At 44.2% G+C, this 144,179-nt stretch overlaps 4 protein-coding genes across 9 annotated transcripts in view; 3 read left to right on the top strand and 1 right to left on the bottom strand.

The window, feature by feature from the left end:
- The window catches only part of LOC115206534 (calsyntenin-2), a 426,005-nt gene extending 404,389 nt beyond the window's left edge, over positions 1-21,616 (top strand). The window contains exons 12-17 of the mRNA XM_029773639.1: positions 4,357-4,568; positions 9,832-10,002; positions 10,511-10,656; positions 10,894-11,017; positions 16,461-16,645; positions 21,139-21,616. Of these exons, the coding sequence (XP_029629499.1) occupies positions 4,357-4,568; positions 9,832-10,002; positions 10,511-10,656; positions 10,894-11,017; positions 16,461-16,645; positions 21,139-21,339 (1,039 nt within the window). The 3' untranslated portion in view covers positions 21,340-21,616. The remainder of the gene's footprint in view (positions 1-4,356; positions 4,569-9,831; positions 10,003-10,510; positions 10,657-10,893; positions 11,018-16,460; positions 16,646-21,138) is intronic.
- A 3,248-nt stretch (positions 21,617-24,864) lies between these two features.
- LOC115204949 (tripartite motif-containing protein 42-like) lies at positions 24,865-27,614 on the top strand. The gene is made up of 5 exons (XM_029770523.1): positions 24,865-24,977; positions 25,199-25,908; positions 26,294-27,033; positions 27,139-27,363; positions 27,487-27,614. The coding sequence occupies exons 1-5, from the start codon at positions 24,880-24,882 to the stop codon at positions 27,541-27,543; spliced, it is 1,830 nt and encodes a 609-aa protein (XP_029626383.1). The 5' UTR covers positions 24,865-24,879; the 3' UTR covers positions 27,544-27,614.
- A 12,921-nt stretch (positions 27,615-40,535) lies between these two features.
- Positions 40,536-100,296, top strand: LOC115206532 (SPRY domain-containing SOCS box protein 4-like). 5 transcript variants are annotated; one of them, XM_029773638.1, is made up of 6 exons: positions 40,536-40,862; positions 68,676-68,740; positions 68,860-68,957; positions 77,906-78,776; positions 95,936-96,787; positions 97,161-100,296. In XM_029773638.1, the coding sequence occupies exons 4-5, from the start codon at positions 78,068-78,070 to the stop codon at positions 96,061-96,063; spliced, it is 837 nt and encodes a 278-aa protein (XP_029629498.1). In that variant the 5' UTR covers positions 40,536-40,862; positions 68,676-68,740; positions 68,860-68,957; positions 77,906-78,067; the 3' UTR covers positions 96,064-96,787; positions 97,161-100,296. The 5 variants fall into 5 exon arrangements, with proteins under 5 accessions (XP_029629498.1, XP_029629496.1, XP_029629497.1 ...); XM_029773636.1 differs by having other exon boundaries at positions 68,653-68,740; XM_029773637.1 differs by lacking the exon at positions 68,676-68,740.
- A 5,250-nt stretch (positions 100,297-105,546) lies between these two features.
- On the bottom strand, positions 105,547-124,340 carry LOC115206531 (solute carrier family 25 member 36-A). Of its 2 annotated transcripts, XM_029773632.1 has the most exons (8): positions 123,881-124,340; positions 122,730-122,785; positions 120,714-120,878; positions 119,937-120,014; positions 109,231-109,331; positions 107,750-107,816; positions 107,360-107,649; positions 105,547-106,900 (listed from the first exon to the last, which is right to left on the bottom strand). In XM_029773632.1, exons 1-8 carry the CDS (start codon positions 123,929-123,931, stop codon positions 106,707-106,709), a joined length of 1,002 nt encoding a protein of 333 aa, XP_029629492.1. In that variant the 5' UTR covers positions 123,932-124,340; the 3' UTR covers positions 105,547-106,706. The 2 variants fall into 2 exon arrangements, with proteins under 2 accessions (XP_029629492.1, XP_029629493.1); XM_029773633.1 differs by lacking the exon at positions 122,730-122,785 and having other exon boundaries at positions 123,881-124,336.
- Positions 124,341-144,179: the final 19,839 nt, after the last annotated feature.

Genomic DNA, 144,179 nt, shown 5'->3' with positions numbered 1-144,179 from the left:
AAAGAGAGAGACTGAGCGAGGCTGGATGGTATTGTATAACAGCCATCCCTGGTGGGCTGTGGTGAATATTCATTGCAGGTTTAAATATGTGCAGCCCCCACAGCTCAGCCCTGGAGGGGTGTACTCCGCCCCCCTATTGGGTTCGACGCAGTGCTGCGGGCCCATCCCTTCAGCTAGCCTAGCAAGGAGGGGGGGGCAGGAAGAGGAGGGGTAGACTGGGCTGCAGGCACACCAATTAGAAATGAATACATTATGCTAACTATGCTTAAGCTTGTGTATTTCTCGATGTTGTTTAATAGAGTTTTCTGGTTGTGTGTGGGCGGCTGGCTGGGGCTGCGCTGTGCAGGCTGTCCAGTGGTCTGCACTGCCTATGAACCTTGTTGCTCTCCAGCTGTTGCTCACAAAGAGAGGGCTTGGTAGTCGTCCAAGACAAGCTTTGATAACAATAATGTGTAAATCATTTAAAACAACGTCCAGTAAACAGGCCTGCAGATCAAACTGTCTATTAGGCCACAGCCAAAACACAAGCTCCTCTTGAGGAATACTGCTGTTTGCTGGAAATTACCCCGCAAGTGGCATCAGTGTAAACAAATAAATAGAGTCATTCATTAATTCCATAAAATACACTTAAGTGTGTTTTCAATTTAATAAGGCATTACTGCAGCCATCAGGAACAAGTAACTAGTGTTAATCTATGCAGGGCTTTTATTCTACCTTGTCACATTTTCTTTAATTCATTTGGCTGGAGTCCAAGTCCTCACCGTGGCCCACCCACGCTAAGTCTCCATGCTCCACTGTCTCTGCCTCCTCTCCACAACAACACCCTGCTGCTCCACTGTCTCTGCCTCCTCTCCACAACAATACCCTGCCGCTCCACTGTCTCTGCCTCCTCTCCACAACAATACCCTGCCGCTCCACTGTCTCTGCCTCCTCTCCACAACAATACCCTGCAGCTCCACTGTCTCTGCCTCCTCTCCACAACAATACCCTGCCGCTCCACTGTCTCTGCCTCCTCTCCACAACAATACCCTGCAGCTCCACTGTCTCTGCCTCCTCTCCACAACAATACCCTGCCGCTCCACTGTCTCTGCCTCCTCTCCACAACAATACCCTGCCGCTCCACTGTCTCTGCCTCCTCTCCACAACAATACCCTGCCGCTCCACTGTCTCTGCCTCCTCTCCACAACAACACCCTGCCGCTCCACTGTCTCTGCCTCCTCTCCACAACAATACCCTGCAGCTCCACTGTCTCTGCCTCCTCTCCACAACAATACCCTGCAGCTCCACTGTCTCTGCCTCCTCTCCACAACAATACCCTGCCGCTCCACTGTCTCTGCCTCCTCTCCACAACAATACCCTGCCGCTCCACTGTCTCTGCCTCCTCTCCACAACAATACCCTGCCGCTCCACTGTCTCTGCCTCCTCTCCACAACAACACCCTGCCGCTCCACTGTCTCTGCCTCCTCTCCACAACAATACCCTGCCGCTCCACTGTCTCTGCCTCCTCTCCACAACAATACCCTGCCGCTCCACTGTCTCTGCCTCCTCTCCACAACAATACCCTGCCGCTCCACTGTCTCTGCCTCCTCTCCACAACAATACCCTGCAGCTCCACTGTCTCTGCCTCCTCTCCACAACAATACCCTGCCGCTCCACTGTCTCTGCCTCCTCTCCACAACAATACCCTGGCCGCTCCACTGTCTCTGCCTCCTCTCCACAACAATACCCTGCCGCTCCACTGTCTCTGCCTCCTCTCCACAACAATACCCTGCCGCTCCACTGTCTCTGCCTCCTCTCCACAACAATACCCTGCCGCTCCACTGTCTCTGCCTCCTCTCCACAACAATACCCTTGCCGCTCCACTGTCTCTCTGCCTCCTCTCCACAACAATACCCTGCCGCTCCACTGTCTCTGCCTCCTCTCCACAACAATACCCTGCAGCTCCACTGTCTCTGCCTCCTCTCCACAACAATACCCTGCCGCTCCACTGTCTCTGCCTCCTCTCCACAACAATACCCTGCCGCTCCACTGTCTCTGCCTCCTCTCCACAACAATACCCTGCCGCTCCACTGTCTCTGCCTCCTCTCCACAACAATACCCTGCCGCTCCACTGTCTCTGCCTCCTCTCCACAACAATACCCTGCCGCTCCACTGTCTCTGCCTCCTCTCCACAACAATACCCTGCAGCTCCACTGTCTCTGCCTCCTCTCCACAACAATACCCTGCCGCTCCACTGTCTCTGCCTCCTCTCCACACAATACCCTGGCCGCTCCACTGTCTCTGCCTCCTCTCCACAACAACACCCTGCCGCTCCACTGTCTCTGCCTCCTCTCCACAACAATACCCTGCAGCTCCACTGTCTCTGCCTCCTCTCCACAACAATACCCTGCGCTCCACTGTCTCTGCCTCCTCTCCACAACAATACCCTGCCGCTCCACTGTCTCTGCCTCCTCTCCACAACAATACCCTGCCGCTCCACTGTCTCTGCCTCCTCTCCACAACAATACCCTGCCGCTCCACTGTCTCTGCCTCCTCTCCACAACAATACCCTGCCGCTCCACTGTCTCTGCTCCTCTCCACAACAATACCCTGCCGCTCCACTGTCTCTGCCTCCTCTCCACAACAATACCCTGCCGCTCCACTGTCTCTGCCTCCTCTCCACAACAATACCCTGCCACTCCACTGTCTCTGCCTCCTCTCCACAACAATACCCTGCAGCTCCACTGTCTCTGCCTCCTCTCCACAACAACACCCTGCCGCTCCACTGTCTCTGCCTCCTCTCCACAACAACACCCTGCCGCTCCACTGTCTCTGCCTCCTCTCCACAACAATACCCTGCCGCTCCACTGTCTCTGCCTCCTCTCCACAACAACACCCTGCAGCTCCACTGTCTCTGCCTCCTCTCCACAACAATACCCTGCCTCTCCACTGTCTCTGCCTCCTCTCCACAACAATACCCTGCCGCTCCACTGTCTCTGCCTCCTCTCCACAACAATACCCTGCTGAGGCGGGGAAAGACACAACATGCAGATCACCGCTTGAGAGAAAAAGAGAAAGAGAGAGTAGGCTATACCACGCTTGACTGAAAACATGTTTTTTTATACCAGAAAAGGAAAATATGGTTCTTAAAGGCCTGTGTATTAGTGCTATGTGATGAAGTTTACAGCGGTGTTTAGGCATGAAATAAAACATTAAATAGGCTAGCAGCAAACTGGGATGACGAGTAATCACAGGTAATTATGAACGAGTCATAACCTCCTTATCCAAAGCTCCAACAGAACAAAGAGCTGTTGTCGTGCAACATTTTTTTTCTTCCCTCTCCCAGTCCCAGCCACTGACAGATGTTCATCTACCTCCTCTGTAACTAAATGTATGTGAAAAACATCCCACTACTTGCTACTTTCGCAGCTCTTCTGTTAGCTATATTTTCCTTCTCTCCTCAGCCTCCCTTTCTCTCTCTCTCTCTCTCTCTCTCTCTCTCTCTCTCTCTCTCTCTCTCTCTTTCTCCTCAGCCACCATGTCTCTCTCTCTTTCTCTCTCACTCCTCAGCCTCCCTGTCTCTCTCTCTCTCTCTATCTGTTTCTTTCTTTCTCTCTCTCTCTCTCTCCTCAGACTCCCTTTTTCTCTTTCTCTCTCTCCTCAGCCTCCCTTTCTCTTTCTCTCTCTCTCCTCAGCCTCCCTTTCTCTCTCTCGCTCACCAGCATCCCTTTCTCTCTCTCTCCTCAACATTCAAGTCACTCTCTTTCTATCTCTTTCTCTCTCCTCAGCCTCCCTCCCTCCCTTTCTCTCTCTCTCGCTCTCTCGCTCTCTCTCCTCAGCCTCCCTTTTCTCTCTCTCTTTCTCTCTCTCTCTTGCCCCTCAGCCTCCCTGTCTCTCTCTCTCTTTCTCTCTCTCTCTCGCTCACTCTCCTCAGCCTCCAATTTCTCTCTTTCACTCTCTCTCGCTCCTCAGCCGCCCTGTCTCTCTCTCTCTTTCTCTCTCTCTCTGGTTTCTCGTTGATTGATGTCTAGTCTGCATTGTTTAGGCAGTATGTGTCAGGTTATTTTTTGCATGTCTATGTCAGATGTCTGCATCACTGTCTGTGTGTTGTTGCTCTCTGGGAGTCTGTCACAGTTCGGTCAGCCTCATCACCCCTACAGTGTACTAGGAGGAGGCTTATTTAACCTTCCAAGGTTGCTGATTCCTGGAATTAACCCACACACACATTCTCAAAGTATCTAAGCATTCTAAGGGCACAATGGCTCTGATATTTCACACATGCCTAAAGTGATACCCAGTCAAACACATACTGAAACATACAGTACATTCACATGCAATTGAATCAGATTCAAGCCTTCCCTACTCTCCATCTCCCAGGTGTTTTGGGGAGGACACGTGTATCTTCATCCCGGACATCGATGCAGTGGTGATGGTGCTGCAGCCCAGTGAACCCAGGATCACCATAGCTGGGGTGGACAGACTGACCAGGCCAGCAGCTGACCTCAGAGGACCAGCAGGACTCACTCTGTTCCAGGACCTTCACATCATCAGTACTGTCACCAAGGGAGACACAGCCTCACACCATACAGGTACAGGGTACAGGCATAGAGGGGTGTGTGTGTGTGTGTGTGTGTGTGTGTGTGTGTGTGTGTGTGTGTGTGTGGTGTGTGTGTGTGTGTGTGTGTGTGTGTGTGTGTGTGTGAGAGAGAGAGAGAGAGAGAGAGAGAGAGAGAGAGAGAGAGAGAGAGAGAGAGAGAGAGAGAGAGAGAGAGAGAGAGAGAGGAGAGAGAGGAGAGAGAGAGAGAGGAGAGAGAGAGAGAGAGAGAGAGAGAGAGAGAGAGAGAGAGAGAGAGATAGTAGATAGATAGATAGATAGATAGATAGATAGATAGATAGATAGATAGATAGATAGATAGATAGATAGATAGATAGACACTAGGTGCAAACCAGAGAGAGAGAGAGAGAGATCAATAGACAGAGAATAGCAGAGGGATAATGATGATATGGTCCTAAGGGGACAGCACCACAAAACTATTTGATTAGACTGGAGAGTACAACATCTCCTCTTACTATGGAATTTCATCAACTCCTCTCTCTCTTACACACACACACACACACACACACACACACACACACACCATTAGCCACACACTCCTAGTCACACAAGACTTGGCTAATCTATAGCCTCCAGCTGTGGTCTCCATTTCAGAGGCAGAACATGAGGAGGAAAGAGAGAGTCTGAGTCCTGAAAGCGATGCAGGTTTTTTTTTTCCAACTCCCTGGCAGTGGAGCGAGTGAAACCTCTGGTTATCGCTGTCTAATTGGCAGCTATAGCGTCAAGGCTGAGTCAGAGCTGTTCCGTGTTGATCCTAGTCTCCGCTCTGAGAAGACAAGAGCTGGTATTAAAATGTCATTTCCATTTGCAGTTCAGCCAGGCAGGAACCCACAGAATCATTTGTCTGGTAGGCAGAGGCTTTAGTCAGCAGGGGGGTTGGACTGTAGATGCTGGGGAGAGTAGGAGGGGGGGAGCAAGTCCTAAGGCCGGTAGTACAGGCCGACTCTGTTCTGCCCCCCCACTCCCCCCCCCCCCCCCTCCATTCACAGTTCCTTTAGAAGCCATAAGTTTGGTTCACACAGCAGGATTAGACAGGTACTTAGTGTGGAGAAAGGGTCAACAGTCATTAAACTGCTCAGTGCAGCGGTGGGATTGTTGGAGATGTGCGCACACACACACACACACACACACACACACACACACACACACACACACACACACACATTGAATCTTGATCTCATACAATATGAAATACACATTTCATTCTCTCCATCATCTGCCATCTATTCTCTCTCTATTTCTCTGTCTCTCTCTTTATCTCTCTCTCTCTTTCCCTCTCTCTGTCTCTCTCTCTCTTTCTCTCTTTCTTTCAGGTTTCCCTATGTTTGCCCTCTTATTCTCCTTTTCTCTTTCTTTGTTAGTCTCTCATGCTCTTTCCTTACCACCAGCACATGCTCTCCTCTTCTCTTCACTGTGTCTCCAGTCCTTTCTTAACTTTCCCTCTCCCCTCCCTCCATCTCTCTCTGTCTGTGTGTCTCAGGGGGTCTACTCAGCTCCAGATGTTTCCCCTCCTTCCCCCAGTTAGCACAGCTCTGCAATCAATCAAGCCTCAGCCAGGGATAGAGGAGAGCCAGGGTCTCCCGGGAACCCTGCTGTTCCAGGGACAGCCCCTGCTCTGAGGAGTGCCTCACCGTAGGGGGGCTGTGGAGTGGGCATGGCAGGTGATAGCCCACCCAGGAGAGAACACAGCAGGCTGAAAGGCACGGAGAGCTACAGAGAACTGTGTCTAACCGGTTAGCAGGCTGTACAGCAGACTCTGTGACATCAGGCTGGCTGATTGTGTAGCAATAGAGAGCGTTAATAATGCAGCTATGGAGTCTTTTAACAGTGTTTTTGAACTGTGTTTTTGAACTGTGTTTTGGCTAAAATAGTTTGTTAATTTAGGTTTGTTAGTGTGGAATAGTGGAATGAAACATTTTAGTCTTGGATAATGTTGTTGTGTACAGATGCGCTATCTTAATTTGACCCTGCTTCTCACAGCAGGAAAATAATCCTGCAGCAACAGGAAATTTATGTGGATTATGTGGATTGTAATTAATGGACAATTTTGTAGGTGGTGATACATTTTTCATTAGGGTAAATTAAGTTTAGTTGAGGTAACTTGCACAGATAGGAAGACGGTGTGTGTGTGTGTGTGTGTGTGTGTGTGTGTGTGTGTGTGTGTGTGTGTGTGTGTGTGTGTGTGTGTGTGTGTGTGTGTGTGTGTGTGTGTGTGTGTGTGTGTGTGTGTGTGTGTGTGTGTGTCAGTGCCGTGTAAGTTAAGGGAGGACAAAAACATTTTTATGAGCATTGCCTTATTTCTATTACAGCATATTGGATGACTCTCATTCATAACCCATTTTACCAGGTCAATGTAACATTGATGGGTTTAGGCTACTACATGATACTCTAATTTTCCCTATACCCGTCATGAGGTTGCTATAACCTAGCCTAGCAGACCTGCACACATGTCGAGAGGAAATGTTTAGGTGACATTCAATACCGCCTTGCAAACTCTTGCGTGCATCTAGCTGATCTAAGGTGCAATCATTAGTCCAACAGTTTAACAAGAGAGTTTCTATTCGACAAATTCAGGTATGTTTATACCCGTTTTGCTCTGTTTGCTTCCATTTAAGAAATGTTTTTCAACAGAATCGGCAGAATGAATAACACCCCTGGTCATGCATAAACACAGTTCACATTCATAGCAGCCACGCTGCATTCCTTCTCGCATCTATGTGCTCTCCTCTCACCTTTTCCTTGGTTTGTGGACTTTAATGCACAACACATCAGCTGTATGTGACCAGGCGTAAAAACCTTTCCAAGCCAAACCGCCACACACATCCTACATCGTTGTCACAATATGTGACCGACCGGTTCAAATCAGTCTTATGTAGCATTTTAAATTGTGTTTTTTACATTGGATAAAAATAGAGTCTCAGCTACAAAATTCTATATCATACACTAGAGTTGAGAAGCAATGAGAAAGCAATTTTGCTTTGAATGTTGCTAAACTTGTAAACTACTTTTGAGAAAATGGCCTTTGAATGTTTTGGTACTACTACTGGAGAGCCCTTTGTTGTCTACACCCAGAGCGTTGATGACTGCAACTGTGCTGTCAGTAAATTCAGAGCGTTTCGCTCTCGGAGCGTTCAGAGAGCACACTGGACGCTCTGGCCAATGAGTAGGGTTGATCCGAACGTTATGACCTCACAACGGCAGTCAAGCACTCAAGCTAAATGGCTAACATTGGCTAGCTTGCTAGCTACTTCCAGACACAAATGAGAGAACACCCCACTCTGACCATTTTACTCGCCCTAGCAGAGCTGGTAAGGCTGTTTTCATGTTATCCAGAGCATTGGTGACTGAAACTGTGCTGCTGGCAGCAATTTAATTACTGTACACTTTTTTGCCGACGTTTACTGACACCGGCCATATTCAACGGGTGTTGAAGGTTCGTAAATTCATCAGTTATTCTACACTCTGGCACACTCAGATGAGAGTATTTTGTTAAGACATGTAGCTAGCTAGCTAGCTAAACAATGAACCATAATCCCAACTCATGATGTTAATACCCTGCATGAATCTGCAGGTAGCTAACCAACCAGGTTCAATGTTAGCTAGCTAACAATAGTCTATAACTAGTCAAGCAAATGGCTCTGAGATAAGAATAAAAAGATCATACACATAACATTAGCTAGCAAGCCAGCCAGCTAACGTTAGCTAGCTAACAGTACACTTTAACTTGAAATGAAACCACTTCCTGTCAAAATTGGAAATGTGAAATATCTGAAAATGTAGCTAGCTATACTATCTTACCCATATACATCATGGATGGGTGCGTCTCCTGTCAGATGCCATGGTAGCCCTTAATTTGAAGATGACACAGGGTTTTTCTCCATCTCCTTAGCTACTGTATCATACTCAAATTCCACTAATTTCAAAACTTGACATACACGTAATGTTAGCTAGCGAGCCAGCCAGCTAACATTAGCTAGCTAACAGTACACGTTAACTTGACATTAGGCTTATGCTGTTTTACTACACAATACATTTAAAAAAATATGCGTTAGACAGGATTACCTAGACATACTGACCAGCTCAAATAGACAGAAGCATTCTGTATCTCAGCCAATCATTACTAGAGGGAAGGTTGCAAACTTTTTTTGTGGCTAAACCAACTAGGCACGTAATTTAACAATTGTATTCGTATTTGCAGATGGCATACAAGTTTGTTAGTAAGGCACATGAAATTCACATGTTCCAGAAGGAATTTCTGCCAAAAAACGCATTTTGACAAAAAAAATTAAAAGTTTACGTTTAAACGGCTCCCCTAGTGACCCGCGACATACGCCTAGTTTCCTGAAACGAGTCGCATATTAGCTAAAGTAACGTCATAGTCAACATAGCTAATATAACTACTAGTAACACGTTAGTAAACCCGCTACAATCATGCAGTAACGTTACAGTGTATAGTCACGTAGCAGTTTAACAGTTACACCGGCAGGCCCCAGTGGCAATAAATTAGTTAAACCAAAAGCTTACCTTGACTTGGAAGAGTTCCAGTGTTGTGTTAGATAGTCATAGCCAGCTAGCTAACATAGCATCCCTCTGTTTAAGCAGGGTGTTTGAGTAGGCTAAACTAGCTTGCTGCATTTTCTAGCTAAGTAAGTGAAACTGAAAAAAATGACAATCTCTATCTCTCTCTTGCCTCTGCTTCATTTTGGAAGAAATTTAAATTTGTTCATAACTGTTCAACAGTTATGTTCAGTTATGTTCGAAAGTTATGTTCAACTGTTCATAACTGTTCTTTCTCTCTCTTTAAGTTAACTACTCGCTGCAGTTTATGCACTGCTGTGTTAGCTAGCTGTATCTTGTGCTTTCAGTACTAGATTCATTATTTGATCATTTGATTGGGTGAACAACATGTCAATTCATGCTGCAGGAGCTCTGATAGGTTGGAGGACGTCCTCCAGAAGTTGTCATAATTACTGTGTCAGTCTATGGAAGGAGGTGAGAACCATGAGCCTCCTAGGTTTTGTATTGAAGTCAATGTACCCAGAGGAGGACAGAAGCTAGTTGTCCTCCGTCCTCCTCTTCCTCTGAGGAGCCTCCACTGGTGTGTGTGTGTGTGTGTGTGTGTGTGTGTGTGTGTGTGTGTGTGTGTGTGTGTGTGTGTGTGTGTGTGTGTGTGTGTGTGTGTGTGTGTGTGTGTGTGTGTGTGTGCATGCATTCTCACATGTGTGTGTGTGTTTCAGCGGGCAGGCCGGGGGTCCAGGAGGAGATCATTCATAACCTGGACTACTGTGACATCCTGGTGCTGGGGGAGGAGCTGAGGCCAGAGCAGGAGAGTCTCCAGCTGCAACGTAGCACCCTGCTGGGGAAACACCTGGACGCCACCAACTCTACCTCCGGCATGTCTATATACGGTAAGTTACCATGGAAACATCTAACTTCCTGACCTCTAATCCCTATCTAACCTCTGACTCCTACCCCAATTCCAACTCCACCTCTGGCATGCCTCCATCCATGTTACCATGCAAACACCTAACCATAACCCCTATCTTCCTCTATATCCATAACCCTTATCTTCATTTATATCCATAACCCCTATCTTCCTCTATATCCATAATCCTATCTTCCTCTATAACCATAACCCCTAACTTCCTCTATAACCATAACCCCTAACTTCATTTATAACCATAACCCCTAACTTCGTTTATAACCATAACCACTATCTTCCTCTATATCCATAATCCCTATCTTCCTCTATAACCATAATCCCTATCTTCCTCTATAACCATAACCCCTATCTTCCTCTATATCCATAACCCCTATCTTCATTTATAGCCATAACCGCTATCTTCCTCTAAATCCATAACCCCTGATCTATGAAACTGGTAGTGACCATAGGAATGTGTCCACCATTTCTCTCAGGTGTGGACTCAATGTCCAACTATGAGCAGGTGATCAGACAGGTGTATTACCACAACTGGCACCCCGCCCAGACCCCAGACAGGAAGTTCCGTCTCACCTGCTCTGAGCTAAACGGACGCTACACCAGCAATGAGTTCACCCTGGAGGTCAGTGGACTAGAGAGCGGAACGATAAAAATACAGGAATTCCAATGTTCCTACGCTTTCAGAAATTATATTTGATTAAACATTTCCTGCCCTGAGACCCTTTGCCTTGTCAACTTGCTCTTCCCAGAAAATCTCTGACGGTTCTATGTCTAATAGTCCTTATTTGGAGTTTACTCTTATATTTTCTGGGACATTTATTATACCTGTAACCTTGCTCTGTATTCTTGCCCCGCCCAGATCAGTGTACTCCACAAATCAGAGGCTGGGGAGCATGTCAATCACATGGTAGCCCCGTCCCAGTACATGCAAGTCGTTCCTCATCTGGCCATGGTCCACAGTCTATACCCCACACACGGTCCAGGTAAGACTAGAGAGGACTCTGTGTGCATGTGTAAATAGCTACTATTATTGAACACACACAGAGAGAGAGAGCGAGAGAAAAACATACAAACATACAATTTTAAAATCCATGTAAACAAACAACAAGTGTGCGGTTTAAACAGGCAAAAAACACACATTTCTTCCCACAGGGCAGTGTGGTGAGACAGGGATGCAGCTTAAGCCCCACCCTCTTCAACATATATATCAACAAATTGGCGAGGGCACTAGAACAGTCTGCAGCACCCAGCCACACCCTACTAGAATCTGAAGTCAAATGTCTACTGTTTGCTGATGATCTGGTGCTTCTGTCACCAACCAAGGAGGGCCTACAGCAGCACCTAGATATTCTGCACAGATTTTGCCAGTCCTTGGCCCTGACAGTAAAATAATGGTGTTCCAAAAAAGGTCCAATCGCCAGGACCACAAATACAAATTCCATCTTGCCCTAGAGCACACAAAAAACTATACATACCTTGGCCTAAACTTCAGCGCTACAGGTAACTTCTACAAAGCTGTGAATGATCTAAGAGACAAGGCAAGAAGGGCCTTCTATACCATCAAAAGGAACATAAAATTCGACATACCAATTAGGATCTGGCTAAAAATACCTGAATCAGTTATAGAACCCATTGCCCTTTATGGTTGTGAGGTCTGGGGTCCGCTCACCAACCAAGAATTCACAAAATGGGACAAACACCAAATTGAGACTCTGCATGCAGAATTCTGCAAAAATATCCTCTGTGTACAACATAAAACACCAAATAATGCATGCAGAGCAGAATTAGGCCAAACCTTCCATAACAAAGCCATCACCTATAGAGGGATGAACCAGGAGAACATTCCCCTAAGCAAGCTGGTCCTGGGGCTCTGTTCACAAACAGACCAAACAAAGCCCCAGGACAGCAACACAATTAGACCCCACCAAATCATGAGAAAACAAAAAGATAATTACGTGACACATTGGAAAGAATAAAGAAAAAAACAGCAAACTAGAATGCTATTTGGCCCTAAACAGAGAGTACACAGTGGCAGAATACCTGACCACTGTGACTTACCCAAACTTAAGGAAAGCTTTGACTATGTACAGACTCAGTGAGCATAGCCTTGCTATTGAGAAAGGCTGCCGAAGGCAGACCTGGCTCTCAAGAGAAGATAGGCTATGTGTCACGACTTCCTACGAAGTCGGTCCCTCTCCTTGTTTGGGCGACGTTTGGCGGTCGACGTCACCGGTCTTGTAGCCATCGCCGATCCACCTTTGATTTTCCATTTGTTTTGTCTTGTCTTCCCACACACCTGGTTCCAATTCCATCAATTACATGTTGTGTATTTAACCCTCTGTTCCCCCCATGTCCTTGTCCGGTATTTTTTATTGTAAGTGCTTGTGCACGTTATGTCTGGTGTGCGTCGGGTTTTGTACCCATTTATTGATTGTTCTGTTTTCCAGTGGGTTTTTATTATTAAACTGCGCCGTTGGAAACACAGTTTTTGCTCTCCTGCGTCTGACTTCTCTGCCGCCAGTACGCACCCCTTACACTATGTGCACACTGCCCACTAAATGAGGTGGAAACTGAGCTGCACTTCCTAACCTCCTGCGAAATGTATGACCATATTAGAGACACATATTTCCCTCAGATTACACAGATCCACAAACCTGATTTTGATAAACTCCCATATCTACTGGGTGAAATACCACATTGTGTCATCACAGCAGCAATATTTGTGACCTGTTGCCACAAGAAAAGGGCAACCAGTAAAGAACAAACACCATTGTAAATACAACCCATATTTCTGTTTATTTATTTTCACTGTTGTACTTTAAACCATTTGCTCATCGTTACAACACTGTATATATACATAATATCACATTTGTAATGTCTTTGTTCTTTTGGAACTACTGTGAGTGTAATGTTTACTGTTCATTTTTATTGTTTATTTTTTGTATATTGTCTACATCACCTGCTTTGACAATGTTAACATATGTTTCCCATGCCAATGAGAGAGAGAGAGAGAGAGAGAGAGAGAGAGAGAGGAGAAAGTGAGAGAGACAGAGAGAGACAGAGAGAGACAGAGAGAGACAGAGAGAGACAGAGAGAGACAGAGAGAGACAGAGAGAGACAGAGAGAGACAGAGAGAGACAGAGAGAGACAGAGAGAGACAGAGAGACAGAGGGAGGAGAAAGCGAGAGAGACAGGGAGAGGGAGGAGAAAGCGAGAGAGACTGGGAGAGGGAAGAGAAAGCAAGCATGCGAGAGAGAGGGAGGAGAAAGAGAGAGAGAGAGGGAGGAGAAAGAGAGAGAGAGGGAGGAGAAAGTGAGAGAGAGAGGGAGGAGAAAGCGAGAGAGAGAGAGAGAGGAGAAAGTGAGAGAGAGGGAAGAGAAAACGAGAGAGAGAGAGAGAGAGAGAGAGAGGGAGGAGAGAGAGAGGGAGAGAGAGAGAGCGAGAGAGAGACAGGAGAACACGAGAGAGAGAGAGAGAGAGAGAGAGAGAGAGAGGGAGGTGAAAGCGAGAGAGAGAGAGAGAGAGAGAGAGAGAGAGAGAGAGAGACAAAAGAAACATTCAGAGTGAGAGAGGGAGGAGATGACGCACGGATATGAAGAGAGAGAAAGGGAGGGAAGAGAGGACACATGAGAAGTGTGTATGGAGGGGTGTCTTTAACCTCTCTGGGGTATGTGGGATACACTATTCAACAGCCAGTGAAATAGCAGGGCGGAAAATTCAAAACAACAAAAATCTCAGAATTGAAATTTCTCAAACATACAACTATTATATCCATTTTAAAGGTACACTTCTCGTTAATCCAACCACATTGTCCGATTTCAAAAAGGCTTTATGGTGAAAGCATAACATTAGATTATGTTAGGACAGCACCTAAACAAGAAAAACCACACAGCCATTTTCCAAGCAAGGAGAGGCGTCACAAAAACCAGAAATACAGCTAAAATGAATCACTAACCTTTGATGATCTTCATCAGATGGCACTCATAGGACTTCATGTTTCACAATACATGAATGTTTTGCTCGATAAAGTTCATATTTATATAAAAAAAAACATTTTACATTGGCGCGTGATGTTCACAAATGTTTTGCCTCCAAAACCTCCGGTGAATCAGCACATCAATTTACAGAAATACTCACCATAAACGTTGATAAAATATTCAACAGTTATTTAAAGAATTATAGATAGTCCATCATTTATGTCCAAATACATCCTTTTGTTCGCGCGTTCAGTCCACTACTTTACGTTTGTAGAAATATGTCAAATGATGTATAGCATCAATCTTTAGGACGTTTTTAACATAAATCTTCAGTAATATTCCAACCGGACAATTCCAATGTCTTCAGAAAAGAAAAGGAACACAGCTAACTCTCATGTGAGCGTGCACCTCTGAGCTCATGTGATTTTCTCACTCATCAACTTCCAGGCCCTCTTGTTAGCTCCATATTCACAGTAGAAGCATGAAACAATGTTCTAAAGACTGTTGACATCTAGTGGAAGCCTTAGGAAGTGCAAAATGAACCCTAAGTCACTGTATACTGGATAGGGAATCACTTGAAAAACTACAACCCTCAGATTTCCACACTTCCTGGTTGGATTTTTCTCAGGTTTTGCCTGCCATATGAGTTCTGTTATACTCACAGACATCATTCAAACAGTTTTAGAAACTTCAGAGTGTTTTCTATCCAAATCTACTAATAATATGCATATCCTACCTTCTGAGCCTGAGTAGCAGGCAGTTTCATTTGGGCATGCCTTTCATCCGGACGTCAAAATACTGCCCCCTACCCTAGAGAAGTTAATGAAGTGAATGATGTAGATAGTTCTGTTAGGAGACCATACAGACCCTCCACTAACATTCTGTGTAGATTGTTCTGTTAGGAGACCGTACAGACCCTCTATTAACATTCTGTGTAGATTGATCTGTTAGGAGACTGTACAGACCCTCTATTAACATTCTGTGTAGATTGTTCTGTTGGGAGACCGTACAGACCCTCTAGTAACATTTTGTGTAGATTGTTCTGTTGGGAGACCGTACAGACCCTCTATTAACATTCTGTGTAGATTGTTCTGTTGGGAGACCGTACAGACCCTCTATTAACATTCTGTGTAGATTGTTCTGTTAGGAGACCGTACAGACCCTCTCGTAACATTCTGTGTAGATTGTTCTGTTGGGAGACCGTACAGACCCTCTAGTAACATTCTGTGTAGATTGTTCTGTTGGGAGACCGTACAGACCCACTGTAACATTCTGTGTAGACTGTTCTGTTAGGAGACTGTACAGACCCTCTATTAACATTCTGTGTAGATTGTTCTGTTGGGAGACCGTACAGACCCTCTATTAACATTCTGTGTAGATTGTTCTGTAAGGAGACCGTACAGACCCTCTATTAACATTCTGTGTAGATTGTTCTGTTGGGAGACCGTACAGACCCTCTATTAACATTCTGTGTAGATTGTTCTGTTGGGAGACCGTACAGACCTTCTAGTAACATTCTGTGTAGATTGTTCTGTTGGGAGACCGTACAGACCCTCTAGTAACATTCTGTGTAGATTGTTCTGTTGGGAGACCGTACAGACCCTCTAGTAACATTCTGTGTAGATTGTTCTGTTGGGAGACCGTACAGACCCTCTATTAACATTCTGTGTAGATTGTTCTGTTGGGAGACCGTACAGACCCTCTAGTAACATTCTGTGTAGATTGTTCTGTTGGGAGACCGTACAGACCCTCTAGTAACATTCTGTGTAGATTGTTCTGTTGGGAGACCGTACAGACCTTCTAGTAACATTCTGTGTAGATTGTTCTGTTGGGAGACCGTACAGACCTTCTAGTAACATTCTGTGTAGATTGTTCTGTTGGGAGACCGTACAGACCCTCTAGTAACATTCTGTGTGCATTCATGTATATACACTGGGGTGCCTTTAACATGAGAGAGATCAAAGGCTATGGATTGGTGTTTAAAAAATTATCTCTCTCCTCTCTTCTTTCTACTCTCCCACACCCTCCCCCTCTCTCTGTAATAAGGAAGCAGACTGAATCAAATTACCAATTAAAAGAGTCCTCTGTAGCTGGATGAATACACACACAGTATAATAACTTATCTGAAGGAGAGAGAGATGAGGCAGGGAGATGTTATTTTGAGAGTATAGTACAGATCAGCACAACAGATAAACATTACAGATCTAGGACCTTCTCTCTCTCTGTGTGTGTGTGTGTGTGTGTGTGTGTGTGTGTGTGTGTGTGTGTGTGTGTGTGTGTGTGTGTGTGTGTGTGTGTGTGTGTGTGTGTGTGTTGTTGTTTGGTATGTGAGCATCCTGTACATCTGAGATGTTTTGGTTGTGTGCATAACCAAATATTTGGTATGCGTGTGGGTGCACCATGTTACTTAACATTTAGTATTTTAACATTACCTTTCCTTTCTCCCCAGGAGCCCCCAGTGCTGCCACAGTGGTGATAGTGATCTGTATCGCCGCCCTGGTGGTGGTGGTTGTGCTAGGCATCTACCGTATTCATCTGACACACCAACAGGAGGGCAGGAACTCAGACACAACCAAAGAGAGAGAGCTGGACTGGGACGACTCAGCGCTCAATATCACAGTCAATCCTATGGAGGTAAGGGGAAGGGGGGACTGAAAACAAAACAGTGGGGGAGAGGCGAGGGAGGAATAAAGCAAGGAAGGTGAGCGTTGTATGGACCAGATGTTGGAACAGCCTTAAGTGCAGTCAGGATCAGGGGCAGAATACTATCCAGTTTATTAACAGTGACAGGTGGTTCCAGGTGAATGACAAAATCATATGAATAGTTACATCATCTACAAAGGTATTTACTAAATAAACAAACTCGAAATACAGGTTTGAATAGAAATCAAAAACCTAAGTCTCAATCAGGCCTACCCTGCCAAACCAGCTGTAGCTGTGGTATACCAGGCTATGAACAGCCTCCCACACAGCTCACATACCAAACCAACTGTAGCAGGTTGTGGTATACCAGGCTATGAACAGCCTCCCACACAGCTCACATACCAAACCAACTGTAGCAGGTTGTGGTATACCAGGCTATGAACAGCCTCCCACACAGCTCACATACCAAACCAACTGTAGCTGTGGTATACCAGGCTATGGACAGCCTCCCACACAGCTCACATACCAAACCAACTGTAGCAGGTTGGGGTATACCAGGCTATGAACAGCCTCCCACACAGCTCACATACCAAACTAACTGTAGCAGGTTGGGGTATACCAGGCTATGAGCAGCCTCCCACACAGCTCACATACCAAACCAACTGTAGCAGGTTGGGGTATACCAGGCTATGAACAGCCTCCCACACAGTTCACATACCAAACCAACTGTAGCTGTGGTATACCAGGCTTTGAACAGCCTCCCACACAGCTCACATACCAAACCAACTGTAGCAGGTTGGGGTATACCAGGCTATGGACAGCCTCCCACACAGCTCACATACCAAACCAACTGTAGCTGTGGTATACCAGGCTATGAGCAGCCTCCCACACAGCTCACATACCAAACCAACTGTGGCAGGTTGGGGTATACCAGGCTATGAACAGCCTCCCACACAGCTCACATACCAAACCAACTGTAGCAGGTTGGGGTATACCAGGCTATGAACAGCCTCCCACACAGCTCACATACCAAACCAACTGTAGCTGTGGTATACCAGGCTATGAACAGCCTCCCACACAGCTCACATACCAAACCAACTGTAGCAGGTTGGGGTATACCAGGCTATGAGCAGCCTCCCACACAGCTCACATACCAAACCAACTGTAGCAGGTTGGGGTAAACCAGGCTATGAACAGCCTCCCACACAGCTCACATACCAAACCAACTGTAGCAGGTTGGGGTAAACCAGGCTATGAACAGCCTCCCACACAGCTCACATACCAAACCAACTGTATTAGGTTGGGGTATACCAGGCTATGAACAGCCTCCCACACAGCTCACATACCAAACCAACTGTAGTAGGTTGGGGTAAACCAGGCTATGAACAGCCTCCCACACAGCTCACATACCAAACCAACTGTAGCAGGTTGGGGTAAACCAGGCTATGAACAGCCTCCCACACAGCTCACATACCAAACCAACTGTGGCAGGTTGGGGTATACCAGGCTATGAACAGCCTCCCACACAGCTCACATACCAAACCAACTGTAGCTGTGGTATACCAGGCTATGAACAGCCTCCCACACAGCTCACATACCAAACCAACTGTAGCAGGTTGGGGTAAACCAGGCTATGAACAGCCTCCCACACAGCTCACATACCAAACCAACTGTGGCAGGTTGGGGTATACCAGGCTATGAACAGCCTCCCACACAGCTCACATACCAAACCAACTGTAGCTGTGGTATACCAGGCTATGAACAGCCTCCCACACAGCTCACATACCAAACCAACTGTAGCAGGTTGGGGTATACCAGGCTATGAGCAGCCTCCCACACAGCTCACATACCAAACCAACTGTAGCTGTGGTATACCAGGCTATGAACAGCCTCCCACACAGCTCACATACCAAACCAACTGTAGCAGGTTGGGGTATACCAGGCTATGAGCAGCCTCCCACACGGCTCACATACCAAACCAACTGTGGCAGGTTGGGGTATACCATGCTATGAGCAGCCTCCCACACAACTCACATACCAAACCAACTGTAGCAGGTTGGGGTATACCAGGCTATGAGCAGCCTCCCACACAGCTCACATACCAAACCAACTGTAGCTGTGGTATACCAGGCTATGAACAGCCTCCCACACAGCTCACATACCAAACCAACTGTAGCAGGTTGGGGTATACCAGGCTATGAGCAGCCTCCCACACAGCTCACATACCAAACCAACTGTGGCAGGTTGGGGTATACCAGGCTATGAGCAGCCTCCCACACAGCTCACATACCAAACCAACTGTAGCAGGTTGGGGTATACCAGGCTATGAGCAGCCTCCCACACAGCTCACATACCAAACCAACTGTGGCTGTGGTATACCAGGCTATGAACAGCCTCCCACACAGCTCACATACCAAACCAACTGTAGCAGGTTGGGGTATACCAGGCTATGAGCAGCCTCCCACACAGCTCACATACCAAACCAACTGTAGCTGTGGTATACCAGGCTATGAACAGCCTCCCACACAGCTCACATACCAAACCAACTGTAGCAGGTTGGGGTATACCAGGCTATGAGCAGCCTCCCACACAGCTCACATACCAAACCAACTGTAGCAGGTTGGGGTAAACCAGGCTATGAACAGCATCCCACACAGCTCACATACCAGAGCTAGAACATCACTCCAACTCCGAGGTGAAACAGGTACCTTTATACCTGTGGCCCCTCCCTATCATACTATTAACCATGGAGATCTTCAGGCATTAAATCATTCGATCAAGCATTCAATCATAATAACAGGCATCTTCATTACACCCACATTTACATTTACGTAGCAAGTGTTCATGTCCACCTGAAAATGGCATCCACTTGGAGGTTTGAAAAAGGGTCAATTACTGCATTTAAATATGAAACTGAAATGTGTCACAATGCAACAACCAAACATTTCCTTGACTCATACAGTGAGGGAAAAAAGTATTTGATCCCCTACTGATTTTGTACGTTTGCCCATTGACAAAGAAATGACCAATCTATAATTTTAATGGTAGGTGTATTTGAACAGTGAGAGACAGAATAACAACAAAAGAATCCAGAAAAACGCAAGTAAAAAATGTTCTAAATTGATTTCGTCCCTTTGATGCGATGAAGTTGTCCTGTCCCCTTAGCAGAAAAACACCTCCAAAGCATAATGTTTCCACCTCCATGTTTGACGGTGGGGATGGTGTTCTTGGGGTCATAGGCAGCATTCCTCCTCCTCCAAAAACGGCGAGTTGAGTTGATGCCAAAGAGCTCCGTTTTGGTCTCATCTGACCACAACACTTTCACCCAGTTGTCCTTTGAATCATTCAGATGTTCATTGGCAAACTTCAGACGGGCATGTATATGTGCTTTCTTGAGCAGGGGGACCTTGCGGGCGCTGCAGGATTTCAGTCCTTCATGGCGTAGTGTGTTACCAATTGTTTTCTTGGTGACTATGGTCCCAGCTGCCTTGAGATCATTGACAAGATCCTCCCGTGTAGTTCTGGGCTGATTCCTCACCGTTCTCATGATCATTGCAACTCCACGAGGTGAGATCTTGCATGGAGCCCCATGCCAAGGGAGATTGACAGTTCTTTTGTGTTTCTTCCATTTGCGAATAATCGCACCAACTGTTGTCACCTTCTCACCAAGCTGCTTGGAGATGGTCTTGTAGCCCATTCCAGCCTTGTGTAGGTCTACAATCTTGTCCCTGACATCCTAGGAGACCTCTTTGGTCTTGGCCATGGTGGAGAGTTTGGAATCTGATTGATTGATTGCTTCTGTGGACAGGTGTCTTTTATACAGGTAACAAGCTGAGATTAGGAGCACTCCCTTTAACAGTGTGCTCCTAATCTCAGTTTGTTACCTGTATAAAAGACACCTGGGAGCCAGAAATCTTTCTGATTGAGAGGGGGTAAAATACTTATTTCCCTCATTAAAATGCAAATCAATTTAGAACATTTTTTGAGATGCGTTTTTCAGGATTTTTTTGTTGTTATTCTGTCTCTCACTGTTCAAATAAACCTACCATTAAAATTATAGACTGATCATTTCTTTGTCAGTGGGCAAACGTACAAAATCAGCAGGGGATCAAATACTTTTTTCCCTCACTGTAATTAGCATTACGCAACAGTAAATATTAGTGATACTGGCAAAAAAGGAAAATAACAACAGTAGATACCTTTAAGATATATGAATTACTAGATATATGGGGGGAAATTAACACGCTAAACAATTTATGGGGAAGGGGAATTCAATTATTAGTGACGAGAGCTTCTGAGTCAGCTTCATCACAGCATCTGAAGTAGAGTGAGTAACTGAAGTTTGAGGGCAGAGGGACGAATGACAAGGAAGAGGAGAGAAAGGGAGAAATGGGACATAGTGAAACAGAGTAGGATACACAAGGGCCACAGTAATCAGCTCCGGAACCTGTGACACACCTGTTGCCTCTCTGTGCCCCATGCAGAGCTTCCAGGAGCCCCAGGGAGCTGAGGAAGAGGCCAGCGAGGAGGACGAGGAGGACGATGATGAAGAGGAAGACGATGACATCACAAGTGCCGAGTCAAACGACAGCGAGGAGGAGGAGGAGGTCCCAGGATCTCTCAGTGTAAAACAGGGCAGCAAGAGGGGCCAGCTGGACTGGGACAACTCTACATTAACCTACTGAATACAATCACACATACACACTGACGCACACACACACACAAACACTAATGTGCATACACACACGCTGAGGCATCAACATACACACTACCATAAAATCAATTGTTTAATCATGAGAGACTACCTGAGATTTCTCTCAGTTGAGTTAACATCCCCCCCTACTGGTGAAAATGGAAATGGTGATGAGAATAGAATGAGCACTAAAGTAATACACATGCATCAAACACACACACACACTCACACACTCACTCACGTGTCAAACCTGCACACACACACACACACTCATTCACTCACATACACACACACACACACACTCACACACTCACTCACGTGTCAAACCTGCACACACACACACACACACTCATTCACTCACATACACACACACACACACACACACACACACACACTCACTCACGTGTCAAACCTGCACACACACACACACACACTCATTCACTCACATACACACACACACACACACACACACTCACACACTCACTCACGTGTCAAACCTGCACACACACACACACACACACTCATTCACTCACATACACACACACACACACACACACACACTCACTCACTCACATACAAGCGAACAACGCCAGCCTGTACTCCATTTAAAAATACTCCTTTCCTTAATGTCAAATCATCTGGTGTTAACTAAAGGCTACAATGTGGTACTCCAATGCTATAATACTATCTTGTGGTCTTGAGTCAGTACACAGACCTCAAGCCCAAGTCCACAAACTAACAGCTTATCTACTGTTTTATACTGAGACTGTGAAAAAACAACAAAACTAAATGTTAAAATACTGTATACAGCTGATATTGCTCGTCAAACATCTGATTTCCACCTATTTTTTCAGGGTCTAAAATCGAATCTGAAAAACTGGTTGCCATGATCCTTCGTAATGGTTTCTTTCCCATAGGCACATAGTGGTACAGTCCACTGTGCTAGAGTTAGCGTGGTACAGTGGGATAGTTAAGATGGTACCGGCTAATATAGGGAAACTCCTTCAATCCTTACCATATTATCTGTGTACAGTATATCATACCTTCTGTCCATTGCATCAAATGAAAATTTAAGGCAAAATAAGAAAAATATTATTGCATTGATTTGCAGTATTTTAATACCTGAAAAATATTTTGGGGGTTTGTTGCAATGGAATATAATTTATTTAGCACTGCTTATTTAATCCTGGATGATGTGTCCAGGTGATTTTAAAGAGTTATGCCGTCCCCCAATGGCACTAAACAGTCTTTATTCGTTTTTCGATTGATGTGCTGTTGGAGATGTTGTACTTACCTGAGGCATAGTCATGCAGGTGCAACATTACAGAATGTTCAAATAGAAATGTGTTGCATAAAACTGACACGTTTCTCTGTCATGCAAAACAATAACCATGTCAGCTCTATGCATTTCAATTCTATCTTTAATATTGTGTATATACATTGCACACAACTGAATAAGCACCCAGGTGAAAGTTGGCTTTTTTTGTTCTGTTTCTTGGACACACTACGAAAGAGGAGGAACCTTGTAAATGTGTATATGTTCCTCTTACCTGTAAATACTAACTAGAGTAGGTGACCCCGCCCTGAACCTAGCAAAGCCCCTCCCTCTTTTCTTCTGTATGTATGCACATAACCCCACCCATCTCAATTAAATCTGTACATATTACACCAAACCCTGCCCTGCTCTCTGTGTTTTTATCTCAATGTTCAGTTCATTCCGAATGGCTATGCTTTCTGTCTCTGCTAAGACAGGCAAGTTAAACCAACTTAAGCCCAACTTAAGCCCAACTTAAGGCCAACTTAAACTGGTTAATGGGCATGTATAAGGTCTTCTATCTTTCTGCAGTCAATACCAGCAACCCCCCTTACCCCTATCTTACACAGTCTGCCTAATGTAAAATGTTACTTTACCTGGCACGAGGAGAAATTGAAAGTTTCTATTTTCTACATTTGGGTATTTGACTGTGTGATTCTGCTTGATGTAATCCTTTCCAGGGATAGTCCTTCGGTTCTATCTGGGAGAACCCTGTCTTGAAGAGCCCGTGTATAGCTAGCTACAAGTTCATGTAAAGTTTTCAACGGTTGTGTAGGGTTACAACTGTGCTTGTGACGTGAGACCTTGTCCTCAACCTCCACCATGTTACTTTCAGCTCCTGAACCCCTCTCACACCTGTACCCCTACCCCCTAGGAACTTTTGCTAGACTTTGCATCAACCCTCCCCAATGTTCTCCCAACGTTTGTTTTAGAGGTGGAAGGTGAAAATAAATATGAACCTTGTAAAATGTGTAAAACCTTTTTTAGTTTTTCTTGACGTTTTCTTTGGACTGTTTTCTTAGTTTCCTTTGGATGGTCACTACAGCACTTTCTGTAAATTGACCAATAAAGAGTTGTTTTAGAATCTAGCTGTGTCTCATTCATTTTGCAGTCACATATCAATTTGTTCAATACAGAAAACAACTAGGCCTATAGAATGTGGGAATTAAAATGGGGTGGGAAATAGTCATTAGAATCTAGCTGTTTCTCTCATTCATTCTGCAGTCACAGATCAATTTGTTCAATACAGAAAACAACTAGGCCTATAGAATGTGGGAATTAAAATGGGGTGGGAAATAGTCATTAGAATCTAGCTGTTTCTCTCATTCATTCTGCAGTCACAGATCAATTTGTTCAATACAGAAAACAACTAGGCCTATAGAATGTGGGAATTAAAATGGGGTGGGAAATAGTCATTAGAATCTAGCTGTTTCTCTCATTCATTCTGCAGTCACAGATCAATTTGTTCAATACAGAAAACAACTAGGCCTATAGAATGTGGGAATTCAAATGGGGTGGGAAATACTCAGCAGCCGGATCTCTAGTTAGTCATATAGTTAAGACTATGGACATTTCAGGCTATGGCATTTCAAAGCTATGAAAGGTATTAGGCCCATCTAACCGTTTAAACTGAGGGCAATACTCAACACAGCATCTTCATTGCGAGAAGACGAATCACCAACTTCTGATTTGAAAGTTCACATTTAATCCAATGTCTCCATCTAGTGGATATTTCTAGTGGTGTGTTTGGTGGTGTTTTCTCAACTTTTTCTCACTGAGGAAATAGGCCATAGCAGACCCTATTATAGGGCTTGGAATTTCTTCGCGTTACGACATGATTCGGCCGCGGACGCTGCTATAATTACGTCATAGACGGCCGCAAGTTTACGTCATAGTAAAACAGTTGAGATATTCCCGCAAGATTGACATTTTGATCACACACAGACGTGCTGAAGAACGTAAGTGCCTCAGTAGCCCTCCATCTGTAATCCAATGAAAAATGCAAAGGAATTGACCAGATTAGGCGAATTGTGTTAAAGTGTCAACATTGGGCAATTAAATATAAAGATCTCTATTAGAATGTGCAAGCAAAATGTAAGCTAATAAGTCAAATATAAAGTAGGCTAGCCTAATGAGTGACATCTAATAATGACTTTGTTTTCTTTAGGATATCTCAGCACATAAAATACAATTAGGAATCACTTACCTAATACAATAATGCCTGGGACTGATTCAGAATCTGGCTGTTGGCCACGCTTGAGATCTTCAAAGAAGCGCTCCAACTCCAAAGCCAAACACACAGGAAAGGAGATAGGGTATGAAACTGATTTTAAAAAGCCTAACAAGTACTGAAGTAGAGCCAAATATGATTTTTATGTTTATAGACAGGAATAACAGTTGTAGTTATCTGAAAATGGCTGGCGTAGTTGTGGAGGGATGATATTGTACTGTAACAGTGATGATGTATGTAGGCTACATTAGTATTTTTCTCCAGCTCTCCCTTCTGAAACCTAAGCCTGCCTGTTGCCCCTTCTAGCGCTCAGGATGCCCAGACTAAAGCTGAGCTAGACCCGATGACCTGCTCCCTGGCTCTCCACCTGTGCTGCCCCGCCTGTGACACTCTACTCCTCCAGCCTGTGTCTCTGCCCTGTGGCCACTGCCTCTGCCAGCCCTGCCTGGAAGGCATCCGCAAGAAGCCCTCCAGCACCAAGGCCTCTGATGCCCAACAGGCCCAGCCCTACTCCCAGTGCCCCCGTTGCCTGGTCCACTACTCCCTCCAGCCTGGCGGTGCCTGGCCCTTCCCAGAGAACCTTCTTCTGGCCAACGTATCTGAGCAGCTCCTAGAGAGGCTGGAGGGCCTGAGGCAGGTGAAGCAACCTAAAAACACCCGGGCCAAGGACACATCCCTGAGGGTGACCGCCTGCGAGATCTGCTCTAAGCAGCGCGAGGCCCAGCACTACTGCCGCACCTGCGGCCTCAACTACTGTGCCAAGTGCCTGAGAAACCTCCATGGCAACCGAGCATTCCAGGCCCACGTGCTGACGGAGCCCGTGGAGGGTGGGTGCCGCGATCCATGCCCCACCCACCACGACCGCTCCCTGTCCCACTGTTGCCTTGACGATGGAGCTCTGGGGTGCCAGGGGTGCATGGAACAGGGGCACCAGGGGCATGACGTGTCACCCGTCCACGAGGCCCGCGCCCGCAGGGAGGTGGGCATCCGCAATTGGCTGGAGCAGGCTGAGAAGGGTAAGGTCACATCACTGCTCTATTGTTTCTGAGACGCTTTATATAAGTTCCACTAAGGGCTGTTTTTCTTTGGATTCATTTTATGGATTTATGTTGTTCATTTGAAGTCTTAATGTTGCTGCACAAACAGCTTTTGTTCAGTTAATTAGCTTTCATAAGTGCAGCCAAAATCTACCAGAGTTAAGCTTTCACATCTTAATTACTGTAAGTAAAAAATACATTCTCCAAACCACATCTCTGTGAACCACAGTAATGGTAGCCATTATGTCAAACAGATTACTCCGTTGTGGCAATTGAGTAAACTCAAAGTAAATTAATTGAAAGTTAATACAGGAAGTTAAGTTTGTATCAGATGTTTATTGCTGCCCTTGTCACGTGGCTGTAGTGAAGTCCCAGTGTGAAGCCGACATGGTGTCCATGGATCAGTTGAGGGCCCGAACGGGCTCCGATGGCGCCGAGCTGAGACGCCGAGTGCGTGAGGGCTTCCTGTCTCTCCATAATGTCCTGCTAGACCAGGAAGCAGCACTGCTCTCCCACCTGGACAACCTGACCTCCAGTACCCGCAGCGGTGCCAGGGACTTCCTCCAGACCTCTGCCCCACTCCTAGGCTCCCTGACTGGGCTGGAGGTGATCTCTGAGCAGGCCCTCCTGGAGCCCGACACCGTGGCCTTCCTGACAGGGGCCGTGGCTCTGACCCAGTGGCTGCAGAGGGTCAACGGGGACATCCACCGCCCTGCCCTGACTCTACAGGAGGGGGAGCCCTTCAAGGGGGTGAAGATGGACTTCGACGCCCTCTTTAGAGACCTGCAGGGCCTGCTGGGGACCCACCTCCACTGGAAGAGCCCTGAAGCGGATGCAGTGGTTTCAGCGGCAACCAGCGTGGAGCCAGATGTTTTGGGGGGGTGCTGCGAGGTGTTGCAGGTACCATCCTGCCCAGGGACCCCCCACCGCACACTGGCCCTGGCGGACCCCCCACTGAGCCCCCGGAACCCCAAGAGCCCCAGGAAGCTGGTGATGGAGGAACAGCTGGGCCTGTCGGCTGGGGACTGTAGCGATAAGAAGCGGCACCTGCTGCCCAGGCCCCCAATCATCTACCAGCACATCGTCAGCGGAGACACTGTGGAGGTACAGTTACACAGCATCTAGGGACTTATTATAAATGTAAAATGTATTGTTTATATCTATGTGAAGTTATCCAATATGATGATAACTCTCTATCTGTTTGTGTAGATCTTCTGGATGCTGCCCATGGGCGAGGAGGTGGAGACCTTTGACGTCCACTTCCAGGATGCTGTTATCGTGGGGATGGCCATGGAGGAGAGGAAGGGAGTGGTCCTGGAGGGGCTGAAGACCTGCAACCTGCAGACGGCTGGGCTCCGCCTAGACACACACTACCTGTTCCGGGCACGCTCTGTCAACAGCCACGGGGCCGGGGAGTGGAGCTCGTCCTACAGGGTGAGTACGGTACTACATGACCAATGACATTCACTGACTGACTGTGAGGCCAATCCTATTTCAAGATACATTAGTATTACTGACAACTAACTTGAGTTGTGTTCATGTTGTCATTGTTCCCAGGTGAATACCGAGCGCCTGGGAGACGAGGCCAAGGCAGCCGTGACACAGGAAATCTAACTCTTACAACAGGAAATGAAGATCCCGCACATCATATGTCATACATATGTCACTTACAATCTGTCTTTTCCACATATCACTGTAAACTGCATTATCAAGCAGAAACATACATTGCATAATAAAAATAAAGCAAGCAACTTTGAAAAAGTGAGCTATTGAATTTTTTCACCAAACACAATGCACACCTCTTTTTGCTTTGTGGAATTTGTTCTTAACTAATAAATCATGGTTACATAGAATTACATTGTATTGACCACTTGACAAATCATAGTCTTTAGTCACGTCTCGGTGCCCAGTGCAAACAGCGGAGATCCTTCTTTAATCACCTATGAAACAAAACACTCATTAGCATCAGGCTAACGAGTCCTAGGTGACCCTCTCGTTATACAACATGAAATAATTACATCCTATTACCCCCAGCAGCAGCCCTCTGCTACTACAGCCCACACCACTCTCAAGGACATGGTAATACACTCATTCTAATTAACACACTTCAGAAAGTGCACTGTCAGGAAAAATGATGTAAGCTAAATGCTAATGAGTGGATAGAGTGTCACGTACAGTAAGTGTTACACCGTGGTGTGTGTGTGTGTGTGTAGGGTTAATAGTGTTTGTGCGAGAGGAGAGTGTAACAGTTGTTTGGCTAATTACCGGTTCACCCGGTGCGTGGTTGGTTATATGAGGGTTGGTCTGGGTGATAGAGTCTGTAGGGTGAACAAGGTAACAGTGCTGTAATATGAGTCATCTGCTCCACTATGAGAGGCTGTTAACCTGCAATATCACACTACATCTATAAAACAGTCATTGTGTCCTGTAAAATCACTACTGGCATCGCTCTATTTCTCTCTCTTTCTTTCTCTCAGTCTCCCTCACTCGCTCTTTCTTTCTCTCTGTCTCCCCTCACTCGCTCTTTCTTTCTCTCAGTCTCCCTCACTCGCTCTTTCTTTCTCTCTGTCTCCCTCACTCTCTCTTTCTTTCTCTCTGTCTCCCTCACTCTCTCTTTCTTTCTCTCTGTCTCCCTCACTCTCTCTTTCTTTCTCTCTGTCTCCCTCACTCTCTCTTTCTTTCTCTCTGTCTCCCTCACTCTCTCTTTCTTTCTCTCTGTCTCCCTCACTCTCTCTTTCTTTCTCTCTGTCTCCCTCACTCTCTCTTTCTCTCTGTCTCCCTCACTCTCTCTTCCTCTTCTCTCTGTCCTTCCTCCTTTACTCTCATCTCTCTTCTGTCTCTCTTCTCTCCTCCACTCTCTCTTTCTTTCTCTCTGTCTCCTCACTCTCTCTTTCTTTCTCTCTGTCTCCCTCACTCTCTCTTTCTTTCTCTCTGTCTCCCTCACTCTCTCTTTCATTCATACACGTTTACACAAGCAACCCAATTCTGATATTTTCCCACTAATTGTTATTTTGCCCAATCAGATCAGTTGGTTTGCCAATAATTGGGCAAAAGATCAGATTTGGGCTGCCTGTGTAAACACAGCCTTATAGTTCTGTCTTTCTCATCAGTTTTTCTGTGTTCTTTGCTGAGGTTTACACATTGATCATAATGTCATCTTTTCTATTTTCTTCAAAATCTACATACTGCATCATCTTATCAATCATCATCCTTATCATCATCGTTACCATCACCATTGTCTGTGAAGAAAGAGAGGATTTATGGCACAGTGTTATTTGAAGATTCATCAGAGATAATATTGTAATTTCACCTGCTTGTGTACTTGCTGTAGGAATATGAGAAAGTGACTTGAATTGAAATGTTACAGTGCAGTAGGCCTGCTCCTCCTGGACAAGTACAATGTTACAGTGCAGTAGGCCTGATCCTCCTGGACAAGTACAATGTTACAGTGCAGTAGGCCTGATCCTCCTGGACAAGTACAATGTTACAGTGCAGTAGTCCTGATCCTCCTGGACAAGTACAATGTTACAGTGCAGTAGGCCTGCTCCTCCTGGACAAGTACAATGTTACAGTGCAGTAGGCCTGATCCTCCTGGACAAGTACAATGTTACAGTGCAGTAGGCCTGATCCTCCTGGACAAGTACAATGTTACAGTGCAGTAGGCCTGATCCTCATGGACAAGTACAATGTTATAGTGCAGTAGGCCTGATCCTCCTGGACAAGTACAATGTTACAGTGCAGTAGGCCTGATCCTCCTGGACAAGTACAATGTTACAGTGCAGTAGACCTGCTCCTCCTGGACAAGTACAATGTTACAGTGCAGTAGGCCTGATCCTCATGGACAAGTACAATGTTACAGTGCAGTAGGCCTGCTCCTCCTGGACAAGTACAATGTTACAGTGCAGTAGGCCTGATCCTCATGGACAAGTACAATGTTACAGTGCAGTAGGCCTGATCCTCCTGGACAAGTACAATGTTACAGTGCAGTAGGCCTGCTCCTCCTGGACAAGTACAATGGTTTAAATGATCAGAAATGACCAGAATTGACCAAAAGATGGCAGCATAGATCCTACCAGCACCGGATCAGGTGAAGGGACAAATATAAATATAAAACTACTCTAACTCCGAGGTGAGTTTATTATCACACGGTTTTGACCTTCATCAGAGTTTTTGCTGACGATCATGATTGTATAATAACAGAGTGTAGCATGCAAAGTCAGAGGAACTGGGACTCATGCCGAGCACAAATGACTTGCATACATTTGTAGGGCCGACGTCAGTACAAACACAGCAGGGGTGACGTTTGTGGACAGAGAGGGAGAATCTTAATTGAATACTCCTCGTGTCCTCTCTCCTCGCCTCCTTCTCAAAACCCATTGGATGAGAAAGCCAGAGGTCCCTCCCCTATGACCTTCTCCTCCAATGGGTTTTGAGAAGGAAGAGAGAATGTGAGCAGTAGGCAATTGAGATTCTCCCATACAGTAAAGCCTGTGTTCCTTTTGGCATAGTGACTCATTGTGAATCCATGCATGCGTTCGCTATAAGATTGTGTTTGTTTGTAAGGTCAGGAGGCCATACAGTCAACCGAAGGTGTTGATGTTATCTGCAGAACACGCACCACACACACACGCACATAAACACACACAGCTGTAAGGGGTTTAGGCAATGTCACTGGTACCGCCTTAAGGCTGTGGCCTCCAAATACTCTGTGTGTGTGTGTGTGTGTGTGTGTGTGTGTGTGTGTGTGTGTGTGTGTGTGTGTGTGTGTGTGTGTGTGTGTGTGTGTGTGTGTGTGTGTGTGTGTGTGTGTGTGTGTGTGTGTGTGTGTGTGTGTGTGTATGTATTAGAGTTGCTAATTTGAGATGAACCCTGAATAGGCAGTGGTTGACATTTGAAAAGGTTGAGATGGAGGGTGGGGAGGTCTCACTCGTATTCTGACAAAATAATTGGTCCCCTTGTGCGGAATGGCCAGAGGATAAAGCATTGAGACTCAAGCTTTTGCCCTTGCTAGTCCATAGCCCAATTATTGTAAAAATCGAATAAATACCTATGCTTACAATATACTGTGATAGGCAAAATGTATTGCCATGTCACTCAGTCTTTCTCTTTTCTTCTCTATGTCCTCCATCTCTCAAAACCTGTTCTCAGTATGCAGTTATACAATATGCAGTTATGCAAAACTCATATTTATTCAATAACAATAAGCGATAAGTAGGAGGTAGGAAAGGAAGCAGTGGGAGAGAGAGAAATGACAAGAGAGAGAGAGAGAGAGAGAGATGACGAGAGAGAGAGATTGAGAGAGAGAGAGAGAGAGAGAGAGAGAGAGAGAGAGAGAGAGAGAGAGAGAGAGCGAGAGAGCAATAAAGAGTGTTAAAATTAGATAAGGGAGAGCACCATACTGAGAAGTGTGTTTAAGGTTGATCTGTCCTGCTGGTGTACAGAATGTGGAGTATAGCATCTACCCTCTGGCTAACTGGAGTAGACATCTACACAAACATATCATCTGTTTTTATCACTCCACTGCTAGCTCAATATGACTAGAATTAACATCACCTTCAATACACACACAAACAGTACCGATAGTATGATAGGCCAATCTCAATGCAACACCTTCAACACATACTGCATACTCAATGTCCGAGCCTCTACCCGTTGGAACTTAATCGGAAATGATATGTGTTATTAGTTAAGTAGTAGATCCACTATCCAATCCTCCCAGAATTGCTATGGCACCTAGAGGTAGTGGCTAGGACTTTGTTTGGAATTGGGCATCAGACATACACAGTAACACAACAACACCCTGCAAAAACAGATGCAGCAAGCTGCTAAGCCGTATCATCCTTTCGGAGAGGAGGGAGACAGAGACAGAGAAGAGAGAGAAAGAGAAAGAGAGAGAGAGAGAGAGAGAGAGAGAGAGAGAGAAAGAGAGAGAGAAAAAGAGAGAGAGTGAGAGAGGAAGAATGAGTGAGAGACTTGTTTGGATTTTTCCCATAGTTGTCGGTGGGGATTATATCAAACAGGCTTAGTAGATGACTCTTAGAGGCTTGTGTTTTTGTTATCTTGGCTAAATAAAGAAACAATTATTCAGTGCATCTCTGGTGCTGTGCTTACTCTGAGGACTAACAAGCTAGAAGGAGAAGAGCCCATCGTCTTTCTCACCCTTCCTACTCTTTAAAGTATACTTGATGTCAATCTTTCCCCATCTTCCTCTATCCTTTACTATCACTTCTCACTGCCTGCCTGTGTCTCTGAATCCCTGCTCTACTCCCCCTCTATCACTTTTCCAGCATTGCAGAGGCACCTCCCATCATGCAGAGAAATAACTGGTGGAAGAGGGAGGCTGAGTGTAAGAGGATGAGGGGAGACCCCAGTCTTAGATGAACCTATAGGGGAATCTCCCATCATCATCATCCTCTTCAGCAGTGACACACAGATGACTGCTCTGGGAAGGTGAGCCACTCGAAGTAGATGTTACTCGTAATCACATACTAACAACCAGCTTCCCCTTCCTCTTATCCTAATCATTAACGACCAGCTTCCCCTTCCCCTTATCCTAATCATTAACGACCAGCTTCCCCTTCCCCTTATCCTAATCATTAACGACCAGCTTCCCCTTCCCCTTATCCTAATCATTAACGACCAGCTGCCCCTTCCCCCTATTCTAATCATTAACGACCAGCTTCCCCTTCCCCTTATCCTAATCATTAACGACCAGCTTCCCCTTCCCCTTATCCTAATCATTAACGACCAGCTTCCCCTTCCCCTTATCCTAATCATTAACGACCAGCTTCCCCTCCCCCCTATCCTAATCATTAACGACCAGCTTCCCCTTCCCCTTATCCTAATCATTAACGTCCAGCTTCCCTGTCCCCAAATCATTAACGACCAGCTTCCCCTTCCCCTTATCCTAATCATTAACGACCAGCTTCCCCTTATCCTAATCATTAACGACCAGCTTCCCCTTATCCTAATCATTAACGACCAGCTGCCCCTTCCCCCTATCCTAATCATTAACGACCAGCTTCCCCTTCCCCCTATTCTAATCATTAACGACCAGCTTCCCCTTCCCCTTATCCTAATCATTAACGACCAGCTTCCCCTTCCCCTATCCTAATCATTAACGACCAGCTTCCCCTTCCCCTTATCCTAATCATTAACGACCAGCTTCCCCTTCCCCTTATCCTAATCATTAACGACCAGCTTCCCCCTATCCTAATCATTAACGACCAGCTTCCCCTTCCCCCTATCCTAATCATTAACGTCCAGCTTCCCCCTATCCTAATCATTAACGACCAGCTTCCCCTTCCCCTTATCCTAATCATTAACGACCAGCTTCCCCCTATCCTAATCATTAACGACCAGCTTCCCCTTCCCCCTATCCTAATCATTAACGTCCAGCTTCCCCTTATCCTAATCATTAACGACCAGCTTCCCCTTCCCCTTATCCTAATCATTAACGACCAGCTTCCCCCTATCCTAATCATTAACGACCAGCTTCCCCTTCCCCCTATCCTAATCATTAACGACCAGCTTCCCCTTCCCCTATCCTAATCATTAACGACCAGCTTCCCCTTCCCCTATCCTAATCATTAACGACCAGCTTCCCCTTCCCCTTATCCTAATCATTAACGACCAGCTTCCCCTTCCCCTTATCCTAATCATTAACGACCAGCTTCCCCCTATCCTAATCATTAACGACCAGCTTCCCCTTCCCCCTATCCTAATCATTAACGTCCAGCTTCCCTGTCCCCAAATCATTAACGACCAGCTTCCCCTTCCCCTATCCTAATCATTAACGACCAGCTTCCCCTTCCCCTTATCCTAATCATTAACGACCAGCTTCCCCTTCCCCTTATCCTAATCATTAACGACCAGCTTCCCCTTCCCCTTATCCTAATCATTAACGACCAGCTTCCCCTTCCCCTTATCCTAATCATTAACGTCCAGCTTCCCTGTCCCCAAATCATTAACGACCAGCTTCCCCTTATCCTAATCATTAACGACCAGCTTCCCCTTCCCCCTATCCTAATTATTAGGGGGGAAACTACCAAACTGACCTTAGATCAGTGTCTGGAGACAACTTTATCCTATATCAGGTGCAGTGGAGGTTCATAATAATGTCTGGAATGAAGTATAATGGCTGGAATGCAGTGTATGAAATTATATCAAACACATGTACTATTCCATTCCGGCCATTACTATGAGCCGTCCTCCCCTCAGCCGCCTCCACTGGTCAGGTGAGTCAGCTATAGGGGCAGAACAGTCAAAACTGTCTGGTAGTCTACATCGGCATCAGTGGAGGCTGCTGAGGGGAGAACGGCTCATGATAATGGCTGGAACTGAGAAAATTGAATGGCATCAAACCATGTGTTTGATGTATTTCATACCATTCCACTAATTCCGCTCCAGCCATTACCACGAGTCCGTCCTCCCCAATGAAGGTGCCACCAACCTCCTGTGATTGACACTGACAAAATACCAGCAAAACAGAGAGAAACAATGGCAAAGTTAACATTCTGTTTGTGTTCCTTCAGACATCCACTGTTCCTGGTGCCCACTATCTAGGTGAAGACCCCCACCTCAGCACTGTATAGGCCTACAAACACAAACTCACTAAACTTGAGCTTTGTCTGATCTCTGGCTAACTCTGCCACCCAACAAGTTATCACCTGCAAAAGCACATCACATAACGGAGGGGAAAGTCAGGGGCCCCGAATAGAAATCCTTCTTTCTACTCTCTCTTTCACACACACACACACACACACACACACACACACACACACACACACACTTAAATTCAAACAAAACACACGACCACATATAAGGCGAAGTGAAAGAAAGTTCAGCACAGTGGAAGCAATATAGGCTGTTACTCATTTTCCTGGTTTTTAATGAGTAGAAAACATGGTGGCGTTTGACTGTCAATATAGGATGATCAAATCAATCTGGTTTAGTGACACACCAGGTAGGAAATGAGATGAGAAACACACTATGACATTTGAGATGAGAAACACATACAGTGCATTCGGAAAGCATCCAGACCTCCTTGACTTTTTCCTAATTTTGTTACGCTACAGCCTTATTCTGAAATGCATTAAATAAAACATTGTCCTCAATCTAGACACAATACCCAATATTCTTTTTTTAAACAGAAATACATTATTTACATAAGTATTCAGACCCTTTGCTATGAGACTTGAAATTGAGCTCAGGTGCATCCTGTTTCCATTGATCATCCTTGAGATGTTTCTACAACTTGACTGGAGTCCACCTGTGGAAAATTCCATTGATTGGACATGATTTGGAAAGGCACACACCTGTCTATATAAGGTCCCACAGTTGGCAGTGCATGTCAGAGAAAAAACCAAGCCATGAGGTTGAAGGAATTATCCGTAGAGCTCCGAGACAGGATTGTGTCGAGGCACAGATCTGTGGAAGGGTACCAAAAAATGTCTGCAGCATTGAAGGTCCCCAAGAACCCAGTGACCTCCATCATTCTTAAATGGAACTGAGCAATCGGGGGAGAAGGGCCTTGGTAAGGGAGGTGACCAATCTGGTCAATCTGACAGAGCTCCAGAGTTCCTCTGTGGAGATGGGAGAACCTTCCAGAAGGACAACCATCTCTGCAGCACTCCACCTTAATGGTAGAGTGGCCAATCTGAAGCCACTCCTCAGTAAAAGGCACATGACAGCCCGCTTGGAGTTTGCCAAAAGGCACCTAAAGGACTCTCAGACCATGAGAAACAAGATTCTCTGGTCTGATGAAACCAAGATTGAACTCTTTGGCCTGAATGCCAAGTGACATGTCTGGAGGAAACCTGGCGCGATCCCTAAGGTGAAGAATGGTGGTGGCAGCATCAGTCTGTAGGGATGTTTTTCAGCGGCAGGGACTGGGAGACTAGTCAGGATTGAGGGAAAGATGAACGGAGCAAAGTACAGAGATCCTTGATGAAAACTTGCTCCAGAGCACTCAGGACCTCAGACTGGGGTAAAAGTTCACCTTCAAACAGGACAATGACCCTAAGCAAACAGCCAAACCAATGCAGGCTTTGGGACAAGTCTCTGAATGTCCTTGAGTGGCCTAGCCAGAGCCCGGACTTGAACCCAATCGAACATCTCTGGAGAGACCTGAAAATAGCTGTGCAGTGACGCTCTCCATCAACCCTGACAGAGCATGAGAGGTGTGCCATGCTTGTAGCGTCATACCCAGGTTTTTATTTTTAATACATTTGCTAAAATATCTAAAAACCCATTTTGCTTTGTCATTATGAGGAAAAACTTTTTTTAATCAATTTTAGAATAAGGTTGTAACGTAACAAAATGTGAAAAAAATCAGGAGGTCTGAATACTTTCCGAATGCACTGTATACACACACACACTGTCTGTCTGTAGCTCACAGCACACACACACACAGCCTGTCTGTAGCTCACAGCACACACACACACAGCCTGTCTGTAGCTTACAGCACACACACACAGTCTGTCTGTAGCTCACAGACCCAGCAAAATGCTCACTCTAAGACATAAACATCCAACTGATGATGATGATTCATAGCCCGAGAGAGAGAAAGAGAGAGAGAGAGAGAGATAGGGAGAGAGAAAGAGAGAGAACGTGAGAAAGAGAGAGAGAGAGAGAGAGAGGGAGAGAGGTAGAGAGAGAGAGATAGGTAGAGAGAGAGAGCTAGGTAGAGAGAGAGAGATAGGTAGAGAGAGAGATAGGTAGAGAGAGAGAGCTAGGTAGAGAGAGAGAGATAGGTAGAGAGAGAGAGATAGGTAGAGAGAGAGAGAGAGAGAGGGTAGAGAGAGAGAGAGAGAGAGAGAGGTAAAGAGAGAGAGAGAGAGAGAGAGAGAGAGGTAGAGAGAGAGGTAGAGAGAGAGAGATAGGGAGAGAGATAGGGAGAGAGAGATAGGGAGAGAAAGAGAGAGAACGTGAGAAAGAGAGAGAGAGAGAGAGAGGTAGAGAGAGAGAGAGAGATAGGTAGAGAGAGAGAGAGAGATAGGTAGAGAGAGAGAGAGAGATAGGTAGAGAGAGAGAGAGGATAGGTAGAGAGAGAGAGAGATAGAGAGGTAAAGAGAGAGAGAGATAGAGAGGTAAAGAGAGAGAGAGATAGAGAGGTAAAGAGAGAGAGAGATAGAGAGGTAAAGAGAGAGAGAGAGAGATAGAGAGGTAAAGAGAGAGAGAGAGAGATAGAGAGGTAAAGAGAGAGAGAGAGAGATAGAGAGGTAAGAGAGAGAGAGAGAGAGAGAGAGAGAGAGAGAGATAGGGAGAGAGAGAGAGAGAAACGTGAGAAAGAGAGATAGGTAGAGAGAGATAGGTAGAGAGAGAGAGATAGGTAGAGAGAGATAGAGAGAGAGAGGAGAGAGAGAGAGATAGGTAGAGAGAGATAGAGAGAGAGAGAGAGAGAGAGAGGAGAGAGATAGTAGAGAGAGAGAGATAGTAGAGAGAGAGAGAGAGGTAGAGAGAGAGAGAGTAGAGAGAGAGAGAGGTAGAGAGAGAGAGAGAGAGGTAGAGAGAGAGAGAGAGGTAGAGAGAGAGAGAGAGGTAGAGAGAGAGAGATAGGTAGAGAGAGAGAGAGGTAGAGAGAGAGAGAGAGAGAGAGAGAGAGAACGTGAGAAAGAGAGAGGGAAAGAGAGAAAGAAAGAGAGAGAGAGAGAAAGAAAGAGAAGGGGAGCGAGAAAGAGAGAGAGAATTTCCATAGTTCTATAAAAGTGCTGAGCAGGCAGCTGTTACTCAAGCTTCAGGTGTGTCAACAACAATGAGAACACATCCATCTGGCAGTCTGACCACACACACACACACACACACACACACACACACACACACACACACACACACAAGGATATGCAGGCTGAGCACAGCACAGAATAACAATACCTCAGGCACCATTTTAACAATTCTAAGGTGAATGCAGTCAAGCCGTTAAAAAATATGTATACTGTCGGGCGATCAATGGTAATGTGTATAATGACAAAATATAATATCAATATGGCTGTACAATGACTTGTGATCAATGGTGAAGTTTAGTATTGAAATTGATTTCACGCTTTTCGATATCCTGTCCCCTGAGGCCAGAATCTATAGGCCGTAAATCATAACGCCTATGTCTACTATCTGGTCTACCTTCATGTAGGCCTATCTTACTCTCTGTAGACCTATTAGGAGAAGAGCCTACAAGCATGTATTCGAGGCTATAGCTGTGTATGCCTTAGCCCTTGATCATAACTCTCAGTTCTATTCCATTACATAGAAGAGTCATTGGACAAAGGTATCGTCTGTAGGGGGGAGTTTTGTTAAGAGCCGCAATGCTCGGTCTGAACATTGATATACATCGCTTGTGGTACGGTTTTGGAAGCATAAGGGCCTTATCTTTCATAATGGCGAGAAATCATAAAACATGTAAAAGGTTAAATTTATACATTCCTTTTTAGGGTTAGGGTTCCTACACTGCCATATTTCTATGTTACCACGCTTGTTTATGAAAAACAGACAGAAGACAGAGTGGACCACATGTGCTAATTATCTGTCTGCGTCTCCGTACACCTGTGTGTAAACATGTTGTCACTGAAGAATACTGTCAGCTGCAACTGTGTTACATCCAGTTAAAACAGTTTACAGTAAGTGTACATTTTGAAATAGTTTGTATGTGATATTAAAGTAGAGGGATTTATGTTTCTTGGGCTCCTGAGTGGCGCAGCAGTCTAAGGCACTGTATCTCAGTGCTAGAGGCGTCACTAGAGACCCTGGTTTGATCCTGGGCTGTATCACAACCGGCTGTGATCGGTAGTCCCATAGGGCAGCGCACAATTGGCCCAGCATCGTCACAGTTAGGGGAGGGTTAGGACAGGGTAGACCATCATTATAAAATAAGAATTTGTTCTTAAGTGACTTGCCTAGTTAAATAAAAAAATAAATAGAACCATACCGCAATTGAGAATTGATTCACTTTTAGATAGAGTATTTGGCTGTTTGGCTTCCAGAGCCAATTCACCCTTTAAATAGAAGGTCCTTGGACTAAAGACAAACGTTAGGCTCCTTTAGTACAAAATTTGGCAACATGGAACAATTTCAAAGATTTTTCTGAGTTACAGTTCATATAAGGAAATTAGTTAATTGAAAAAAATGAATTAGGTAGGCCCAAATCTATGGATTTCACATGACTGGGAATACAGATATGCATCTGTTGGTCACAGATACCTTTTGTAAAAAGGTAGGGGTGTGGATCAGAAACCTGTCAGTGTCTGGTGTGACCACCATTTGCCTCATGCAGCGCAACACATCTCTTTAGCAAAGAGATGGCACTTGATTGCGGCCTGTGGAATGTTGTCCCACTCCTCTTCAAAGTCTGCGAAGTTGCTGGATATTGGCGGGAACTGGAACATGCTGTCGTACACGTCGATCCAGAGCATTCCAAATATGCTCAATGGGTGACATGTCTGGTGAGTATGCAGGCCATGAAAGAACTGGGAAATGTTCAGCTTCCAGGAATAGTGTACAGATCCTTGTGACATGGGGCCGTACATTATCATGCTGAAACATGAGGTGATGGTGGCGGATGAATGGCACGACAATGGGCCTCAGGATCTCGTCACAGTATCTCTGTGCATTCAAATTGCCATCAATAAAGTGCAATTGTGTTTGTTGTCTGTTGCTTATGCCTGTCCATACCATAACTCCACCGCCACCATGGGGCACTCTGTTCAAAACGCAAACCATTCGCCCACACGACGCCAGCGTGCCTGTGGCCATCGAAGGTGAGAATTTGCCCACTGAAGTCGGTTACGACGCCAAACTGCAGTCAGGTCAAGATTCTGGTGAGGACGACGATCACGCAGATGAGCTTTCCTAAGATGATTTCTGACAGTTTGTGCAGACATTCTTTGGCTGTGCTAACCCTCAGTTTCATCAGCTGTCCAGGTGGCTGGTCTCAGATGATCCCGATCCCGCAGGTGAAGAAGCCGGATGTGGAGGTTCTGGGCTGGTGTGGTTACACGTGGTCTGCGGTTGTGAGACCGGTTGGACGTACTGCCAAATTCTCTAAAACGTTGTCTTATGGTAGAGAAATTAACATTAAATTGTCTGGCAACAGCTCTGGTGGCCATTCCTGCAATCAGCATGCCAATTGTGCGCTCCCTCAAAACTTGTGTGGCATTGTGGCATTGTGTTTTTTTTTATAACTGGCCTTTTATTGTTCCCAGCACAATGTGCACCTGTGTAATGATTATTCTGTTTAATCTGCTTCTTGATATGCTACACCTGTTAGGTGGATGGACTATCTTGGCAAAGGATAAATGCTCACTAACAAGGATGTTATCAAATGTGTGCACTAAATTTGAGAGAAATATGCTTTTTGTGCGTATGGAAAATTTCTGGAATCTTTTATTTCAGCTCATGAAACCAACACTTTATGTTACGTTTATATTTTTGTTCAGTATATTTAGTTGCATTTAGGCTAGTTTCATAAAATGTTCAACTCTCTCTCAACAGCGATGTGTTGTCCAATTTAGACGAGGCTTCTTATTCACTCCCCGAGGTCAGTGTTGAGCTGTATCGTTATATCCTTGCTACGGAAATAGGCAGACTTTAGGACGGCGAAAAGAAATGGCTCTGCTGGTGCCCTATCCTTCACCTATTCCCGATCCTGTCTATCCCTCGAGCGACGTGGCCAATCAGTGTGTGTGTCAGCGACACATGAACGGTGATATCCAAGGAATGGCTCGCAGCACAAAGAAGCCGCCCGTCTCGAATTCCCGTCGATAGAGAAAATTCGCGGATGAAACAGCACAGAACATTTGAGTTGTTAAGGCTTGAGTGAAACCAAATGAATATCTTCGACGCAAAGTCCAACAGTTTTGGTTTTGTTTTGCTCAAGGAGGGAACTTGGCCTCGTGAGAGCTCTGTCGATCGCCTGGCGAGGCTGTTGGCTACATTGGAACGTAAGTAAAAACATATCTTGCCTGTTTCATTTTATTGCGTCGAATATAATCATGTTTCAACACATTATATAGTGTTGTTCAATTATGCTTTATTCGTGATGTTTAGAAAACTTGTCAATGTTTACAACTTTGTTTTGGTACATGTTTGTATGACCGCACCGACTCAAACCGCATGAGAAGGCTAATTTAGGACTTTTTGAAAACAAGCGGAATCAAATTAAGTCTACTGGGAAGCGCGGTTGGTAACTTGAGAAACTATAACTTGTCTCTGGCATCTAACGTTACTTATAAAGGACGTTTTATTCATTCATCCCACCGTTTACAATAGCTTGGAAAACTATGACGAAAGGTTAATACACTGATTCGAATGTTTTCGAAACGATAAAATGAAAATGTTCTGTGGCTGCAGGCAAATAAATAATTTCCAAACATGTTAATAGTTGACAACATGCAGAATATTCAGCACCTCATATTGTCGAGAACAGGGCCACCGTAATTGTTACTTACATTAGGAAAGGAATTTTTTGCAGAAAATATTAGGCCACTGTATTGTGGTGTACACCTTTGCAGAACTTGCATGTCTGGTTTCAGTTTCAATTTGATTTCCCATTGTCACAGCGGAGTTCACGTCTGTGAGGGAGTCTACAGACGTGAGCAAACAGTAGAGAGATACAGTATTTTACAACGGATGTGGGTTTGCCAAATCGGACGCCTATTCCAGTGGATCTGTTCCAGTTTGTTGGTAGTAAATGCTTTATCCCCTGGAGTAGCGGGTAACCACACCATCTAACTGGCATGGGCACTGTCCAGATGAAGTGTCTGATGACCAGTTACTGTGTGATGGACAAGTGGAGGAGCCAGTTATATAGATCATGATTTCTTTCCTTAATGCGTTTTAGTGGATGGTACATTACACCTAGTTGTCACCAGAGTAGGAGCCTCGCTTACTCTTTTGACTAGGCTTACAACTAACCCATTAAATGGAAAACTATTACCAGTTTATGGTGGTTGCATATAGGCCTAATCAATGAATAGTTCCCTGGGGTAGGAAGCAGTCCATATTTTATTTTCTGGTGTAGAACCATTCATGGCCCCCACACTCCAAATGATTAACCTCTCTCGGGTATGTGGGACGATTTCGTCCCACCTACGTAACAGCTACTGAAATTCCAGTGGCGCGATTTTTGAATCGTTAGAAATACTATTACTTCAATTTCTCAAACATATGACTATTTTACAGCTATTTAACCTGTTTGGGGTAGGGGGCAGTATTGAGAATTTTGGAAAAAATATGTTCCCATTTTTAACTGCCTCCTACACCAACTCAGAAGCTAGAATATGCATATTATTGTTCAGGTTTGGATAGAAAACACTCTGAATTTTCTAAAACTGTTTGAATGGTGTCTGTGAGTATAACAGAACTCCTATGGCAGGCAAAAACCTGACAAGGTTTCAAGCAGGAAGTACCCTGTCTGACAAGGAGTCGTGCGTCTTGCATCTTTTTATTGAAAAGTAAGGATCTTAGCTGTAACGTGACAATTCCCAGGGCTCCAATAGGCTCTCAGAGCCCAGCCACCTGGGTGGGCTACATCCACAGTGCATCATGACCACACAGATGCAGAGCTGGGATAGGCAAACTGTTGTATTTTTAGGGGGGACCAAATACAATGTTATTTCTCTGTAAAGAATTAAGACTTTCAGCTTGCTTATAGAGAAGAGCACTCGACATGTGCTGCACTGACACAAATGGCTGATTGGTTAAAATAAATTGATAATAAGAATATTATGGGAGCTGTGCTGTTAGATTTCAGTGCAGCCTTGAATATTATTGACCATAACTTGTTGTTGAGAACTTATGTTATAGCTTTTTAAACTCTGCCATAGCTCATAATCCATAATATCTATCTAATAGAACAGAGGGTTTTCTTTAATGGAAGCTTCTCTAATGTTCAACATGTAAAGCGTGGTGTACCACAGGGCAGTTCTCTAGGCCCTCTACTCTTTAAAGAAAATATTTTTACCAATGATCTGACATTGGCATTAAACAAAGCCTGTGTCCTTATAGGCTGATGATTAAACCCTATACACGTCTGCAACGACAATTAGTGAAATCACAGCAACCCTAAACAAAGAGTTGCAGTCATTTTTGGAATGTGTGGCCAGTAATATACTGGTCCCCCAACATCTCAAACTATTGGGTACAAATCATTCCCTAAGTTCTAGACCTCAGCTGAATCTGGTAATGAATGGTGTGGCTGTTGAGACTAAGTTGCTTGGTGTTACTTTAGATTGTAAACCGTCATGGTCAAAACATATTGATTCAGTGGTTGTAAAGATGGGGAGAAGTCTGTCTCCTATAAAGAGATGCTCAGCTTTTTTGACACCACACTCCACAAAGCAAGTCCTGCAGGGAAACATACAGTATTATACATAATAATGATGGCATGGAACTCCCATCTCATATAGCGCAAGTGAACCGCTCATTTAGTTTCAAAAAACAAATAAAGCAACACCTCACGGCACTTCTCTCCCCCATGTGACCTACTTTTTGTGTGTATGTATACAGTTGAAGTCGGAAGTTTACATACACCTTAGCCAAATACATTTAAACTCAGTTTTTCACAATTCCTGACATTTAAAAATTCCCTGTCTTGGGTCAATTAGGATCACCACTTTATTTTAAGAATGTGAAATGTCAGAATAATAGTAGAGTGATTTTATTTCAGGTTTTATTTATTTCATCACATTCCCAGTGGGTCAGTAGTTTACATGCACTCAATTTGTGTTTGGTAGCATTGCCTTTAAATTGTTTAACTTGGGTCAAACGGGTAGCCTTCCACAAGCTTCCCACAATAAGTTGGGTGAATTTTGGCCCATTCCTCCTGACAGCTGGTGTAACTGAGTCAGGTTTGTAGGCCTCCTTGCTGGCATGCGCTTTTTCAGTTCTGCCCACAAATGTTCTATAGGGTTGAGGTCAGGTCTTTGTGATGGCCACTCCAATACCTTGCCTTTGTGGTCCTTATTGATAACATCTTATGGACAGATGTTCCGCTAGCAGAACGCCTCACCAATATCCAATGGTAGCGCCTGGCGCGAAATACGAACAACCTTAAATGCTATAATTTTAATTTCTCAAACCATTTAAAAGATAAGACTCTCCTTTGTCTAACCACATTGTCCGATTTCAAAAAGGCTTTAAAACAAAAGCAAAACATTAGATTATGTCAGGAGTACCCTCCCAAAAATAATCACACAGCCATTTTCAAAGCATGCATATATGTCACAAAAACCAAAACCACAGCTAAATGCAGCACTAACCTTTGATCTTCATCAGATGACACTCCTAGGATATTATGTTATACATGCATGTTTTGTTCAATCAAGTTCATATTTATATAAAAAAACAGCTTTTTACATTAGCATGTTTTGTTCAGAACTAGCATACCCACCGCAAACTTCGGTGAATTTACTAAATTACTCACGATTAACGTTCACAAAATACATAACAATTATTTTAACAATTATAGATACAGAACTCCTTTATGCAATCGCAGTGTCAGATTTTAAAATAGCTTTTCAGTGAAAGCACATTTTGCAATATTCTGAGTAGATATCACGGCTAGCTAATTTGACACCCAAGTTTGGCCCTCACCAAACTCAGAATTACTATAAGAAAAATGTTATTACCTTTGCTGTTATTTGTCAGAATGCACTCCCAGGACTTCTACTTCAACAACAAATGTTGTTTTGGTTCGAAATAATCCATAGTTATATCCAAATAGCTCCGTTTTGTTCGTGCGTTCAAGTCACTATCCGAAGGGTGACGCGCCGGCGCGTTTCGTGACAAAAAAATTCAAAATATTCCATTACCGTACTTCGAAGCATGTCAAACGCTGTTTAAAATACATTTTTATGCGATTTCTCGTAAAATAGTGATAATATTCCAACCGCGCGACGTTGTATTCGTTCAAACACTGAAAGAAAAAAATGGAGTCGTCTCGTGCACGCGCGCGCCAGTTTCATTGTTCCCAGAAGGACCACTCACAAAAACCCCTGGTGTTTTTCGCCCAGAGACTGGAGAGCTCTCATTAAACTTTCTGGCGCCTTCTGAGAGCCAATGAAAGCCTTAAATGTCACGTTACAGCAGAGATGCTGTATTTTTGATAGAGATGCCCTAGAAGTAGAACAAATTGTCAGACAGGGCACTTCCTGTATGGAATCTTCTCAGGTTTTGGCCTGCCATATGAGTTCTGTTATACTCACAGACACCATTCAAACAGTTTTAGAAACTTTAGAGTGTTTTATATCCAAATCTACTATATATGCATATTCTAGTTTCTGGGCAGGAATAGTAACCAGATTAAATCGGGTATGTTTTTTTTATCCGGCTGTGAAAATACTGCCCCGTATCCCAAACGGATTAAGCCATTTTGCCACAACTTTGGAAGTATGCTTGGGGTCAATGTCCATTTGGAAGACCCAAGCTTTAACTTCCTGACTGATGTCTTGAGATGTTGCTTCAATATATCCTCATGATGCCATCTATTTTGTGAATTGCACCAATCCCTCCTGCAGCAAAGCACCCCCACAACATGATGCTGCCACCCCCGTGCTTCATGTTTGGGATGGTGTGCTTCACAGTTGGGATGGTGTTCTTTGGCTTGCAAGCCTCCCCCTTTTCCCTCCAAACATAACAATGGTCATTATGGCCAAACATATATATTTTTTTTTTGTATCATCAGACCAGTACGACCAGTACAAAAAGTACAATCTTTGTCCCCATGTGCAGTTGCAAACCGTAGTCTGCCTTTTTTTATGGCGGTTTTGGAGCAGTGGCTTCTTCCTTGCTGAGTGACCTTTCAGGTTATGTCTCTATTGGACTCGTTTTACTGTGGATATAGATACTTTTGTACCTGTTTCCTCCAGCGTCTTCACAAGGTCCTTTGCTGTTGTTCTGGGATTGATTTGCACTTTTCGCACCAAAGTTCTTTCATCTCTAGGAGACAGAACGAGTTTCCTCCCTGAGCGGTGTGACGGCTGCGTGGTCCCATGGTGTTTATACTTGCATACTATTGTTTGTACAGATGAACGTGGTACATTCAGGCGTTTGTAAATTGCTCCCAAGGATGAACCAGACTTGTGGAGGTCTACATTTTTTTTCTGAAGTCTTGGCTCTTTTTTTTATTTCCCCATGATGTCAAGCAAAGAGGCACTGAGTTTGAAGGTAGGCCTTGAAATACATCCACAAGTACACCTCCAATTTACTCAAATTATGTCAATTAACCTATCAGAAGCTTCTAAAGCCATGACATCAATTTCTGGAATTTTCCAAGCTGTTTATTGTCACAGTCACCTTAATGTATGTAGAATTGTGATACAGTGAAATAATCTGTCTGTAAACAATTGTTGGAAAAATTCCATGTGACCATTTAGTCACGGTAATTAGGCTTCTCCAAGCTCTGATGCTGCTGCTGGTCATTAGTATCCTACCAAACTTTCTAACTGCCTGGGACTCAGCACTCTATTGTTCCTCTAATCACTCTGATATCAATGTAATTGAAAATCCAATCACTCTTCATGACAGCCTATGCAATTGCATTAAAGATTTTGATGGCCTCTATTAAAAAGAGGATACCATCAGCTTTCTATAGGCTAGGCCTACTATTTATCTGTCAACTTTTCTAATATTAAGCACATTTACTAAGCTTTACAACAGGAGTATAGCCTACATGCCCCTGTTCCATGATAATGGTCTATTTGAAATCAAAACAAATTTCACACAATTTTGTATATTTAAAGACATTTAGAATAGTCTGATGGGTGACAATATTAGCCTAGTACAGAACAAGGCCTGCACACTGTTAGCTCCCAATTCACCGCTTTATTGACAACGTTTTGATCCGAAGCGGATGTTCGTCAGGTCTTTTTTTGATCGGATGTAGATCTGTTTCGGACCGAAACGTTGTCAATAAAGCGGTGAATTGGGAGCTTTAACAGTTTGCGGGCCTTGTTCTATGCTAGTGTTCTTTATTAGCCTAGCACCTATGTTTTTAAGGATGTCCGTCTGACCACAGCTTTTCTAGTGACAATATTAGCCTTATCAATTATCACTTGTGAATGATGCCAAGCTTGTCCAGTAAGACAAACGGCTCATGTCTTTATTTGTTGCAATTTTTTCAAATCGTAGTCGCACACCTCATGTAGCCTCGCCCATAGGCCTATATGTTTTGATAAGGTTTGTGTCACAACTAGTGGCCAAATAACTTCTCAAAATGAAGCACATTTAATCAGCTTTATAGATGCTGTAGATCCTAACTGGCATACATAGTTTGGGCAAAATCATTTTCACAGAAGGACAAGTTGACCAATAGAATAGGTCAACTTTTGTACTATAGGGGATAGTAGTGAGATAGGCTACTTACTTTTGCTGTTTGTTAGGTCTGCTCTTTTTGGCTGACAAAGTATAATTATATTCAGCCCAAGGGCACAACGACCACTTTGGCCGCAAAAGGCATGGATTTTTTTAGTGGGCATTATGGCCTCACAAGGGGGATGCCACGGGAAATTTAAGGCCTGGTGACAATATTATCAAGTGCTTGTGAAATTGTGAATGAAGCATGTGCAGCTTGAACAAGAAACAAATCAGAGCTCATGCCTTTTCATGTGACTTTTTTCAATTCATCATTAGTCCCACCATGCAGCCTTGTAATGTATTAAAAATCCAAACCTATAGCTCAACGTTTGTATTAAAGTTGCATAAATAACTCCATTAAGCAGTGCTTTCGAAAAGTATACATTTTGTTACGTTACAGCCTTATTCTAAAATGTATTAAAACAAAAAAAATGTAATCAATCTACACACACTACCCCCATAATGACGAAGCAAAAACATATTTTCAGAGAAACATTTGCATAAAACACATTTTCATAAGTATTCAGACCATTTACTCAGTACTTTGTTGAAGCACCTTTAGCAGCGACTACTGCCTCAAGTCTTTTTGGGAATGACTCTATAAACTTGGTACACCTGTATTTCGGGAGTTTCTCCCATTCTTCTCTGCAGATCCTCTCAAGCTCTCAGATTGGAAGGGGTGTGTCGCAGCACAGCTATTTTCAGGTCTCTCCAGAGATGTTTGATTGGGTTCAAGTCCGGGCTCTGGCTGAGCCACTCAAGGACATTCAAAGACTTGTGACTAAGCCACTCCTGCATTGTCTTGGCTGTGTGCTTAGGATCGTTGTCCTGTTGGAAGGTGAACCTTCGCCCCAGTCTGAGAACCTGCTCAGGTGCCTTGGTGGAAGAGTGGGGTAACATCTCACAGCAAGAACAGGCAAATCTGGTGCAGTCCATGAGGAGGAGATGCACTGCACTACTTAATGCAGCTGGTGGCCACACCAGATACTGACAGTCACTTTTGAATTTGACCCCCCCCCCTTTGTTCAGGGACATATTATTCAATTTCTGTTAGTCACATGTCTGTGGAACTTGTTCAGTTTGTCTCAGTTGTTGAATCTTATGTTCATACAAATATTTACACAAGTTTGCTGAAAATAAACACAGTTGAAAGTGAGAACAATTATTTTTTTGCTGAGTTTACTTTTGTGATGAGTAGGATGACAATCGATATGCATTGCACATCTTTCTGGTCTTGGATATTCTAAAATGAGCCTTAATACAAATATATTACTCCCATTTGTATCCAGGTAACTGTGTGTTAGTGTATAAGTCAGTCGGCAGACTCTTTTGATGCTAATCTTGATGTACAGCATGTTCACCTCTGTTCCCCCTAAATCCGATTAGACCAGACGGGGCATGCAAAAGACCACTATGGTTTTGCATGAGTCTGAACTAAAGGAGAGGAGAGCAGGAAAGCACAGTTTGACTGAAATGGAAAATGGGGAGCAGGATACAGGGAAATGTACCGAGGGGGCCGGAGGGAGAGGCGAGGAGAGGGGGCCGGAGGGAGAGGCGAGGAGAGGGGGCCGGAGGGAGAGGCGAGGAGAGGGGGCCGGAGGGAGAGGCGAGGAGAGGGGGCCGGAGGGAGAGGGGGCCGGAAGGAGAGGGGGCCGGAGGGAGAGGCGAGGAGAGGGGGCCGGAGGGAGAGACATGGGAGTAAGACTGTGGATCAAATTGATCTGACAGTGAGATAATTATTTAAAATTAATGAGATTGCAATTTCCCTCGTAATTTTTTACAAATGTATTTTTAATCAATTAGTTTGAGACAGGCACTTCTAACCTTTATCACGAGTAGCTGCCTAAAAGATAATAGGAATGGTTGAGTTTGGGAACGATGGGAGCAATTGATAGAGTGAGCGAGAGCCCTGGGCAGTTTCTGACAAATATGTGTGAGTGTGTAAGTGACAGATCAACGCGTTCCCTATTTGCATTAGAGAAATAGAGTAGCATGAAGGACCACTTGGGTTCAGCCAACTCTAACACACAGCACTGCCCCCAAACAAAACATCTGTTTTCTTTCTGTCACATGCTGTTCAGATCAAGCCCTAGTCCCCAGTGACATGTATCTGGGAGGATGGGAGTTTTGTAAAGTTCTAATAATCATGAATGGCATTGGGTTTTCCCACCAAATTGGTCTTTCAGTTTAGTTCAGCGGATGGTCAGGTTCACCGTAGTCTTATAGGTCGAGAGATCGCTGTGTCATGTCACTAAATCACGCACCAGGAAGTATTCCTTCCAGTATGTTAGTGAGAACTCACTCCAGCTCTGCTGCTTTTTCTCATCTGTTTTATAGTCTGTTCTATCTGGCATGCAAAGCGTTGTACCCGTTGCCTGGGTCAGACACAGGGCAGTGTCTCTGCGCTACTATCCACAGACGGGCACACAGATAATTCTCACCCTGACTGACCTGCTCAGAATAGTCAGTCACGCATCACTTCCCCCTTCTCATCTCAGCCTAATGGAACAGCAGGACTTGACATTAACGCTTGTCCTCTTGCCAGGGGGTTCCAGGAGCGCTACTGGGGGTTCCAGGGGCGCTACTGGGGGTTCCAGGGGCGCTACTGGGGGTTCCAGGGGCGCTACTGGGGGTTCCAGGGGCGCTACTGGGGGTTCCAGGGGCGCTACTGGGGGTTCCAGGAGCGCTACTGGGGGTTCAGCCCTGCATGAACACATGACATTGTAAAAAATCAGCTGTTCAACAGGACCTTGATAAGCTGACCATAATCCTGCACATCCAGTAGCTTTCCAGATGGAGACAGCATGGCGGCTCAGCACGATGGCACACGACACGATGGCTGTTGCTTCTCCAGTTAGGCTATGTTTGCTAGGCAGCAGTAGACTCAGTCTAGGCCTTCCCAGCAGGTTTGACATGACAGTGGTCCCTGCACAGTGAGTCTTGTTGACCAGAACACGACTGTGACTGAACACTACTTCCCAAAGTCCCCCTTAGCACCGGTGTGCGCTGAACAATACACAAGTCCTTCAGTGTTCAGTCAATCACCGGCCAGCCGAGACTAGTAATGCAGAGCTGGAAAATGTTATTCTTTGTACCTGACTGAGTCTTTAAGAGTCAACACTAGGGTTGCACATTTTGGGGAATATTCAGAGGTGGAAACTTTCCGTGGGATTTAATGGGAATATATGCAAATTAATATTAATACCATTTCAATGTAGGTGTTTTTTGCATTGGATATATTTACCATATCATATGGAGACAGAAGCAAACATTTTACCTTATCATAAGTAGACTTACAGTGAGGGGGGAAAAGTATTTGATCTGCTGCTAATTTTGTACGTTTGCCCATTGACAAAGAAATGATCAGTCTATAATTTTAATGATAGGTTTATTTGAACAGTGAGAGACAGAATAACAACAAAATAAATCCAGAAAAACCCATGTCAAAAATGTTATAAATTGATTGAAGTATTTGACCCCTCTGCAAAACATGACTTAGTACTTGGTGGCAAAACCCTTGTTGGCAATCAGAGGTCAGATGTTTCTTGTAGTTGGCCACCAGGTTTGCACACATCTCAGGAGGGATTTTGTCCCACTCCTCTTTGCAGATCTTCTCCAAGTCATTAAGGTTTCGAGGCTGACGTTTAGCAACTCGAACCTTCAGCTCCCTCCACAGATTTTCTATGGGATTAAGGTCTGGAGACTGGCTAGGCCACTCCAGGACCTTAATGTGCTTCTTCTTGAGCCACTCCTTTGTTGCCTTGGCCGTGTGTTTTGGGTCATTGTCATGCTGGAATACCCATCCACAACCCATTTTCAATGCCCTGGCTGAGGGAAGGAGGTTCTCACCCAAGATTTGACGGTACATGGCCCCGTCCATCGTCCCTTTGATGCGGTGAAGTTGTCCTGTCCCCTTAGCAGAAAAACACCCCCAAAGCATAATGTTTCCACTTCCATGTTTGATGGTGGAGATGGTGCTCTTGGGGTCATAGGTAGCATTCCTCCTCCTCCAAAAACGGTGAGTTGAGTTGAGGCCAAAGAGCTCCATTTTGGTCTCATCTGACCACAACACTTTCACCAAGTTGTCCTCTGAATCATTCAGATGTTCATTGGCAAACTTCAGACGGGCATGTATATGTTCTTTCTTGAGCAGGGGGACCTTGTGGGCGCTGCAGGATTTCAGTCCTTCACGACGTAGTGTGTTACCAATTGTTTTCTTGGTGACTATGGTCCCAGCTGCCTTGAGATCATTGACAAGATCCTTCCGTGTAGTTCTGGGCTGATTCCTCACCGTTCTCATGATCATTGCAACTCCACGAGGTGAGATCTTGCATGGAGCCCCAGGCCATGGGATATTGACAGTTATTTTGTGTTTCTTCCATTTGTGAAGAATCGCACCAACTGTTGTCACCTTCTCACCAAGCTGCTTGGCGACGGTCTCGTAGCCCTTTCCAGCCTTGTGTCGGTCTACAATCTTGTCCCTGACATCCTTGGAGAGCTCTTTGGTCTTGGCCATGGTGGAGAGTTTGGAATCTGATTGATTGCTTCTGTGGACAGGTGTCTTTTTATACAGGTAACAAACTGAGATTAGGAGCACTCCCTTTAAGAGTGTGCTCCTAATCTGTTTGTTACCTGTATTAAAGACACCTGGGAGCCAGAAATCTTTCTGATTTGAGTGGGTCAAATACTTATTTCCCTCATTAAAAAACAAATGAATTTATAACATTTTTGACATGCGTTTTAATGTTTTTTTTCTTATTCTGTCTCTCACTGGTCAAATAAACCTACCATTAAAATTATAGACTGATAATTTCTTTGTCAGTGGGCGAACGTACAAAATCAGCAGGGGATCAAATACTTTTTCCCCTCACTGTAATTACAAATGATTAAATCCTTCCAATAGAAATAAAAAAAAATTAGTTATGAATTGAACTTTTAAATGAGTTGACTCTTCACATGGGATGATTTCACTGAACAATGAAAGGGAATATTGAATGATCCCCAATGATCCATCGCTTCTCCCAAAAATGTTTTCAACAAACATCTGTAAAATGATGGTCTAGAAACTAAAGCTTTGGTTGTCTTCCCTTCAGGCTTCCGTGTCTTCTCCATGGACCTCCTCAATGTCCACCTCTTGAACATCACTCTGAGGCCTCACCTATACTGTCACTTTCCAACCTTGTTCAGGATGACTCGTTGTCAGGCTCAAAATGCCTAATTTGCCCCAGATGGCCACCAATTTTTCAATCCTTTGATTGTTCAGCCTGTTGCATGCGTTCCCAAACAAGGACCAGTTGCGCTCTGAGGCGGCTGATGTTGGTGGGATGATGGAGGCAACAGGAGAAAGAGCCTCAGATCCCTTCTACCAGGTGGCTGATGAGATATCTTGGCACGACTGCCATATTGCATCTCCATCCCAAAGCCCTTGCTTGGAAGTGTACTTCACCAGACTGCCAAGAACCTTGCCCTCATCCAGGCCAAGGTGGCGAGACATGTTAATGATGACACCATAGGCCTTGTTGATCTCTGCACCAGACAGGATTCTCTTGCCAGCATACTTGGGGTCCAACATGTACTCTGTGGCGTGTATGGGCTTCAGGCAGAAGTCTTCAGAACTGCAGTTTCCTCTGCTTTGAGCAACAGTGAAGTTGGCAGGGCAGTACGGATTTCTTCTCTTACATCTGCAAGCAGTCTGAATATCAGACAGGATGACATTGAGGAAGACAATCTGTGCAATGGCTACTGCTGTAAGTTTCAGGCTGCTTACCACTCTCTCCCAAAATACATCATCCAGGAGGATCCTCTTGATGGGTACTGTCCATATCTGCAGACTGTGATATGGCCATTTATTGGAGAGACTCCTTCCCCTCCAGGAGACTGTCAAACATGACAACACCAGACCAAAGGGGGTTACTGGGCAGCTTAAATGTGGTGCTCTTATTCTTGTCACTTTTCTTGGTGAGGTAGATTGCTGCTATAACTTGATGACCCTTCACACACCTAACCATTTCCTTGGCTCTCTTGTAGAGTGTATCCATTGTTATCTGTGCCACGATGACCTTGAGGAGCAGATTCAATGCATGAGCAGCACAGCCAATGGGTGTGATTTGAGGGTAGGACTCCTCCACTTTAGACCAAGCAGCCTTCATGTTCGCAGCATTGTCTGTCACCAGTGCAAATACCTTCTGTGGTCCAAGGTCATTGACTTCCTTCAGTTCATCTGCAATGTAGACTGGTGTGCCTGTTGTCCCTTGTGTCTGTGCTCTTGTAGAATACTGGTTGAGGGGTGGAGATGTAGTTAATTATTCCTTGCCCATGAACATTTGACCACCCATCAGAGATGATTGCAATACAGTCTGCTTTCTCTATGATTTGCTTGACCTTAACTTGAACTCTGTTTAACTCTGCATCCAGCAAATGAGTAGATAAAGCATGTTTGGTTGGTGTTCTTCACCCAGCATACATTCAGAAATCTCTTCCAATACACATTGCTTGTGAGCATCAGAGGTGAACCAGTTGCATACACAGCTCGAGAAAGACATTCATCAGCATTTCTGACTACATTCCTCCATTGAGCCAAAAAAACGTCTGATTCCAGGAGGACCATGAGCTGTTGCTATCGATAAGATGTCTGATTCATCATTTTCACCTCAAATAGATGTAGAGGGACTTTTGTCAGAGGTTGCTTGTTATGAGCGCTGAGGGAACTTTATGCACTTGGCCAGGTGATTCTGCATCTTTGCATTCTTCACATATGATTTGGCACAGAATTTGCAAATGTACACAGCTTTTCCTTCTACATTAGCTGTAGTGAATTGTCATCAGATGATGCCCGTGGCATTGTCCTGTAAAGATTTGAATAATTTTTTTTTTCTACAGATAAATAGTTAAGCAGGTAGATTAAACAACTCCTTTGTAAGATGAATTAACACACCTCACTTAGCAAGCTCAAGCAAGCGAAACCCTACATGGTAGCAAAAACTTACTAGCAGAAATGAACAAGTTAGAAATTATTTAAACACTTATGTAGGGTACTATTTATTAGTTAACAAAAAAATCATGCATGTCATATAAAATATATTCACCCCACCCAGTATTGTAATCAAAACTGAGCAGAAAGCATGTAGTCCTTGGCTCAGACAGTGTAGTAGTGTGGGCTCAATTGCATCTCATTAGTGTGCAAGATCTTGAGAATCAGCTGTACATGTGATGGAAGAATGCACTGTGCATGCAGAGGGTTGCAATTCCATTGAATTGGGGATAGTTTAACCAAAATACGAAGACGTGGATGTCGACTATGGCAGCCCCCCCCCCCCCCCCGCACCTCTCTGATTCCGAGTTGTTGGGTTAAATGCAGAAGACTAATTTCAGTTGAATACATTCAGTTGGACAACTGACTAGGTATCCCTCTTTCTGGGTTCACCAGTTTTCTCTGTGTAAGCTGTTAGTTGCGCAGTTGCAACATGAATAATAGAGTTGTCTTGTGAGTTCAGTGATGTGCTCTACACAGGGCCTAGTGTTCCTCTAACACCCCAGCTCCGGGTTTGTGGGTCCTGCCACACTGCACAATCTAATATATCTTTTGTTCTCAGCAGTTGTTCCTGTCCGTGGAATTCTTTCTTCTGTACAATTTTCCCTATTATTTTGTTGGCAACTGACATATATTTACATAGGTATTTTTAAAGCAACTTTGCTTGCTCTGGCCTAGAGTTGTGCTGCTTGCAGTGACAGACCACATATACTGTAAATGTTTTATCCTCGAGGTCGGCGTTTGCATGTTTTGCCTGTTAATGCATACAGCGCTTGTGTGTGAAGCCATCACGGCAGGGCCCTGTTATGAGTAGAGGTCATCACATCCCTGTCCACATGAGTGATGGCTCTGTCCATCCCAAACGGGGTCATCTCTCCTGGGGGGTTCATCGCTCCCTGGGGGGTTTTGACAAGCTCAGTGACGCAGAATAAGCCAGGGGACAGGATCAAAGATGTGAAAAACTGAAATGATATTTGTCACGAAAGGTTTTGTTTTACATTTTTAATTAGGGAGGCTGTCAAAGGGCCAAGCTGAGTGACCCATAAATGATATAACTAAAAATACACTTTGCCTGCTGCTACATAAGTTAATGACTTTAGTGTGTGTGAGCCAATTTAACTGCTAAAGTGACCTGCCATTTTTTTAACTGCTAACATGGTACCCGATGTCAAATGAATGCTCACAGTGCATACATAGTGTGATCACAAAATACTACCGAGTCCTATGTAGTTTTGCCTTCAGGAAAGGGGATTTAATTTTTACATTTTTTATTATTATATTATAAGGTGGTCAGTGTGTTATGACCCATTGGTTGTCAGTGTGACAGACCGGGTTTGAACATGGGTCTCCGAGTCACAAGATGATTTTAGCCCACTGAGCTAAAGCCTAGACATTTGAACTAGACATCAGACTGCATAAGTCTTAACTTCTTGCAGATTAGTGGGACGCTACCGTCCCATTTCGACAATTTCCGGTGAAATTGCAGAGCGCCAAATGAAATTACTATAAATGTATTGAACTTGGATTTCATGAAAGTTTAACATCAAAATAAAGTTTAACTTGTTGTTAATCCAGCTGCCATGTCAGATTTCAAAAAGGCTTTACGGCGAAATCAAACCATGCGATTATCTGAGGACGGCACCCAGCACACAAATGCATAACAAATCATTTTCAACCAGGGAGTTGCGACACGAAAGTCAGAAATAGCGATATAATATATGCCTTACCTTTTGAAGATCTTCTGTTGGCACTCCAAAAGGTCCCAGTTACATTACAAATGGTCCTTTTGTTCGGTTATGTCCTTCTTTATATCCATAACTCAGTTTAGCTGGCGCGCTTCAGTCAATAATCCACTCGGTTTCCCTCCTTCAAAATACATACAAAATGAATCCCAAACGTTACCAATGAACTTATCCAAACAAGTCAATCAATGTTAATAATCAAACAATGGGTACCCTAATATGCAAATAAACAATACAATTTAAGACGGTGAATCGTTATTGTCTTTACCGGAGAAAAAGACCGCGCGCTTGGAAATACTACAGGCAAAATGGGAGCCACCTAGAAAAACTAAAATTTCTGGCTAATTTTTCCAAAAACCAGCCTGAAACTCTTTCTAAAGACTGTTGACATCTAGTGGAAGCCCTGGGAACTGCAATCGGGCACGATTTCACCCTATTATAAAATTGCCAGCCATTGAGATCAGTGGTAAGAATTTTTTTGGGGGGGATGGTTTGTCCTCGGTTTCGCCTGCCATTTCAGTTCTGTTATACTCAGACATTATTTTAACAGTTTTAGAAAGTTAGTGTTTTCTATCCAAATCTACCAATTATATGCATATCCTAGCTTCTGGGCCTGAGTAGCAGACAGTTTACTTTGGGCACGCTTTTCATCCGGACGTCAAAATACCGCCCCCTATCCCAAAAGTTTTAAGTACATAGTTTCTTCAATCAGTGGTTGGCATACATTGGGCAGACTTGCCCGTTCGGCTAAGCTTTGTGGAAGCTGATCATGTCGCTTGGTAAAACGGGCATGTCTGACCTCCACAATTTAGTGTATTCAAATCCCTATACTTTTTTCAAATTTTCCTCATCAATCTACACAATACCACATAATGACAAAGTGAAAAAATTTATTTTTTATTTCAGCAAATGTATTAAAAATAAAAACAGATACACTACCGTTCAAAAGTTTGGGGTCACTTAGAAATGTCTTGTTTTTGAAAGAAAGGCACTTTGTCCATTTTAAAATAACATCAAATTGATCAGAAATACAGTGTAGACATTGTTGATGTTGTAAATGACTATTGTAGCTGGAAATGGCTGATTTGTTGATGGAATATCTGCATAGGCGTACAGATGCCCATTTATCAGCAGCCATCACTCCTGTGTTCCAATGGCAGATTGTTAGCTAATCCAAGTTTACCATTTTAAAAGGCTAATTGATCATTAGAAAATCCTTTTGCAAGTATGTTAGCACAGCTGAACTGTTGTGCTGATTTTATTATTTTTATTTTTTTTAAGAAGCAATTAAACTGGCCTTTAGACTAGTTGAGTATCTGGAGCATCAGCTTGATTTACAGGCTCAGAATGGCCAGAAACAAAGCACTTTCTTCTGCAACTCGTCAGTCTTTTCTTGTTCTGAGAAATGAAGGCTATTCCATGCGAGAAATTGCCAAGAAATGAAGATCTCGTACAACGCGGTGTACTACTCCCCTCACAGAACAGTGCAAACTGTCTCAAACCAGAATAGAAAGAAGTGGGAGGCCCCGGTGCACAACTGAGCAAGAGGACAAGCACATTAGTGTCTAGTTTGACAAACGGAGGCCTCACAAGTCCTCAACTGGCAGCTTCAATCCCGTTAACGGGATCAAATTCGACAGCATCCGGTGAAATCGGAGCGCGCCAAATACAAAATCGTAATATTAAACATTCATGAAAATACAAGTGTCATACATCATTTAAAAGCTCAACTTCTTGTTAATCCAGCCGCTTTGGCAGATTTCAAAAAGGCTTTACGGCGAAAGCATACCATGCGATTATCTGAGGACAGCGCCCCGCGTACAAACACATTACAAACATTTTCCAAACAAGCAGAGGCGTCACGAAAGTCAGAAATGGCGATAAAATAATAAATCAATTACCTTTGATCTTCCTCTGTTTGCAATCCCAAGGGTCCCATCTACACATCAAATGGTCGTTTTGTTCGATAAAGTCCTTTATATCCCCAAAAAGTCAGTTTAGTTGGCGCGCTTGACTCAGTAATCCACCTGTTTCCCTCGTTCAAAATGCGTACAAATGAATCCCAAAAGTTACCAATGAACTTCATCCAAACAAGTCAAACTACATTTCTAATCAATCCTCAGGTACCCTAATATGCAAGTAAACAATACAATTGAAGACGGAGAATAATATGTTCATTACCGGAGATAAATAACAAAGTGCCCGCCCAAATCCACACGCGGCACTATACTACAGTCAAAATGGGAGCCACCAAGAAACTACAAATTCTAGCTCATTTTTCAAAAAACAAGCCTGAAACTTTCTAAAGACTGACATCTAGTGGAAGTCCTAGAACTGCAATCTGGGAGGTATTGCCCTAGAACTGCAATCTGGGAGGTATTCCTTTGATTTTCCCAATAAAAAAGATTTGAATGGGCCGACACCTCAAAAAAAAAAAAAAAAATCCCGGATGGCTTGTCCTTGGGTTTTCGCCTGCCATATCAGTTCTGTTTTACTCACAGACATTGTAACAGTTTTAGAAACTTCAGTGTTTTCTATCCAATACTACCAGTTATATGCATATCCTGCATATAAATACTTAGGGATATGGTTGGATGATAAAGTCTTTTAAAATGCATATTGACAAACTTTGTAAACGGCTAAAAATCAAGCTAGGCTTCCTCTATAGAAACAGGACATGCTTGTCCTCTACAAATAGAAGACACAATGTGCAAGCTACTTTTGTCTGTTATAGATTATGGGGATATTATTTACATGCATGCTACGGCATCAACACTTAAATCGCTGGATGCTACTTATCATTGCGCACTTAGGTTTATTACGGGTGCTAGCTACAGAACTCACCACTGTGTTTTATATCAAAATGTGGGTTGGACTTCGCTGTCCATGAGACGAGAACATGCTCTCGTGTTTGTCTATAAAGCACTTCTGAATAAGCTACCTTCTTATTTATCATCACTCATCAATATTATAATTATAATTCCTAAAACCAGGTCTCGAGCATGGATTACACTTGAGGCCCATGCGATTTCCACAGAGTTGGGTATGGCTACCTTTTCCTGTTAAGCTTCTTGCCTATGGAATAGCCTGCAGACTAAACTTAAACTTGAGACTTGTCCCCCCTGCTCATTTTAAATATTTATTGGAGCATTTTTATTTTTGTATTGCTTGTAACTGTTTCGGGTAATGCAAGTTTTTGTGCTCTTAGGTTATTCTACTATGTGTAAATTAAATATGTTGTATTTTTGTGTTATCTGTGATCGTTTTGTTTGTATTGTTTTAGTTTTTTAATCATTGTCCATAAACTGTATGTGTAAACATGTATACACAGGGCCCAGCTGTAAAAGAGAACTTGGTCTGTCTGTGTTCCTTGTTGAAATAAAGGTATAATAATCCTAGCTTCTGGGCCTGAGTAACAGGCAGTTTACTTTGGACACGTCAGTCATCCAAAATTCCGAATACTGCCACCGGCCCTCAAGAAGTTAAATAGTCCTCGCAAAACACCAGTCTCAACATCAACAGTGAAGAGGCAACTCTGGGATGCTGGCCTTCTAGGCAAAGTTGCAAAGAAAAAGCCATATCTCAGACTGGCCAATGAAAATAAAAGATTAAGATGGGCAAAAGAACACAGACACTGGACAGACGTAGATTGGGAAAAAGTGTTATGGACAGATGCATCTAAGTTTGAGGTGTTCGGATCACAAAGAACATTTGTCGCAGAAAAAATGAAAAGATGCTGGAGGAGTGCTTGACGCCATCTGTTAAGCATGGAGGCAATGTAATTTCTGGGGGTGCTTTTTGGTGGTGGTTAAGTGGGAGACAGGGTAAAAGATCTTGAAGAAAGGCTATCGCTCTATTTTGCAAACCCATGCCATACCCTGTGGACGGTGCTTAATTGGAGACAATTTCCTCCTACAACAGGACAATGACCCAAAGCACAGCTCCAAACTATGCAAGAACTATTTGGGGAAGAAGCAGTCAGCTGGTATTCTGTCTATAACAGAGTGGCCAGCAGTCACTGGATCTCAACCCTATTGAGCTGTTGTGGGAGCAGCTTGACCGTATGGTATGTAAGAGCCAATTCAACTTGTGAGGTGCTTCAGGAAGCCTGGGGGGAAATATCTTTAGATTACTTCAACAAATTGACAACTGGAATGCCAAAGATCTGCAGGCTGTAATTGCTGAAAATTGAGGATTCTTTGATGAAAGCAAAGTTTGAAGGACACTTATTTCAATTAAAAATGATTATTTATAACTTTGTCAACGTCTTGAGTATTTCCTTTTCATTTAGCAACTAATTTCATGTATGTTTTCATGGAAAACGATATTTCTAAGTGACTCAGCTTTTGAATGGTAGTTCAGTATTCAGACCTTTTGCTACGAGACTCCAAATTGAGCTCAGCTGCATCCTTTTTCTGCAACTTGATTGTAGTGATTTCAATAGGCACACACCTGTCTATAAGTTGACAGGGCATGTCAGAGCAAAAACCAAGTCATGGTGTTGAAGGAATTGTCCATAGAGTTCTGAGACAGGATTGTCGAGGCACAGCATTTCTGCAGCATTGAAGTTCCCCAAGAACACCATGGCCTCCATCTGTCTTAAATGGAAGAAGTTTGGAACCACCAAGACTCTTCCCAGACTTGGCCGCTTGGCCAAACTGAGCAATCGGGGGAGGAGGGCCTTGGTCAGGGAGGAGACCAAGAACCCGATGGCCACTCTGACAGAGCTCTTGAGTTCCTCTGTGGAGATGGGAGAACCTTCCAGAAGGACAAGCAGCACTCCACCAATCAGGCCTTCATGGTAGATTGGCCAGACGGAAGCCACTCCTCAGTAAAAGGCACGTGACGGTCCGCTTGGGGTTTGCCAAAAGGCACTTATTAAGGACGCAGACCATGAGACACAAGATTCTCTGTTCTGATGAAACCAAGATTGATCTCTTTGGTCTGAATGCCAAGTAACGTCTGGAGGAAACCTGGCACCATCCCTACGGTGAAGCGGGGTGATGGCAAAATCATGCTGTGGGGATGTTTTTCAGCGGCAGGTACTGGGAGACTAGTCAGGATTTCAGAGAAAGATGAACGGAACAAAGTATAGAGATCCTTGACGAAAACCTGCTACAGTGTGTTCAGGACATTGGACTGTGGTGAATGTTCACCTTCCAACAGGACAATGACCCTAAGCACACAGCCAAGACAACACAGGAGTGGCTTCGGGACACGTCTCAATGTCCTTGAGTGGCCCAGTCGGAGCCCGGACTTGAACCCCGATCAAACATCTTTGGAGAGACCTGAAAATGGCTGTGAAGCAACGCTCCCCATCCAACCTGACGGAGCTTAAGAGGATCTACAGAGAAGAATGGCAGAAACTCCCAAAATACAGGTGTGCGAAGCTCAAGGCTGTAATCGCTACCGAAGGTGCTTCAACAAAGTATAGAGTAAAGGCTCTGAATAGTTATGTAAAAGTGATATTTCAGTTTATTTTTACTACATTTGCAAAGATTTCTGAACCTGTTTTTGCTTTGTCATTATGAGGTTTTATGTGCAGCTAGATGAGGGAGGAAAAACAATTTAGTACGTTTTTTTTAAATAAGGCTGTAACGTAAAAATTTGGACAAAGTCAAGGTCTGAATACTTTCCGAATGCACACTGTTTGCCTGCGCGTTGTTTGTTCAAAATGAATCCACATGCATCATTACCAGTCGCCAAGGCTTTGTGGAGTACAATTAACTGACTGCTCCAAATTAGTTAAATTACTGACAACAGGTGGAGTTTGCAGTGAAGGTTTACTGTACTTGCATCCTTGCTCTAGTTTTTGGTCTCGAGGGTTCTCGGAGCCTCAGGGCTTCAAATGTCTTTCTCATTTTAATAACAATCTCTTAGTATTTCATGACTTTAATTATGCCTGTTATCAGTGATGGGCCTGCAATGTGCTCTCTGCCAGGGTGGACCAGTAGTGGTTGGACAGAGCCTCATGTCTCAGGATTGTGTTCTTATAGAATCCCTCTGTCTGTAGGCTCATGCTGTGGTGTCTGGTGGGCCGGCTGGGTATTTTGGGAGCTAATTTACTGTCTCATGGGGGTGGTGGAGTGAGGAAGGAGGGAGCGGTGTATGAGATGCACCCAGGGTGATTCATCTCCATGCTGCATTGGCAAGACATGCAGATTTTAATTTTATTTCACCATTTAATGTTTGTGCCGACGACGCTATTCAGCCCGGCACTTGTATACAAGTCAAGTACAGTCTGGGGGAGAAACACACCCTGAGTGTTTTGTGGAGAGATGAAGAGCACAGGGTTGAAGGGAGATGGAGGTATTTTTATATCCCCAGTGGCTCACGCTGATAAATGGCTTGCCCCTGTCTTCCATAGAAATGTCAAATCATTGAAAACAGTACTCACTCTTCCAGCCTCTCTCCCCCTGACCTGCAAAACACTCAATTGTACCATAGGGTTTTCCTCCACCACCACACCCTATAAATTGCATTCCCAAGTGCATGTGAGCTAAATTGAAGCAGCCTCAGCGCTGCTATGATTGTCTTTTCTAGAATTGGAGAAGACAGAAAATGGCAAGGTGAGGTCTGTCATACCTTGCCATTACCTGTTGTTGTTTAGGGCTGTGAAGATTTCTAAATGTTGGGTAACTATTAATTGTCAGGCGAAATGGACACAGTTGTCATTTTTTTAATGGTTTTATTGTAGTACATAACGCTACAACTTAATGAATACAATAAAGTTTTGATGCCCCTTGTGCTTGTAAAATGATTACCAACTTTACTTGCTTCATGTAAAAAAAAAAAAAAAAGTTCTTCAGTTATTTACCTGAAGTTTTTTGTTTTCTGCGATAGGCTTTCTGAGTCACTGTGCTTGTCATGATGATGTAGTAATGTTCTCTGTGTAATCACCCTAGCAGAAGTTTGGCCGGTACTAAACTGCTATTGGGTGAACTATATCTACTTGAAAATAAAGTTCATGGTTATTGCCCATAATTGTCAGTTATGCGATTGTGGCAGCCCTGCTTGTTGATACTGTAGAAGGAAGACTGCTTATTTGGGAGATAACCTCTTGACTCTCATCCCGTTAGCGGGATCATTTTCCAGCGAAAACTCCTAGCGACATTAGCATAACACAATTCAATATTTTTTATTTTTTTTTTCAAATATAGGACTGTCTCATATCGTTTTATAGATATACCTCTCTTGAATCGACCCTCGTCGTCCGATTTCAAAAAGGTTTTACAGGAAAAGCACAACATTAGATTATGTTAGAGGAGTACATGGTAAAAGTATTTGAATTTTCCGACCAACCACATGCATCACAAATAACCAAAAAACGGCTAAATGCAGCACTAACCTTTTACAAACTTCATCAGATGACACACCTAGGACATCATGTTACACACAGCATGCATTCTTTTGTTCAATAAAGGTCATATTTCTATATAAAAACAGCATTTTACATCGGCGTCTGACGTTGGCTAACTATTTTCCCATAAAATGCGTCCCGGGAAAGTGCTACAATTTCATAAATTACTATTCGAAAACGATTTTTTTATTTTATATTGTCAATCTAAGATTTATAGATGAATATCTCTTGAAAACACCCGTCATAACAGATTTTAAATTAACTTTATAGGGTAATCACACTTTGAGATAAAAGGGGATGCGATACTCAGAAAATGAGCTAGAAAACCTAGCTCGGCGCCATCTTGGAACAATCGCAAATCACATCTGATCTTGTATAATATTGTCAATAATCCCTTACCTTTAGTTGTCTTCATCAGAAAGCACTTCCAGGAATCCCAGGTCCACGACAAATGTATTTTCGGTCGAAAAAGTCCATCCTTTATGTTCCATTAGCTTGCTGTTGTTAGCGCGTCTGAAGGCTGTATCCAAATGTTGATCCGGGCGCGGGACTTAGGTTACGAAAAGTAACTTTTTTCCCTCCTTTAGGTTCGTTCAAACATGTCAAACGTTGTATAACATTAATCTTCAGGGCCTGTTTCAACAAGAGAGCCAATAAGATTCGAGTGGGACGATTTCATTGTGTTTCCAAAGGTCGGGGTAGACACGGCCGCTGACGTCACAATGCTGATGGCCCTCCCACTTGTGACCAATTGCCACAGCGTCTCCTTCACTGAGTTTCGACAGTAGAAGGCTCAAAACACTTTGTAAAGACTGGGGACATCTAGTGGAAGCACTAGAAAGTGCTCAATGAACGTTTTTTCACGTTGTGAATTACAGGGAAGGCTGTGAAGTCGAGTCCACAATTCAGAATCCCACTTCCTGTTTCAATCGGTCTTGGGGTTTTGACTGCCATATGAGTTCTGTTATACTCAGACACCATTCAAACAGTTTTAGAAACTTTAGCGTGTTTTCTATCCATATAAAAGTATATGCATGTCCTAGCTTCTGAGTTTGATTAGTAGGCCGTTGAAAATGGGAATGAATTTTTTCCAAAATGCGCTGTGGCGCCCCCTATGGTAGGATATCCTCAAGAGGATAAACAGCCTACACCAATGGATGGGATCTGATCTCCAGTCAAATCAAAGAAGCAGCTTCCCACAGTTCTCTCTGATTAGCCCAGTGGGCACATATGAGCTTGATGCAGCCCAAGCCAAATCATCATTGTCTTGATGTAGTACATACCTGCTGTTTTTTTTGTGTGTGTGTGTGTGCCAGTCATTTGGGGACTTACCTAAAGATAATGACTTGTTTTAGTGTTGAGAGAAACCAGTACCCAAACAAATGAGGAATCTGATCTTTTTTTTCACTGTTTGTTTTGCTGTGACCTTAGTGCCACTATCTTTTCAATGCCCATTCAACCCTCATACCGGTCTGTCCACAAAGAGTGGTTATCGATTTTAAGTGCTAGAGTCACGGTAACCTCGGCGTGAGCTGTGTGTGTATAAGGTGGGGGGGGGCACAGTGAAATAATAAAGACCCTTACTGAAGAAGATTCAGGAAACAGGTGGTCAATTGTAAAGGAAGAGCAATAAGAGTCTCAACTCTTGCTGTTCCAACCTGCTGCCCATCTCTCACATCTGTTTCTTTTTGCCTGTGGGCCTGGTGCGCTTGGATAGATGACCCCTTCAATCAGATCAGTCATGATGATGCTGGACTTTTGGCCTGAGGGAAGGGCACTGTGATCTGCCCAGCATGTCCAACTTCTCCTCCCCCCCCCCCCCCCCCCCCAGGTTTTCCATATGATGCAAAGTGCCCTTGATATATCCCTTATCGTATGCACTATAGTCTGCCCTGCTATGGAAACATTTGCATGTATGCTACATGGATCTCAGATTAAGATTCCTAAAAGGTTGAATTATTATATTTTTTTTTCTTCAGAGTCCTTTTTCTGTTCATTTGATGTTGAGTATCCTTTGGATTAATCTCCACATGGATGTGAGAACCACACCACTATCTCTTGGAGCACACTGGCATACCTGGAACTCTTTTGAACAAAACGCAGTACCTTTTCTCAAGATAACTTTTTGTAGAGTGAAAAGGATGCTGTTGCTATTCAGCTGTGTAACTTAACTTCTCTAGGGTAGGGGGCAGTATTTTGACGTCCGGATGAAAGGCGTGCCCGTAGTAAACTGCCTGCTACTCAGGCCCAGAAGCTAGGATATGCATAGTGGATTTGGATAGACAACACTCTAAAGTTTCCAGAACTGTTTGAATGATGTCTGTGAGAATAACAGAACTCATATGGCAGGCAAAAACCTGAGAAAAATCCAACCAGGAAGTGTGGAAATCTGAGGTTTGTAGTTTTTCAAGTGATTGCCTATACAGTATGCTTTCGCTGTAAAGTCTTTTTGACCGATTTCAATGTGGTTGGATTAACGAGAAGTGTATCTTTTTAAAATGGGATATAATAGGTATGTTTGAGATTTGAATGATGAGATTTTTGTTGTTTTGAATTTGCCGCCCTGCTATTTCACTGGCTGTCGCTAGCGTCCCACATACCCCAGAGAGGTTAACAGGCCTCTGCTTATACAATCTTATTTTTATAGTCTATGAAACTGCAGCTTTACAGCAGCAGCCAATAGATATCACATCCTACTCCCACTGCTTTAACTCAAGTTTTTATTTAGCGCCTTAGCTACCAAACGGCCTGCTCTCCAATCTTCATTTTGCTTAATTGCTGCTGACCGCTGGAGACTGAGGGAGAGTGAGCGGGGAGATTGTGGGAGAGGTGAAAGTAGCTGTAATGAGAAAGGCGTGATGTATTAATCAGGGCTGACATCTCTCATCTCCTCTAGTCTCATCAAGTGGCAGAGAGCCCCCAGTTCCGCCCAGCAACATCTGGAGACTCAGCAGGTGGATAAACTCCCAATTAGAACCAGGTTTCCACCCAGTGAAACTGGAGGCGGCAGCACTTTACACAGCTGATGGATGTAGTCTTGGCTGGGTAGTCTAGTCTCCAGTGGTTCATCACTTGATTGAGGATGGAGTTTGGTGCTGATTTGGATTTGTTAAGTGTGTGTTTGGGTCTATTTTGCTGGAAGGTGGAAGCAGCAGGGGCACCGTGAGGATATGTTTGTTGTCTAGAGAAGTGTGTGTGTGTGTTTGTGTGGAGGCTGGGAATTATTCTGTACACGAGAGACCTTGTAGTCACATTGTGATTAGAGGCCTGTTTGCCTGAGGCTGAGAAATGTACTACATCGACAGAGTCATTTCATCAATTCCGCCCAGGCCTAATGGCCAATTTAGCCAGCAAACAGGCGTTGAGGCACTACACACCTGGTTAATGTTTGAAGAGGAGTCGCCTGAACATTGAGATTGCAGGCCTCCCAAGTGGCGCAGCGGTCTAAGGCACTGCAGTGCTTGAGGTGTCACTACAGATCCGGGTTCGATCCCAGGCTGTGTCGCAGCCGGCCTCGACCGGGAGACCCATGAGGTGACGCACAATCAGTCCAGTTTAGGGGAGGTTTTGGCCAGCCGGGATGTCCTTGTTCCGTCGCGCTCTAGCGACACCTGTGGCGGGCCGTGCGCATGCATGCTGACACGGTTGCAAGGTGTACGGTGTTTCCTTCAACACATTGGTGTGGCTGGCTTCCGGGTTAAGCGAGCAGTGCGTCAAGAAGTGTGACTTGGCAGTGTCGTGTTTCGGAGGACGCATGGCTCTCGACCTTAGCCTCTCCATAGTCCGTACAGGATTTGCAGCGATGGGACGAGATTGTATCTACCAATTTGGATATCACAAAATTGTGGAGAAAAAACATTAACCTCTCTGGGGTATGTGGGACGTGACCATCCCACCTGCGGGACACACTATTCAACAGCCAGTGAAATAGCAGGGCGGCAAATTCAAAACAACAATCTCATAATTGAAATTTCTCAAACATACAACTATTATATCCCATTTTAAAGGTACACTTCTCGTTAATCCAACCACATTGTCTGATTTCAAAAAGGCTTTATGGTAAAAGCATAGCATTAGATTATGTTAGGACAGCACCTAAACAAGAAAAACCACACAGCCATTTTCCAAGCAAGGAGAGGTGTCACAAAAACCAGAAATACAGCTAAAATGAATCACTAACCTTTGATCTTCATCAGATGGCACTCCATAGGACATGTTACACAATACATGTATGTTTTGCTGGATACATTTCATATTTATATCAAAAAAAAACATTTTACATTGGCGTGTAATGTTCAGAAATGTTTTGCCTCCCAAAACTTCCGGTGAATGAGAACATCAATTTACAGAAATACTCAAACGTTGATCAAATATTAAACTGTAATTCAAAGAATTATAGATACACTTCTCCTTAATGCAACCACTGTCAGATTTTTTTAAAGAAACTTACAGCGAAAGCACACTGCAATAATCTGAGTACAGCGTTCACACGAAACCGAACCCGCCATTTTGTGGAGTCAATAAAACTCAGAAATAATATAAATATTCACTTACCTTTTGTTCAATAAAGTCCATTTGTCCAAATACCTCCTTTTTGTTCGCGCATTCAGTCCACTACTACAAATGCAGGAAGCGTGCGAAAATGTCACGACGAAAAGTCAAAAAAAGTTATATTTACGTTCGTAGAAATATGTCAAACGATCTTTAGGATGTTTTTAACAAATCTTCAGTAATATTCCAACCGGACAATTCCAATGTCTTCAGAAAAGAAAAGGAACACAGCTCACACTCTCACGTGAGCGTGTGCCTCTGAGCTCATGTAATTTCCTCACTCATCTGACTCCAGGCCCTCTCGTTCGCTCAATATTCACAGTAGAAGCATGAAACAACGTTCTAAAGACTGTTGACATCTAGTGGAAGCCTTAGGAAGTGCAAAATGAACCCTAAGTATAGGCAATCACTTAAAACTACAAATCTCAGATTTCTACACTTCCTGGTTGGATTTTTGTCAGGGTTTTTGCCTGCCATATGAGTTCTGTTATATTCAGATATCATTAAAACAGTTTTAGAAACGTCAGTGTTTTCTATCCAAATGTACTAATAATATGCATAGCCAAGTGTTCTGCACATCCAGGTTAGTGAAGTCCCTTACCCTCAGGTTTACTAGGTCACTGTTTGACTCTTAATTGCCCTACACTCAAGTGAAGTACCTTACATTTTAGTGTCCTTATCTTTCACCTCCCAAGACTTATCCCACATCACTGTCTAGGCCTGTGTCCTGTCTTCTACTGGTTGTCTCATTGGATCCTCTCCTGCAATCCACTTTTAAGAGAGGTGAGGAAGCAAGGATTAAGGAAGCAAGGATTTGACCGCTAGTAATGTTTCCAGACACTGTCTATGTACTGTCCTGATTCTACCTGCTGCCTCATTGGCTCCCTTCTGTTTTTCCTCAGGAAGTAGGCAGAACCACTGTCAAGGGATTGACCTGTTATCTTAGGACTTGGTGATGTGGTGGTTTGCTGTGGATGCCAGCTCTCGGATGGATTAACAAGTGAGCACAGCCAGCATAACTCGGCTACTAATAATTGGCTCCTCACAGTTGATGTACCCAATGCCTTTATTGGTCACTGACTTCATTTCAGACACATTCAAAGTGTAAAATGTGAACAAAACCAGTGGATTTTTTTATTTTTTACATTTTTATTAAACTAGGCAAGTCAGTTAAGATCACATTCTTATTTACAATGACAGCCTACCCCGGACGGTGCTGGGCCAGTTGTGCGCAACCATATGGGACCCCAAATCACGGCTGGTTGTGATGCAGGTTGGAATCAAACCACGGTCTGTAGTGATGCCTCTAGCGACGCAGTGCCTTTAGACCGCTGCACCACTCAACCTTCCTGACGCAACAAAGCTGCAGAGATGAGGTGCTGTCGTTTTATTCAGTGATACTAATAAAAGATCCAGGACATGTCATGATGCCAATTGGCTCAGAGTGCTTTTGATTGTTCATTCCTGTTGGAGCCACCAATGAGATTGTTCCCGTTTGTTACCCATGGGGCAGGGTGGGGAACCTGATCAGACCAGTTTGGGCATATCTACCTGCTCACCCAGGTAACCAGAGCCTTCAGCCTGGGTACCTATTAATATTTGAACAGGGCTCAGCCCAAACAGCTGAGATGTGCTGTGGACCTGGAGAGAATGCCTTGGGTTTTAACCAACTGCATGATACTAGTGTCGTGTCTTTGGCATCATTAAAACAGAAGACATGTTTATCAAATAACTCTCTGTAATCATAATTACGCGATTAAACTGATTAATCGTGTAACTAATTGTCTAGGTCAGGGCACCAAGGAAAATATTCAGATTAAAGTTATAATTTTCCTAATAACTTTCAGATATTAATATCTGATCGATTAGTCTCCTTTAATGTTAGTTTACCTCACGTCAATCTCATTCCAAACGTCATAAATTGTTGGTTATCTGCACAAACCCAGTCTTCACTATGAGTCATCCATACATCAATTGTCTTAAAATCATTTATTTACTAAACTAAATAATTCACAGAAATGCACAAACAGATATGGTTACAAGGAAATGATAGGAGGATGTGGGCTAAACCGGCATGGCGGCTTGTTACACAAAGAAAGGGGGTTGGGCTTGAATGAAAGAGCGGGAAGACTGAGGAACAGAGAAAGCAGCTATGCCATTTTAAATACAGTATCGTATGCATTCTAAATGACCGCCCATTTGGAAAAGGAAAATGCAATAAATATTTACTCTGAGCTGCGCTTCGGTAGGTTGGTCGTAGATGCTGGCCGTGTTGGCCAACAGTTCTTCCTGTCCTCGGAAGAATGTCACAGGTGGTCAAATGGATACGTTGTAGTATCTTCGTTGTGTGTTAGACTGGATACCTCGTCCGTCCTTTCCTAGCCCACGTCTACAGCGGCCGCTGCTAACTCAACGGCTAGGAAGTATCACTTCTGTAGTGAATAAAAGTTCAAAGTTCATACCATTCGCAACCAAAGCTCACGCTGAGGTTGGCTTAGTTCTATACTTGACGTGTGTGTCCTTTTAACGCAGAGGCTGCAGACCTCACGTACCCGGTACAGGCTGGTTACGTTTTCGTCACTGACTTATACAGTGGCGAGGAGAGAAGGGTGTGTTTCATCGTTTATAGCCCCTGTCTCTTCACAGGGGCTGATTTGGTCAGGGCTCTTTCCTTATGAAAACCCAATTCTCTCAATTGGAAGCTAAAATTACATTGAAACTCCTAACAAACAGTTTCAATATCAAACATTTAAATTGCACAACAATTCCATGTGAATCTGATAACTAGAATGTGGACGAAATCGTCCCACCTAGTCAACAGCCAGTGGAATCGAGTGGCGCGATATTCAAAAACCTTAAATGCTATTACTTCAATTTCTCAAACATGACTATTTTACACCATTTTAAAGACAAGACTCTCGTTAATCTAACCACATTGTCCGATTTCAAAAAGGCTTTACAACGAAAGCAAAACATTAGATTATGTCAGGAGAGTACCCAGCCAGAAATAATCACACACCCATTTTTCAAGCTAGCATATAATGTCACAAAAACCCAAACCACAGCTAAATGCAGCACTAACCTTTGATCTTCATCAGATGACACTCCTAGGAGATTATGTTATACAATAATAATAACCAGATTTAATCGGGTATGTTTTTTTATCCGGATGTGAAAATACTGCCCCCTACCCTAGAGAGGTTAAGTACCTGGTATATTTCCAACTGGTTCTATTACCGAAATATGGTTCCTTTCCCCCCACTTGTTTGATGTTCGCAGACTCTCTATATTTAACAAAGGCTATTCAACAGTCCTTCAGTAGGGTCAGAGAGAGAGGGGAAGGGAGAAAGGTATATATGGGGGGGGGTCATAAACCTTACCCACAGGTCAACGTCATGACACTAGTACCACATAGACAATATACAGTGTGTGCTAGACTACGTTGATAACCCACGTCACCCCATTGTGGATTTCATTCTAGAGCATTATTTGTCCAAGCCCTTTATAAATTGTATAGGAGGTTCTCGTCTCGTGCACTAGTTCTACCCATGTGTAGCATCAACCTGCCACAGTCAGTTCCCAGGTGCTACTCAAACCTGTTTTTCTGGGCTTTGTTGTTGCCAGTACGGTGCTATTGTGTGGTGACAAGTATCATTATCTGTAATCTTTCCATTAATTTGCCTAACTGTTGGCTGATGGGAAGGATGTGTGGCTCTGGCAAGGCAGGCAGCTGGATTGTAGCACAGGGATTTTGAGTTTACAAAGGAGGAGCATGAGAAGGAATAGACAAGGAGTTGTGAAAGAGGAGACACCTGCTGACCTTTCAACTTGACTGACCTCCGTTAATAGCACCTGGGTATGTGTACTCAACCCAAGTGGATTACGCCTCTAGAATACACCTTGAGCTTCCAGTAAAACCGCTCCTGCAAAGTCTGACAGGACTTGGAACAAGCAGCTTTATATCTGTACTGGGGCCAGGTTTCAAATACTTCACTATCTGGATCCAACTTGTGGCAATGCATCTACTGACCCCCAGAGCAGTGCTAGGGTATGATGCCTGTCTGATCTTCTGTGATCCAGCTCTATAGGGAACTAGCCATTCTGCTCTCAGCTGGGTGCAAATCTGGAGGAGCTGGATTACAGAAGAAGCAGTGGGTAAGGGGGTGCTATTGTGCTCTTCAGTCTCCTTTTTGTATGTGAGATGGGAAGTCATTTGGACTAATGGCCTCATTGAACAACCCTGGCTCTCAAACTCCCTTTTGATCTTTGTCGTGAAGTGATTCATATTCACTGTCTGTGTGGGTCTGTTTTAATATATATATATATTATATTATATATATATATATATATATAGCACCAATCTGTCAAGATAGCTGTTTGTGATGACGTGTTACTATTTTATAGCTAGTGTCCTGCAAGGTTTTTCTGTTTCATCTTTTCTGTTGTAGTGTGTATGCACACAGTTTGATTTGTAATGTTTCTACCCTTCCTCTGCAAAACGTGTTCTGTTGCTCTTTGACTGCTTTCTTTCTTTCTCTCCACCTTGTCCCCCACTCTGCCTTCTTCATCTTAGCCATCTTTCCCTCATCTCCCCACCTTGTCCCCCTCTCCCTCACTCTGCCTTCCTCGTCTTTAGCCATCTCTTTCCCTCATCTCCCCACCTTGTCCCCCTCTCCCTCACTCTGCCTTCCTCGTCTTTAGCCATCTCTTTCCCTCATCTCCCCACCTTGTCCCCCTCTCCCTCACTCTGCCTTCCTCGTCTTTAGCCATCTCTTTCCCTCATCTCCCCACCTTGTCCCCCTCTCCCTCACTCTGCCTTCCTCGTCTTTAGCCATCTCTTTCCCTCATCTCCCCACCTTGTCCCTCTCCCTCACTCTGCCTTCCTCGTCTTTAGCCATCTCTTTCCCTCATCTCCCCACCTTGTCCCCCTCTCCCTCACTCTGCCTTCCTCGTCTTTAGCCATCTCTTTCCCTCATCTCCCCACCTTGTCCCCCTCTCCCTCACTCTGCCTTCCTCGTCTTTAGCCATCTCTTTCCCTCATCTCCCCACCTTGTCCCCCTCTCCCTCACTCTGCCTTCGTCTTTAGCCATCTCTTTCCCTCATCTCCCCACCTTGTCCCCCTCTCCCTCACTCTGCCTTCGTCTTTAACCATCTCTTTCCCTCTCATCTCCCCACTTTGTCCCACTTGCTCTTCATGTTAATGATCAATGCTCCCTTCTCTGTGTGGTGCTGTGTGTTTGACAGTTGAGGTAACGGTTGTTACTAGCTAGTTGACTGACTCGTACATGGTTGACTGTATTTTGTCAACATTGTGTGGTGAGGGTTGAAATGGACTGGAATGTAGACACAGTGGGGGTGACAGGGTTTCCAGCCTGTGCTCTGTGCTGGCCTCGGGACTCCTCTGCTCTGACGAAGGGAGCTCTTTAGTCTCACACAGAGGTCAAACACGTCGCAATGATGTCACTGAACAGGAGCCCATGTGAAAACAAAGCAATGGAACAGAAACATCCTAATGTACTCATACGCAGAAGCTGCATTGGGCTTTTTATACAGTGTGCATTTCAATTTATTAGCTGGTGGTTGTAGAATCTGTGTGGGGTATAGACTTGACTCTGCTCTCTACAGCTTGTGTGATTTAATAAGCCACCCCAGATTGAGGAAAGGGCATGGTGAGAGGAATGCCACTCTCTAAAATGTGTGGGAGTAGAGTTGGTGGGAAGGCTTTCTTGTCTCTCAGGGGAGAAACATGATAGGGGATGGATAGGCACTGAGAAGGGTAGAGAAGAGGCGGGCATGGTTGCAAAGCTGAACAGTGAGAAGGTTAGACAGGAGAGGGTTGAAATGTTAACATGAACAAGTATGTCTTCATGCTCTCTCCATACTTGGAAGATGACGTCTGTGAGAGGAGTAACATGATACAGCTCTCCCACCATCATTCTGCCCTCCCGCCCTCCTCTTTCTCCCTCAGTTTCCCTCTTCAGTCTCTCCTACAGTGCACTCACTCACAAGGCTGTCTCTGCAGCAACCAGCGAAGTACATTCCAGCCAGGGAGGCTTTCAGCTCTGAGTGGCATGTCTCTTCTAGGCGGTTTGGTCAGTGGCACGTCGATCCTGCTCTTTTTTTTTTTCTCTCACTCCACTTGAAGCACAGAGCAAGCGAGACTAGATTGTTTTGTAATCGTTGGGAAATACTTTCTGTTGCTTCGTGCTTAGCCCCCTCCTTCGCTCTTTCCCTCTTTCTTCCCCTCCCTCGCTCCTTCCAGCGGCTGTTTTCCTGTCGTAGCTGGGAACTGACTGAGGCTAGACTGTTTTCCTGTTGTGACGTCACTTACTGACATACTCTTTTTCTATCCTATTTCTCTCTCATGGTCTTCCTCTCTCAATCCACTGTGTTCTGGCAATAGTTGGACAAGGCATTCAGGAAAAGTCTGAGATTCCCTCTCTCTCCTCCTGGTGTTTGCGTACAAAATGCCTTGAGTCGTGAGAAAGCTAAATGCTGAGACCAGCTTGACTTTGGATATCGCTTCACATGGTAAGAAGTCTCTTTCTGTTTTTCTCCATCTTCCCCCTCTTGCGCTCTCTGTCTCGTTCGTGTGGTACTGTTGCGTTCAAGCTGCGTTGTGCTAAAGAGACTCAGTATAGGGAATGTCAAATGAAGGGAGCTTTGTGGTACTCTATCATTCCACAGCTGTTTGGCTAACACACACACACAGAGAGAGCGAGAGAAGGCACTTCCTCTAGGGTTGAGATGACAGATGATTAGCTGTTAAGATGTGCTGTTACACAAATCTGGAGCGTAGGAGAGTGAATAAGTCACTGTCTTTTCTGTCCTGTGAGATGTGCTCTGCATTTAACAGTAAACTGTAAAGCAAACTCAATATCAAGATGTTTTACTCAAAGTAACAGTATCCTATGGTTTGTTGTCATACTTGTGCTGTGGCAGTGTCCTATTATTCAGTCTCACATTAAATCCCTCAGTGTTGTATTTAAGTTACTGTTAGAACAAGTCATATTTGTTAGGTTGAGTGGGTACGACTAGGGATGTGCTTGCCCTAACAGTTCAGTCACACCTCTGTCTGCTAGTCCTGGCTCAGATGGACTGGAACACTGAAATAGTTCAGACTCCGCCCACCTTGTATCAATGGAATTGTTCTCAGAATCTCACATTAATAAACAGTGTAACCCCTTATCTTCCAATACGTAACATATCACTGTGGTGTTTTCCCCTCTGCTCAATAGTCATTTCTAGAGAGGTTGGGCTCCAGTAGCGTTGTATTGATCCCCCAGCCAGCCAATGGCCCGTGACACAACACAATGTTATGGGATTCCATTTACACTGAGTTAGGTCTGTGATGGACATCTGCTCTTCCACAAAGCACATGATGGTGGGGAAGCGCCTCTATCTTGGCAATAAGGGATGGCACGTGGCGGAGAGAGGAGAACTAAGGGGAGACGGAGGATAGAATGTCAAATTCTCTTGGAAAAAGAGAATCTGCTATTTAAAAGCTCTACAACTCAGACGGTGTGAGTGTGCAAAACTGCATATCTGTTCATGTCCGTTTTCTGTGTATGTGTCGGTTCAAAGCTGCTGTCACTCGATCTTGCTATAATGCGTCTTCAAGGCATGTATGAGTCTGTGTGACCTTGTATTGTCTGGCCAGTCTCTGTGTTTTGATATGCTGACAACGACACTGCCAACGCCAGCCAGCTAGCAGTGGCCTTCTACATGCCAGCTGCTCTCACCTATACCAACAGAGATCTGCTAGAATAACTGATGTTCTTATTCCACTCCTCTACCTGTCATCTACCTCCTTTCCTCTGTTCATCACTCCATATTTCCTCCCTTAAGGCACAGACACACCGGTAGCGTTTGCCGACAGAGTACTTAGCACCTCTGAACAGAGTGTGAGCCATAATTTGCAAGCCATGTAGAATCGCACTAAAATGTTTGGCATTGACCCCCACCGGCGGGGGGATTCCTAAAACACATTGTGCTGAACAAATGGTGTAGCGGTCTAAGGCAATGCATCTCAGTGCTAGACGAGTCACTACAAACCCTGGTTTGATTCCAGGCTGTATCACAACTGACCATGATTGGGAGTCCCGTTGGGCGGCACACACTTGGCCTGGGTTTGGCCGGGGTAGGCCGTCATTGTAAATAAGAATTTGTTCTTAACTGACTTGCCTGGTTAAATAAAAAAGGAATAATGGCGACAGATCGACATTCATCACGGTGTTTGCGCTCCCTTAGACCCGTCTCCTCTTGTGGGCTTGCATCTCCCTTTCACTCTACCACCAATCTCCTGTCATCTCTCTCCCTTTTGTCTCCTCCACAACTATATTCAAGAGGAGATAGAGGCCCTGATTAGTAGAAACACCAGATGGGGTGGGTGTGTGTGTGCCTTCACACACTGGCCAAAGGGGTCGAGTGCGTGCACACACACACAGAGATTGGACTTCACACAGGAGGGCACATGTGACTGCAGACATCTTGGCAATGAAGTTGAGGTCAGCAGGAGAGTAATTGTCACTGTCCATTATGCACCATTTGATTTCTCTCTTTCCTCTCTTCATATGATGCCGAGTAGCTTCCCTCAGACTAGACACACCACTCATTACCAAAGATGGACCTCCTCAGTCAGCAAACAAGTGTCTGTCTGTTTCATACACAGAGGCAGAGTGAATGTCTGAAGGCGCAGGACTGTGATCAGTAAGTCTGTGGGCCTCAATACATTGTGATAAATAGCACCCTTCATTCCAGAACAAATGGCACCATGAGTCATTTATAGACTTCTAAATGAATAAATATGTGTAGCTGTTATTTGTGTAGAGCCTGCATAATGTAAATGAGGTCTGGAACACACACAGGCAGGTACATCCTACTTCACACAGACAATAGTTTATGTGGTTGTTCAATCTGGAGCTGGCTAGCCAGCTCTGCCTCACCACCTCTCTCTCTCCCCCTGGAGTTTGGGTTCAGAGTGTGACCTATTCCCTCCATTGTCCCCGCAGCAGCTCTGCTCTCACAGGGAGGTGCAGGGTGACAGTTAAGGGTTCTCTCTCTGTTCTCTGGAAGCAGAGTAGGTCTCGTTCTCCTCAAAAACAGGGAGGGAGTGTTTTTGGAACAGCTGGGCCCAGGGCTGGGTAACAGGGATGCACAGGGGTGTCAGTGGGTTTATGGGAAATGTAGTGGCAGGATGACTGTGCCAGAGATAGTCATGTAACATCTGTCACGGTAACTGACTGTTTTGAGATCTTTGTTGTGGAATGATTTCTCAAATCTTTTTGGTCTTTAGTCTCCACTCCTTCTGAAAGGGCCTGAGTAAAATCTGAGTAATGTTAGCGTTCTGTCTGAATATCCTTACTTTTTAAGAACACACACACACACACAGGCCTTTTCATTGTGTGCATGCGAGTGACCCCACGTTTGTTGTTTCGTTATACAATGTATGTTATACAATCTCTGTTCAGTGTGTGGTTAAAACTGAGCAGCTACATTTCTGGGGAGGTGCAGTCTCGTTTGGTTCATGTCGGGTTTGACACACACACTGTCTGTAGGGGTGGTTCCCTTGGCGTGAGGCTGGTAACCGAGGAGGAATGTCTTTGAGTGAGTCAGAAGAGTTCATCCTTCCTTTTTGTTGCTCAGATGTTCCCCCTTCTTCCAGAGAGCTGTTAGGAACTACAGAGCAGCCCGGGGCCGTTTCTGACTGATACATCTTTCTTTCTCCTGTGCTTCCTCTCCTCCCCCTTTCTCTGCTCTTTTGACTGTTTTTATTCTGGGTGAAGGAAGCCAGCTGCATTAGCCTGTCTGTTTGAGAGTTGAATATGTAAGGAAAAGGGCCTTCATTGTTGTATTGTCTTGCCATTGCTGCTGTGTGTAACAGGAGTTTGGTGTGAGAATATGTCATGATAATGTCAAGTAATGTTTTCTTCTATGTGTCTCCTGTAGGAGCGAGGTTCCTCTGACAGTGGACTGAGTGTCTCTGAGAGTGGTTCTCAGCCAGGGACGACTGCCCTTCTGGCCACAGCGCCCATGAGGTAACGGCGAGAAGTCCCATACCACCCTCGCTCTGCCCTCCATCTCCCTCTATCCCTCCATCCCTCTCCAGCGATGGGTCAGAAGATCTCGGGCAGCATCAAGTCGGTTGATGCACGGGGTGAGCCCTCATATCGGCCTGTCCGCCGTGAGCTGCGGGGTCCAGACTTCTGCCGGCCTCCTCGTCTTGACCTACTTCTGGACATGCCCCCTGCGACCTCTGACCTGCAGCTCCACCACGCCTGGAACCCAGAGGACCGCTCGCTCAACGTCTTTGTCAAGGAGGATGACAAGCTGACCTTCCACCGCCACCCGGTGGCCCAGAGCACTGACTGCATCCGCGGCCAGGTGGGCTACACACGGGGGCTCCATGTCTGGAGGATCCACTGGCCGGCGAGACAACGAGGAACACACGCTGTCGTAGGGGTGGGCACGGCTGACTCTCCTCTACACTCTGTGGGTTACACGGCCCTGGTGGGTTCTGACTGTGAGTCGTGGGGCTGGGACTTGGGCCGGAACAGACTCTACCACGACAGTAAGAACCGGCTGGCCTCCACTTCGGCACCAACATACCCGTGTTTCCTGGAGGCAGACGAGTCGTTTGTTCTGCCGGATGCCCTGCTGGTGGTGCTGGACATGGACGAGGGCACGCTCAGCTTCATGGTGGACGGCCAGTACCTGGGCGTGGCCTTCAGAGGGTTAAAGGGCAGGAGGCTGTACCCTATCGTCAGTGCCGTGTGGGGACACTGTGAGGTCTCCATCTGCTACGTCAACGGACTGGATCGTAAGTCAATGTCCTTATGGTTTTACAGTGGGAAACATCCGTCTGCCTCGCTCTGTCTGTCTGCCTCGCTCAGTCTGTCTGCCTCGCCCGCCCCACCCCTCCGGCTCGCCCGCCCGCCCCACCCCTCCGGCCGGCCGGCTCGCCCACCCTACCCACCCCTCCGGCTCGCTCGCTGTCTCTCTCGCTGTCTCTACCCCCCTCGCTCGCTCGCTGTCTCTCTCGCTCGCTCTACCCGCTCGCTCGCTCTCTGGAAGTTGTCTTCTGTGTGTGTTCTCTGCCTACATTATATTGTGAGATCTGTGCTGTGGCACTGACGCAGTCCTTCTCATTAGTATTCTCTGAAGTCCGACTCCATGGGAAGTCTGACTTCAGAGTTCTGGCTTCACCCATCACTGGGGGGAGGTATCGGAGTCTGGGGGGGGAAGGTATCGGAGTCTGGGGGGGGGGGGGGGGAAGTATCGGAGTCTGGGGGGGGGGGAAAGGTATCGGAGTCTGGGGGGGGGGGAGGTATCGGAGTCTGGGGGGGGGGAAGGTATCGGAGTCTGGGGGGGGGGGAAAGGTATCGGAGTCTGGGGGGGGGGGAGGTATCGGAGTCTGGGGGGGGGGGAAGGTATCGGAGTCTGGGGGGGGGGGAAGGTATCGGAGTCTGGGGGGGGGGAAGGTATCGGAGTCTGGGGGGGGGGGGGAAGGTATCGGAGTCTGGGGGGGGGGGGAAGGTATCGGAGTCGGGGGGGGGGGAAGGTATCGGAGTCGGGGGGGGGGGGGAAGGTATCGGAGTCGGGGGGGGGGGAAGGTATCGGAGTCGGGGGGGGGGGAAGGTATCGGAGTCGGGGGGGGGGGGGAAGGTATCGGGGGGGGGGGGGGGGGGTAGGTATCGGAGTCTGGGGGGGGGGGGAGGTATCGGAGTCTGGGGGGGGGGAAGGTATCGGAGTCGGGGGGGGGGGGGGGGAAGGTATCGGAGTCTGGGGGGGAAGGTATCGGAGTCTGGGGGGGGGGGAAGGTATCGGAGTCTGGGGGGGGGGGAAGGTATCGGAGTCTGGGGGGGGGAAGGTATCGGAGTCTGGGGGGGGGAAGGTATCGGAGTCTGGGGGGGGGGAAGGTATCGGAGTCTGGGGGGTGGGAATATCGGAGAAGCACACTGCACATCAGTCCAGAATAGTCCTCCCTGAAGCTAACCACTGGAGAAAGCTGCTCAAAAAGCTTGGTGAAAAACATTTAGGATTTAATCATCTGTCTGTCATGTGTTTTGGACATAATAGACTGGAGATGAGGAGGCTGTGTGTTGAGCAGAAAGAATAAGTGACCGTTTCCTCACTAGGTTAGTCCCAGAGACACTCAGTCTGAATAATACTGTAGTAGTGACAGTCTGAGCATGACTAGAGATGTCGTAAACCAGTGGTGGCTTACCCTCTTCCTGCAGACCTACTGGATACTGAGATTCTACCAATCAGCTGCTCATCAAGACCTAGATTAGCTGCATCAGCTGTGTTAGAGCAAGGCAGGAGCTATAATACACAGTAGCTCTCCAGGAGAGTTGGCCACTCTGTCAATCTACAGCCTCCAGTACACTGATCAGTGGCATGTCAGTACAGAGAGACTGGTTGATGGACAGTGTTTTATACTGCAGACTGGCCTGGTTGACTGGCCTGTGTGGAGTAACTGGCTCCGCTTCAGTGGGAGGGCCTGTTGGTGTGTTTGTCTGGCCCTGCTCTGATCTATAAAAATGTGTTTACACCCATAGGAAGATGTCTGGGTCTTTATGGCTGGGTGTCTCTGTGTGTGGTTGTCTAAGTATAGCAGACGTGAATGTCACCTACTGTGGGAGTCGTTTAGGACCGTTCTGGCTGTTTTGGATTGTAACACTATCACCCTCCCCACTGTATATGTTACAGAAAGACCCAAAGTAGGACGAGGGCTCTTAGACGGTCAGACAAGAACTACATGTCCATGGCTGCAAGCCAGGTGTTTGTTTGTGTGTGAGTTCACGGAAGGGAGCCAGGAGTGTCAGAATTCTGGAGGCAGTCCCAGTGTGCCTCGGAGCTCAACGTCTGGCCTTGCGAAGGGAGGTGTGTTTATTGTGCCCATACAGTCACCCTCTGTTGAATGGTTTTCTCTATTTACATTTACGTCATTTAGCAGACGCTCTTATCCAGAGCGACTTACAAATTGGTGCATTCACCTTATGATATCCAGTGGAACAACCACTTTACAATAGTACATCTATATATTTTTTAGGGGGGAGGGTAGGGGGGGTTAGAAGGATTACTTTATCCTATCCCAGGTATTCCTTAAAGAGGTGGGGTTTCAGGTGTCTACGGAAGGTGGTGATTGACTCCGCTGTCCTGGCGTCGTGAGGGAGCTTGTTCCACCATTGGGGTGCCAGAGCAGCAAACAGTTTTGACTGGGCTGAGCGGGAACTGTGCTTCCGCAGAGGTAGGGAGGCGAGCAGGCCAGAGGTGAATGAACGCAGTGCCCTTCTTTGGGTGTAGGGACTGATCAGAGCCTGAAGGTACGGATGTGCCGTTCCCCTCACAGCTCCGTAGGCAAGCACCATGGTCTTGTAGCAGATACGAGCTTCAACTGGAAGCCAGTGGAGTGTGCGGAGGAGCGGGGTGACGTGAGAGAACTTGGGAAGGTTGAACACCAGACGGGCTGCAGCGTTCTGGATGAGTTGTAGGGGTTTAATGGCACAGGCAGGGAGGCCCGCCAACAGCGAGTTGCAGTAATCCAGACGGGAGATGACAAGTGCCTGGATTAGGACCTGCGTCGCTTCCTGTGTGAGGCAGGGTCGTACTCTGCGAATGTTGAAGAGCATGAACCTACAGGATCGGGTCACCGGCTTGATGTTAGCGGAGAACGACAGGGTGTTGTCCAGGGTCACGCCAAGGCTCTTAGCACTCTGGGAGGAGGACACAATGGAGTTGTCAACCGTGATGGCGAGATCATGGAACGGGCAGTCATTCCCCGGGAGGAAGAGCAGCTCCGTCTTGCCCAGGTTCAGCTTGAGGTGGTGATCCGTCATCCACACTGATATGTCTGTCAGACATGCAGAGATGCGATTCGCCACCTGGTTATCAGAAGGGGGAAAGGAGAAGATTAATTGTGTGTCGTCTGCGTAGCAATGATAGGAGAGACCATGTGAGGATATGACAGAGCCAAGTGACTTGGTGTATGGCGAGAATAGGAGAGGGCCTAGAACTGAGCCCTGGGGGACACCAGTGGTGAGAGCACGTGGTGCGGAGACGGATTCTCGCCACGCCACCTGGTAGGAACGACCTGTCAAGTAGGATGCAATCCAAGAGTGAGCCGCGCCGGAGATGCCCAATTCGGAGAGGGTGGAGAGGAGGATCTGATGGTTCACAGTATCAAAGGCAGCAGATCGGTCTAGAAGGATGAGAGCAGAGGAGAGAGAGTTAGCTTTAGCAGTGCGGAGAGCCTCCGTGACACAGAGAAGAGCAGTCTCAGTTGAATGACCAGTCTTGAAACCTGACTGATTTGGATCAAGAAGGTAATTCTGTGAGAGATGGCAAGAGAGCTGGCCAAGGACGGCACGCTCAAAAGTTTTGGAGAGAAAAGAAAGAAGGGATACTGGTCTGTAGTTGTTGACATCGGAGGGATCGAGTGTAGGTTTTTTGAGAAGGGGTGCAACTCTCGCTCTCTTGAAGACAGAAGGGACGTAGCCAGCGGTCAAGGATGAGTTGATGAGCGAGGTGAGGTAGGGGAGAAGGTCTCCGGAAATGGTCTGGAGAAGAGAGGAGGGGATAGGGTCAAGCGGGCAGGTTGTTGGGCGGCCGGCCATCACAAGTCACAAGATTTAATCTGGAGAGAGAGGGGAAAAAGAGGTCAAAGCATAGTAGGGCAATGTGAGCAGGACCAGCGGTGTCGTTTGACTTAACAAACGAGGATCGGATGTCGTCAACCTTCTTTTCAAAATGATTGACAAAGTCATCCGCGGGGGGGGCGGAGGATTGAGGGAGGAGAAGGTGACAAAGAGATTCCTAGGGTTAGAGGCAGATGCTTGGAATTTAGTGTGGTAGAAAGTGGCTTTAGCAGCAGAAACGGAGGAAGAAAATGTGGAGAGGGAGTGAAAAGATGCCAGGTCCGCAGGGAGGCTAGTTTTCTTCCATTTCCGCTCGGCTGCCCGGAGCCCTGTTCTGTGAGCTCGCAATGAGTCGTCAAGCCACGGAGCAGGAGGGGAGGACCGAGCCGGCCGGGAGGATAGGGGACAGAGTCAAAGGATGCAGAAAGGGAGGAGAGGAGGGTTGAGGAGGCAGAATCAGGAGATTGGTTGGAGAAGGATTGAGCAGAGGGAAGAGATGATAGGATAGAAGAGGAGAGAGTAGCAGGAGAGAGAGAGAGAGAGAGAGAGAGCAAAGGTTGCGACGGCGCAGTACCATCTGAGTAGGGGCAGAGTGAGTAGTGTTGGAGGAGAGCGAGAGGGAAAAGGATACAAGGTAGTGGTCGGGGAGTTGCAGTGAGTTTAGTAGAAGAACAGCATCTAGTAAAGATGAGGTCAAGCGTATTGCCTGCCTTGTGAGTAGTGGGGGACGGTGAGAGGGTGAGGTCAAAAGAGGAGAGGAGTGGAAAGGAGGAGGCAGAGAGAAATGAGTCAAAGGTAGACGTAGGGAGGTTAAAGTCACCCAGAATTGTGAGGGGTGAGCCATCCTCAGGAAAGGAACTTATCAAGGCATCAAGCTCATTGATGAACTCTCCAAGGGAACCTGGAGGGCGATAAATGATAAGGATGTTAAGCTTGAATGGGCTAGTGACTGTGACAGCATGGAATTCAAAGGAGGAGATAGACAGATGGGTCAGGGGAGAAAGAGAGTGTCCACTTGGGAGAGATGAGGATTCCAGTGCCACCACCCCGCTGACCAGACGCTCTCGGGGTATGCGAGAACACGTGGTCAGACGAGGAGAGAGCAGTAGGAGTAGCAGTGTTTTCTGTGGTAATCCATGTTTCCGTCAGCGCCAAGAAGTCGAGGGACTGGAGGGTAGCATAGGCTGAGATGAACTCTGCCTTGTTGGCCGCAGACCGGCACTTCCAGAGGCTGCCGGAGACCTGGAATTCCACGTGGGTCGTGCGCGCTGAGACCACCAGGTTAGAGTGGCAGCGGCCATGCGGTGTGAAGCGTTTGTGTGGCCTGTGCAGAGAGGAGAGAATAGGGATAGACAGACACATAGTTGACAGGCTACAGGAGAGGCTACACTAATGCAAAGGAGATTGGAATGAAAATTAACTAAACAACTGGGGAAGCGAGAGAGCAGGGCCTCCCTCACTAACCATTCACTGAAACACTCAAATATAACTTTTCCAACTTCCACTTTAGAAATTATAATTGATGTAAACTACAGTGGTTCAATGTTTCCAGGAATATGCTCAAACTTAGTTTATTCAGCTAGATAACTTGGTACAGTATTCTTCCGTGAAACCCACCCAGTGCACCGTATCCTATGACGCCGTAGCTAACTAGCATGCTATCATCCAATAACACACGGTTAGCACCAATACTTGGTTACAACAAACTACCAATGGATCATTCGTGTCCGTGTCTAGTTCCTTTCACAACGCAGAAGTAATTAAACGTTGGCTAGCTAACACAAGGTCAGTCCTGCTAGCTACACAAGTGGACTACACAACTCGAAAGTTCAGAATGTTAAGCTTACGTTGCAAAAATCTTATTGACTAAAAATGATACAGTACTGCTAGCGGGTAGAGTTGGCTAGCTAGCAGTGGCTGCGTTTACCTTTATCTTTTATCTTTGATACAGAGACAACTATGTAGCTAGCTAACATTACACTAATCAAAACGTTCCGTTGTAATATATTTAGTTTCTACAGTACTGCTAGTTGGTAAAGTTGGCTAGCTAGCAGTGGCTGTGGTGTTGACACCGTTTGGAAAACGGTGCGAACGAACGAATACAGCTGGCTAGCTAACCTTGTTAGTTTCTCAAAGCTACACCTACACCTTTATCCTTGATGCAAAGACAACTATGTAGCTAGCTAGCTAATATTACACTAATCAAATCACTAATCAAATCGTTCCGTTGAAATGTAATATTACCTGCGGAGCGAAGTACAGCACGACTACTCACTCCAGCATCCGGATAGAGCTATGTTCACCATAGCTCTATCTCACAGACAAACACTGGGCTGTTTGTGTAGAACGTGTGACATTAATGCATTTATCTAGAGCCCATTGGAACACAAGGCCTATTCTTTATCAACTGGTTTACTTTCAAGAGGATATTTTCCATACGTACATTTTCAATACATGCACACATTTATTTACATCCCTGTTAGTGATCATTTCTCCTTTGCCAAGATAATCCATCCACCTGACAAGTGTGGCATATCAAGAAGCTGATTAAACGGCATGATCATTACACAGGTGTACCTTGTGCAGGGAACAATAAAAGACCACTCTAAAATGAACAGTTTCGTCACGCAACACAATGCCACAGATGTCTCAAGTTGAGGGAGCACGCAATTGGCATACTGATTGCAGGAATGTTCACCATAGCTGTTGTCAGTGAATTTAATGTTAATTTCTCTATAAGCTGCCTCAAACATCGTTTGAGAGAATTTGGCAGTACATCCAACTGGCCTCGTGTATGGCGTTGTGGGCTAGCAGTTTGTTGATATAGTGAACAGTGCCCCGTGGAGGTGGGGTTATGGTATGGGCAGGCATAAGTTATGGACAACGAACACAATTTTATCGATGACAATTTTGAATGTGCAAATACCGTGACGAGATCCTGAGGCCCATTGTGAGGCCTATTTAATTTATTTCAATTGACTGATTTCCTCATGTTCTGTAAGTCATTAAAATCTTTTAAATTGTTGCATGTTGTATTTTATGTTCATTATAGTTTGATAATGTCAGAGAAGCTAATGGAAGCAGTTTATAAGACAGGACTTAATCCACCCCATGTCCCTGCTGTCTCACAGCTCTGTAGCCTCATCATGTTAGTCTTCTATAGACATTATGTAGGGATCCTGTGAGTGTCCTCTGTTCTCTGCAGTGATAAGAGTATTTATTCCTTCTGCTGGAGTTCTCTTGGGACTGGATACTGTTTGGCTGAAACAGCATTTTAGCCGGGTGTATATCAGACAATATAGCACTGGTCTGACGCAAAAATACTTATTTACTCTTCTATTTATCTTAGTAACCAGTTTATAATAGAAATAAGGCACCTGGGGTTTGACGTGTGTGTCGTGCCTGAGAACAACCCCCCCTACCTTGTTGCTTAAATATGCTGTGGAAATGGGGAATCAAATCAAAATCAAATCAAATTTATTTATATAGCCCTTCGTACATCAGCTGAAATCTCAAAGTGCTGTACAGAAACCCAGCCTAAAACCCCAAACAGCAAGCAATGCATGTGAAAGAAGCACGGTGGCTGGGAAAAACTCCCTAGGAAAAACTCCTGAGAAAGGCCAAAAACCTAGGAAGAAACCTAGAGAGGAACCAGGCTATGAGGGGTGGCCAGTCCTCTTCTGGCTGTGCCGGGTGGATATTATAACAGAACATGGTCAAGATGTTAAAATGTTCGTAAATGACCAGCATGGTCAAATAATAATAATAATCATAGTAATTGTCGAGGGTGCAACAAGCACGTCCGGTGAACAGGTCAGGGTTCCGTAGCCGCAGGCAGAACAGTTGAAACTGGAGCAGCAGCATGGCCAGGTGGACTGGGGACAGCAAGGAGTCATCATGCCAGGTAGTCCTAGGGCTCAGGTCCTCCGAGAGAAAGAAAGAAAGAAAGAAAGAGAGAATTAGAGAGAGCATATTTACATTCACACAGGACACCGGATAAGACAAGAGAATACTCCAGATGTAACAGACTGACCCTAGCCCCCCGACACAAACTACTGCAGCATAAATACTGGAGGCTGAGACAGGAGGGATCAGAAGACACTGTGGCCCCATCCGATGATACCCCCGGACAGGGCCAAACAGGCAGGATATAACCCCACCCACTTTGCCAAAGCACAGCCCCCACACCACTAGAGGGATATCTACAACCACCAACTTACCGTCCGAAGACAAGGCCGAGTATAGCCCACAAAGATGTCCGCCACGGCACAACCCAAGGGGGGGGGGCGCCAACCCAGACAGGAAGACCACGTCAGTGGCTCAACCTACTCAAGTGACGCACCCCTCCCATGGACGGCATGGAAGAACACCAGTAAGTCAGTGACTCAGCCCCTGTAAAAGGGTTAGAGGCAGAGAATCCCAGTGGGAAGAGGGGAACCGACAAGGCAGAGACAGCAAGGGCGGTTCGTTGCTCCAGCCTTTCCGTTCACCTTCACACTCCTGGGCCAGACTATACTTAATCATAGGACCTACTGAAGAGATAAGTCTTCAGTAAAGACTTAAAGGTTGAGACTGAGTCTGCGTCTCTCACATGGGTAGGCAGACCATTCCATAAAAATGGAGCTCTATAGGAGAAAGCCCTACCTCCAGCCGTTTGCTTAGAAATTCTAGGGACAATTAGGAGGCCTGCGTCTTGTGACCGTAGCGTACGTGTAGGTATGTACGGCAGGACCAAATCGGAAAGATAGGTAGGAGCAAGCCCATGTAATGCTTTGTAGGTTAGCAGTAAAACCTTGAAATCAGCCCTTGCCTTAACAGGAAGCCAGTGTAGGGAAGCTAGCACTGGAGTAATATGATCAAATTTTTTTGGTTCTAGTCAGGATTCTAGCAGCCGTATTTAGCACTAACTGAAGTTTGTTTAGTGCTATATCCGGGTAGCCGGAAAGTAGAGCATTGCAGTAGTCGAGCCTAGAAGTAACAAAAGCATGGATTAATTTTTCTGCGTCATTTTTGGACAGAAAGTTTCTGATTTTTGCAATGTTACGTAGATGGAAAAAAGCTGTCCTTGAAGCAGTCTTGATATGTTCTTCAAAAGAGAGATCAGGGTCCAGAGTAACGCCGAGGTCCTTCACAGTTTTATTTGAGACGACTGTACAACCATCCAGATTAATTGTCAGATTCAACAGAAGATCTCTTTGTTTCTTGGGACCTAGGACAAGCATCTCTGTTTTGTCCGAGTTTAAAAGTAGAAAATTTGCAGCCATCCACTTCCTTATGTCTGAAACACAGGCTTCTAGCGAGAGCAATTTTGGGGCTTCACCATGTTTCATTGAAATGTACAGCTGTGTGTCGTCCGCATAGCAGTGAAATTTAACATTATGTTTTCGAATGACATCCCCAAGAGGTAAAATATATAGTGAAAACAATAGTGGTCCTAGAACGGAACCTTGAGGAACACCGAAATTTACAATTGATTTGTCAGAGGACGAACCATTCACAGAGACAAACTGATATCTTTCCGACAGATAAGATCTAAACCAGGCCAGAACTTGTCCATGTAGACCAATTTGGGTTTCCAATCTCTCCAAAAGAATGTGGTGATCGATGGTATCAAAAGCGGCACTAAGATCTAGGAGCATGAGGACAGATGCAGAGCCTCGGTCTGACGTCATTAAAAGGTCATTTACCACCTTCACAAGTGCAGTCTCAGTGCTATGATGGGGTCTAAAACCAGACTGAAGCGTTTCGTATACATTGTTTGTCTTCAGGAAGGCAGTGAGTTGCTGCGCAACAACTTTTTCTAAAATTTTTGAGAGGAATGGAAGATTCGATATAGGCCGATAGTTTTTTTTATAATTTCTGGGTCAAGATTCGGCTTTTTCAAGAGAGGCTTTATTACTGCCACTTTTAGTGAGCTTGGTACACATCCGGTGGATAGAGAGCCGTTTATTATGTTCAACATAGGAGGGCCAAGCACAGGAAGCAGCTCTTTCAGTAGTTTAGTTGGAATAGGGTCCAGTATGCAGCTTGAGGGTTTGGAGGCCATGATTATTTTCATCATTGTGTCAAGAGATATAGTACTAAAACACTTTAGTATCTCCCTTGAGCCAAGGTCCTGGCAGAGTTGTGCAGACTCTGGACAATGAAGCCCTGGAGGAATACCCAGATTTAAAGAGGAGTCCGTAATTTGCTTTCTAATGATCATGATCTTTTCCTCAAAAAAGTTCATAAATTTATTACTGCTGAAGTGAAAGCCATCCTCCATTTGCGAATGCTGCTTTTTAGTTAGCTTTGCGACAGTGTCAAAAAGAAATTTCGGATTGTTCTTATTTTCCTCAATTAAGTTGGAAAAATAGGATGATCGTGCAGCAGTGAGGGCTCTTCGATACTGCACGGTACTGTCTTTCCAAGCTAGTCGGAAGACTTCCAGTTTAGTGTGGCGCCATTTCCGTTCCAATTTTCTGGAAGCTTGCTTCAGAGCTCGTGTATTTTCTGTATACCAGGGAGCTAGTTTCTTATGACAGATGTTTTTAATTTTTAGGGGTGCAACTGCATCTAGGGTATTGCGCAAGGTTGAATTGAGTTCCTCGGTTAGGTGGTTAACTGATTCTTGTCCTCTGACGTCCTTGGGTAGGCAGAGGGAGTCTGGAAGGGCATCAAGGAATCTTTGGGTTGTCTGAGAATTTATAGCACGACTTTTAATCTTCCTTGGTTGGGGTCTGAGCAGATTATTTGTTGCAATTGTAAACGCAATAAAATGGTGGTCCGATAATCCAGGATTATGAGGAAAAACATTAAGATCCACAACATTTATTCCATGGGACAAAACTAGGTCCAGAGTATGACTGTGGCAGTGAGTAGGTCCAGAGACATGTTGGACAAAACCCACTGAGTCGATGATGGCTCCGAAAGCCTTTTGGAGTGGGTCTGTGGACTTTTCCATGTGAATGTTAAAGTCACCAAAAATTAGAATATTATCTGCTATAACTACAAGATCCGATAGGAATTCAGGGAACTCAGTAAGGAACACTGCATATGACCCAGGAGGCCTGTAAACAGTAGCTATAAAAAGTGATTGAGTAGGCTGCATAGATTTCATGACTAGAAGCTCAAAAGACGAAAACGTCATTGTTTTTTTTTTTTGTAAATTGAAATTTGCTATCGTAAATGTTAGCAACACCTCCGCCTTTGCCGGATGCACGGGGGGTTTGGTCACTAGTGTAACCAGGGGGTGAGGCCTCATTTAACACAGTAAATTCATCAGGCTTAAGCCATGTTTCAGTCAGGCCAATCACATCAAGATTATGATCAGTGATTAGTTCATTGACTATAACATCCCCATGTAACTCACAGGAAAATGCAGACCATTTATTAGTATGCATTGGCTCGTATTCCCAAAGGTATCTTTCCATGTTTGTTTTAGATTCACCGTGATAAAGGAATCTTCTCTTTCAATAAAATAATTTTCCCTCAACACAGTTAATGCTGTTCTCTGATCCTCTATTTCTCACGAACACTTAGTTTCTTCTCCGCACGACTTTCACACTGATAGAAGCTATCGATTTCTTTTAGTGTTTCTGTTCCCCAAAGCCTGTAAAACGACAACAATAGGAGAGTGGGGATGAGGCTGTACTGCCAGCTCCTTACTTATGGCACTGTTCATCCCATAAGATGGCACTACACAAAACGCAACAATACAGCCAAGCTGCCAGCAGCCGAACTCATTCACTGCTAAACAAGAGAATAACGAGGCAATCACTTTGCAAAACCTCCGTTGGGAATTAACACCATTTCACGCTGGCTCTTTCTTTCTCTCGCTCTGTCACTCACTCCCGCTCTTTAATTTATGCTGAAATCCCTGCTTCAATATTTACACTTCTAATCATGGCAGGGAGTTGCTGTAGAAACCGTTTATTTGAATGGGGAGAGGAGACGGTACAGTAAGTGCTGGCTTGGGGAGGGAGATCTAGCCTGGGAATGGATGGCTCCTCTTGTCCGGTGCCTTGGAACTCTGCTGTGTCTCCTGATAGTGTGGAGAATAGATTCAGACTGAGTACATTTATATGCACATTAATAATTCAATATTAAACTGGTTATGACAGTAGGCCAAGTATGGCAGTAGTCATGTCCTAATAATTGGAAAGATTACTCAGAAAACCAGGTTTTAAATCGGCGTATCCTTAGTTCAATTTCGACTCTACACCGATTTTTAAGCACTTTGTTCTGCTTATTTTAATCGGTGTAAGGTCAAATCAAACAAAGCATACAGCAATTTCAAACCCCTGGTTTTCTGAGCAACCTTTCGAATTATTAGGACATGTAAACTTCTTAATCGGCGTTTCAGTAGAGAATGGTGCCGGAGGGGCTGGCTTTTGTTTTGTATTTTTTATTTTTTTTCCTCACATTGTTTCTCATTTTGTACATAATGTTGCTGCTACTGTCTCTTGTCACCGAAAAGAGCTTACTCACCTAAGAACATTTACAACATTAACAATGTCTACACTGTATTTCTGATCAATTTAATGTTATTTTAATGGACAAAAAATTAGCTTTTCTTTCAACAAGGACTTTTTTTTTTTAAGTGGCCCTAAACTTATGAACGGTTGTGTACATGTTTCAAACAGACCACCGTAGTCCCTGTGCCCAAGAAAGCGAAGGTAGCCTGCCTAAACCATTACCGCCCTGTAGCACTCACGTCGGTAGCCATGAAGTGCTTTGAAAGGCTGGTCATGGCTCACATCAACGCCATCATGCCAGAAACCCTAGACTCACTCCAATTTGCATACCGCCCCAACAGATTCACAGATGACGCAATCTGAATCGCGCTCTACACTGGCCTTTCCCACCTGGACAAAAGGAACACCTATGTGAGAATGCTGTTCATTGACTACAGCTCAGTGTTCAACACCATAGTACCCACAAAGCTCATCACTAAGCTAAGGACCCTGGGACTAAACACCTCCCTCTGCAACTGGATCCTGGACTTCCTGACGGGCCACCCCCAGGTGGTAAGGGTAGGTAACAACACATCTGCCACACTGGGGCACCTCAGTGGTGCGTGCTTATAGGGAGGAGGTCAGAGGCAGTGCCAGGACAACAATTTAAAAAGGAAAACTTTGTTTTTAACTGACTTGCCTAGTTAAATAAATTCTTATTTACAATGACTGCCTACCTCGGCCAAACCCTAACCCGGACGATGCTGGGCCAATTGTGTGCCGCCCTATTGGACTCCCAATCACGGCTGGTTGTAATACAGCATGGAATCAAACCAGGGTCTGTAGTGACGCCTCTAGCACTGAGATGCAGTGTCTTAGACTGCTGAGCCGCTCGGGAGCCACAATGTGAGCAAGACCAAGGAGTTGATCGTGAACTATAGGAAAAGGAGGGCCGAAACAGGCCCCCATTTAACATCAATGGGACTGAAGTGGAGCGGGTCGAGTGTTTCAAGTTCCTTGGTGTCCACATCCCCAACAAACTATCATAGTCCAAACACACCAAGACAGTTGTGAAGAGGGCACAACACCTTTTCACCCTCGAGACTGGAAAGATTTGGCATGGGTCCTCAGATCCTCAAAGTTCTACAGCTGCACCATCAAGAGCATCCTGACCGGTTGCATCACCGCCTGGTATGCAACTGCTCGGGATCTGACCGTAAGGCGCTACAGAGGGTAGTGCGTACGGCCCAGTACATCTCTGGGGCCAAGCTTCCTGCCGTCCAGGACCTACTAGGCGGTGTCAGAGGAAGGCCCTAAAAATTGTCAGACTCCAGTCACCAAAGTCAGACTTCTCTCTGCTACTGCACGGCAAGTGGTACCGGAGCACCAAGTCTAGGACCAAATGGCTCCTTAACAGCTTCTGCCCCCAAGCCGTAAGACAACTAATCAAATGGCCACCCGGACTATCTACATTGACTCGGTACCAGTACCCCCTATGTCTAGCATTGTTATGTACATTTGTTACTTTTGTTTGATTTAAAAAAAAAAAAAAAATTGTAAATATTTGATCAACTCTTTATTGAACTGCATCGTTAAGGTCTTGTAGGTAATTTAACCTGTTGTATTTGGCGCATGTGACAAATTTGATTTGATTGCAGTGGTGTATTAGCTCTGCGCATGTGCCAGCACTGGGTAGCGCAAGCCTCCCTCTTATGCATGAGTGAAGTGAGCTCGGGAAAAACAAAGTATGAATCTTATAAACTAATTTTCACATACAAACTTTGTCACAACTCGGAATCAAATAGGCTTTGTAAAAATAACATTGTCAATGTGGTAGAAATAATATTTTGATTGGTGATTTTCTGCATTTAAGTCCCATCAGGATTATTAGGGAAATTGTTATTCTTGCAAAGCATGTAAATGTTTTAAACTATATTAATCTGACTATCCACAATCGTATTGTGTGTAAGTGTACTCAATGTCTTGCACAGAGGTATAAACCCTTGCACAGAGGTATAAACCCTTGCACAGAGGTATAAACCCTTGCACAGAGGTATAAACCCTTGCACAGAGGTATAAACCCTTGCACAGAGGTATAAACCCTTGCACAGAGGTATAAACCCTTGCACAGAGGTATAAACCCTTGCACAGAGGTATAAACCCTTTCTGTTACAGTGCCTTTAGAGCATCTGACTCAATGTCTCTGAATAGATACTCAGACAATAGCTCTCATTCTCATAATGCTCATGGCTAGGTACAGACTTTTCGAAAGTGTGTGTGTGTGTGTGCCAGTAAGGTCTGAGTAATCAGGGCTGTAACAGGCTTTATTCTGCTGAGGACCAGAGTGCAGAGGCACTGCAGGGATCGGTGGTTGAATGGACTGGAGCGTTTTGGTTCTGTCTGGAGATCAGGGGCTAGATCCTTTGGTTCTGTCTGGGGATCAGTGGCTGGATCGTTTGGTTCTGTCTGGTAATAATACTCCAGCCCAAAGGAAAGAGGAGCAACATTTTGACCGTCGTCTGTTAGTTCAGTGAGCAATTGGATTCAGCTCAAGTCAATGATTTCCAATTTGAGAGAGGCTGAGGCTTGCCCTTTTCTCTCTCCCTCCTTTCTCTTCCTCACCGCTCTTTCCATTCATTCTTTTTCTCACTCTACCTGTGATGTTCTCTTGGATTGGTCAATGAATTAGACTCGGAGATGTGCCACTTCTGTGTAGTCACTGTTGTACGTACTTTCCCATGCGTACTTATTGGAAAAATCAGTCATGCAGATGTTCCTTGTCAGGATGAGGTGCAAATTTTATGCATTGACGTCACACACACACACACACACACACACACACACACACACACACACACACACACACACACAGGTCTTCTCACAAGATGGTTATTTTATACATCCCCCCCCCCACACACATACACACTTTCCATAATAAGTTGCTATTTTATACATGTACATCACACACACACACTCACTCCCAATCACGAGGTGGTCATTGGAACTGGTGCACAGTTTGAGATGATATCCTTCTCCACACGCTCCACTGACAGTTCTCCATATTGATTAGATAAGCTCCGAGTCTGGAGTCAACAAGTCTGTTCCTCACTGAATATCCTGACGTCAGGTCTGTTGGCATCGCTCCTGGCTGAGAGGAAACTGGGACAGCAGGATCAAGATACCTTCTTAATGCGCGACTCCTGAAATTACACAAGTGGGTTGTGTTTTGAACACTTGCACACTTTTTGGGTCACCTGCATCCAGGAGCTCTGAAATAGCTGGGAGGATGGTGTCAGTGAAAGGCACCAACCTGTTACACATCGATGCACCAGTCAGTCTGCTTTCTTCTCACACGGAGGGGGAGAGCTCTGTTGCTGTCCCAAATTCCCCTGCTCCCTCTCTCTGACACTGTGTACTGGGACTGCTCGGTGTGTTAGTCATAGGAAGGTGTGTATGTGTTTCACATGTCACATTTCACATGTCTTTCTACATGTATGTGTAGGCCTATATGTAGGTCATCTGTTACCACCTATATACAAGCCTAGTGCATGCTCCTGATGCTCCCAGAGCTATAGCCCTGGACTGCTGTGGGTAGGACCTGAGCCCACGCCTGAATCAGTCCGAGAGTCCCCGGGGTGGGACATGAAGGGAACAGGAAGAGCAGGATGGAGAGTTACTTTCTAGTCCATTTAACTGAACCACTTCCAGTTCATTTGCTTCCATTAATACTTAATATCCTGTTTGCTTTTTCCCCATGTTTGAAGTATGATTTGGGTTTTCATGAGCCCACATGGCTTGCAGTTCAGCACGCCAAGGCAGATGTGCTGGTTCAACATGTAGCTGTTATGGACTCCGTTTGGCTCTGTATGTGTGCCTTCTCCCCCTTGTCCCCTTTGTCCTTTTTTTCTGAGGACTATTTCAAACTAAGCATGATTCTCAAGAGATGAGCACCATGCATGTTTCTCCATGCAGGCACACTCACTGTAGCAGTGAGGCATGACAGCTCAGCCAGACAGTTGATGCACAGAAGACAATAGCAGGTTTCTGCTCAGATTCCCGCTGTTTGACGGGACCATTGGTTGGCTAGAGAGATGTAGGGAGAGGGTGCGCTAGCTGGGTGATTGGACAGTTTCCAGGAAGCAGCAGCATCATAATTATCATCCCTCCTATGCCATTCCCATGGCTCTACTGAATAACATGCTGTTACCGTTCCTTGAAGTGGTTTACTCAATCCAACACCTCGCATCTTTGTTCATTAAGAACATGACTTATATGACGTTGAAATAGTGAAATGGATCATGTCAAGTAGTGTACCAGCAAGCCTGCTTTGGTATCACATCCTTCCTATGGAAACATCTTAGGGAATAATATAGGAGAGGCCAATGTTAGTGTGTCTATATATCTTACTGTGTTGTCTAGTGGTCACGTAGCTACAAGGGCACCCGTCCATTTAGAGGATTCCCTAGGGTCCCCCTTGACACCGTCCATCCTGTTGGCCGGTGACTCAACAGTGAGCGTGTAGTGAGGGAGACTGTTTGGCGAGCCCCTGAGGATCACCTTCACACAGACTGCTCAGGAGAGTGTCTGCTCTGTGAGTCCAGTACAAACACATGGTCATGGCAGGTGGAACGGTCAAGCTGACGTCCGTGAAGGGCACTTTCATTATCAAAGTTTCTCTCTCTCTGTGTGTGTGTGTGTGTGTGTGTGTGTGTGTGTGGGAAGATCTCTCTGACAAACACATGCACTTAAAAGCTCTTCTGAGGATGATATCATATTGCTTAGTCTACACTTATATTAAATGCACTCCCTCTGAAATAGCATATATTACATTTGTAAATGTATGTAAGCATTCCTATTTTTTAACCCCTGTTTTAAAGTCCTCTTTTCTCTCCTGTCTGTCACAGCGGAGCCCCTCCCCCTGATGGACCTGTGCAGGCGAGTGGCCAGGCTGGCTCTGGGGCGGGACCGAGTCAACCAGATAGACACCCTCCCTCTGCCAGAGACCATCAAGAACTACCTCCAGTACCAGTGACTCGACACACACCAGGACAACCAATGACTGCTTGACGACGGCTACATTTCACTACGGTCAACCACAAACAATTGAACCCTGAACCACTGGACGTCTACTGAGGATAATGATGGTTGGGAGGAAGCCTATAAAGGAGTTGCGAGCATCCTTTTTAGGATTTGTGTCCATTTTCACCTCCATTGTTTCTATTTGCTCACTGCTGCTGTCCCCCAGATGGACAGACAGAGGTAGATGGGCTTGAGACTGGACTCTAGCAGAAGTGGTGGGCTATGATGCTGGCTTCTCATTGGGTCTATAGTGTGGAAGCTTCTAGAATATATTCCTGGAGGAACAGGGCGTTTTGGGGATGATGCACACAGACATAGTTACTGTACATCTATACAGACTCTCTGGAAGCCTCTCTGAACATGTAGATATTTAGACAACTGAGGCTCACCAGCCCCTAGCCACAGGGACGCGAACATCGTTCAACGCATGCATATGCAAACACTAGCTCATGCTCAGAGGGGCTGTTTTCAGTGTGTGTGAGGTTTTATGCAAGTGTGGGTTGGTGCGTGTCGGCCTTGCTCCGCAACAGGCACCCCAAGACATCAGTCTGACCCACTGAGTTTGGCAACACTGCAGACCTGATCTCTCTAGTCCCCTGCTGCACTGCACCTTCCTCTCAACTGGCAGTCTCCCTTTATTTATCAGTGGGTTTCATTGGATCCATGCCTCTGTCTGGGTGAGTGACTGGTAGTGCATCCACAGTGCATCCACACTATTCCCTACATAGTGCACTACGTTTGATCAGATGGTGTGCGCTATGTAGGGAATAGGGTGCCATTATGGACATACCTGGAATGTTGTCAGTCAGTGTGATGTGTTAAAGCTGAGGTTGGTCTGAGGGCCATTCTGCTGTTACTGTTTATGTGCCTGCTCAGGGAAAGCACACCTCTCACAGGAGACAAAAAAAAGACCTGCTGCTTGTTCCCCTCTTTCTGTTCTTATCCTGATGGTGACTACTCCTTTAAGTATACATTCTGTTTTTATGACTGAGGATTTAGTTTGTTTCTGATTTTTGTTTTCTATGGTTTTGTTTTCTATTTGCCGGACAGGAAGTGACCCGGGTGAGACGAAGTCTCGCTGAGAGAGACTTATCGAGGAATGTGCTGCCATGAGAATCTTTTAAATGTGAATAAACCACAAACTGAACCAAACACGCTGGTGTTTTCTGTCCAGTTGGACCTACTGTCACCTCAGTATGCCAGTGTCATCCAAATGAAGGGAAGTCTCAATGCTGCCCAGCACATTCACAACACTAAGCCTTTGAACCAAAAATAGTCATTCATTTATTTAACTGTGATTTTAAGTATGTTGCTGTAGTTGGATGCCTGTATTTGATATTTAGTCAGTGATGTTTTCTGACGCTGATGTCCCATGGGGCAGGCAGACTTTGAACAGAGAACAAAGCCTGTTATGTGATCACAGTTCAGACAAAGCAGCTTTAAATGACCATTCAGAAAACCCCTTAATGTTTTACAGCATAAATCTGTCTGTCGATCATATCAAGTTCATACCAGGACAGCAAAGTGGTACTACTGATGAGATGATTTAACACAAGTGATGAGAGAGTTCAGTTGTAGGGAAGGAAACATTTCCCTAAATGGTAACAATCACCCTACTCCCTCAATAGGAAGGCTTGGTAGGGATGATCTTGCAGGGCCATAGTTACCGGCCCATTACCAGAAGTGTACATAAGCTTGTGTTATAGCAATTGGCTCATTCATCCCCCTCCTCTCCCCTGTAACTATTCACCAGGTCGTTGCTGTAAATGAGTGTGTTCTTGTCAACTTACCTGGTAAAATAAGGGTTACAAAAAAATGTTTAATGGATCTCAGGCGAAGGCTTTAGTGCAGGTTAAGAAGCAAGGATTTGAAGGATGAGGAAGCGCTTCAGGGCATGATGCTGGACACAGCATCACAGTTTGAGGCTAAGACCAGGCATTGGAAATCAAATATCAGTTAAATGAGATCATCCCTGCCCTTTTGAATTTAGTAATTAATTTACTCCCTTGTGGAAAGGTAGGATCAAATCAGGATAAAAGCTGGTGCTCAGAAGTAGTTTGATCTGTCTAAAAGGGGCTTATCCTTGATTTCCCCCCCCCCCCCCCCCCCCGTTTCTTGACAGTTTGTTGTGACAGCTTGATTTGAGTTGCGCAACTATGCCGCTTTAGAATTGAGCTCTGATATGTCCTGTTGACTGTTGACTGGGGTATAATCTTACAACAGTGACTATTGGCTCCCTCCCTCCTTTCCCTTCTCTTCCCTCACCCCCTCGCCCCCTACTCAACCCATTTATTTCTCCCCACTTCTCACCCTCTCCAACCAGCTTTCCATCATCGTCCATATTATTACTCTCTGCACTCTCCTGTCCTTTACTTCTTATGCCTGTACTTTCCATATCCATCACGAAAGGTGTAATCTCTCCCCTCACCGGTCTATTCTACTGCCTTCACACTCTCCATGATGCCCATCAACATTCCTCCTTTCACTCTTCTCTGCTCACTCCCTCATTCCTTTCCCTCCCTCTCATCCTGTATTGAGGGAGGTGGGAGGAGAACTGTAGCAGTTGAAGGGCTGTTGTCTTCCACAGAGGGAAGATGAAGAAATGTATAATTCCTAAAAGAAAATCACCTCTTTAGGTTTGCTCTTTTCTCCTGCAGAGCGTTATGTAAAATGTATTGTTTGGTTCTGTGGTCTGTTTCTCTCGCTCAGATTAAATGAATGAGTGCTTGACTTCTCAAAGCTACTTTTCTCTTAGACCTATTTGAATGATCTTTAAAAAGGGTACATAGTCAGTCTTCTAGACGAAGCGCACACACTTAACAGAAAATAGCCCTTTACTCACTTTAGGTAACTGTCAATCAAAAGCGTTTTAAGAACCATGATTCATTGCAACCAGTGAAGGGGGCTGTGAATGTGGTCAGTGCAGGCATGGAACAGAATTGGCAGAACCACTAGCACTTAGAGGCGTCCAAATAAAGGTCAGCATCCCTCAGCGCATGGCCGTCATCACGAGGCTGCATTGCATCTCTTCTTTCCAGAGCTGTGTTGTGGTCACATTCTAACAGACACACACTGACCTGTGAGTGGACCTGGGGGCTATTGTCAACTCAAGGAAACAACCGAAGAGACGTGGAAAAATCACAAACAGTCCAATGGCTTCCTGAGATACTTTGAGGGTATGGACTAGGGAAGGAAGACCATGAGACGAAAGAGCATATTCCTTTTCAACAACTGCTGCCACATTGAGGAGAACATTACAGGACATTGTTGCTGTAACGTCAATGAATTGTATGAAGAATGGAAAGTACAAGCACATTGTTGAAAGACATTTCAGTGAAAAGAGCACCTCACTATGGTTTGACGTCCATGTTGTGGTAGATGGTATTGTGTGATGGTAATTCTACTGAAAGGACAGGGCATGTCCTGTATGGAGCTGTAGGAGGGTTGTTTTCCTGTCCAGTGTCTGGTTGATGTGAATATCCTCCGAGACCCTTTTGACCGTCACTCTTTTAGCCCCTGCTGAACAATTGGACTGACCGCCTGCACCGACTCTCGCCCACACCTGTGTCTAGCAGACTCTTATGTCTAAATACTGCACTATTTAAACACTTGGCCCCCAATCCCCCCTTTCCCAAAACACATGTAAATATTGGACTATAAATTGTGCCTTCCTGTATTATGCTAAAATGTTTTCTATTTACTTAATTCGTATTATTTTATTTCTCATTGTTGCATTATTGAAGGAACATGCAAGTAAGCATTTAGTTGGATGGTGTATACCATGTGTATCCCGTACATATGACTAATACAACTGGAAACTTGTTTGTTTTGAGCAACTTGGTAGAGCTGCTGGTACCTGTGGTCAATACTGCCATCTGCTGGTTCTAAAAACGACCAGTTTAGTGAACTGTCTTTCCTGTCGGTAAAGTGGGACTGACATTTGATAAGGGAATCGTATGGTAATGTTCTGGTCACAATTAAACCACACAAATGCCAAAACACTCCAACCACTTGTTTTTTAATAGATTTGTTTTACAAACTAGGGGTGAAGAGAATGCATAGTCAGCCACACTTCTAGGAGGCTCGTCAGAGACATGAAAAAATGGAAAAGGAACACACTGTTAGTAATTAATAGACTGGGCGCATACTTCTAAAGGACACAACCCTACAGGGTCTCTCTCACACCTAAAAAACAGAAGGGCATGATTGATAATCATATGGAACGGAAACACACACACACACACACACAATTCAGACATTCAAGGGCAAAGCGAGAACAGATCCACGTGAAGGAACTGTGTACCAAATGTCTCTAGATATAAACACAGAGCGATACCCAGAGTAGAAGCACATGTGTAGAGCAGGGATCAATAAATAAAAAAAGAGAGCGCCCAAAGTATTGGGACAGTGACACGTTGTTTTGACTCTGTATTCCAGCACTTTGGATTTGAAATGATGCAATGACTGAGGTTAAAGTGCAGGCTGTCAGCTTTTATTTGAGAGTATTTTCATGCATATCGGATTTAACACCAGTTTCTGTACATGGTCCCATAAAATTGGGGGACTGAGAGTATTGGGACAAATTCAGATGTGTATCCTAAATGAGTAGTGACTAACGATGACTGAGATGCACAAATATCATACCTCCAAGAAACGCTAACCTCTCACCATTATAATAAAAGGGGAGGTTTGCATTTTTTGGGGGGGTATGATATTTGTGCGTCTAACTTTCTCACTCATTATTCACGATTCATTCAAGATTATCCTGAAGTGTTTAGAAATATATTATATTATTTGTATAAGTGACTCAAATGGCAATACATTATTTTGTGCCCAATAGAAATTAATGATAATCTGAAACAACCAAAAACAAACAGCAAATGCATCCAACCAATTATAGTCACAAGCGTAATGTAGTCATTGCATGCTATGAATATATTACCAAATACTAAAATGTTTACTACACAAGTGAATTGGTCCCAGTACTTTTGGTCCCCTAAAATGGAGGGACTATGTACAAAGTGCAGTAATGTCTAAACGGTTCACCTGATTATGGATGAAAATACCCTTTAATTAAAGCTGACAGTCTGCACTTTAACCTCACAGCCATTGCATAATTTCAAAGTGCTGGAGTACAGCGCCAAAACAACAAATTGTCACTGTCCCAATACTTTGAGCTCCCTGTATATATTATTGTGGAAACTCACTCTGGGTCTCAACTTACTGTTGACAGTTTGAATTTGTACAATACACAAGGTGCAATTTCAAAATGTTGTTCAGCAGTTTCTCATGTCAGTCACTGACAGTCACTCAATTAGGCCATGTCAGCCAGTGGGGTAAAGTATTTTTACTTATGTCGTTTGAGTATCTGTACTGTACCATTTTATATTTTTGACAACTTTTACCCCACTACATTCCTAAAGAAGATTTTTTACTCCATACATTTTCCCTGACACCTAAAAGTACTTGTTACATTTTCAATACATAGGACAGGAAAATGGTCCAATTCAAACAGTTATAAAGAGAATATCCCAACTGTCTCTGATCTGAGACTCACTAAATGTCAGTGTTGGAGTGTCCAGGCTGTATCACATCCAGCCGTGATTGGGAGTCCCATAGGCCGGCGCACAATTGGCCCAGCGTCATCCGGGTTTGGCCGGGGTAGGCCGTCATTGTAAATAAGAATTTGTTTTTAACTGACTTTCCTAGTTAAATAAAGGTTAAATAAAAATTAAATGAAAAATCTATGAATAAAAAAGTGTGCTGTCTGGGTTGCTTAATATAAGGAATGTGAAATTTATTTTACTTTTGATACTAAAGTATATTTAAAACCAAATACTTTGACTTTTACTCTAGTAGTATTTTACTTGAGTCATTTTCTATTAAGGTATCTTTACTCAGTATGACAATTGGGTACTTTTTCCACCACTGATGTCAGCAAAAAATTATTAGATTGGTAAATTAGTCTAGCGGCCAGCTATACTTAGTAATTATGGTTGAATTACTGGCCGGCGGCCCCCATTGAATTTGTTATTCAGTCTCCCTCAGATGTATTATAAACTGCCAACATTTCTCGCAACTCTGTCAAAATGTGTAGAATTGCAGGAAGTTAGCTATAAAAAATATAATTTCTCTGCCCTACGGCAAAATGAGTAGAATTGCATGAAATTACAGCGCCTTCAGAAAGTATTCACTCCCCTTGACTTGTTTCACAGCCCAAATTTAAAATGGATTCAATTGAGATTTGTCACTGGCCTACACACAATACCCCATAATGTGAAAGCGGAATTATGTTTTTAGAAATGCTTACAAATTAATACAAAATTAAAAACGTCCTAAGTCAATACGTATTTAACCCCTTTATTATGGCAAGTCTAAATAAGTTAAGGAGTGAACATTTGTGACCGACCGGCTCAAATCGGTCTTATGTAGCAAAATTTGAAATCGTGATTTTTACATTGGATAAAAGTAGAGACTCAGAGCTACAAAATTCTATATCATACCCTACAGTTGAGGAACAATGGGGAAGTAATTTTGCTTTGGAAGTTGATAAACTTGTTAACTCACTTTTGAGAAAATGGCCTTTGAATATTTTGGTACCTACTGGAGAGCCCTTTGTCTACACCCATTCAGCATCGTTCACACCCTCTTAAGCTTTAGCCCCACCCATCTTTTTAAGGGTTGATCTGAGCATTCTGTACTAACAGCACCCTAGCTAACTTGCTAGCTACTTCCAGACACAAATGAGAGAACAGCTCACTGAACATTACTCGCCCTAGCAGAGCTGGTTGGGCTGTTATGTTATCCAGAGCGTTGGTGACTGCAACTATGCTGCCAGATTGTCCATTCATAAATTCAGAGCGTTTCACACTCGGAGCGTTCAGAGCGCACACTGGACGCTCTGGCCGAGGAGTAGGGTTGATCCGAACATTCAACAGCACCCAAGCTAAAGTTGGCTAGCTACTTCCAGACAAAAATGAGAACACCCCACTCTGACCATTTTACTTGCCCTAACAGAGCTGGTTAGGCTGTTTTCATGTTATCCAGAGCGTTGGTGACTAACTGTGCAGCTGGCAACAATTTCATGATGCTTTTTTGCAGACGTTTACTGACACAAACCATATGCATCGGGTGTTGAGTGTTTGTTAATTTATCAGTTATTCTGAGCTCTGGCACACTCAGATGAGAGTACTGAGAAATCAGAGTAGATGGTCAGACTGAATTTACGAACGCACCCGAAATGGTTACTTGCATAGTGGAGTCTTTTGTTAAGACATGTAGCTAGCTAGGTAAACAAAGAACCATAATCCCAACTCATTATGTTACTACCCTGCATGAATCAAATTTTGCTTAACAAGTCACATAAGTTGCATGGACTCACTGTGTGCAATGTGTTTTAATTATATTTTTTTGTATAGATGTCGGTACACATACCTGTGAGCAAATGTGGCTCCTCATGAGTTCAGATTTAGTGGCCCCCATCAAAGTTGCCCATCCCTGGTGTAGAGTAATACTTCCCAAACCTCTCCTCAGGGACCACCATATGGTTTACATATTAGTTGGCACAAATCAATTGGTGATAGTTGACTAATTGAATCAGGTGTGCCAGTTTAGGGCTACAACAAATGTGAAAAGTCCAGTGGTCCCTAAGGAGAGAGCTCGGAAACCCTTGGTGTAGTCACTCAGAGGTACAGAAGATTGTTTTGTTTGCAGCGCACAAGTGGGTTTCACCGTTGACCCTCTTTAGAGATGGGGCTTACTACATACAGCCTTAGTTGTTTTAGAGTGAGGTTGTTAGTTGCTTCTACAGATTTCATGATTGTCTCAGCCCTGTCACCCAGATCTGTTGGCATGGAGAGTGAAGATCTGCATTTGAGCAATGCACACATCTCAAAAGAAAACTAGCTACAGTTTATCTAGATATTAATACAACTCCAGTCATTACCGTCTTCATTTTCTGGGTTCCAGAGTGAATATGGAGTAGCAATACAGTCATTTTCTGTTAAGGAACTGTCATGTTATAGACCTAATTCTTATTTCTAGCATTAGTGTGACCTGTGGATATTTGAGTGAATGGCTGCAGTGAAGCTTACATGTGCTGGAAAGGCTCTTTGTGCTCGTATCATGTGAGCGGGGAAAGGTCAGTAGGTGAGGGTGTCTCTATGGTTACACACAGCTGAATGTAAACAACAGGTAGACAAGATGAACATTGTCATTTTGAAACAGAACTCAAACAAAATAACAGGAAAAACGGCTAAATAAAATGGAGGCGAATTAGGTAGAGAGCAAGCATCTTTTTGTTTTCCATCGAAAAACAGTCCGATTAGAAAACAAACCAGAAAAAGATTTCAAAATGAATTTTTTTTGAAAATCGGTTTGAAACTGTCTTTTTTCTTCTAACTACACATATACTGCATAAAGTATGGAGATAGAAACATCGGGTCTCCTTATCGTGTAGCATCACGTACACTCAAGAGTATCCCATCTATTCTCACGCAGACTAAACTGTACAACAACACACCTCCAAAGTGAACACTGGACAGAATTGTCTCATCTGTAACACTTGCTTGGATTCTGAGGCAGAGAAAGAAGAGATGCAGTTGTAGGTCAGAGCAGGTCTACAGAAAAGTGCATAAAGAATCACACATTTGTCTAAGGGGGAGAGGAAACCTTGGGGGGGGGGTTCAGAGGTTCACCCTGAATTTCCCACAAAACATATAGTTTACGCTCCCATGACTGGGCAGAAAGATTCAACAATGTTACATCTTATGAAGACAATATATATACACCATTTAATATCATTATTATACTGAACAAAAATATAAATGCAACATGTAAAGTGTTGGTCCCATGTTTCATGAGCTGAAATAAAAGATCCCAGAAATCTTCCATATGCACAAAAAGCTTATTTCTCTCAAATGTTGTGCACAATTTTGTTTACGTCCCTGTTAGTGAGCATTTCTAATTTGCCAACACAATGCCACAGATGTCTCAAGTTAAGGGAGTGTGCAATTGGCATACTGACTGCAAGAATGTCCACCAGAGGTGTTCAGAGAATTGAATGTTCATTTCTCTAACATAAGCCGCCTCCAACGTCGTTTTAGAGAATTTGGCAGTACGTCCAACCGGCCATGTGTAACCACATCAGCCCAGGACCTCCACATCCGGCTTCCTCCCCTGCGGGATCGTCTGAGACCAGCCACACAGACAGCTGATGAAACTGAGGGGTATTAATGCCCTTTTGTGGGGAATCACCCATTCTGATTGGCTGCGCCCTCTGCCCAGTCATGTGGAATCCATAGATTTAGGGCCTAATTAATTTATTTCAATTGACTGATTTCCTTATGCGAACTGTAAACTCAGTGAAATTGTAGCGTTTTATATTTTTGTTCAGTATATAAAATTGTTTTGTTGAGTTATTTATTTTCTGTTAATATTTTTTAGTTCTTAGTATATTCACAAGGTTGGTGGTTGTTTCACTACCATAGTCTGGCTTTGACGTGAGACAATGCTCCCATCATCTTTAGTTTGTTATTCCTTGAGTTGGTTAACATTCAAGTAGTTAAAAAGGGCAGATGATTCTGGTCAGTCTGGGTGCTGAGGAAGTGGGTCAGAGGTTCTTACGGTCAACCAACTCACTTTACAGAATACGCACAGAGAAAGCGCCCAAGTGCTGTCCACACTGACCAGGTCCTACAGTAAAGACTTCTGCATATGTCTTCCAGTAGGAGTCAGTATCAATGTCTACAGTGTTAGTCAGGATGTCAGTCAGGGCTAGCCAGTCTCCTAGGTTAGGTTAGGCCTGTCAGAGTGGACTAGCCCCTGTGTGTGTGTGTTGACCAACTGGGGTGGAGGGGACCAGGCTTCGTCCTGAGTACAAAGTGGACCCACCCAGCACTATGTGTGGTTCTGAATGCCTGCGGTCCAACTGTGGTCTACTGAGATCCAGAAACCAGGGCTGGTCTGACCTTTGCTTCCCCTCATATCATTATTATGCATCTATACAGGTCATTTGAAGTCGTCATGCAAGGCACATCCCCTATCCAACACTATCCTCACCTCAAGACCTCCCTGCACTCAACAAGCCTCTACTACCAATTGCCCCCTTGACACACAAACCAAAGAAATTATTAGCATTGTTAGACTCTAAACTAGCTTGAGTGCTCTCCCCGATGTACCTGCTCCAGTAAGCTAAGCGCTTGTAAAGCTTATTTAGGAGAGACACAATAAGAGGAGCAAGAAAATGAGAGAGAGCGAGAGAAAGGGCTCCTAAGGACTAATTTTCAATGAGACAGCTACTTTTTAAACAACTTTAAACCATATCCCCAAAACAAACATTGATTTCCTGTCTACCAACCCCACTTCCTGTGTTGTGCACCCCTGAAAACAACAACTCCCCATCCCAAAAAACACTGTGCTTTTGGGACAATTTGCTTTAGTTTTAGAAAGACAGGATGGAGGGACTGGAGGTGGGAGATATGACAGTCCCTGGTCCCTCTCCTGTTTAATTTCTCTGGGGTCTCTTCATGCCATCCGTCCACGTCGGCCCATCTCTCTCTGGGGTTTCATCTTGGGTCGTAGGTCAAGGGTCAGAGGTTAACCATTCAGCATGTAGACCACTAGCTCGTAGGTGCACATCATGATGGCGGTGTTAGGGATCTGGCGCACCAGGTGGGTGGTGAGGCCGCGGTACAGCGCCCGGTAGCCCTCTTCCTTGGGCACCGTGGTCAGAGTCTGGAAGAAGGAACGGTACTTGGTGCCTTCCTCCCGTAGCCGGGTCCGGATCACTTCTGTAAAGAGGGGAGAGGAGCACGCTCATGTCCTGGTGATTCAAAATAAATACTTTCCCAATACTAGATTCCATACTGGACTTAAATATAATTTACTCTCAGAGTAACATGGTCTAAGGTGCACGTGTGGGCTCCCGCGTGGCGCAGTGGTCTAAGACACTGCATCTCAGTGCAAAAGGCATCACTGCAGTACCTGGTTTGAATCCAGGCTGCATCACATCCAGCCATGATTGGCAGCGCACATTTGGCCCAGCGTCGTCCGGGTTTGGCCGGGGTAGGCCGTCATTGTAAATAAGAATGTTCTTAACTGACTTGCCTAGTTAAATAAAGGTTAAATAAAATAAAAGGACAACCAATATTAACTACTATAAGGACAACAAACACACAACTGACTAGAAACCCCCTATCCTCCACTCAGACCACTCCCACCCTCCTGCTCCCAGAATGCACTGCTCTCACCATGGGGGTAAGCGATGGACGTAGCACAGGTCTTGGAGGTGGCGGCGGCGAGCATCATCCCCACAAAGTCCGAAGCATCCTTGGACGTCTCCTCCTCCTCGTCCATGTGCTGCGCTGCCTTGGCCTCCAGGAGGCGCCGCTTGATGCTCTCATAGATGACAAAGTGGATCACAGTCTCCGAGATTCCAGCGTAGGACGCTGACATTCCCCGGTAGAACCCTCGCAGGCCTTCTGTCTGGTACACCCGCCGCAAACACTCAAACGCATTCATGGGCTTCTCCCCGCGGTTCCTATGAAAAGACAGGCGGAATTGGGTTTTACCCATGGTACAACCTACACAACATCCTAAATCCACCTCTAGCCACTACCGACTCAGACGTGTGTGTTTACCTGGAGTCCAGCTGCATGCGAGTCTTGATGAGCCAGATAGGGTTGGTAGCTGTGATGGCTGTGAACCCTGAGAGGAAGGACAAGAGCTCACATTTAGATACACTTTACTTAATAGACTAAACACCACTAACACTTGGAGTGTTTGTCTACCAAGCTGCAGAACAAAACACTGTTCAAAACGATCAGAAATAGTGGCAGGTTAAATTACCTGTCAACACCACTTCCAAGAGAGAAAGGAGCTCATTAACATACCACAGTATGACAAGGCCAAGGACCGCATGTGTGATGTAACGTGTGTGCATGTTAGTGTGTGTAAAGGTTACACTCCCATAATAATCAGTGTTAGGCTGCTTTTGCCCAGCAGTCTTGACACTGATCTCAGGGTTATTCCTAGCTCTGCATCACATAACTACCATGTACCAATGAGCTCTATGTATCACATATCTCTCTACCAATGGCAAACAGGCGTCTTTTCTCACCTGCCTGTCAACACATCACCCTCATACCGGGGCCAGTCTATTCCCCTCTCCTGTATCACAGAGAGAAGCCGGTTATGTGGCAAAACTAGTTCTACAGATAGCAGCACCTCATGGCATAGCCACTAGAGGGGGTATTTGAGGCATACATGGGCTAACTAAAAGCAGAGCCGACCTTGACTAGACTGGTGGAAGGACCAAGCCACGCTGCTCAGAGGGATAGGGTGTTAACAGAAATCTGTTAAAAACACAGTCTCACGTTGGCTCTGGTTCTCCATTACAGAAACATGCAGTGCTCTTTAAAAGCCCAGCATACCTGACTGACCTCAATTCTAAAGGGTAGAAGCCAGGAGTCTACATGACAGCTACATGACATATTGCATTCCTCTTAGGATCACTGTGTCACTGGACAGAGCGAATGATAATAGGCATGCTAACTTGGGGAACGAACGGCCATGGGAAACGCTCTGCATTACATTAGGCCTAACAGACTTTGCAGACGGAACGTCAACAATAAATAGACTTTATGCTACTCCTTTGCCTTTGGAAAAAAACACATCCTAATAACATGCACAATGAAAGACATGTGAGAAACTAGTTTAGCCACTAGGCTAGAGGATTAGGTCATATGGGGAGCTGTCACATGAACCAACAGGCTGAGAGCTGCTGGACAGATATACTGTAGCGTGAGACTAGAATATAGAAACCTAACCCTAGAATAGGAAGGTGAGGTAGGGGACCTCTACAGAACTAGTCAGTCTGCGTTGGACTGGACTTACCACCACTGACCCGGTCAGGTCCAGTCCTCTGGCATGTCTGACCAACACAGAAGTGGTCACATCACATGACACTCCAGGTTAGGCTATCATCCAAATGTACTACCTAGAGCTGACTGAATACTCACAGAAAAATGTATGACTGAAAAGTATAACTACCAATGAAAAATCTAGAAATAAAACTGAAAAAAAGACTACATGTATAGTGTTAGAAGGTGGGTGTGGTTACCTGCCAAGCCAGCAGATACCATGTGGACCTGTGTGGAGTCCGGCTGAAACACTCCATTCAGTCTCTCTTTGGTACTGGAGTACGCAGCAAAATAGATGGCTCTGGAGTAGGACACAGGGTCCAGGGATTAAACAGAGAAAATGATACTTTACGGCACAGGAATCAATATCTTCACCATCCCTGGTGGGGAATCCCTTGTCCTGCCAAGGAACTTATGACAAACAGTAGAAGGCCACAATTAAGAAAATAAAGTATTGAATGTTATGGTTGGGCAACATCTTTACTGCAAAACGAATTAGTCTCTCTCGTAACCCACATTATGTAAAGAACAACAGCCTCTTATACATGTAAACCACTAGTCTTCTTCCAGCAGCAGTGTAGCTAATTAATGACACAACATTACCTAACACACTAAACTCTATTGTCCAACTAGCTACTAATGTGACTGAGCTGATTATGAATAAAACCATAAGGACTGGGCTGATTATTAGGGGTGTTACGGTACATGTATTCCTACTGAACAGTTCGGTATGGGGACCTTGGTTCGGTCAACAAGGACTGGGCTGATTATTAGGGGTGTTACGGTACATGTATTCCTACTGAACAGTTTGGTATGGGGACCTTGGTTCGGTCAACACTTGAACCCGAATGAACACATACATTTAAAACACTAGGCCTAAAGGCATTGCCTACGCTGCGTTGGACGCCTTAAGTAAATCTGGTTTAAAAAAACATCAGGCTATTCTGTTAAAACACCTAGAGCCTATGCAAACGTTGGAATCTTAATTTCCGCATTTCAAACAGTCTTTTTTTGAGGTGGTGGGGTGGAGAAACCAGGAGGATTCTCCATTGTTTAAATCTCCAGTTTGGGAAAATGTTGGTTTCCCAGTAGATTACAATGGCAATTGACAGAGTTGTGGATAAAACGTTAACAGTAAGTCGCTACTGCTGAATGAGAATAACATATGCAGCTGCTAACACCTCAAACATGTTGACACATTTACGCCAACGTCAGTCCAGTATTCCTACCACCGGAGCAATCATATACCATAATGACAAAGCAAAAACATGTTTATAGACATTTTTGCAAATGTATTAAAAATAAACAGAAATATCACAATTACATACGTATTCAGACCCTTTACTCATTACTTTGTTGAAAAACCTTGGCTAGACACTACAGACTCGAGTCTTCTTGGGTATGACGCTAGAAGCTTGGCACACCTGTATTTCTCCCATTCTTCTCTGCAGATCTTCTCAAGCTCTGTCAGGTTGGATGGGGAGTGTCGCTGCACAGCTATTTTCAGGTCTCTCCAGAGATGTTCAGGACATTGAGACTTGTCCCAAAGCCACTCCTGCGTTGTCTTGGCTGTGTGCTTAGGATAGTTGTCCTGTTGGAAGGTGAACCAGGACCCCAGTCTGAGAACCTGAGCAGGTTTTCATCAAGGATCTCTGTACTTTGCCTCAATTCTGACTAGTCTCCCAGTCCGTGCCACTAAAAAACATCCCCAAAGCATGATGCTGCCACCACGCTTCACCATAGGGATGGTCCTCCAGACGTGACGCTTGGTATTCAGGCCAGACAGTTCAATCTTGGTTTCATCAGACCAGAGAGTCTTGTTTCTCATGGTTTGAGAGTCTTTAGGTGCCTTTTGGCTAACTCCAAACGGGCTGTCATGTGCCTTCTCCTGAAGAGTGCCTTCCGTCTGGCCACTCCACCATAAAGGCCTGATTGGTGGAGTGCTGCTTGTCCTTTTGGAAGGTTCTCCCATCGCCACAGAGGAACTCTGGAGCTCTGCCAGAGTGACCATCAGGATCTTTGTCACCTCCCTGACCAAGGCCCTTCTCCCCCAACTGCCCAGTTTGGCCGGGCGGCCAGCTCTGGGAAGTGTCTTAGTGGTTCCAAACGTCTTCCAATTAAGAATGATTGAGGCCACTGGGTTCTTGGGGACCTTCAATGCCGCAGACATTTTTTGGTACCTTTCCCCAGATCTGTGTCTCGACACAATCCTGTCTCGGAGCTCTACAGACAATTCCTTCAACCTCATGGCTTGATTTTTTCTGACATGCACTGTTGACTGTGGGACCTTATATAGACAGGTGTGTGCCTTTCCAAATCATGTCCAATCAATTGAATTTACCACAGGTGGACTCCAAGTTGTAGAAACATCTCAAGGATGCTCAATGGAAACAGGATGCACTCGAGCTCAATTTCGTGTCTGATAGCAAAGGGCCTGAATCCTTATGTAAATAAAGGTATCGGTTTTTCTTATTTCATACAAATGCAAAAAAAAAATATAATAATAATAATTCATTATTGGGTATTGTGTGTTGATTGCTGAGGATTATTTCACCAATTTTTGAATAAGTCTAACGTAACAAAGTGGGAAAAGTCAAGGGGTCTGAATACTGTATGTTTATAGCCGCGGATATGCGCCCATTCTCGGTGGTTGAGAAGAATAGTAGGTTTCAGCACCTCGTGAAAGTGCTCGAGCCACGTTACGAACTTTGCCCTTTCGAAGGGTAGTACCCGCTCTATATAAGCTAGAGCAAAAGATGACAACGAATTGGCCAATGCACCCGTGTTGCACTTGGACCTCCAGGGCTACAAAGAGCTACTTAACAGTGACAGCCCATCACATTAGCAGGTAGCCAAGTGGTTAGAACGTTGGACCAGTAACTAAAAGGTTGCTAGATCAAATTCCCGAGCTGACAATGTAAAACTCTATCGTTCTGTTCCTAGGCCATCATTGTAAATAATAATTTGTTCTTAACTGACTTGCCTAGTTAAAAAAGAAAAGTAAAATAAACATTTCAATTACCCCAGAGTGAGAAATGAAAAGTACATACTACAGACACGCCCCCTTTATGAGTCACACAAGTGCCCATATCTCTGTGAGAAAACAAAACATAGGCCTATACAATTGATTTCACACATAGTGATTTATTTCAGTGTTGTTGATGAGTAATCGTGTTTTCATTTAAGAAAATAGTGTTGTTATTCCTGATTGTGCCGTCATCAGGCATTTTACGACTCATGATCATATATGGAGTTAGGAATACCAACACTTTGTATTAACGTTTTGGCCAACCCAACAAAATTCACATGGAAATGTGAATTGTCATTGAAAGCATGGCTGCATTCCAAACACTTTAAAGACACACCCTATCCCCTCAGCCCTCAAATTAAGTGGACACTTCTGATGATGTCTGACGAGTATACACTTGCAGGGCAAGGGGTGAGGGAGGAAGGAATGACTTTTAAAATGGACTGCCCTTGCCCGGAAAATCATCACTCATTCATCCTGCGATGATTGTGTTTTCAGCCACCGGTGGGTGCTTTATATGCGCTACAGTTAATATTGATTGCATGTCTACTTATATTAGAGATATATATATCATTATTAATATACGCATACAGTATGATAGCTAGCTAATTAATTAATTAATTAATTAATTAATTATCTAACTAACGTTAGTCTGCCTAGCTGAAACTTCTGAAGAAGGAAAATGTTTTATTTCTACAATTTCCAAAAGCTAACCAAACAAAAACATTATTACTTTTACGAGACGTGTTTGTGCCGTCATGTGCATTAGTATCACAATTTCTAACCTTTTTACATTAGTTTGTACTTACACTTGTATGTTAACGTACCGATATTGATGTTGAGGTTTTAAGTTTCGGCTGACTTTTCTTAGCGGATGTACAATCATCGCGAATTGAATTATGGGGCGTTTCAGGCCCCAAAGTGAACATAATTGTACACTGCAAACTCAATCAAAAACAAGAGCTTAGGGACTTCCTTTGTTTGGCTAATCGTTTGGACCGACGTACAGCATGGTGATGGGGATTCCCCTAAGGGCATAAGGCGAGGATAAGTGGACAAGGGTGTGTATTTTATGAGTTTGAAACGCAGTCTAAGAAGCGGTAGAGTTATTCTATGGGCACTATTTTTAGGCTTCCCATTTTTAAGTTTTGTTTTTGCATCTTTTACTTTAGGTTTTGTACACTAGCTTCCAAGAGCTGAAAAATACTATATTTTTGGCTCTAGAAAATATATTTCACAGCAGTTTAGATGGTACAATGATTCTCTACAATATACTTGCTTGTTTTGTCACAAACTGAAATTAGGCAAACTATTAGAATTTTATCAACCAGGAAATGGCTGAGCAATTTCTGCATAGTGCATCTTTAAATATAGTTACTGTTGGCATTTCATTTTCCCCCTGTAACAAAACTGCAATATGTAACGAACCATGGATTTGGTGAACCATTACACCCATACTAATTAAGAATAAAGCCAACGGCAATAATGACTGGGCTGAGTGTTTCAGTTTAAATAGGCATTATTGGACAAAACACACAGTGCTAAAGGGAGTAGGTTTGCACAATTCTGGTATATATATTTTTTTATTTTAAATCATCCTCCAACCAGAAGTACTGGTTGGAGGATTCCAGATTTCCTGCTTATCCCCTCCTGGTACTAGGAAACTTCCAACCAGGATTCATGAAAAACCTAGGAATTTTGCAACCATAAAATAAATACATTCAGTACACTCAGAAGTACTAGGCCTAATCTCTTAGTCTATTTTCAACAATTATCTACCTGTAGGTCTAGAAGCACATTTTCAAAGTGACAAAGTTTGTGCCTAGCCAGTGCCAGGCTGTTTCTGCTTCTTCAGTGAATTTGTCATTGTCTCACCGTGTTTGGGTAGGCAGAGATGTAGCATTGTTGACCGCAGAGACAGAGAGTCAGGCAAACTACAGGTAGTTTATACCTTCATCCATCGTACATGTTATGTCAAACTTGCCCTGAGCAACAACAAAAATCTAAAAACACTTCAGAACTGACCACTAAAAGCTTCTCAGTCACAGTGTGTGGTGTGTGTGTGTGTTTAGCCTAGGCTATATATGTTGTGTTGTGTCAGAGGTCCAGGTGGTTTGACCCTGGGAGAGATCTGCATCAGCATCTACCCTGACAGTGTCAACAAAGCACTCTGAACACGCTTAGCACAAGCTCTTGTTAGACGTAGCATTAGCTAGCGTCTACCATTAACTATTAGCTAGAGTCTGCCATTAGCTACCACTTAGACTCATCATCATCAGTGGGCCAGAGGCTAATTAGCATTTGTAGCAATTTAGCATTTAATCTTTTCGCTCCCAGTCCTACAGATGGTTAGCTAACTGGCTGGCTAGAGTACAGTGCTACTCAGAGCCCTGATCATGGCAGCTTTCATCGGCTTATCTCTCTCATCCAGAAACCCTAATTTATCCTCCACAGCGACTGACAGTGTTATGTAACAGCATTAAACCTGTGGGATGGACAGCCTGGTGCTGAGCATTAGTGCTGTTTGTCCAGTCTAAAACATTAACCAGGAGTAAGATAATCACTGTGATAGTGATGGATTCACAACTCCTCTCTGTAAAAGCACCATTGTAAGATGTAAAATGGATCCCCGTCAACTTCATGACCCCAAACACTATAGTGACACAGTAACATCCCAGAACCCTTTGACTCTATAAACAACATGACCCCTTAGACATTCCCACAACTGAGAACTCAAAGAGAGTGCAGTTGACCGCCAGTGGGTCAATGTCAGATAATGTTAATAGTAGCTCCTTCCACATAGTCTAGGCTAGATTAGGGTTGTAAAGGGAGGGTATATTACAGGAAACGTTTGACATTTACCAGTCAACTACCAGATTTTTGGTATCTATCAAGGATTTTAAGTAATATATCAAGATATGTAGCTGCTCTTTTGGGTAACTTAGATAATAAGTGTCTAATAGTCTCTGGTCCTCTATGTGGCCTTAACACGTAAAATAGATGAACAAATTTAAATTAGATTTAAAATAAACAAAATGAATTGAAAAAGTTGTCAAATATTATTCTATAGTGCACATGCACAGATACTGTGTGTGACAGCGAAGTATTGTATCTTGCTCATCTCAATATCTCCGGTGCTGCTTGTGGCAACGTCATTTTACTGAGTCTACCTTTAATATGAGGGTTTCAACACGTGTGTGTGTGTATACAGTGCATTAGGAAAGTATTCAGAACCCTTCTCTTTTTCCACATTTTGTTACGTTACAGCCTTATCCTAAACTGTATTAAATACATTTTTGTTCTCAATCTACACAAAATACCCCATAATGACAAAGCGAAAACAGGGTTAGAAATTTGACATTTATAAAAAATACTTTATTTACATAAGTAATCAGGCCCTTTGCTATGAGATTAGAAATTGAGCTCAAGTGCATCCTGTTTCCATTGAGCATCCTTGACATGTTTCAAAAACTTTACTGGAATCCACCTGTGGTAAATTCAATTGATTGGACATGATTTGGAAAGGCACACACCTGTCTATATAAAAAGGTCCCACAGTTGACAGTGCATATCAGAGCAGAAACCAAGCCAAGGTGGAAGGAATTGTCCATAAAGTGCCGAGACAGGATTGTGTCCAGGCACAGATCTGGGGAAGGGAACCAAAAAAAACAATAGCATTGAAGGTTTCCAAGAACACAGTGGCATCAAACATTCTTAAATGGAACTGAGAAATCGGGGGAGAAGGGCCTTGGTAAGGGAGTTGACCAAGAACCCAATAGTCACTCTGACAGAACTCCAGAGTTCCTCTGTGGAGATGGGAGAACCTTCCAGATGGACAACCATCACTGCAGCACTCCACCAAATCAGGTTTTTATGGTAGAGTGGCCAGACAGAAGCCACTCCTCAGTAAAAGGCACATGACAGTCTGCTTGGAGTTTGCCAAAGGGCAGCTAAAGCCTCTCAGACCATGAGAAACAAGATTCTCCTGTCTGATGAAACCAAGATTCAACTCTTTGGGCTGAATGCCAAGCGTCACGTCTGGAGGAAACCTGGCACCATCCCAACGGTGAAGCATGGTGGTGGCAGCATCATGCTGTGGGAATGTTTTTCAGCAGCATGGACTGGGAGACTAGTCAGGATCGAGGGAAAGATGAACAGACCAAAGTACAGAGAGATCCTGGATGAAAACCTGCTCCAGAGTGATCAGGACCTCAGACTGGGGCAAAGGTTCACCTTCTAACAGGACAACAACCCTAAGCACACAGCCAAGACAATACAGGAGTGGCTTCGGGACAAGTCTCTGAATGTCCTTGAGTGACCCAGCCAGAGCCCGGACTTGAACCCAATCAAACATCTCTGAAGAGAAAATACAGTGGCCTGTGAAAATATTCACCCCCTTGGCATTTTTCCTATTTTGTTGCCTTACAAACTGGAAATGAAATTGATTTTTGGGGGGTTTGTGTCATTTGATTTACACAACATGCCTACGACTTTGAAGATGCAAAATATTTGTTATTGTGAAACAAACAAGACAAAAAAAACGAAAACTTGAGCGTGCATAACTATTCACCCCCCAAAGTCAATACTTTGTAGAGCCACCTTTTGCAGCAATTACAGCTGCAAGTCTCTTGGGGTATGTCTCTATAAGCTTGGCACATCTAGCCACTGCGATTTTTGCCCATTCTTCAAGGCAAAACTACTCCAGCTCCTTCAAGTTGGATGGGTTCCGCTGGAGTACAGCAATCTTTAAGTCTTTAAGTCAATTGGATTGAGGTCTGGGTTTTGACTAGGCCATTCCAAGACATTTAAATGTTTCCCCTTAAACCACTTGAGTGTTGCTATAACAGTATGCTTAGGCTCATTATCCTGCTGGAAGGTGAACCTCTGTCCCAGTCTCAAATCTCTGGAAGACTGAAACAGATTTCCCTTGTGAATTCCCTGTATTTAGTGCCATCCATCATTCCTTCAATTCTGACCAGTTTCCCAGTCCCTGCCAATGAAAAACATGTTGTTCTCGGGGTGATGAGATGTGTTGTGTTTGCGCCAGACATAGCATTTTCCTTGATGGCCAAAAAGCTCAATTGTAGTCTCATCTGACCAGAGTACCTTCTTCCATATGTTTGGGGAGTCTCCCACATGCCTTTTGGTGAAACCAAACATGTTTGCTTATTTTTTTCTGGCCACTCTTCCATAAAGCCCAGCTCTGTGGAGTGTATGGCTTAAAGTGGTCCTTTGGACAATAACTCCAATCTCCGCTGTGGAGCTTTCTAGCTCCTTCAGGGTTATCTTTGGTCTCTTTGTTGCCTCTGATTAATGCCCTCCTTGCCTGGTCTGTGAGTTTTGGTGGGCGGCACTCTCTTGGCAGGTTTGTTTTGGTGCCATATTCTTTCAATTTCTTTTATAAAAGATTTAACGGTGGGTGCTCCGTGGGATGTTCAAAGTTTTGGATAATTTTTTTAATAACCCAACCCTGATCTGTACTTCTTCACAACTTTGTCCCTGACCTGTTTGGAGCGCTCCTTCGTCTTCATGGTGCTGCTTGCTTGGTGGTGCCCCTTGCTTAGTGGTGTTGCAGACTCTGGGGCCTTTCAGAACAGGTGTATATACTCTGAGATCATGTCACAGATCATGTGACACTTAGTTTGCACAAAGGTGGACTTGAATTAACTAATTATGAGACTTCTGAAGGTCTCAGCATTCCAAACCGTGCTGTATTGGCTGTCACAGAAACACCTATGCCCGCTAACAATTCCATCTGAGAATTTGCCCTGCACCTCCATAAGAATTCTTGTTGCTGTCTGAATTTATGCATTTACTTCAACTCGCACATCATTTCCCCTTGCATGTAGTTTGGTACGGCGGGGGTTAATATAAGCCTTGCCTGTCTGACCTCGGAAACAATGTTTAACTGTTGGATTTTGATCTCTGTAGTAGCATACATAGATTGAACAGTGCCCAGATGAAAGGACAACTTTTTCCTGAGCCAGTCAAAATCACACATCAACGTCATTATCACAAGTAAACGACAATAGAAAAGAAGCTCAAACAAACAAAAATGCAGCTAGTGTACTGTCATTCCAGGTTCAATGTTTATGTTTGATGTGACTGAGTTAGCTAGCTAGCTAGCTAGCTAGCAAGTGACAAGTACATTATCCAGCCTGCATATCCAGCCTTTTACCCATTGTGTTTTGCGTAGCAACTATGCAAAAGGAATTAATTATTGGGTCTCATCTGTAGCAACATGACCAAAATAAAACAAGATTTTTATCCGGACTATATCTTCTGGAGGAAGAATTAAATTATATGAATTGACTTATCAAAATAACGTTCTAATAAAAATGCATAATTCATTGTTATTTTAATATGCTGGTAACAGTTTTAGAAAAGCAGTAAGGCAGTGCTATATCATCGCGTCGGGCCCACAACGCCATTTACCTGTGACTGTATTCATGAGACAGCACTGCCGCTTATCCTTATTGTTTCATTAAAATAGGAGTTAAATCATGTTCCTAGAATTCCCTACTCTTTGAAATGTGTAGGTGTGTCTAAAAAGCACCATTTTGCAAAAAACATTTAAAAAATGACAACTGTGTGTGTACTTTAGTGTATTTATACTTGGGATAGCGCCTTTCAACATTAAAAGTTCAAAAGGGACGTCTTAAATTATGTCAAAAAGCTACTTCTGTGTTGGTATGGTGTGGGCGTATACCGGTCATTAAAAATATCCATGCGAATAGAGTGCTGATTGGCCAACTCAACCAATGAGCCAACATGACATGTTATATAAGGAAATAGCATTTTTGAAACGGTCTGTTTGAGATGGGGCTTTTGAAGTGTTTTTTCTCCAATTTATGTTTGGCCACAAATACGAGTATAGGACGAGTAAACAACAATATTTCGGTATATGAACTTTTAAAAGTGAGATCTTCACTGGACAGTTACTTTAATCACTTTTGGGGCCATTGGAATGAGATATGATTTGGCTCAGCTCCGTTTCCATTCAATCGGCGACAAATTTACATGTGAATATTCTAAAATCTGTATAAAACAACTTTCCCACCAGAGATGTTTCCATCAAACTGACTTTTTGCAGATAAAAAGCTGTGCGTGATGACAGTGCAGATAAAAATTACTTTTACCCTTAAATTCCCATGTACATGAAAAATACAAATTAAATGGGTTTCCATCGCATTTGCAACTTTACTGATGGTTTTGTCACAAAAACTGTTGCGCTACATAGCAAATGTGTCCACGCTAGTCTTGGCACATGCGATCTAGCCAACAGCTCGCAGATACAGTGCGGGTAGGCTACCTACATTATGAGATTATTATGGATAAGAGCAATATTCTTTGTATTTGTCAAACAGCAGCCAAGCATCGATAATCATGTCACCAGAATAAGACCCTCAATATTTATTGGGAAGGAGCATCAAGCTCATCACCATCCACTTTCACCACCCTGTGAAGAACATCTTATTTCATCTGTAGCCTAATAAACTGCATGCTTCCCGAGTCGTAGTGGGAGGACCACACAACATATCATCACGACTCCAAGTTTACTTCAAAATTATGGTTATTATATCAATATTTGCACATAATGGCGTTTCCACCACCATTTCTCGCATAATCCATTTTGCCGACACAAAAAGATCCCATCATGTCGAATGAACAAATTGTCTGTCTGCATTTATAAACTTGTACCGGTATTTAATGTTTCCATCAGCCCAGTTGACTTGTTTCATGTGACAGGTAATTCATCTGCATGAAATAGTTAGATGGAAATGTGGTTGGTGATATTGTTTATCCTGAAATATGAAATTATCATACAGTACTACAATTTCATTAAACTACTTTTTTTTGGTAATGTTAGGTGCTTACCTGGAGGGGGCCACACCAACTAGATTAGGCCCCAGGCCCCTGAACAGAGAGCGTGCTCCTTCTTTCTCAAGAATCAACCTGAAGACAAAAACAGAATTCCCTTACCCACCACTCACAAATATTCACATTCTATTCACCGAAACTTCAGTGGAGTTCATAACAATTAACTAGGAATAGGGTCTGCCGAAAGACTTGCGACAACAACTTGTAGAGAGAAAAACATAATGTATGATAGGAGTGATAGGATATATCCTGCTGCTGGGGTAGGCTACAGATCCCCAGACAGCCCTTTTCCTGAAGGTAGGAGAGAGGGGCACTCTAGGAGTTGGATTTTAGTCCACATGGCTCTGCCTGCCAAGGAGACATGAGCCAGAGCAAACAACAACAACATGGGGTTTTGTGTGGAGGGAGGGATCCAGCAGCCAAACCCCACGAGGGGATACGGGGTAAAGCAGAGGGCGTGTAAACACCCAAAATAGACCACCTAATTTTTACTCTCTGGTTTCTTGAGACTTCTACGCGTTAGACTACTTAGAACTGTTTACTGTGAAGTTTCATGTGCAAAGCTAGAGGGCAATGACGGTAATAAATCCAAAACAATCTAAACCAATAACACAAGCATAAAGTATAGTATTTGTAGTGTTTGATGGTTAACAATAGACATCCCTAGACATTGAAATAAAAGCCTACACCTGTTTGGTCTTGCGAGCTGATAGACTGTATGTTAGTATGACAATGCTAGTAAATCAAGTTGTGCAGGTAGAACATAATACCCACTTGAGGCAGTGCAGGGGTCCTGGAGGGGACATGCGTGCTACGCTGGGCCCATTGACGGTACTGAGCTGCACCCCAGACACGTAGAGTGTGATGTGGGATGACTGTAGTCTGGTCTTCACCACCTCCAGGGGACAGGTCAGGATGGCTCCTACCGTTCCCCCACACCTAGAGGAGGAGAGCAGAGAGAGAGCAGAGAGATGGGAAAGGGTAGAGAGAGCATGCGTGTCAGAGCAAACAACCCACACAAACTGATGGAACAGCTACGAGGACAGACGTAGAATTGTGTGCTTTTTTGAGGTGGCAGCAAATATTGCTCAGCTGCTTGAGAAAAGCAGCAGACAAACTGTCTGTCTGGAAGGTGCTGATTCCATTACAGAAATACACGGTGGATGGAATCCAGAGACTAGGGGAGGCTTGTGGATCCGTGTGGAGACTAGGGGAAGCTTGTGGATCCGTGTGGAGACTAGGGGAGGCTTGTGGATCCGTGTGGAGACTAGGGGAGGCTTGTGGATCCGTGTGGAGACTAGGGGAGGCTTGTGGATCCGTGTGGAGACTAGGGGAGGCTTGTGGATCCGTGTGGAGACTAGGGGAGGCTTGTGGATCCGTGTGGAGACTAGGGGAGGCAGCACAGTAATGCCCTCCATCTGAGGACAACTGTTCTCGGCTGGAATGAATAAATGCAATAACAAATACTTTGTGCCAGTACCTTTCACACACCTAATTTGACCTAACACTTTCCAAAAGCACACAAATGACCAGGCTACCACTGACTGTGAGTCTGAGCTTCTTTATAAGAACTCATGAATACAACAACACGGTTTTGAATGCAATGGGAGCGGGATGATTTGAAAGAAGTAGACTAAGTTCTACGAGTCCTTTGGGGGAAATATGGCGAGTAGAAAGTATGTGTTTATAACCTAGCCCCGAGCAATTGCCCTGTGTTGTATCGTAAACTATGAAAAGACACCAATAAGAGTGTGAATGACAAGACAGTGAGGGAATGTTTTCAGCCAAACCTGAGTAGATTACAGCTACAGGCCTAACTCTGTTGGAATGATGGTTGATCATTAATCCATACTTCTATTGAGGCAGATACAGAGGGAGACGGCAACAGTAAACAGAGGTGGAACTGAGGGAAGCCGACATACACACCTGGCACATGTGGACTGCGACAGAGCAGCCGTTTTCTTTTATAAAAACATAAATTGTATTTCAGCACCCAAAGAACAACCCGCATTTACACAGGACAAATACAGCACCCCAAAAATAGTACTGTATTAATGCAGGCTATTATTCTTTGGGTGCTGAAATACATTTTCTTTTATAAAAACATAATTGTATGTGATGTCTGGACCTCCAGCCCTGTTGATTAGGCTACTGCCCATCATGAACTAACGATAACAATTCTGGAAGGAATATGGAGGTACACTAATGTATTGATGTCAAGTCACTCTCATACCACATACAGTAGGGGTCTTCCAACCCTCCCTGACATATTACACAACTGGTTGTCTGAGCTGAAATTGGCCATGTGCCTTCGTTTACAAGCATTCAGGAGCTCTCTTGCTCTCTATTTATCCATCTCTGTCTTTTGCCATGAGTCTGTGAGCAACATATGCAGGAATGCTTCTTGCCCTGAAGCCTCAAGCTCAGCATGCGCCTTCACAAACTACAGTGAACCAGCTGAAACGTGAGTCCTGAAGTCTTCAACATAATCTTTAAAACACCCCATCTGTTGCATCACACAATTGTCCATATGAATGTGCATAGTAAGAGTCTATATAACAAATCAAGTCCTCATCTAGCCCTTGGTCTTGACTCAGTTCCATTACAATACACATACGAGTCATTGAACAAAGGAGTCTTCTGTATGGGGAAGTTTTGTTAGAAGCCCTGACTCTCAGTCTGAACATTAACAAGCATCTTGCAGTACAGTTTTGGAAGCATAAGGACCTTATCTTTCATATCAGCAAGATTTTTTTCCTTCTAAAAACAAAATGTTAAATTGATACACACCTATATAGGGTTAGTGTTCCCACACTGCCATATCTCAAATGTTCCAGCCATGTTTCCTGAAAACAGAGGGACCACCTGTGCTAATTAGCTATCAGGCATGCTCCAGACACATGGGTGTAATGAAAGAAGGCCGGTTAAAACAGGGTACAGTAAGTGTTTTTTTGCATTTATTAAATTATTTTGATATTATATGAAAGAAGAGGGCTTTATGTTTCTAGAACCGTGTGGTAATGTCGAATCGATTCACGTTTCGGTGGAATATTTGGCTGCCAGGGCCAGTCTACCTCTGAAAATAGCATACCTTGGACCATAAGGAGTAACGATAACATTAGGCTCTTTACGAGCACATCTTGGGCTAGCTCGCTACAATGTCACACCGACACAGTGTGAGCATCATTACTATTTATTTACCATTACAACTTCGGGCTGCGTAGCTAGAATGGTTTACTTTAATCGGAGAAGAGTTTCCCCACCGGCTGTGGCAGATCCGGTAATTTATAGCTGACCATGGTATGACCTTGGAGGGCATTTGTTTTGGTTCTGACGCCGCATCTTGATCAGATGCCTATGAGAGAAACGCCTTATACCTCCGTGAGAGAAACCGGATAGTTTACGGCTTACCACAATGTTAGACCTTCTTTCTTTAGTTGCACGATTAGCTCAATAGTTTGATAGTAAAGGATAACAGGCAATGTTAACATTAGCTAACGTCAGAATTTTTGAAATAAGGTCAAAACAATGGCATCCGAGCGCACGTGCTAAAACAAGTGCAACAGCGTGGGTTATGGCTAAAAGTCGGACAATGGTAATAACAAAACTCGTATACAATTGAAGAGCTGGCAATGTTATGTGGGTGAAAAACTTCTACATGGCACCGGAAAATAGATTTCCCTACCAAAGCCAGACAGCGTCAGCTATGTCATTGAATTCAGCTAGCTAATGTTAGCTAGCAAAACAGCTGCTGCAGGCACATCATCATGGATACGTCTAGACTAGCAGCATCTAACGTGGTAGCCAACTAGATGTTTTACATATAAAATACATCTTTGCATTTTATATAGCTTGCTAGCTAGTTTCGTCTTCCATTCAATGATGGTAACTAACGTTACACTGGACTGTATGACTAGCTAGCGATTAGCTATGATACTCACCCTCCAGCAAACAGATGAACTAGGGTATCTCTCTGACTCATTCTGTCTCATATTCCCAGGACCCGGACGCAGGGCACCACTTTGGGTTAGGAGACAAGGGGGGCTGACGACAATGAATGGGTAACTTATTGATCACTAGTCCAATGCGTCGTGTTGTGGTGGAGGTCAGTTGCTAGCAAAAGCGAGTATATGTAACGCGTTAGCTAGCTAGCTTTCCAGGCTAACCGTTGCCTTCCCCTGACTGAAAACTTCGCGGTCACGACAGTGACTTTGCGTCTCTTCCGTGTTAACAGGGATACTATTTTGCCATAGTGGATGTATTTTTCTAGTGAATGAATCCAATTCGTTGTGATATACTTATACCCCGACACACCTTCAGCCTGACTCTTACATTGCTCGCCTTCACCCCTTGCCTCACGGAATGCTACAGCGACAGGTCAGAATGTTTATCGTCGAATGGGAAGCCGCAAAACAAAGGCTGTGATTGGCGGATGTGTAGCAGTACATAATTTAATCCCGCCCCATCACTACTTTTTCACGTGATCAGGCATTGAATGGAAGCGTGCTCGTGCTTTGCTACGACAAGCTTCAAATCAACCAAATAAAAATTATATTGGTCGCGTACACATACACTATATAAACAAAAGTATGTGGACACACCTTCAAAATAGTGTATTCGGCTATTTCTGCCACACCCGTTGCTGACACATGTATAAAATCGAGCACACAAGCCATGCAATTTCCATAGACAAACATTGGCAGTAGAATGGCATTTCTGAAGAGCTCGGTGACTTTCAACTTGGCACCGTTCCACAGGTCAGTTTTAAGCCCTGCAAGAGCTTCCCAAAAGTGCTGTGTGAACATCTTGGAGCGACGTCTAGGAGAAGCAACGGCTCAGCCGAGAAGTAGTAGGCCACACAAGCTCACAGAACTGGGCCGTCGAGTGCTGAAACGTGTAGCAAACCGTCTGTCCTCGGTTGTAACACTCACTACCGAGTTTCAAACTGCCTCTAGAAGCAACGTCATGACAAGAACTGTTAGTCAGGAGCTTCATGGGTTTCTATAGCCGAGCAGCCGCGCACAAGTCCCCGCAGCAATGTCCGAAGTGGAAAGTCTTCCCAGAAAGCTGGACGCTGTTAAAGCAGCAAAGGGGGACCAACTCAATATTAATACTCATTATTTTTATAATGAGATGTTCAACGAGCAGGTGTCCACATACTTTTGGTCATGTAGTGTATTTTGCAAATGTTATCGCAGGTGCAGCGAAATTCTTATGTTATTAGCTCTAACAGTTCAGCATACCTAACAATACAAAACAATATACACAAATACCCCAAATGTAAATTAAGAAATATCCGAACGAGCAATGTCAGAGTCTGGAAAATAACTAAATATATGTATAGGATGGTGTTTATAGACAGTAGGCTATAAATAGGAAAGGTGTGTACAGCAGTAGTTATTTACAGTTTATTTATTTATTTATTTGTAATTGTTATGAAATCTCTTGATGTACCTCGTTTTCAAGTGTCCCGAATGATTTTTTTTTTACCTGCAATACTTAGTAACAATAATAATACGGCAACTACTGTTTAAAAATAATAATAACAATGTAATAATAAAATAAACAAACATTAGTAGCATAAAAACTTTTATATAACTACTAATAGGCCTACAAATAGTACAATTACTGCTACAACTACTGCTACAACTACTAAAACTAAGTACCTATAATATACACTGAGTGTACAAAACATTAATAAAACCTTCTCTTTCCATGACATAGACTGACCAGGTGAATACAGGTGAAAGCTATGATCCCTTATTGATGTCACCTGTTAAATCCACTTCAATCAGTGTTGACAAAGGGGAGGAGACAGGTTAAAGAAGGATGTTTAAGCCTTGAGATAATTGAGACATGGATTGTGTATGTGTGCCATTCAGAGGGTGACCGGGCAAGACAAAATATGTAAGTGCCTTTGAATGGATTATGGTAGTAGGTGCCAGGCGCACCGGTTTGTGTCAAGAACTGCAAAACTGTTGGGTTTTTCACGCTCAACAGTTTCCCGTGTGTATCAAGACTGGTCCACCACCCAAAGGACATCCAGCCAACTTGACACAATTGTGGGAAGCATTGGAGTAAACATGGGGCAGCATCCCTGTGGAACGCTTTTGACATCTTGTAGAGTCCATGCACCGACGATACATACAATACATACATATTTACAAATATCTTCACATGGGGATGTTTCTATTAGTTAAAACAGTTTGATCTTAACATCACTGTGTGATTTTAATGGCCTGATTTCTATAGGTAAATTATTCCAGTCAGTTGGGCCTGTATCTTAAAGATCTTACTCCAACTTCATGATGTACCCTTGGAATTTGTCATTTCTGCTGTTGTTGAAAGGAGTAATGTGAGTCTTGTATTCCTTAATACAGTATATACAGGGACATTTCAGTTGATACATTTACAAATAAATTGGTACCAATGCAGTTGTCTTCTGTTTGGGAGTGACAGCCAATTTAGTGATTCATACATTGTGCAATGATGTCTTTTTAATGGTATCCAAAGTATATACACTACTGTTCAAAAGTTTGGGGTCACTTAGATATAAATGTCCTTGTTTTTGAAAGAAAAGTGGCTGGAAACAGCTTTTTTATGCAATATCTACATAGGTGTACAGAGGCCCATTATCAGCAACCATCATTCCTGTGTTCCAATGGCACGTTGTGTTAGCTAATTCAAGTTTATCATTTTAAAAGGCTAATTGATCATTAGAAAACCATTTTGCAATTATATTAGCACAACTGAAAACTGTTGTTCTGATTAAAGAAGCAATAAAACTGGTCTTCTTTCGACTAGTTGAGTATCTGGAGCATCAGCATTTGTGGGTTTGATTACAGGCTCAAAATGGCCAGAAACAAAGATCTTTCTTCTGAGAAATGAAGGCTATTCCATGCAAGAAATTGCCAAGAAACTGAAGATCTCGTACAACGCTGTGTACTACTCCCTTCAACAGAACAGCGCAAACTGTCTCTTACCAGAATAGAAAGAGGAGTGGGAGGCACAACTGAGCAAGATGACAAGTACATCAGAGTGTCTAGTTTGAGAAACAGACACCTCACAAGTCCTCAACTGGCAGCTTCATTAAATAGTACCCGCAAAACACCAGTCTCAATGTCAACAGTGAAGAGGCAACTCCGGGATGCTGGCCTTCTAGGCAGAGTTTCAAAGAAAAAGCCATACCTCAGACTGGCCAATAAAAAGAAAAGATTAAGATGGGCAAAAGAACACAGACACTGGACAGAGGAAGATTGGAATTCGTGAGACGCAGAATTTTTTTTAAGATGCTGGAGGAGTGCTTGACGCCATCTGTCAAGCATGGTGGAGGCAATGTGGTGGTCTGGGGGTGCTTTGGTGGTGGTAAAGTGGGAGATTTGCACAGGGTAAAGGGATCTTGAAGAAGGAAGGCTATCACTCCATTTTGCAACGCCATGCCATGGACGGTGCTTAATTGGAGCCAATTTCCTCCTACAACAGCACAATGACCCAAAGCCCAGCTCCAAGCTATGCAAAAACTATTTAGGGGTGAGGGATGAATCAGGGATGAATCAGTCAGCTGGTATTCTGTCTATAATGGAGTGGCCAGCACAGTCACCGGATCTCAACCCTGTTGAGCTGTTGTGGGAGCAGCTTGACCGTATGGTACGTAGGAAGTGCCCATCAAGACAATCCAACTTGTGGGAGGTGCTTCAGGAAGAATGGGGTGAAATCTCTTCAGATTACCTCAACAAATTGACAACTGGAATGCCAAAGGTCTGCAAGGCTGTAATTGCTGCAAATTGAGGATTCTTTGACGAAAGCAAAGTTTGAAGGACCCAATTATTATTTCAATTAAAAATCATTATTTATAACCATGTCAACATCTTAACTATATTTCCTATTCATTTAGCAACTTATTTTATGTATGTTTTCATGGAAAACCATGACATTTCTAATTGGCCCCAAACTTTTAAACGGTAGTGTATGTCTCATGTCTGAGCAATTGAATTGCGACTTCACTTTGTCCCTGTACTGTTGTTTTGCGTCTTTGATTGCCTTACAGAAGGCATAACTTGTCTGTTTATACACGTCCATGTTCCCTGAACTGCTGCAACTCCTATTCTTTGTAAGTGCTTAACTAACATGAACATTGAAGTTGAAATGCAGGGGAGTTCTTATTTAGAATGCTTAAGTAACAGGCTTGTGAAGCCTATGATTTAGAGGTTAGTGAAAGTTAGAATTTATTGAGAAAGGACAAAGATCACTAAAGTGAAATGTTATGCATGCCACTGTTTTGCAATGCAATATCATTTTGACCTCATTCTTAAACTGAATGGTTGGAAAGTAAGTCTGACTGTGTTGTTCTGTGTAAATATTTCAGCTGGACTACTACCAACCAAAACAATATGGCCGCTTTGAAAAGTTCCTTGTTATAGTGGCCAGTGAGAAAAAGCGTACCCATGGCATCCTATATCAAGAGTTGGAGATTTTTTCAGCTCAGAGGGAGTGTCAATCACACACACACACACAATAATATTGACCTCCCTCATGGAAAGCTGTTATGTAACCAGCTAGGATATTTTACACATAAAACAAACCAAACACAAAGTGGGCTTTGAAAATAAGGCTATGCTGGTAGTATGCATCTTATATATGATGTGTGTAAGAGGATTTGGAACATTGGTAAACACAACGTTGGTATAACATGCTACTTATAATTGATTTAGCCCAGCAATTCCCAAACTCAGTCATCGGAACCTCCAGGGGTACACGTTTTGGTTTTTTCCCTAAACCTACACAGCTGATTCAAATAATCAAAGCTTGATGATTAGATTATTATTTGAATCAACTGTGTAGTGCTAGGGAAAAAACTAAAAAAACGTGTACCGCTTGTGGTCCGAGTTTGGGAAACCCTAAATTACCTGAATGCTTTGGATGAGAGAGTTATACAGAGATTGTGTGTACATCCACTTGCATGTTGCGTCTACTCCTGCTCCTCCTCTCTGGTGCTCATTGTCACCAGTTTATTCATTATTACACACACCTGCCACCATCGTTAAGCGCACCTGCGCCTCATGAGACTCACCTGGACTCCATCACTTCTATGATTACCTCCCTTATATCTGTCACTCGCTTTGATTTTTTTCCCCAGACAGTATTGCTTATGTGTTTCATGTCTATACTCTACTCGTGTTTGTTATTGTTCCGTTTATTATTAAACTCACCACCTGCGCTTTTCCCCCCGACTCCCAGCGTATACATTACATTACATTACATTGCGTGCGTGTGAATGTAAGTGAACTGCATCTGGGAGGTGACTTGAGCCATCCTGGCGTTATGGACAAAATGCTGTTTACTCATTTGAGCTGGAGAAGAGCATGCGTACCTTTTGAAATCTGTATCCGAAATAATTTATTAACTGTCATTTAATAACTGTCATTGAACACATAGGCTACTGTACTCTCAAAGGACAAACTTACTACACCATCATTTTTGTCACGGCTGTCTGAAGAATGGGACCAAAATGCAGCGTGTGTATCATTCCACATTTTATTTAACTGTGAAACTATGCAAGACAATACAAATAAAGTAAATAAACAAAACAACAAACCGTGACGAAGAGGTACAACATACCCTAACTCAAAACAATCTCCCACAAAACCTAGTTGGAAAAACAACAACTTAAATATGATCCCCAATTAGAGACAACGATGACCAGCTGCCTCTAATTGGAGCTCATCCCCCAAAAAACAACAGAAATACTAGACAAAACCCCCTGTCACGGCCTGACCTACTCTACCATAGAAATAAAAGCTTTCTATGGTCAGGACGTGACAGTACCCCCCCCCCCAAAGGTGCAGACTCCGAACACACAAAAAAAAAACAGGGAGGGTTAGGGTGGGTGTCTAATGTCGGTGGTGGCTCTGGTGCAGGACGAAGAACATTAACATCCCGTGGATCCTTCTGCATCGGAGGCGGTTCTGGTGTGGGACGAAGAACCCTCTCATCCTGCTTATCCACCAGCATAGGAGGTGGCTCCAGTTCGGGGCATAGTCCCCGCTCCGCTAGCTGATCCCTCCGCTTTCGTGTCACCGGACCGCGGATCATGGAACTGTCGCCGGAAGCTCCGGACTGGGAATGCGCACTGGAGGCCTGATGCGTGGGGCTGGCACAGGTGTCGCCAGACTGATAACACGCACCTCAAGGCAAGTGCGAGGAGCAGGAACAGGACACACCGGACTGGGCAGGCGCATTGGAGGCCTGATGCGTGGGGCTGGCACAGGTGGCGCCAGACTGGTAACACGCACCTCAGGGCGAGTGCGGGGAGCAGGAACAGGACACACCGGACTGGAGAGACTCACTGAAGGCCTAGTGCGTGGAGCCGGGACAGGTAGCCCCAGACTGGTGACACGCACTTCAGGGCGAGTGCAAGGAGCAGGCACAGGGTGTACTGGGCTGTGGAGGCGCACTGGAGGTCTGGAGCGTAGGGCTGGCACAATCCGTCCTGGCTGGATGCTCACTTTAGCCCGGCAAGTGCGGGGCACTGGCACAGGACGCACTGGGCTGTGAATGCGCACTGGCGACACCGTGCGTATCATCGCAAAACATGGTGCCTGACAGGTCACACGCTCCCCACGGTGAGTACGGAGAGTTGGCACAGGACGTACTGGGCTGTGAATGCGCACTGAAGACTTGGTGCGTATCATTTGTACCGGAACTTTAACACACTTCTCGGGATGAGTATGGGGAGCTGATTCAGGTGGCATCTGATGGCTAACCCGCTCCTCAGGGAAAATGCCGTACATACTACGCCAAACCAACAGCTCTCTCTCATCACCCCCCTCCACTATCTCACAGTACTCCTCGCTCAGTCTCTCCCAATATTCCTCTTCGCTCTCAGACTCACCCTCGGCTTCGCCGACCAACCCGTGTGCCCCACCCAAAAAAGTTATTGGGGCTGCCTCTCGTGCTTCCGTCGTTGCCGTGCTAGTTCCTCGTATCGTCGCCGCTCTGATCTCGCTACTTTAATCTCCTCCTTCGGACGGCGATACTCACCGGCCTGCCTCCAGGGTCCTTTCCCGTCCAGGATTTCTTCCCATGTCCATTTGTCCTGACCACGCTGCTTGGTCCTTTGGTGGTGGGAGATTCTGTCACGGCTGTCTGAAGAATGGGACCAAAACGCAGCATGTGTATCGTTCCACATTTTATTTAACTGTGAAACTATGCAAGACAATACAAATAAAGTAAATAAACAAAACAACAAACCGTGACGAAGAGGTGCAACATACCCTAACTCAATACAATCTCCCACAAAACCTAGTGGATAAACAACAACTTAAATATGATCCCCAATTAGAGACAGCGATGACCAGCTGCCTCTAATTGGAGATCATCCCAAAAAAACACATAGAAATACAGAAACTAGAACCCCACATAGAAATACATCAACTAGACAAAACCCCAACATAGAAAAAAGAAACTAGAACCAACATAGAAATAAATAAACTAGACAAAACCCCCTGTCATGCCCTGACCTACTCTACCATAGAAAATAAAACCTTTCTATGGTCAGGACGTGACAATTTTATGTGGGCCTAATTCCCCAAAAGGTCACAGAAGGTGTAGATTGTGAGTTGTCCATTGCCCTACCCTAGAGATCTGAATACATTGTCGTCCTGGGCAATGGTATTCAAAGTCACTGTCTGCAGTGGGGTTGAGAAAGCTCATTTGAAAAAATACATATTTTCTAACTAAATTGGTTTATTTTTATTTTGAAAATGTAATGAATTGAAGGTTATTTGTTCATGTAAAAATAGAAATGTAACGATTTTAAGGTTGTGTCAGTAGATTTGGGGTGGGGTGTGGTTTCGAGAATTTCTTGCGAAAAAAATGGGGTCTCTAGAAATTCTGGCGGAAAACATGGGGTCCCCGCTGAAAAAGTTTGAATACCACTGCCATAAGGGAATGTGCACACGCGGAAAGACACATTGACCTTCCTCATGTAAAGGTATTATGTAACCAACTAAGATATTTTCCACATAAAACAAACCAATCCCAAAGTGGGCTTTATTATAAGGCTATGCTGGTAGTATAGATGATGTGTTTAGGAGGATTTGGGGACATTGGTGACCACAATGTTGGTATAGCAAGCTAAAGTTGATTTCGCCTCTATAAATTTGTTTTGATAATGGTGGGGGTACATGACCTGAATACTTTGGATGAGAGAGGTATACAGAGATTGTGTGTGCAAGTGAACTGCATCTGGGAGGTGACTTGCACCATCCTGGCGTTAAGGACAAAATGCAGTTTACTCGTTTGAGCTGGAGAATAAAATGCGTACGCCACTTGGTTTTATAATTAAAGCTGCAATTTAAGGCCAGATCATGTGCCACATGGTGCTCTACACTAATCACGTTACTGACTGACTGCTTCCTGTACGGACGATAGAGAGAGAGAGTGAGTCATGAGTGGTCACTGACCCCAACTGTATTATCCTTTCTCGTGCAAGTCCGCAGAAGACAATCTGAACCATTGTCCATTTACAACCTATAGCCAGGTTCAATTAGCATAACGGTAGTTGCTAGTATTGTTTGGCCCTTAATTCTATAATGAATTCAAGCATCAGCCATTAGATCAGCCAGTACGGAAAAAAAACTAAAAAATGTATGCATTCACTACTGTAAGTCGCTCTGGATAAGAGCGTCTGCTAAATGACTAAAATGTAAATGTAAAAATGTAGTGGATGCCATAAATCACATGTTTAGTGCAACAATTCCTTGTCCTCTTGAAGTTGCTGGTTCTCCAGAAGTTGTATGTCTATGGTGGTCTCCAGAAGACCCTGAATGACTGGTTGTACCCAGCTGGCCCGGTAGAGGAGTTATGAGCAAAATCCGCCAGATGTTTCTTACTGCAGATGTAGTTTGATCACTCTTTTGTCGGTGATTATTTTCCTGCACAGCTCGAAATGCAAACTTGTAGTGTATTCAAGGTTTAAAAAGGTATTAAAAGTTTGTAATTTCCACTTTAAAATGTTTGACTGGACTTGCCCTAACAAAAAATGTATCAACCCCTAAATAAATATCCATTAATTATAATTCACATAATAATTCACATTTCCTGTTGCTGCAGGATTATTTTCCTGCTGTAGCAAACTGGCTCAAATTAAAATCCTACATCTGTAGATGCTCTAATTGTCATGTCCTGACCAGTAAAAGGGGTTGTTTGTTATTGTAGTGTGGTCAGGGCATGGCAGAGGGTGTTTGTTTTGTGTGTTTCGGGGGTTTTGGTGTATGTTCTATATTTTCTATTTCTATGTGTTTATCTGGGTTTTCTATTTCTATGTTGGGGTTTTGGAACGACCTCCAATTAGAGACGGCTGGTTGTCGTTGCCTCTAATTGGAGGCCATATTTAAGTGGGTTAATTTTCTCTTGTGTTTGTGGGTGGTTGTTTCCCTTGTATAGTCTGAGCACCTTACGGGACTGTTTTCGTCGTTTGTTTTGTGTAAGTGTTTTGTTTTTTCCTTCAATAAAACAAGATGATTCATATACCCGCTGCGTTTTGGTCCACTACCTACAATGACGCTTATGACACTAATAGCACTGAGTCCTTATGGAATTACTCTGCAGTGATTTTGACCATGTGGATGTCCATTACCACTTTTTATGTAATAATCCTTTCCCTGTAGGCTTAGCAAGATAGGGAGGTGTATCCTGACTTTCTTATTCTGTGTGTGTGAGCAGCACACATCCTCTGGACTTGTAATACAGTTACAAAAACTGGCATAGAGCCAGAGGGAGAGCTTGAGAACTTGTTCCCCTCATCAGAATAAAATTAAAGCTTTGTAATCTTTCTGCCAAGAGTCACTGCGATATCTCGTGATCTTCCCCAGTATTTAGGGAACACACAGTAGCCAGTGTTTGGATGTGGGTACAGTGTAGTAGTTCTCCTAGGGCTCTTGGACTAAAAAGGAATCTAAGAGTCTCAAATAAAATGACTTTTTAAAACTGCCCCATGTAATAAACAGGTTCACGTGTCAGTGACTATTACTTTGTGCCAATGTACAATATGGGTTCATTAGGCTGCACCACTTGTAGAATCAAGGCAGGTTATCAAACATCAACTACACTGATGAACCTTACCTTATTTCTTAGCTGATCTCTGCACTCTTGTATATAAGTAGTTGGCTTTTGGTTTGTTTGAAATCTGAATCCAAAATAAGAATTGAGGAATGAAATGTAGAAATTTTGCCCATACTCAGGCCTACTTTAAGTAACTACAACGATGAGTCTGTAGATGCTACGAAGCCGGTGTTGGTGTCACCTGAACCCTCACCATGTGTTCTGATATATGAGTGGTGTTTAGATGAACACTTTCAGACTTTGAGGCCAAATACGACCTTGTGAGGGTTTTGGCTGGGAATACATGAATTTGTGTTGTGTCAGCAAGTGAATGGCATAATTTGGTTTTCTAGTTATTTTAGAATAGCATATGCAAAACAAATCAAATTGTATTTGTCACATACGCCGAATACAACAGGTGTAGACATAACCGTGAAATGCTTGCTTACGAGCCCTTTCCCAACAATGCTGTTTTCAAAAATAAGAAAGGGTATAGTAATAACACAAGGAATAAAAATACACAAGAATGAAGCTATATAGAGGGAGTACCAGTACCATGTCAATGTGCAGGGGTACGAGGTATTTTAGGTAGATACAGTATGTACATATAGACAGAGTATGGATAATAATACGAGTAAAAAGGAACAGAGCAGCAGCAGCGTATATGATGAGTGTGAAAGTATGTGTCTCTGTGTGTGTGTGTCTTTGTTTTTGTGTGTGGCGTCAATATGTGTGTGTTATGTAGTGTGTGTGTGCGGATGTAGTATATGTGTGTGTGGGTTTGTGTGAGAGTGTCAGTGTAGTGAGTGTGTGGGTAGAATCTGTTTGGGTAGCTGAAGTCTTTTGACATTTTTGTGCCTTCCTCTGACACCGCCTGATGTAGAGGTCCTGGATCACGGTGATGTACTGGACTGTCCACACCACCCTCCATAGCGTTTTGTGGTCGAGGGCGGTGCAGTTGCCATACCAAGTGGTTATGCAGCCAGTTAAGATGCTCTCAATGGTGCAGCTGTATAACTTTTTGAGGATCTGAGGGGCCCATGCCAAATCTTTTCAGCCTCCTGAGTCATGCCCTCTTCACGACTGTGTGGGTGTGTGTGGATCATGTTAAGTCCTTAGTGATGTGGACTCCAAGTAACTCAAAGCTCTCGACCTGCTCCACAACAGCCTCGTTGATGTGGATGGGGGCGTGAACGCCCCCTGCTTCCTGTAGTCCACGATCAGCTCCTTGGTCTTACTGACGTTGAGGGAGAGCTTGTTAAAAGGAGGCCATTCACTGTTAAATACCGTTACAATACTAGATGGAGTAATTATATGCTCCTCACTCAATGATAAAATAGATGTATCTGGACGTAAAATAGAAATATACAGTATTGTCACCAACAGTCAGTCTAATAGCCTTTGTGACAAAGTCATGTGTTTGTATTGATCTAGTGTCAGACACAACTTGGCAGGGACCAGCGGTTTGTTTCAGAAGTCAAAATGATCAGAACAGACGTATCATGAGAAACCAGAGCTCTTCTCTGAACCAGGGTCAATGGTCTATTCTAGAACATATGTTACTCATTAATATCTGTTTAAATAGGATTGTCCTCCCTCTTCCCCATCCCTATGCCTCACTGTCTCTCTGTCCTCTGTCTCCTGTCTCTGTCATTTGTCTCTGTTCTCTGTTTTCTGTCTCTGTCCTCTGTCTCTGTCTGTCTCCTTCTCTGTCCTCTGTCTCTGTCTGTCTCTGTCCTCTGTCTCTGTCTGTCTGTCTCTGTCTCCTTCTCTGTCCTCTGTCTATGCCTCTGTCCTCTGTCTCTCTCTCGCCTACCTTTTTCTTCTGTCACCTGCTGGTGTTTATATTTCATATAGGTAATAATAACAGAATAACAAGGTATAAACATTGCCATCAGAGGATTATATGAGTGTCAATATAGATTATTATTGTTTGTCAATCTGGACTGGCAGTAGCCTGGGACTTGAGATGGTAATGTCATTTTGAGTCTAGTGAACAATAACACAAATCACCATCAGACATATAATATAGTGTCTTCAACTGAAATAAAACAACTGAATGATAAACAATTGACTTGTAAAATGCTCTAAAATTGGATAACAACATAAGTTTGTCAGAAGTTAGTTTCAGTTCACCATGGATGACGTTTCTCCAGCTGACAGAAGAGAAGGGAACATGTTGGTTCCTTTTCCTCGCTATATTTGGGAGAGGTGAGTTGTGTGTCGACCATATTAGGGTGCTCTGCCATGTTAGGGTACTTTCTTACAAAGATAATTGATTTGGGGAATACCTGGGAAGGCCCATGTGTATAAAGTAGCTGAGGTGTGTTTGTGTCACATCCACCATATAAGGAGACTGTCACGGCATGGAGGGATATCCTTACAGCCAGTGGCGGGATCCTCATATCTTATGAGTGTGACTTTGTTCATGTTCAGTGCCTTCGGGAAGTTTTCAGACCCCTTATTCTAAAATGGATTAAATAATATTTTTTCCTCCGCAATCTACACACAATACCCCATAACGACAAAGCAACATTTTTTGGGGGAGTGTGCACATTTATTAAAAATAAAAAACAGAAATACCTTACATACACAAGTATTTAGACACTTTGCTATGAGACTCGAAATTGAGCTCAGGTGCATCCTGTTTCAATTGATCATCCTTGAGATGTTTCTACAACTTGTTTGGAGTCCACCTGTGGTAAATTCAATTCATTGGACATGATTTGGAAAGGCACACACCTGTCTATATAAGGTCCCACAGTTGACAGTGCATATCAGAGCAGAAACCAAGCCATGAGGTCAAAGGAATTGTCTGTAGAGCTCCGAGACAGGATTGTGTCGAGACAGAGATCTGGGGAAGGGTACCAAAAAATGTCTGCAGCATTGAAGGTCCCCAAGAACACAGTGGCCTTCATCATTCTTAAATGGAAGATGTTTGGAACTACCAAGACTCTTCCTAGAGCTGGCCACCTGACCAAACTGAGCAATCGGGGGAGAAGGGCCTTGGTCAGAGAGGTGACTCTCTAGAGTTCCTCTGTGGAGATGGGAGAATCTTCCAAAAGGACAACCATCTCTGCAGCACTCCACCAATCAGGTCTTTATGGTAGAGTGGCCAGATGGAAGCCACTCCTCAGTAAAAGGCACAGCCCGCTTGGAGTTAGCCAAAAGGCACCTAAAGACTCTCAGACCATGAGAAACAAGATTCTCTGGTCTGATGAAACCAAGATTGAACTGTTTGGCCTGAACGCCAAGCGTCACGTCTGGAGGAAACCTGGCACCATCCCTACGGTGAATCATGGTGATGGCAGCATCATGCTGTGGGGATGCTTTTCAGCGGCAGGGACTGGGAGACTAGTCAGGATCGAGGCAAAGATGAACGGAGCAAAGTACAGAGAGATCCTTGATGAAAACCTGCTCCAGAGTGCTCATTATCTCAGACTGGGGCGAAGGTTCACCTTCCAACAGGACAATGACCCTAAAAACACAGCCAAGACAACCCAGGAGTGGCTTCGGGACAGGTCACTGAATGTCCTTGAGTGGGCCAGCCAGAGCCCGGACTTGAACCCAATCGAACATCTCTGAAAATAGACCTGAAAATAGCTGTGCAGCAATGCTCCCCATCCAACCTGACAGAGCTTGAGAGGACCTGCAGAGAAGGTATGGGAGAAACTCCCCAAATACAGGTGCGCCAAGCTTGTAGCATCATACCCAAGAAGACTCGATGCTGTAATTGCTGCCAAAGTTGCTTCAACAAAGTACTGAGTCAAGGGTCTGAATACTTATGTAAATGTAATATTTCTGTTTATTTTTTATAAATTAGCAAAAAAAGTCAAGGGGCCTGAATACTTTCCGAAGGCACTGTAAATATGTGGGTATGTTTAGACCTGCAGTTATGTTGAACATTTCCACTAGGCCTACTTCTGATCTGAATCATCTTTACACTGTCAATTATATACTGCTCAAAAAAATAAAGGGAACACTTAAACAACACATCCTAGATCTGAATGAAAGAAATAATCTTATTAAATACTTTTTTCTTTACATAGTTGAATGTGCTGATTACAAAATCACACAAAAATAATCAATGGAAATCCAATTTATCAACCCATGGAGGTCTGGATTTGAAGTCCACACTACAGGCTGATCCAACTTTGACGTAATGTCCTTAAAACAAGTCAAAATGAGGCTCAGTAGTGTGTGGCCTCCACGTGCCTGTATGACCTCCCTACAACGCCTGGGCATGCTCCTGATGAGGTGGCGGATGGTCTCCTGAGGGATCGCCTCCTAGACCTGGACTAGAGCATCCGCCAACTCCTGGACAGTCTGTGGTGCAACGTGGCGTTGGTGGAAGGAGCGAGACATGATGTCCCAGATGGGCTCAATTGGATTCAGGTCTGGGGAACGGGCGGGCCAGTCCATAGCATCAATGCCTTCCTCTTGCAGGAACTGCTGACACACTCCAGCCACATGAGGTCTAGCATTGTCTTGCATTAGGAGGAACCCAGGGCCAACCGCACCAGCATATGGTCTCACAAGGGGTCTGAGGATCTCATCTCGGTACCTAATGGCAGTCAGGCTACCTCTGGCGAGCACATGGAGGGCTGTGCGGCCCCCCAAAGAAATGCCACCCCACACCATGACTGACCCACCGCCAAACCGGTCATGCTGGAGGATGTTGCAGGCAGCAGAACGTTCTCCACGGCGTCTCCAGACTCTGTCACGTCTGTCACGTGCTCAGTGTGAACCTGCTTTCATCTGTGAAGAGCACAGGGCGCCAGTGGCGAATTTGCCAATCTTGGTGTTCTCTGGCAAATGCCAAACGTCCTGCACGGTGTTGGGCTGTAAGCACAACCCCAACCTGTGGACGTCGGGCCCTCATACCACCCTCATGGAGTCTGTTTCTGACCGTTTGAGCAGACACATGCACATTTGTGGCCTGCTGGAGGTCATTTTGCAGGGCTCTGGCAGTGCTTCTCCTGCTCCTCCTTGCACAAAGGCGGAGGTAGCGGTCCTGCTGCTGGGTTGTTGCCCTCCTACGGCCTCCTCCACGTCTCCTGATGTACTGGCCTGTCTCCTGGTAGTGCCTCCATGCTCTGGACACTACGCTGGCAGACACAGCAAACCTTCTTGCCACAGCTCGCATTGATGTGCCATCCTGGATGAGCTGCACTACCTGAGCCACTTGTGTGGGTTGTAGACTCCGTCTCATGCTACCACTAGAGTGAAAGCACCGCCAGCATTCAAAAGTGACCAAAACATCAGCCAGGAAGCATAGGAACTGAGAAGTGGTCTGTGGTCCCCACCTGCAGAACCACTCCTTTATTGGGGGTGTCTTGCTAATTGCCTATAATTTCCACCTGTTGTCTATTCCATTTGCACAACAGCATGTGAAATTTATTGTCAATCAGTGTTGCTTCCTAAGTGGACAGTTTGATTTCACAGAAGTGTGATTGACTTGGAGTTACATTGTGTTGTTTAAGTGTTCCCTTTATTTTTTTGAGCAGTGTATATTGAACTCCTTAACATTTCCCAAACTTTGCACCTTAACCTTTCACCCAATTTCCTATATTACCACCTCAGCTTGCGTACTAGCCTGTACCTTCAAGTACATGCTGATTTGGGAAACTTTCCTGATCACTTAGCTACTCTTTTGAAAATTAATTTTTCTTGAACCAGAGATGTATCTGCAGAGAATCAATGATCAACTAATGTGTCTAGCTAGTTAGCTCCTGAACCTCTCTGTTGATAAAATTAACTGACCTTTATACCGAGCAGCTGCTATTTATACATCTCTGTGTATTTTATTGTGTGTGTGGGTGGGTGGGTTGGTGTGGATGGGTGGGTGGGTGCGCCAGTGGCAATGTTAAACTTTAACCCTTCGCCAGGTGCTCTGTTTTTCCCCTTGACACGTATGGTATTGGTTGACCTGGAAGCGAGGGTTCATTTCCCAGCACTCCCTACCGCTCATGTGTGTCTGGGCACCCAAATACAGACAGAACCACAGTGACATGAGGGTTCAAAGTTCACACTGTAGTTTGAACAACTTGTGGAGGCCTCTAAATGTAAAAAAAAAAAAAAAAATGGTTCATGGCAATTCCATGGTATAGGAATTACACTGAGACTCTGAAATCAATGTTTTTTGTTTGGTGTTCATTTTAAAGTGAAACATCTAAGTTTAATAAACCATACAACTTTATGCACAAGGCCTAGTTCCCACAGAAAATATTACTGAAACACATTTACCGGAAGAACTGTGCAGATAAAGTTTGTTCACAAAATAAAACTGTGGGAGCTTTTACCGTAATTCTGTTTCCAAACATTGCATCTGCACTTTTTCCCAGTAACAGTTTTTTTTTTACTGTGTATATTTTTCAAAATAGTCATTATGTATACAATTGTATGGTTTGTTAAAATTGAAATTAATGTTTTTTATTTGGCATACATTTAAAAGCGAAGAATCGCAGTCTTAGTGTAACTTTATCGTGGAATTGCCCATATCAAAAAAAACTATGGCTTGAATAAACAACTTCTGGCTAAACTTTGGCTTTCTCGCATTTTTAAGAAACTTGAACAAGCTGTAGTTAGATGAGATACTGCATTTTGTCATTTTATGGATTGGAGACGACCAGCGACTGATCTTTGGAACAGTGATGCAACATGCAGGCAAACTCCACAAAAAATATTTAAAAAAATTGTATTGAGATAATAAAGTTACAATTATTTGTTTTGAATTGATCTCGCTCACCCAGAAAATGCATGAAGATAATTTGTCTTGTTTTCAGATATTCTAACTTGTTTCAATTCTTTTTTAGGTTAAGTTAAAGTAAGCAAAATGACCTTGGTAAGACATCAAGTCAATGCATTCTAATGGTAAGAGATATGTAGTTAAGGTCAACATTTTTTTGCGGTGCGTAATACAAACAATGTGACACCAGTCATAAAACTAAACATCTGTGTCATGATGCAGACATATTCTCAATTTAAAACATTCTTAGATACTGACTAGGCCAATATAAGAAACACACACACACACACACACACACACACTACTTCCAATCACACACACCCTCCCCATCCCATGACTCTCATTGCCATATGGTCCTGTGGAAGAGGCCTCTCTAAGTGGAGGCACGTTTAGCAGGCAGCCTGGCTCATATTACTGCCATACCTTCAGATATTACTGCAGGAATAGACCCAGGAATGTGAGACAGACAGACCAGGCAGCCCAGGACAGCCTGGGAGCCTCCACTGAACCAATGCCTGATTTAATCATCAATAATCAGAGACCTGCTTACTGCACTCTGTACCCTGGCCCCAGGACACAGGAAGGGGCCCACTAGGGGCCATCTGAGAGCCACGGGACTGCAGGGATGCTCCTTAGTTAGGATCCAACAGGTTAAATGGATGGGCTGTTCACTCAAGATCACACAATAAAAACAATAAAAAAACAGCAAGAAATATATAAACAATATGCATACTATAACCAGCAATGAAATGATCAACATGATATGCATGAAGTGGTTCAGTGAAACAGGTCTAGTGTTATCGGAAGTGGTTCAGGGAAACAGGTCTAGTGTTATCAGAAGTGGTTCAGTGAAACAGGCCTAGTGTTATCAGACATTGTTGTTGTCATTTTCAAGAAGCTTCCATGTGAAGCTACATCATTGTGAAATGGTATGACCAGTAGACACTCCGTGACCTCAGTACAAGAGATAGGGTTTTTAAGTATGTAGTAAATGTTACTGTGATGGATAAAGGTGCCGTTAAGAACTACTGCACATGTGTGTGTGAGAGAGTGTCGTCTGTGGCCATAGTAACAATTCAACCACATGACATGAGTAGACATTTGGAATTTGGTGGTATGCATGGTACAGATAGTGATACAGAATGGTGGTATGCATGGTATAGATAGTGATACAGAAGGACAGAAGTCTGGCACTGGTGATCTTTCTCAGTGTCCTCAAATGATACCCTTAACCCCACTTTGCTAGATCACATTTTCAAGATTAGGCACATTCTCTCTCTCTCCCTGCCTCCCTCATTATCTGAACTGTATTCTAATTATTCTATTTCTATGCTCCATCCTCATAGGAAATTCCTTACTCCAGAGTGGGCCTTCTTCCGTTGTGACGGACACAGATACTTTGAAAACCAGAACTCAGAAGATCATTGTAATCTCCCCTGTTTGATCCACATTGTATGAGAATAGCAAATAATTGAAAACTCTGGGAACTAGCCATTGGAATGCATTTTGGAAAGTTGTCCTGGCAAGCACAAGTTAATCAGTGCTGTCAAAGTTCAATATGTGTCCACAAGGGTGCGCTCTGTCAAAGCAGTTCTCATTCGAATGACTTCAGAAGGAATCTTATCTTAAATCCCTTTGTTTCATTGTCTCCCATCCTTCACCTACCCTGACGAGAAAGAACAGAACAAATGAACTAACATTTATTTCACCTGTCCTTTTTTGTCATATCAGCGCCGTCATGGACTAGCCTAAAACGGACCATCCTGATCTCATGAACATAATGTAATGGACTAGCCTCAAACGGACCATCCTGATCTCATGAACAGAATGTAATGGACTAGCCTCAAACTGACCATCCTGATCTCATGAACAGAATGTAATGGACTAGCCTCAAACGGACCATCCTGATCTCATGAACAGAATGTAATGGACTAGCCTCAAACGGACCATCCTGATCTCATGAACAGAATGTAATGGACTAGCCTCAAACGGACCATCCTGATCTCATGAACAGAATGTAATGGACTAGCCTCAAACGGACCATCCTGATCTCATGAACAGAATGTAATGGACTAGCCTCAAACGGACCATCCTGATCTCATGAACAGAATGTAATGGACTAGCCTCAAACGGACCATCCTGATCTCATGAACAGAATGTAATGGACTAGCCTCAAACGGACCATCCTGATCTCATGAACAGAATGTAATGGACTAGCCTCAAACGGACCATCCTGATCTCATGAACAGAATGTAATGGACTAGCCTCAAACGGACCATCCTGATCTCATGAACAGAATGTAATGGACTAGCCAGGATGGTTCATACGAGACTAGTCACAGACAACATACTACTTTAGTACATTGTTGCGCATTAAAAGTTAGTCTACATCATCTATCCACCCCTTATCTTTAAAAAAAAGTTGATTTGACAATGATGTGCTTCTAACCAACTGTTTAATTCTAATGGTCAGCTCTACTGTTACTATAACTATAGTAGAATGTATTAGACAACAGTAGAATTCTATATCCAACCTGCTGCTGTCTTGGTTGGACCAGGTCTCTTGAAAATAAAAGTTATCTCAACGAGACTTACCTGGATAAATAAATAAAAAATATCCGCAAACAGATAGTCTGTGAAAACACACCAAAAGACGTATAGGGGGCTGCAGCAGTGGAGATTTCTGAGGGGAGGATGGTGTCAAATACGTGGTTTCCATGTGTTTGATACCATTCCATTTCTATTCCAGCCATTACAATGAGCCCAACCTCCTATAGCTCCTCCCACCAGCCTCCTCTGTTATAAAGATACACAAAATTGCCTCCAAAAAAAAGAAAATGCTTCTACATAATTCTGTCTGACAGTGATATGTTATGTCTACTGGTATGTGATTAATCATCTGTAGGGTCAAGGTTGCAGGATAGTAAAATGTCCCTGCATTCACCAAGGCAAGGTCCAGTCACTGTCCACTACTATTGGGAGAAACATTGCATTGACAGTTTTAGCAGGTGTCACACACATAGAGAAGGGTAGAGGACTCTTCTTTGTAGCTGTCCCATTATGGAGACTGTGAGCGCATAGGCAGCACCATTGAGGTCATCTCCATTTTGAAGTAGTCAATTTTCTTAGTCTGCTACTTCTATGAGTTGGTAAACAAACTGAAAGGGTGCATACTGCCACCTGGAGTGTGTTGTTGGAACAGGTAGGAAGCCAAGGTTGGTGATTTACTGCCACCTGCTGTTATGGAATGTTTGCTCATGAGTTTAATTAATTGGCTGATCCCTCCTGATGAGCTGGATGGAATTATGTGGTCCTTCCTTAACTATTAGTAAGTCCCTACCAGTTGTGGAAATGGTGAAAGTCTTCAATGGTACTGCCCAGGCTAAAATG

The sequence above is a fragment of the Salmo trutta genome, chromosome 13 (assembly GCF_901001165.1).
Source record: "Salmo trutta chromosome 13, fSalTru1.1, whole genome shotgun sequence".
Lineage (NCBI taxonomy): Eukaryota > Metazoa > Chordata > Actinopteri > Salmoniformes > Salmonidae > Salmo > Salmo trutta.
Note: the sequence above shows the minus strand (reverse complement) of the source record. Positions and strands in the feature narration are given on the sequence as shown.

Coding starts and splice junctions, on each gene's coding strand:
- LOC115204949 (XM_029770523.1), top strand. CDS start 24,880: ATGCCTGGGACTGATTCAGAATCTGGCTGTTGGCCACGCTTGAGATCT. Junction 25,909..26,293: donor GCTGGAGCAGGCTGAGAAGG/GTAAGGTCACAT, acceptor ACGTGGCTGTAG/TGAAGTCCCAGTGTGAAGCC. Junction 27,034..27,138: donor TCAGCGGAGACACTGTGGAG/GTACAGTTACAC, acceptor CTGTTTGTGTAG/ATCTTCTGGATGCTGCCCAT.
- LOC115206532 (XM_029773634.1), top strand. CDS start 78,068: ATGGGTCAGAAGATCTCGGGCAGCATCAAGTCGGTTGATGCACGGGGT. Junction 78,777..95,935: donor CTACGTCAACGGACTGGATC/GTAAGTCAATGT, acceptor TGTCTGTCACAG/CGGAGCCCCTCCCCCTGATG.
- LOC115206531 (XM_029773632.1), bottom strand. CDS start 123,931: ATGAGACAGAATGAGTCAGAGAGATACCCTAGTTCATCTGTTTGCTGG. Junction 120,015..120,713: donor GGACCCCTGCACTGCCTCAA/GTGGGTATTATG, acceptor TTTTGTCTTCAG/GTTGATTCTTGAGAAAGAAG. Junction 107,650..107,749: donor CGCATGCAGCTGGACTCCAG/GTAAACACACAC, acceptor GTCTTTTCATAG/GAACCGCGGGGAGAAGCCCA.